General features: G+C 42.3%; 2 protein-coding genes and 1 long non-coding RNA gene across 3 annotated transcripts; 1 reads left to right on the top strand and 2 right to left on the bottom strand.

The window, feature by feature from the left end:
* Nucleotides 1–59,512: 59,512 nt before the first annotated feature.
* LOC117872238 lies at nt 59,513–91,135 on the bottom strand. Its single transcript, XR_004644434.1, has 3 exons — nt 90,961–91,135; nt 88,896–89,376; nt 59,513–59,799 (listed from the first exon to the last, which is right to left on the bottom strand). It is a non-coding gene; the product is annotated as an uncharacterized LOC117872238 (long non-coding RNA).
* DLX6 (distal-less homeobox 6) lies at nt 83,558–88,190 on the top strand. The gene is made up of 3 exons (XM_034760500.1): nt 83,558–84,023; nt 85,161–85,354; nt 87,103–88,190. The coding sequence occupies exons 1-3, from the start codon at nt 83,657–83,659 to the stop codon at nt 87,352–87,354; spliced, it is 813 nt and encodes a 270-aa protein (XP_034616391.1). The 5' UTR covers nt 83,558–83,656; the 3' UTR covers nt 87,355–88,190.
* A 5,692-nt stretch (nt 91,136–96,827) lies between the features above and the next one.
* Nucleotides 96,828–100,992, bottom strand: DLX5 (distal-less homeobox 5). The gene is made up of 3 exons (XM_034759370.1): nt 100,529–100,992; nt 98,577–98,761; nt 96,828–97,476 (listed from the first exon to the last, which is right to left on the bottom strand). Exons 1-3 carry the CDS (start codon nt 100,881–100,883, stop codon nt 97,150–97,152), a joined length of 867 nt encoding a protein of 288 aa, XP_034615261.1. The 5' UTR covers nt 100,884–100,992; the 3' UTR covers nt 96,828–97,149.
* Between the last annotated feature and the right edge of the window lie 24,118 nt (nt 100,993–125,110).

The raw sequence follows: 125,110 nt of genomic DNA on the forward strand, positions 1-125,110 counted from the left end.
GAATATGTAGCGTTGGCAATTAGATCTCAGTTACACTGATATGGGACGAAATCCTTATTCCATTGTAGTCAGTGGGAGTTTTACTATTGACTTCAGTGGGGCCAGGATCTCACGCCTGGTGTCAATTTAAACCAGTGGAGTCACTGAGGTTTACACTGGCAAAACCGAGATAAGAATCTGGCCCACATTCTTTTTTCTTGTGAGCTGAGAAAATGCCCTGTGGAGACACAATGGACACAATGCCATTTTCAAAATCATTTTCAGAGTAGATCTGCTCTTTCAGGTTGCACAGGTTTTAGACATGGCAAACCTTTGTGAGCTACTCTGTTTAGCCTGTAATAACCACTGCTTTTCTGATTGGAAAGCTTGACAAAGGACAGCATGCCCTTACAGAGAGCCAAGTGAAACTGGGATATGGGAGTACACCAGCCTTTCATTTCTGGAGACTCAGTTTCAGATGCTTATAGAGAGAGAGATCACAAGCTGAAATGAGTTTGGTAATCTCAACTAATTTAGCACCAAACAATTGAACATAGTTCAACATAACTAAGGCCTGCTCAAATGAGACCGAGGACTAAAATAGCAAAGGTGATATTGATCAGAATTTAAGCATCTGCGGTGTACTGGAGTGTGTATCCATTTTTAGTGTTTTCCTACCACTAGTCAATGCTATTAGGCCTTCTCTATCATGAGCATCAAATTCATTTACAAATTTATATTTTTCAAAGAATGGTTATACTATAATGTCAGACAATACATCTGAATGAATGAAAAACAAATAATTGAATTCTATTAAAAAGAGTTCTAAAAATGAAAAAGTGGTGTAAAGGTTACTTATAAGCAGTGTATGTATCTGACATGGGATGGAATATTTACAGAAAAGTGCAACATGATCGTAGAGTAAGATAATGAACTCTTGCTACTGCTGCCTTCAGTGCTCTATGAAAAGGACAGAGAAGCTCAGTCATTAATGGGAAAGAACTAACATGAGAGGTCCACAATAAACTTTTTTTTTTTATTGGCAATGACAGAAGCCTGATCAGCAAAGAAAATCCATGCTGGGTCTAACACACTAATGATATTGTCCAAGAAAAGTTACACCATAAGGGCTGGGTTTTGTTTTAACTTATACCACGGTGAGTCCAGAGTAACACGGCATTTAAAAGCATTATTGAGGATTTACATCTATGAGGTCGGAGTCCTATTTGCTACTGAGAATTAACTGGTTTTGCAGGTGCAACCTGCCTGAAGGCAGCTTTACTTTACACACCCAATTTTTACAACACATCCCGGGTGCAATTTCGTTGCATCTAGTGAGTTTACTCAACGAATGAAGTTGTCCCAGAAGAAAGCAATCTATTGGCATTTTCTCAATGGGGCCAGTTTTTCCCTCTTTCTATGTTCTTTATTTTCCTTAATCACATCACAACCCACCTTCCTATCACAGGCATGGCCAGTATCTTATGGCGTGCACCCAACTCTAGTGAGGAGGATGCTAGCTTTAAGTAATTTGAGCTAGAAAATGACAGCTACCTTCCTTTAACTTGCAAGTGATATGGAAACCTGAGCTATGCAGTTTGTACGTCATCATAATAGAGATGTAATTAGTGGGGCCTGTATGTAAGTGGTTTGGCCAGTACGTTGCAGAAAGGCCATATAGTTGTGGCTTGGAGCACCTCAGCCTTTCCATCCACACAATTGATCTCCTGTGCATTGTAGGACTGTGTGAGCCAAACTTGGAACATATCAGCTACTTACTGGTGGCTTCAGTTTCAGATTTGAGCATGAGTTACTATTTCATCCACATGAAGAGATGGCCAAGTTCATTGCTGCTTTGCTGTGTTGTGGTCATGCTCGTTTATTACTCTCCCTCGGAGTCTCAACAGTCTCTGATACACCCATTCAAACAGTGCTGCATAAAGGAAACTCGCTGATCCAGTCATAATGCTCAACTTGTACTGTCAGCATAGTAATGCGAACGTAGAAACTGTTGCTTCTTGTTGCTCAATGCACAAGAGCTTGAAAGGGCTGTTGAGTGAATGTGGAGCCAAAGTGTCTGGCTCCTCCTGCTCTGGTCTTGCCAAAGAGGCAGGAGGGAAAAAAACATCCCCTTGTTGTTTTCTGATTTAAATGGGCAGATTGCCTCTTTGTGTGTGTGTGTGTGTGTGTGTGTCTGTGAGAAAGAAGTGGAGCTGCTATAGTAAAATATTTCCTCTATTTGGGGTGAAGGGACTCTTTTCAATGTGCATATTTAAAGCAGAGATTCGTTTGTCATGTGAAAAGAGGTTCAAAATAACTGAATAGCAATACATTGAAATTAAACAATGAACATAAAATACATTGTAAAGGAGATTTCAGCAAACTTGGCGTGCTCCTCCTTAAGGCCTTGTCTACACTGCAGAGCTTTTTCGGTAAAAGGCAGCTTTTGGTGGCAAAACAGTGGAGGTGTACAGAAAGCAATGCCACTTTTGGCGACAAAACTCTTCTGTTTTGATGACTAAATCAGACTGCCTCAATGAGAGACATAGGGCTTTTTGCACAAAAGCTTTGTCAACCAAGTGCCAGGGTAGATGCTGCCATTCATTATGTCGACATAACTGGCCTCCCCCAGTATCCCACAATACCCGCTGTGACTGCTCTGCTTGCTGTTTTGAACTCGGCTGCCCTGCAGGCATGCATCCCTCCCCTTTCAGAGCTCCAGGAAGCTTTGACATTCCTCAGCCTGGAGCACTCACAGAGCTGCTGAGGATGCTGCTCCTGGTAGCTGAGGAGGCTGTGGGAGAACTCAGAGGGAATCGCAAAACCATTAATGTGGAATCGGCAGGCAGAGTGGACTGCTACTGCAAAAGGGGAGGGGGGGGAGAGACTGCTGTGCAGAGCCAGGGGGCTGATGTGGGGGGTGTCCCTTTCCCCCAGGATCGGTTGTTCAGGCTGCTGTCTGAATTTAAAGCGAGACCATGCCGACACACTCCCCAACACACACACTTACCCAGCACACACTCTGTCTCTCTCACAGATACACTCCACCCTCCACAATCTCTCACATACTTCCCCAACAAACACTCTGTTCTGTCTCTCCCCCCGCAACACACACACACACACACACACAAACACAAACACTCCCTGGCACACACTTCCCTCCCCCCATTTACACTTCAGTTGAAAAGCGGCTAACAATCTAGTAGGATGCCCATGGAAGGATGGGATTGAGAAACCTGCATCACGTGATGCTGTACCTGCCCCATGAGGCATTGCAAACCCTTTCCAAAGTACCCTGCGGACAGTTGCACAGTGGGATAGCTACCCACAGTGCACTGCTCTCTGTGTTGATGCAAGAGCTGCTAGTGTGGGTGCACTTGGCTGACACAAAGAGCATAGTGTGGACGTGCAACAGCAGTTTAATTAAAGCGCTTTAATTAAAGCAGCATATCTTTTGTCAACAAGACTCTGCAGTGTAGACAAGGCCTAAGGGAGTTAGTTTTTTTTAGCCACCTGGAGGACTGGATGCATCAAGTGGAGATGTAAGGCATCTGCAACTTCAGTCTTGAAGACAGTCATTTAGGCCTCAATCATGCAGTGTATGACATGTGGGCAGACTGTCTGCCACACATTGTAAATTACAGGATCGAGACCTTAATTCTCAGCCTGCCTAGCACCAAATCTGAGACTAAAAAGAGGGGCAAAGATAGAGAATGAGAGACATGCCAAAATAGCAGCAAGGAAAGATATCCTATCGTAGAACTGGAAGGGACCTTGAAAAGTCATTAAGTTCAGCTCCCTGCCTTCACTAGCAGGACCAAGTACTGATTTTGCCCCAGATCCCTAAGTGGCCCCCCCAAGGATTGGGCTCATAACCCTTGGTTTAACAGGCCAATGCTCAAACCACTGAGCTATCCCTCCCCCTGAAAGGTTGTAGGATGCATTTCTTTAACGTGAAGTAAAAGTTGATAGAAATAACATTTTTCTATAACTCCATTGTCATGCGTCAGCATTCCTGGTTCCAGATAATTTACACTAATTATGGATAGGATTATGTCGGCTCCCTGTGGGTGGAAGCAAGGACATATATCTGAGAGACAGCTGTATATTTGGTGGGCCTCCACAGAACTCTCCCCTAAATTCTCCAAGAGGATATCAACTCAAGTGGCAACACACTTAACCTATGAAACACTAAATTGGTAGCATGACCTTATCAATAAACTGGGAATAATGATAATTGCCAGTCTCTGCAAAGTTCTTTGAAGTATTGAGAAGAAAATCCTATATAAATGCAAAGTTGTATGATAGGTACAAGTATTATTCAAACAATTTTATGTACTGGTAATTCCTTTGATTACGTTCCCAAAACTAAAATATAACTGTAAAGCATTGCATCTTTGAGGAACACATTTGTGTTTCCAAGACACTGGAGGAAGCCAATACTTACCTTTCTGCCAAAAAAACTGCAAAATACTGACCTGACCATACCTCTCAAATGTTCTTCATTTCATGGGATCTCCCTCATATTAGCTCCATAGTATGTTCCACAAAAAATTGGTCTCTCGTTTTTATTGTTGAAAATCATTTACATTGGGAGTAATTCTGAAACTGAAGTTATAGAAAGAGTTATTTACAGGAAAGGAAAGAATCCAACAGCATTTTAAGTTTCTTGCACATATTATTTTTAGTATCCCTCCTTTTGGGTCTTTGACACACATTGTATCCTGCAACTGAGCTTTGGCAGGTTGAGAAGAATGGGCCTTATCTGGCATTCATGGTGCTACCAAAGCTCCCACTGAAGTTAGCAATTGTTTTAGGTGCACAAGAAACTGTCATTGACTTTAGTGAGCTACATCGAGTTACACCAGCTGAGGATCTGGCCCATAATCTTTTAATTAATTTTAGAATGTGCTATACTGCTTACATTTTGTTTATTCAGACATTTTGGGGGAGTAGTTATTGTTAGAGAAATGTAATGTTTTCAATTTTGTTCTGGGTTACAGCATGTGTGTACAATCACTGTAGGGTCAATAACACTAGGATAAGGATTTGTCAGTCCTGGGTTTGAAGGTCATGACCTTTTGGATTCTTCTTTTTGGCATTCTTCAGGGAACCATTGACGTTACTTGAAGGTGATATGTTTGATTGGCGATTATGGCATATGTCATGGTGGCACTACTTTGAGGTTTAGTTAACATTAATTTTGTTAATATAGTTTTGGTCACTGACAGCCATAAATAGTAGACATATGTGCAGAGCATAATCACAGCCAACTATACAGAGAGGGGATCATGAACCTGAAAGAGAACGTTGACCCCTGCCCAAAAATGGAGAGATCTTTGTTCCATTTAGATGAGCTTTGATTCTCTTTAAAATCATCACTGCACACAGTGAATAAGATGCCGTGTTTAAAATGGTTGCAGCTTAGTAAGATTTTGTTTTATACTGGAACTGACCTGATTTTAGTCATTTGCTTTTAGCATACAATATACGTTAATACTTTGGTTTGTAGAAGTATCCCTAGAATACCCCTACTTGTTGTGGCCAGAGAAAAACTGCATTTCACTTGGATTTTGTGATGAAAATCTTGGGGATTTATGCAAAAGCTTAGGGAGAATGGTCTTTGTGTGGCTGATTTTTCAATACATTAAGGAAAAAATATATTTTGGTTGGAAGAGAAAAGAAACTCTTTGCCACCAGAAACCCAGCATTATCACATTAGAATCACCCTGGCTAGCAATTCTGCAAAGTTCTAGTTTCAAGAAAGAGGCATGCATAAAGAAGTTGGTGTATTTTTAAGTTTAAAAGTTTTTGTAGATTTAAAGAAGAGATTTTATTTGATGGCTTTTTATACAGTGATCATAACTGTTGTCTCACAAACAGATCAGCATCCCTGTTGGGTAGGCAGATATTATTATTCCCATTTTACATACAGGGGCTGAAGCACAGATAGGTCTCACATCAGAAAAAGCAACCAGATTTTCTGAATGCCAGCCCTGTGCCAGGACCATTTTCCCTTTCAGATAAACTCCAGTTGCAAAATTTGGACCTGAAATTTTGGCCCCTCTTTCCCTTGACTTTTTGGTGATGAACTAATCCAAGGTTTTGACTCAGCCCAATTATAGGGATCATGCCTAGCCATTAAATTCATATGTACTCTTAGGTTGGATCCTGAACTTACCCCCACTAAGTTTTGGACTTGTTTGGATTCAGGCATTTGTTTCAGGGTTATCGCTGCTTAAATACTGAAATTCGAACACATATTCAACCTCATTCCTTCCCCCTGTGCAGTCCAATAATCCCTCCATGGCAGACATGTCATACACAGTATGATGACAAAAACAGTGGGTTCAGTTAGTGTAATGTTCATGGTATCTGAGGAGCTCCTTAAATTAAGACACTGAGACTCACTTGAGAGGCACCACACACAAACTCTAAGGGACACATTTCAGAAGTGAACTCTAATTCTGGATGCCTAGACCTGTAGGACCTGGTTTATGAGAAATATGGAGCACCTATGATGCCAAGTGAAGTCAGTGCCCAAGGACAAAATTTCAAACTCGGGTGCCTAAATGTAAGTACCCAAACCCATATTTAGGCAGCTAAATAAATGGACTAATTTTCACAGGTAGTGAACACCTGCCAGGGATGGAGGGGTCTTCAGCATTTCTTTATAGTATTTCTTCTTTTACTCTCCCCCATACTCTCAAAGTTGTCATGGCATCCCTTTTCTTGCAAGGAGGTCTGTATACAGCCCATTCTGAAATTTTACACAACCCACTGCCTCAGTTTGCCAAGGAATGCTGTTAGAGACTGACACAAGGTGATCCCAGCAGCCCTAGTGTCCCACCTCTGGTAGGCTCCGTTCCTGCTGGCTAGGCAAACACGCTCAGAATCCATCCCATATGTCCAGGCAGTCCTATACAGGCAGAATTACAGTGTAAAAAAGTTATGCCTTGCAGGAGGTGGGTTAGTCCTTTACTATCAGTCTAGTTCATTCAAGTATCGGTTTCAGAATCATAGAAATTAGAGATGAAAATACCCCCTACTGGGTCATCTAGTCTGCCTTCTGTCGAAGTGGGATTCTTCCCTAGTATATATTTTCTGGTGCTTTGTCAGACACAGCATAGTTCGTATCAGACTTGCTGTGAATAAGTTAAACAATTCAAACTAAAGAGAGCTGATCTGGAGTTCTTGTAGGGTTCTGTTCTGTTGTTCTGCATATTGTCTGTATCAAGCAAGCTGGTCCATGCTTTTGTCATGATGACTAATGACCTGCCAGAAGAAGGAAAATAAGCCTTATGAAACAGTGCTGTATGCAAGGGTAGGTGGCCCTGCCCTTCCAATTTCTTTGAAGGCAAATTGTTATTTCTAACCTTTCTAAAGAAGCTCTTCGAGATTCAGAATTCAAAAATTGCCATTTTCCTAACAATATTGATGACTCAGCGGTCATCTGGAAATGGTCAACTAAAGCTTTATTTGTGTCTAAAACATAATCCATGCTTTATTTTAAAATGTGTCTGTGAATCAAGATGGTAATTAGTACCATTAACTGTGAACCAATTTAATGAACTGATTGATATTTGAAAAAAGTTATAGTTTAAGTGTCTTTACTTCTATTCCAGTCAAAACCAAGACTCACCAAGAATAATTATAATGCCTACATCTTACCTAATTTTACCATCCAGACATCTCAAAGCACTTTAACCCCATTTTACAGATGGGAAAACAGACATAGAGATGCAAAGTGACCCCTATCAGGTCAGTGGCAGAGCTGGGAATAGACCCTATGTCATAAGAACGGCCATACTGTGTCAGACTAATGGACCATCTAGCCCGTGTCCCGTTTCTCTGTCAGATGCTTTAGAAAAAATGAACAGAAAGGGCAATTTTGAGTGATCCATCCACTGTCATCCAGTTCCAGTTTCTCGCAGTTGGAGGTTGAGGGATACCTGTAGCAAGGGGTTGTATCCTCAACCATCTTGACTAATAGCCATTGATGGACCTATCTGCCAGGAGGATAAGTGTCATAAGTCCTACTCCAGAACATTGCCTCTCATGGAGTATAGGGGAAAATGAGCAGTTAATCTTATTCCCTCCACTATGCAATGGGTTAAATTTTGCCCTCCTTTATCCCATGCAATAATACTGACTCCACTAGTGGCAGCCCAAAGAGGTTACACAGAAAAATAAGTAAGGCCAAAATTGATCAAGTATGGCCTTCCTGTGCTACTCATTTCTTCATGGGCTGTGATTCCTGCCACACTTACATTGTGACTTCATTTCTCACTCTGCTTATTTTCTGGTATTCACAGCAATGATTGAACCCCTTTTGATTGATCTTTCAGAAGGGGAAACTCAATGACTGATAATGACCTGAAGAAGAGCTCCGTGTAACTCAAAACCTTGTCTCTTTCACCCACAGAAGTTGTCCAGTAAAAGTATTACCTCACCCACCTTGTCTCTCTATTTACTGTAGGCGTCATTGAATGAAATTGAAGTAGGACAGTAATATCCATAATCTGACTCTTCTAGCTTTTTAAGCCTGGTTAAGAGTATTTTGAAGTATTGCTATTCAGCTGCAAAAGCAATGAAGGTTTAAAGGACTCAATGAATTTGCAACAAAGATGCCCTATGTATATATTTCAGAGTAGCAGCCATGTTAGTCTGTATCTGCAAAAAGAACAGGAGTACTTGTGGCAGCTTAGAGACTAACAAATTTATTTGAGCATAAGCTTTCGTGGGCTACGAAAGCTTATGTAGCCCATGAAAGCTTATGCTCAAATAAATTTGTTAGTCTCTAAGGTGCCACAAGTACTCCTGTTCTTTATGTATATATTAATTCTGAGTAACTTATGCTGGACACAGTGTATTGTTTAAACTTGCTATGAAAACCAAAACTACTACATCACTAGCATTTCTCATTGTTAGTATGGCTGTGGTCCAGTGGATCAGGCATGACGCAGGGAGACAGGAGACCTGCATTCTACTGTTGGCTCTGCTGTGTCACCTTGGGCAAGTCCCTTCACAGGCCTTGTCTATTTGGATTCAATGGTTTTGGGGGCAGAGACTATCCATTATTATATATTTTTATTCAGTGCCTAGCACAATGGGACTCTGTCCTCACCCCCGAGAGGCTACTCAAATACTACTAATTGTCACGGAGTCCCTGGGCGATGCTCTGGAACTGCTCCCCACAAAGCCAGTCAGGACTTTGGGGAGCCTCCTCTCCCATGGAACAGACTGTCTTCAGGGCAAGAAGCTCACACGGCTTCACCTCCTGGGTTTCTCTTGGGAGCATTCAGCATATGCTCCTCCGTGCGCTTCCCACAGCGAGTCCGCCCGGGCGGGATCCTGGGGAAGCCAGAGAGTCCTGCACGCACCCCCACTTCGCAGTCAGACGTGACTCTCAGACAGCCAGTAAAACAGAGGTTTATTAGATGACAGGAACATGGTCTAAAACAGAGTTTGTAGGTCCAGCAAACGGGATCCCTCGGCCGGGTCCATTCTGGGGCCCAGCGAGCCAGACACCCCCATCTGCACTCACTCCTAGTCCCCAGCCAGCTCCAAACTGAAACCCCCTCCAGCCCCTCCTTCTCTACTGAGTTCCTTTCCCGGGCCAGGAGGTCACCTGACCTCTTTGGTCTCCCACACCTTTAGCATCCCCTTGCAGGGGGGAAGGGCCTGGCCATTAGTTGCTAGGCGACAGAGGGTCGGCCAGAAACTGAGGCACCCACACAGTATTCAGAGGAAACATTAAGAACAGTCCCACTTCATCACACTAATAATAATCTATTGATTATACTTTAACAATAATTTTTTTTTAAATATTCTATTCAAAATTAACTTACATATTCAAGATCTTGTATACTCTGTAGAAAGTTACATCCACATTCTGGGCCGAGGTTCCTAGAGTCCAAAGTGCTCTGGCATGGCAGATTGCAAATTTTGCAGCAGCTTCACTGACATTTTAAAAAAATCATCTTTAATGAATTAGAAATGCAGAAGCACCCATGTTATTTATTTTGATATTCATTTCAGCTTATTTTGTCCCATTCCCACATTTCCACTTTTCAGTATGCTGCAGATTTTTGCATTCACAATGCAGGACTGCATCCTAGAAGTTATCATGGGGGAAATTAAGGTGCAGTCCCGTATGAAAAATTGTGGATACCTGGAATGACAATACATGAGTCCAGTAGGTGTATTAAGAGCGGGATCAACAAGAAAGGGAGAATTTGAGAGCACTTCATTTACTGAATGCCATCAATGTTCCAAGGTACATGGACAGACATTCCCTGAACCAAGCAATTCATACTCTAAGGGGCAAATTGTATCTCTAAAGGGAAAAACCCATACTGAAGCTTAGAGACTCTATTATGTTCCTCTTACTGAATTTTCTTTGAATTCTTCCATTGGGGTGAGGGTCCACTTCCCCCACCAAAATCAAGAGAAAGGCAAAGGTTTAGCTTCCCCCCAATCCCCTCCCTCACATAAATCACACGTCCCCTAGAGCTAGTGTCATTCATACACATGCCCCAAGCCACTTGTGCTGTCTTCTTGAGTGCCATAGGGAGAAGCATCTCCATACTCTGTTTTGGCAGAAAAGGTTCAATGCATTTTTTCCAGGTGAGGAGAAATGTGGCAGCTACATGACATCATCAGCCCAGCAAAGGAACTCTCTGCAGGAATTTCTAGTGAAACTAGTATGCTGTCACGTACACAGGCAAAATGTCATACTCACACACAGGCATGTCGGTATGTATAGGATAATGTCTGCATAACAATTGTGGAGGAATTCTGTTTGCACACAGAATTGGCCAGCAGCGTCATGTTTCTGCCCCGTTTCTTTTCATTGAAAGACACTTGTTGACACTTTTGACAGTAGGGCAAGAATCCAGCCCATGAAAAATGAAGCAGTTGTTTGGTTTAAGATTGCATGTCTCTGGCCAGTGGAGATATGTTATTACTCCCAGTTGAGCACTACATTAATTTCATAGCTGGAGTGGATCTTCATCTTGTGTTACTCAGACCAGTAGAGCGATATCAGTTCACACCAGTTGAAGATCTGATCACCAGGGGCAGTAAAAGGTGTTTGTGTCCATTTAGTCAGGACAATGTTCTCTACATCCTTTGAACTCTCTATGTGATATCATGTCTACACTTACAAGCTTACAGCAGCACTGCTGTACGGATACGGCTGTGCTGCTGTGAGAGAGCTCATGTAGCCCCGTTATGCTGACGGGAGAGATCTCTCCCAATTACAGCATAAAACTAGCTCAGCAAGTAGCAGCAGCTATGTCGGCGGGAGAGCATCTCCCGTTAACATAGTGTTGTGCACACGAGAGCTTATGTCGGCAAAACTTGTGTTACTCAGGGGGGTGGTTTTTTACACCCCATATTGACTCTCTGAATGCAGGCAATAGGCATTTCTGTTTAATAGAGCCCTGAGCTGTTCAATTCCCACCAGCAAGGAAATGTTTTTCAGGATTTCAAACCCATCCAAACATTCCCAACTAAACATTTGTTATGCTGTCCCTTTAATGCTGCCTAGGGGGAGGATATGCTGATTTACAGCAGTGGTTCTCAACCAGGGATCCAGGGCCCACTGGGGGGCCGCAAGCAGGTTTCAGGGGTTCCGCCAAGCAGGGCCGGCATTCGACTTGCTGTGACCTAGGACAGAAAGCTGAAGCCCCACTACATGGGGCTGAAGCCTGGGGTTCCAAGGCCTGCCACGTAGGGCTGAAGCCGAAGTTTGAGAACATCGCTTCACGGGGTCCCCTATGACATGGGGCCCTGGGCAATTGCCCTGCTTGCTACCCCTAATACAAGCCCTGCCTTTTATATGCAGAAAAATGGTTGTGTTGACACAGGTGGGCTGTGGAGTTTTTATATTACATTATGGGGGGGCCTCAGAAAGAAAAAAGTTGAGAATCCCTGATTTACAGTTCACTAACAGCATCGTTCCAGCCAGCCAATCATACTGTAATGGGTGTGCTGAAGAAGAAAGGGATTAGAAAATCAGTGGGCATGGAGGGGAGAGAGAAAACACAAGAGAAAAGGAAAAAAGGGAGGCACAGAGCAGAGGGAGAGAATGAGAGAGACAATTACAGGATAGAGATTCAGAAAACAACAAAAGATTGAGAAAAAGAAATGGAACCTTTAAAGCAACGAGAGAGAAAGAGAGAGAGAGAGAGAGAGAGAGAAGAAATGTGTGGCCCAGTAAGCAGAGAAAGTGGGAGATAGACAGAGGGCCCTGTAAACAGATAAACTCTTGGAGCACTATTCTCTAGCCACAGGATACAAATAATACCCCATTGAAGAAAATAATAGCTACTCATATCCTGCTGCGGGAGAATATGGCCCCTAGATTCAGAGCAAGAGTGAGAGATAAAGATATGGCCTTAGAAGCATAGGTGGGCAAGTCCTAAGCAATCCAGCCCTAAGATGTCCATTAAGCTAAACAGGCTGCTGATCTGAGATGTTTGTTTTTCTGTCGACAATTTTCATGCCACAAAATGTAAACTTATTAAACAACGGTACTGCCTTTCCAGGAAATAAAAAGGCTGCTATGTTGATCAAACCTGGATATGAAACAAAAAGAAAAGAGAATTCGCTTCTGGTTTATAGCTGTTGCCTCAATAGCAGTAAAATATTAAAATGGTCTATAGAGTATTAATTATCAAACCACAATCACATCACACTCCACAAATAAAGAAAGACCTAGAGAAGAAATGTCAGTTCTGCTGGAATAGTATTAAAATATGACTCCTTAACTTGGTCTGAAACCAAGTGCAGTGTTGCCAATCTTACAATACAATAAAAGCATACAAAAATAATGAGTAGTGCCCCCCAGGAGATTGGCTTAAAAGTAATTAAGTTTTTTAAAATAGTACATGTTGGGTTCTTTTTAGCCGAGATTCTCATGAAATCAAATAACTCCAGTATCTGGGGGTATATGAAAAAAAAATCAAGTCGCTACACATGCAATCAAATAATGAAAGTTGATAACACTATAAGTGTAAACTGAACCGGAGTGAGTAAGAAAAGGAAAGCATAGGGGATGTGGCTGGCACAAGCAGAGTGGTGTGGACAAGGACTTTGGACACAACTTTGGCAGTTTGTGCTGGGTGAATTCTGATATAGAGTTTATATACTGTGCAATTAGGTCTCAGTACCTTAATTTAAAGATCTCCCAGTAAGCTGAGATAAGAGTCTGCTTGGTATGAATTTTTTGGATGCCATTCTTTCACTCTGTTGTTATAAAGTGCCATCTTTTGTTTTATCTCAAGAGAGTTACTAATCTTTTCAGCTAGATAAATACACTTCTAATATGTTCTGAGTAAATTGCCTTCGAAAACAATGTTTTAGGGAAATAATCTGAAAGTTCTTAAAAGGAAAATGTCAAGATATTTTTCATAATTATTTCAATACTTTTTCTGCAGATGTTTATAGGAAACACTTGAAAGTTAGAAACCAGGTTGTCTAATCTGCCTATGGACACCCACGTCCTATTAAAATGTATGAGAATTGGGCATCCAGATCCCCATGGCACTTTTGAAAATCACAGTTATATTTCTAACCAAATTCTTGCACACCCACACTAGTTTGATATTATAGGGGTTCTTCTGGATGGTGGGTAGGAATCACTACTTTGTTTTGGGAAAAGATTACATAAACCCAGATTCAGCAAAACGCTTGAATCCATCCTTGTTCAGCAAGGCCCCAAATCGAGCAAGATGTTTAAGTATGTACCTCTAACATCAAAGTAATTGAGACCATTGAAGTCAATGAGACTCCTCACATGCTTAAAAGTAGGTACCTCTCTGAATCAGGGTGAGAATACTTTCTTTTTAAGGAAACAAAAAAACATAACAAGGATTACATGGAATTTCCAAAGAAATCCTCCTTTTGACTTCACCGGGACCTCCATGTGCAGTGGCCTTGCAGAATCCAGCCCAAGGTGCAGAAAGGAAAGTCAGTTTGGGTGCCTCCCAACTTTAACAGTGTCTGGCTTTACATATTATATGAAGTATTAACAACCATTCAGTTATATTTTAATAAATCCAATTCTAATCAGAATGTGCTAGGCTGTTCCACACTGTGCTTAGAACTGAACATGCAGCCATGAGCTGAGGAGATAACTTTCAAATGCAGGGCCAAATCCTAGCCTTATTCACACTAGTAGTCCAATAATCTTGAATATTCAGGTGATTACACTGAGCAGGACATGGCCCTTAATCTATATGCAGAACTGGTGCCAACAAGTATTTGTTGGATTTGTTGTCAACAAGTATTCTTACTTGATATTGTAAAACTGATTAAACCATCTCAACAAGGATGTTGATTGAAAATTCTTATCTGCATCTGGACCTTTGTCAAACGTGGTGGGAAAAGAGATTTTAATAACTCTGGACCCCGATTCTACAAACACTTAATGAGTAACCTTACCACATGCCCCATTTAATTCAATGGGGTTACTCACATGCATAAAGTTATTTATGTGCATAAGTGTTTGCAGAATTGCAGCCTTCAGCTGTATCAACTTTTCACAGGCCTATTTTAATAATGGCCAATTCTTATGACATTGTCTAAAATCTTGTGATATTTGGCATTTTTCTTAAGGCCCCAGCTCCTGGAGTCTTGTTATTATTTAAGAACCTCAACTTTTAAAAGAAGAGAAAATAGAACATGCCCACATGGCATATAGGCCCTTGAACTCAATTATAGATCTACTGATGGCCTTCTGTCAACCTATGATTGATGGAGTCCAACAAAAGCCATCACAGTCATCAATCTCAGTAAGGCATTTGATAGTTTGGCATGATAAGCGCCTAGTGAAACTCAATGAGATGAGAGTCTGTGGTAGAATGTACCTTTGGATAAGAGATTTTCTATGTTATAGGAAAAAAACCTGTAAGACTAAATAGTATTTTTTCACAGACAAGCCAATTCAGGGTGGAAACTCCTCAGGGATCATTTAAAGTTAGGGTGACCAGATGTCCCAATTTTACAGGGCTTTTTCTTATATAGGCACCTATGACCCCCCCCCCCCCCCCCCCCCCCCCCCCTTTTTCCCTCGCTATCTTGTCTCCCCCTTTAAAGTCCTATTCTTTTCCTCCTGTACTCCACTGGACTGTCAGGCTGCTTGACATCATCTATATTCACATATGCAGACAATTTTGCACTTTGTATCACAGGTCGTGAAACAGATGTATTGGAGTATGAATTGAATGAGGACTTTGAAATTGAAACTAAATGGACAAAGGGACATACACTCCAGCTGAATCCAGCTAAAACCAAGTCCACCTACTTTACCCAAATCATAGGAGGTTTAACTACAATCTAAAATTGATATTGGATGGAGACGCTATTGCCATTGAGAGGAACCTGTTTTACCTTGAGTGACCTTGAAGATGGAACTAAGTTTTGGTTCACAATTCAAAAAGATGGCAACCAAAACAAAGAAGAAATTGAAACTTCTACAATGTATTGCCAGCACCAATTGGGGTTCATGTGTGAGGACAATGAAAACAACATACAGCATACCTGTTTGGTCACATACTGCTCCCACTAATCTTCCGAAGATCAACCTTGTGCTGTCATCTGCAGTTCACAGGATAATTGGAGCTGTAAGATTACTCTAACAGCAATTTCTGAACAAGCGTCTGATGTGCAACCTCTTGAGAATCATAGAAAAGAACAGTGAATTCAGTATGGAAATCATCTTCATTTCCTACCAGAATATCATCACTGTTCATGTCTGCTCAGAAACTGAAAAACCAAATCCAGGCTGAAAGGATCATCTTGTTTTGAAAGGTGTGTAAAGGCTACTGAAGAAACAGGAGCACTTGATAATGTCAGGAGGATAGAGTGCAGAATAAGTTTGTATGCCTAATAATTGCTCCACATGAACCTATCTGCTTTAGTTAATGTCTCTCTTTTTGGAACCTTGCTCGAAGGAACACATAGTCCTGGCCATGCGGGCAGGGGACTGGACTCGATGACCTCTCGAGGTCCCTTCCAGTCCTAGAATCTATGAATCTATGAATCTATGCTAACGAAAACTGTAGAAAAGACCACTCAACAGTATCAGTCACAAGGCAAATAGATTCATGTTTACACTGATGGTTCACAAGAAAAATCCTTCAGGATTATTGGTTGTGGTGTCTTCAGCCAGTGACCTAATGGAGAGAATATAAGAAAGAGCACTAGTTCAGGATACATCAGCTCAAACTACATGGTTAAATTGAAACTATTCTCACTGCACTGCAAGGAATAAACAGAGCAGAAATAAAGGTAGTTGTGGTGATATTTGTTGACTCCTTGGTGATCCTTGGTTTCTTTAGAACAAACCAGAATGCTATCAACATGCAATCTGTAAGGAAGCTCGAAGGAAAGTGGGGCAATAAATTGACTTTTCAATGTGGGAGTGAGATAGCTGGTGACCTGCCAAAACTGGAAGATCAAAAATTCAGAATGGAATGACAATGGTGGAGGATATTGACACCACCTCAAGGAAAATATCAGCTGAAAAAAATGGTCAAAATATAGCAGATCCTCTGAGTGATATCAAAGCATCTTGGAAAATGACATCCACTATCATAAGACTGCAGTCAGGGCACACTGCAGGAATGAAAATCAATAGAGATGGAACCAAGATATAGTTACTCTGCAGGATGTGTCAGGAGCAGGTTTTGATACCAGCTAATGCTTTATATGTAATAGCGTAAGGAAATGGAAGCTTTTCTGGTTGGACACCTTAGATCAAACCCTTACAAAGGAGCCTGTACAACTGTACAAGTTGTTGAATTCATTCTTGAGCTTCATGGCCTCATATGATTATTGTGGGACAAGACAGCAACAAACATCACCTCAGCTTGCTTTTTTAAAAAAATATATCATTTTTATTTTTATTTAAATGTTTAGTCCTCTTGGTTGTGGAGAAAAACTCACCCCCATGAGCTCTAAAGAGACAAACCCAGAAGGCAAATCACACAAACTCAACATTTGTTTGGTTTAAAATAATGAGATTTTAAATATGTCTCTTGATTTTGGGGGCCTCACTTGTGAATTTTGAATGCTTGGGGTTGGCAATTCGGTGCTTGTGCCTCCAATTGAAGTCAATGGCAAAACTCTAATGGGAGAAGAACTGGGCCAAAATCAGTAACTTGCTCACCTTTAGAACTCATCCAAGAGATTTGGTCAGCAAATGCTGTAGGTTTTTATTTTTTCATACAAAGTGCTACGTCTATTTCCTTTTTCATCTAAGTTTTTATGTTATGATTTCAAATTTATATATAAAGTTTCAATAAATACATGTAATAAACAGCCAGATGAACTAGCAGAAGAGCAGTAACACTGTCAAACTACAGCTATCACTGTATCTATTTCTAACTACAACTATCACTGTATCTATTTCTAACTAGAGGTTACATTCAATCATATATATGTTTTCTTGTGGTCGTAGAGAGCCATCAACGTTTTACCTGTAATATAGAGACATCACTGTAGCACTGGTGAACTAATAAAAGGAAAATGTAAAAAATAAAGAGAGTGTTTGCATTCCTCGGTCAGCATTTCATTACTTCATTCTTTGTAATAAAAGTGAAAAATGCTGTCAGCAGGGGCGTGTATTTTTAAACCTCATTATTTTCCTCCTATGACTCTGCTCCTGTTTTCTTTCATTATCTTTGCAGATCAATAAAAGTTTGACTTGAAGAAAATCATGGCACAAGGGTTTTTGTTTGTTTGTTTAAGTATTTCAACCAAAAGATAATTACCTTTCCCAATATAATATCTGATTACAGTCAGTACAAATAAACAGAAACCAAGAGCTTCTGACCAGTCATTTAGGATGGAAGATTAAAAGCTGACCTCGGCTACCAACCCCGGCCGCCAGGTAACTGTTATAGAACATGTTTACAGCAGGATGATTTCCTAACTGATAAAATCCATGAATAAATAATGGTATGCACAGTTCTTAGCAGGTTGGTGAGTCTACCTTTCTGTTTCTGTTCTGACTTAGCACTATCTGGGAGTTCCTGGAAGGAGAACCCCTATTATATTATCATAAAATTGTCTTTTTTCTGGGCTGAATACCACATTTGTTTATGCATGTTTTACTCCGCAAAATGCCCATTCATTTAAATGAGCAATTTACCTGAGTAAGGACACTGGACCCAAGCCTGTAAATCCATAGTAGTCCTTACTTATGTGAGTAATCCCATTGACATCAACAAAGCCATCTAACTTCGGAGGAACTACCTGCATGTGCGAGGGTTTGCAAAACAAGCCCAGGCAAAGAATTGTAGGATTTAGTCTTCTCATTTTAAAAAAATACACATAGAGAAATCTCTAATTATATATAAGTAAAGTTGCTTTTTGATATTACCACATAAGTTCCACTTCTGGCAAAGAGACTTTGCGGAGGCTAATTTGGACACATTTTCAGTTAGCACATTGGCACTCTTATGTAATTTTCATAGAGGTCTTATTCACTGAAGAGTTGTGGCTACCCGTCCCCTAGTTCTTCAAACAGAGCTATTTGTTGAGTCTCTTGAACTGCTGTATGAACAGATAAACATGTTACACATGAAGTACATTAGGTGGAGGTAATATACAGATGATTATATTTAAGGGCTTACAATAGTCATTAAGAGCTTCTAACCACAGGCTCTGGCAGAGCTAGTCTCGGGCCTGCACTGCATGTCTTGGCTACATCCTTAACTAGCTTTCTGTTTCTATGCATTGACACATGGCCAATCTTGTCAGCCTGGTGGCAATGAAAAAATGAAATTTTGTTAATAGGATTATAAGATTTAGGGAATATAATGTTGTTGCAGATGATTTATTTTGAAAGCTGATTTTGTTTTAGTCCAAACAAGCTCAGCCCAGCACACTAGGGGTTTACAGCCATTATGCCAAACACAATCATTGCTGGTTTGAAAGATGTGATTGCTTTTTAATGTGGAAATTTCACAAGGTTACAAAGAGGAAAAAAATTAAACTCCTTTCTTATAACAAAGTCACTTTGGGATATGTGCTACAATGCCCTGACAGTGTCCAGACACCCTGGCCACATTACACATCAGAAATGTGGATCAGTTTGATTTACACCATTTCTCAATTGTGTTTCTGCTATGCCTTTGAAAAAGCCTAACAGTTTTTAGCAAAAATAAATATGGAGGTTTGTAAAATGTATTGTGAATAGCAAAACCACAACTCAAGGGCCAACCAAGAACAGGATGGATAGGAAGAGCACAGACAAGCAAGTAGATATTATTGGGACAAAATAATCTCTCACCATTTCATAGCTGTGGGTCCGGAATGACAGCTCACAGTTTGGCATATGCAGAACTAGTGTGATTGTCTTGGTTCTTCAGGGCACTAGACAAGCTTCTTTTAATTGGCTAGCAAGATAAACAAATACAGTACTAAACAGCCCAATCATTTTCAACAGTAATCTCCCTAAGGATGTAAATAGATTTCCAAAATGATGGCTAAGCCCCGTTTCTCCCTGAGTTTTAGCAGAGATTGTGTCGCTGACTGAAAAACCTTTGTTGTTACAAGAGCCTAATGGCACATACTGGATGGGGCTTCTTAGGAAAACATGCATTGAGCTGAGATAACCTACATAAAGAAATTAAGCAGCAGGGCCAGAAAAGAATTAATTCATTCACATCTTTCAAATGTACCATTAAAATAATTATGTGAATGGAGTAGCTATGCTGTGTGTATGAAGGGCAGGATGCAATAATTGCACCTATTTCCCCCCTTTCCAGCAAAGACATTCCTACTGCTCTGTAGTGCAGGGACTTCTCCTTCAGGAGGGAAATTGGGGTGTGGGGGGAGGGAACATAAATGATGAAGCTGAAACCTTGCCTTGTAACAGTGGATTGAAATGACATGTGCGCTACGGAACCTTTTTCTTTTCAAAGTAATTTGCTACCATTATATTGCCTGTGCATTTTGAATACATGTCAGCCTGTTCTCTTTTAACTTGGGGGAGGGGAAGGTGGTATTATTGCAAGACTCCTTGCAAAAGCTCAGCAGACATTATTATTACATCTGCTGGCTGCAGCAGAGGGAGCACAAAATGATGCGTGTTTATTAAAGGGATGGGGGAAGAGGAAGGAAATGCATTCAGTTGTTTTTAGGGAAAGCTGGGTTGGGAGAAGGGTTGAAGGATTTAGCATGAAGAAATATTCCAAAGACAAATTTAGGCTGGCTTCCATCTCTGTAACTGCCATTCAGCGTCTAGCTGGTGCCATTGAAATAAATGAGCCTCATTTGCCTGGGAGACATCCAGAGACTCTCAACAACAAATCTTACCCAGAGTTTAATTCAGTTGTGGCAAACAGGATTCCTATTGCCTCAGGTGTTTTCATTAAGACTTCCCTTCTATCCCACAGTCTCCTGTTCTTCTTCTATCTGGCTAGAAACACTGTGCGGCTATTTTATCTGTACAGTCCACTCCATTTATCCAAATGGCCTGGGGACATCCGAAACTTTCGGCTAACCGGGCGTCTGGATAAACAGAAGTGCTATTTTGAGCTGCAGTTTCACTGATCCAGAAATATGGGGAACAAAGGAACTAACACTGATGCTTGCTTAATATTTTTGCACTTGATGAAAGAGTTAGAAAACAACTTCATTGAGCATATTAAAACTCCAGAAATGGATTAAAGCCACTGTGGACCTAATTTAATTCTGAAGAATTTCCCTTTAACAAAAAAAAAAAAAAAAGACTAAGCACAGTCTGTCATTGATGAGCATTTCTTTTTTGTACAGCCTTCTGATGGAGTTGACACAATACTAGAATTTGTACGTCATCTGCATCAGCCTGGTTTTCTAATCAAATGACAGCTTTCTCCAGGCACTTGCTGGCCTCACCACGAGTCAGGACTCCCACATCACCAATTTCAGTCTGCTCCTGCTCTAACCCAGATTACACAAGCTCACTGCCAGACTAGTCTCTGTACCCCACATCAGCTTTGTCTGTCTCAGCCCAGTTTTCCGCCTCTTAGGCATGAAAAGAAAATTGTTTGCCAATGGTGTAGACGTTGCTGATTGCTTCTTGCTCTTGATCAGAGGCATCAGATACACCAGGGGTCTGGGAGCCCTATTTTCATAGGTTCTGGAACTAGGGGTGCTACTGCACCCCCTGGCTTGAAGTGGTTTCCATCATTTACAGGGTTTGCAGTTTGGTTCAATGGCGCTCAGCACCACCACTATACAAATTGTACCAGCATCCTTACCTATGTTTCCATAATCTCCAGCAGTGGGCTACAGAAAGGTGTGATTGGAATCATTAGCTGTGCTCATTATTTCACTGATACTCATCTGATGGGTGCCATGGTGCTGTTCAAACCAGCTGAGCAGTAAAAACTGCCTCTTGGCCATTCAGCTCTCGGTGGAAGTGTTTTACCTTCTCTTTAAGCATGGGTCTGGATATCAGGATACCTTTCATGCAGCTGTGTACAAACCACATGTTTACTACATAATCCAAGGCCTTGTCATGACACACATGCACGGTTTTCCTTTCTTTCACCCAAACGCCACTGTCCATGTTCACAGCACAGCTCTGCAGCTTGTCCCTCACCTCCCAAATGTTGCAGATGTGGAGTGATCAATGTTGTACCAAGGAGTGGCAGAAGCTTCCTAAAATTTTGTGGGGGGACACTAGAGCCCGAATGGTGGCCCCTCCCGCTCCAGCGCCCCTCCCTCCGAGGCCCCACCCTCACACCGCCCCTTGTCCCTGAAACCCCATCCCTTGCACCACCCTGTCTCCTCGAGGCCCAGCCCCGCCCCGCTCGCTCCTCTTCTCCCCTTCCCACCATCGCTCACCCTTACAGCCAGTAAAAAGTGTGGGGGGGAACATGGCCCCCTGGTCACTCTGTTCCAGCACCCCTGATTGTACCACTGCATGACATCAAAAATATCAGTAAACAACCTCAAGAATCTGTGATTTCTGCTCTAAATCCATCACAGATTTTTTTCTTTTTGACATTGTCCTCCAAAGCTGCTGTTGCTGCTGAAACAGAATTAGGTCTCACTACCTACAGGTAACCTCTCAGAATCACTATACAAATACAAAGCTGTTTATTAAAGCTAACAGGTGCTAAGAAGCTAATTGAGATGTTACCAGTGAATAACAAGGATTGTCAGATAAAGGGCACTGTGACAAAGTGGGGTTTTATTCACCTTGTTATGTTGCATGTGAGTCTTACTGTCCTATACTAATGCTGTGTGTACCTCAGTTTCCCTCTGTATTACACCAATGCCTAGGCGGTGGGAATTGGGTGTGTGACTTTTCCTGAGGCCCTCAGGGCATGGGAGGCTGCTTAGAGGTCTGCACGTAGGCGATGGCCGACGCCCTTTGTGAGACCCAGGAGGGGGATGCAACCAGGTGACACCTTTTCCCCACGGGAAGCAGGACAAAAGACCAGAGGAGGAGCAATGGGCGTGTCAGAGGCCAGGCAGGGGGATCCAGGGCAGTCTGCTGTGAAGGACTGGAAGAGGGGGAGTGCAGACCTTCTGGCCTGGGGTTCCCCCAAGATGGAGTCTGCTGAAAGTCACTGACTTCTGAGCTACCAAGCTTTGTGCTATGCTCTGTTCCTGTTGACCAATAAAGCCTTCTGCTTTACAATGCTGGCTGCGAGGCACTGATGACTGCAAAGTTGGGGTGCGGGGCGCACTGGCTCCCCCCACCAAGGGGAAGGGTGAGGTGTGAACAGGGATGCTGAATGCTCCGAGTTCAGACCAGGAAGGTCATTGCTGAGGCAGCTTTTTGCCCTGGACAGCGTGCCCTGAGGGGAGCCATGCTACCCAGAGTCCTGCCTGGCTTCCTACCGAGCAATTCTAGAGCATCGGACCTGTGACTCTGTCACAGTGCTGTGTTAGAGAGATGGCAGGATGTGTATTTTTGAGGCAGAAAAATATTTTAAACAAAATTTCAACATTTCACTTCTTCAACTGTTTCACTTCCTGTTTCAGATCCCTAGTAGTAGAGTCTATATGGCAATGTTCATGGGGCTGATCAAGTTTGCTTTGAGGCCTGACCTATATATTCAGCATTTGGAGGTTTTAGTCTCCGTTTCTGTGCTTCTAGTTATTAGGAGAAGGAAGGGAAATAGATCAGGAAATCTATTTTAGTTTAGGCTTTGGGGGGAGGGATAGCTCAGTGGTTTGAGCATTAGCCTGCTACACCCAGGGTTGTGAGTTCAATTCTTAAGGGGGCCATTTAGGGAACTGGGGTTAAAAAAAAAAACCTGGGGATTTGTCTCTGAGGTCCCTGTTATTCTATGATTCTATTTTCCCCTGGTGTTGATTTGACTAAGAACAACTGAGCTATTTCTACAAAAAGTCTTTCATTCTCTTTTTGGATTGAAAAGTTAATAATGGTTGGAAGTGACTGTTAGGTGAGAGAAGGGAAAATCCTGACCATCTCTGGCAGTTTTGCTTTCAACTACGAGATTCTACTTTGGGTTCCTAATAATACTGAGAGGTGATACAAATTAATTAGCATCTCCTGATATATAGCATGAGTTGCCTCTTCCTGGGTTTCAGTGGTTGACAAGACTATAGGATACTAGGATAGAAATCTTATGCAACCAAAACCCAACAGCAAAGACCATTCACCAAAAAAACTGTACTGGTATTTTTCAATACAGACCCATTAAATCCTTCTGCGATGTTGTGGTTCAGTAGTTGACTTCTTTTTTATTTTAATAATAATAATAAAATGGTGGTGATTTACATTTGTCCCCATCTGTCTCAGAGCCATTGACAGAAATCTGAAAAGGAAGGTGGCATTGATGCATGGTGATGATGCCTTTAATACTTCACTCTGTAATGATAGCCTCATAAAGTGCTTTAAAAGGACTTGAGTGGTCAGGGCCAGGATTTGGGTTTGGAAGGAGAGGCAAACAGGCCTCACTCTGTGGTTTGTCATGCGATCCTGGAGGAGTGTTGAGCTGTGAGGAGCCTTTTTTTTTTTTTTGCACAGAAGCCCAACTAACATAATGAAAAGCGCAGCTTGAAAGGAGACCACTGCACACAGGTTTCTTCTGGTATGACAGGCTATTGCAGCCCTAATGGTAGGCTGCTGGACTAGAAGCAGTCTTTCATTGAGTTTGTCTTACAGAGAGGAAAAACTGCTTTGTGTAATAACTCTATGGCAAATGTTGGCAGAAGATTTGCATTGCATACTGAAAGAGAGACATTTCTGACCGCAGCTCATGAACCACACGTATTTACTCTGGCACTTGTCCATTATTTGTTCACAGGCTTTCTGTCTCTGCTAAATGTGTTCCAATTTTGGGGGCTAAATCATTGCCAGTAGTTTCCAGGACATTCTGCTAGGCTAAGCAAAATTGCCCTAAGCAGTAGTCAGGAACCACTGGAGTAGTATTTTAAATACAGAGTATTTGCAGAAAATGAAAGATAGTGAGTGCCCTATCTGTCTGGCTCATGGCGCTTGTGTGTTGTACAAAGTCATGTAGGACAGAAGAGGAGGGATTCAAGCTATATGTCTTCCTTTAACCATTTCTTGTCACTTAATGAGCAACAATAACTTTAAAACCTGGATAAAAGGAAATGTTTTAAAAATCTGCATCAGTAGTTCCCCAGGTATAGCATATGCTCACATTAGCAAACTTTAGCTTGGAGAATTCTAATTATTCAATTATAAGATAGCTTTTTTGCCAAACACATGAAGAAAGCCATGTCTGCTGTTGACAGTCAATTGATATTATATGGCCCAGCAAAAACACCTATCTAAGCTCAGACAGCATATGAAAACAGGAACTGTTCTATTGGATCAGACCTATGGTCTGTCTACTCCAGAATCCTGTTTCCAACTGTGGCCAGCACCAGATGCTTTGGAGGAAGGTGGAAGGAACCCCACAATAGTATATGTGGGATTATCTACTTTCCTGGAAGGTCTTGACTTAATCCTCAATACTTAAAGATTGGCTCAAAGCATGAGGTTTTATATCTTTCCATACTCCTTTTGTTAGCATTAACTACGATAACGCTGGATATTGTTTTCCATATGAATGTCCAGTCCTTCTCTGAAGCTTGCTGAACTCTTGGCCTCAACGGTGGCAAGGAGTTCCATGGTCTAATTAAGCACTGTGTGGGGAAAAATCTTTCCTTTTATCAGTGTTAAATTTGCTGCTTTTTATCTTTGTTGAACGTCCTCTTGTTCTTGTGTTAAGAGACAGGGAAAACAGAAGCTCCTGATCTATCTTCTTAGACAATTCATTATTTTATATATTTATATCATGCCCCTTCTTATCCTCTTCCTTTTTAAGGTGAACAATCCCGTCTCTTTCCCTATGAGACCATTTCCAGCATTCTGTATGTTCATCTCTGATCTCCCTCTAATTCTGCAATACCGTTTTTAAGATGAGGTGACAAGTCCTGCACACAATATTCCAGATGAGGCCACACCATTGATGTACATAATGGCATAATTTCTGAATTATTCTCCATCCAATTTCTTATGCATCCTCATTTTTCTTTTTTAATGCAGTTGCATTTTTGTGGATCTTCTCTGAACCCTCTCCAATTTATCAACATCCTTCTTTTAGAAGACTAGACACAAATTTAAAGAACTCTAAGAGATTAGTGAGACACAATTTCTCTTTGTAGAATCCATGCTGGTTAGACTCTATCAGATCATGATCTTCCAAGTGTTTGATTATTCTATTTTAATTTATCTTTTTGACCATTTTACCAGGGACAGACGTAAGGATTACTGATCTGTAATTCCCTGGATCACCTCTAGAATCTTTTTTATTTTAGGTACAACATAATTGCTACCACCCAATCTTCTGGAATAATAACTATTTTTACTGAGGTCTGGTCTACGCTGGGGAAGGGGATCGATCTACGTTACGCAACTTCAGCTAAGGGAATAATGTAGCTGAAGTCGACGTACTTAGATCTACTCACTGCAGTGTCTTTACTGTGGCGAGTCAACTGCTGATGCTCCCCCGTCAACTCTGCCAGTGCCTCTCACTCCGGTGGAGTACTGGAGTCGACGGGAGAGCACTCGGCGGTCGATTTATCGCGTCTATACTAGATGCGATAAATCGACCCCCGCTGGATCGATCGCTGCCTGTCGATCCAGTGGGTAATGTAGACAAGCCCTAAGAAATTGCACATTTTTGCTGACTGCTCTGCCACTTTATGCTTACTCCCCTTCATGAATGTGTACCATCTGGCTCTGAGCACCTATTGCTTTTTCATTTATCATTTTGCTCCAACATCTTTTTTGAAACCTCAGTCTCTGACCATACCTTATCTTTATTACTAGGAAAGAACAGGGCCAGGGTAGTTTTCTTCCCAACGTCCTCTGTAGTGAAGTCTGATGCAAAGAAATCATTTAGCTTTGCAGCCATTTCCTTACCTTCCTTAATTGCTCACTTTATGCCTGGTGATCCAGTGGATACACTATTTCTTTTGCAGGCTTCCTGCTTCTGATATACCTAAATAATGTCATGTTAGTTTTTACATTTATAGCTATTTGCTCTTCAAAATCCAGCTCGGCCCTCCTACTTTCCCTCTTTTATCTTGCCTGCTGTATTTCGGCAGCACCACAGTCTGCTAGTGTATTACAGTTTTCTATTTAATAAGGGAAAGGGACTGCAGTGGGAAAGCAAAGGCGTCTGGAAAAATCAAACAATGTGAATTAATAAATTCTTTGTGGGCTAGAGGAAGCAATGGAGTTCAGACAGGCCCTTGGATGTTATGTTTTACAATGCCTCTTGAGGCCTGGGACCCACTGAAGCCTGTTTTCGGCCACCTTTGACTGAACTGAAATTAAGTGATAATAACCCATAATTAAAAGTGTGTCCCCTTGCTGTATTTCATTCCTTTTGTGCATTTTAGCTTTCAAAATTAGACAGAAATGAAGAGGAGATAGGCAGGTATACAGAGCAACCACATCTCTTAGTGGGGCCGGGGGAACATTTGACACCTCTTGGTTTCAGGGCCCCCTGGCTGTTTTTAATTTCACTAAATCATTCCCGGCTGGGGATTGTGTACTTTCAGTGGCCTCTCCCAGCAATGTGGAGGTGCATTGTCAATGTGCCAAATCTAGCTAAACTCCAGGGAAGTGTTGCAGCTTATAAGATGTCAGGCACATGAGGAACGAAGGGACTCCTCTGCTCTGGGGACCAATCATTAATGGAATTTAACTTGGATCTAGAAAATGAAGCCAAGAAATCTCACTTTCATTTTTACTTTGAAGCTATATTAACAGACAGGTGAACGGTCTGTGTAACAGATAGGTTAGTAGACTTTTTACATCATTGCTTTGAAAGCACAATGGTGGTGCTTTGTGTCTGAAGGTCCCTTGTTAAAGGGCCCATGACTGATGTGGTTTTTATGCAGGCAAACAAAGCTCTTACTGCCTTCAACGGATCAGGATGGATCTGGTTGTAGGTATCCTACAGGAAAATGGGTGTTGCAAACGAGGAGAATTGAGATGGATTCATGGATTTCACAGTATAGCTACCAGATAGGATGGAAAGTCTGGGCCCAAATCCGTTCTCACTGAAGTCAATGGAAATTTTGCTAGCAGTTTCAATGAGGGGAAGATTGGACCCCAGTGTAATTGGGTACAGTCACACTGCAATCAAGGGGGGTGATTGAAGCTTATGTAGACATGCCCAAGCTAGCTTCAAGCTAGTGCAGGTACCAGAGCAGTGAAAGCCGCAGGAACTCATGCTTCAATGATGAGTAACCCCACGAGTAATTACCCAGGTTCCAGTTGGGCTTGTACAGCCTGAGCTGCATTACTGCAGATTCACTGCTCTGGTATCTGAGCTAGCTAGAGTAAAGTTACCTTGGGTTATGTCTATTTGAGCCGCAATCACTTCGTACATTTGCAGAGTAGCCATGCCCAGAGTGACACAGAGTGTGAATAAACTTGGAAGATGCACAGACAGAGGGAGACTGAGCAAGAGATGCCGATAAATAGGAAAAGACAAAAAACTCAGATATCTGTTCTTCAGAAATTGCATATTGATCGAGGGCTGAACCTTGTTCCTGCAGGACATGAGCCAGCAGACCCCTGCTGAGGAGAGTAAGCCTCATCCCGCAAGCATCCCACTGACAAATCATGAATAATGAATCGTGAATTAAAAATACACTTGTTTGTGTACAAATCCTCCTGTTCATGTGTGAAGCCTAATAATTATATGAATAGCCATCCCCACAAATACTTGTTTGAACAAACAAGCGGACACATGCTCATGAATAGAAAGGGGATGGGAACATGCTCATATGGAACAGTCATTCAGAATTCATATGACCATTCAGAAACAGCTTTTGTAATATTGGAGCAGCTCTACTCATGGGAGTCAAAGGGCCAGATTCATCCTTAAGAGAACTCTAACTCCACTGAAGCCAATGTAGTAGGGTGACCATATTTCCCTAAAGTGAAAACAGTACATTGGGTAAGCAGTGATGCCAGGCGGCTTGGGCTAGCTCCGTGTGGCCTCTGCTGTGCCCACTTGCCCAAGCCAATGTCATGGACGTCATGACTTTTTTGGCAAAATTGGGCATTTGTCCCATTTTCTCTTGCCCCAGCATTCCTCTGCACCCCCGTAGGGCAAGAGCAAACAGGACAGATGCCCAATTTTGCCAAAAAAGTCATGATGTCCAGCACAGAGCTTAAAAAGTGGACTGTCCCAGCCAAAACGGGATGTGTGGTCACCCTCCAATGTAGTGATTCCAGGGATTAATTTGGCCATGTGAGCAAGCAAGATCTGGCCCTAAGTACTAGCAAAGATCCCACAGCTAGAGTGTGCGGCCTTGGGAAATTCACATTGGTGCTACTTTATGGCACTTACAAATGTTCTCTTAGAATAAAATGAATGACACACATGACAGGATAGTGAGAATATGAGACAATAAGATACCAGAGCCTGTGCAGTTTCATTAACTGAAAGTATTTTGTTTTTAAATTCTAAAAGATTTTTTCTTCCTTGAACTCATTGAGATTCTCTGTGAATTTAGCATTACAGTGACTTTGACTGTAACAGTAATAATTATTTTCCAGTGCTAATGTTGTGATCTTAATGAAAGGAAACAGAAAAGGGGGTATCATCTCACATACACAAATCTGCACTTCATTTATACAAAATAGCTTCTGAATGGCTTTTCTCCATGTTTTTGGTCAACATCACTCTTTTGGAGAAATGATAAATGTCTAGAATTGTTGGCTGTTAAACAGGCGAAGCAGATGCTATTCATTAGTCTTTGCAATGCATGTTTTCCTACTTTCCAATAAGCAGCCACTGTGGGTCGTATTTTTATTTTTTTTAAAGTTCCTCTGTCCTTAAATTATTACACTTTTCATAATTAATTATGAATATTGTAATAGCATTATTTAATTAATGAAGTCACTGACACTTTATAGAATTATCAAGATAATCAATAAATAAGCCACATTTATAAAGAGTGTGTGTGGATAAAGATGTACTGGGAGATCACGTTAGAGTAAACTACAGTGATTTTGATTTGATCACAGTAGCTCTTTCAGGCAGGCATACGGTAAATGAAGTAAACCATAGACTGACTGATCATGTAGATGTTTTGAAAATCTTGCACTAGTGCAGCAAATGAAATAAAAATAACGTCAATTCAGACTCTGAACTGATGGGGGCATTTGGAGGGAAATATTTGGTTTAAGTAGTTTATATGATCACAAAGAAAGAGGCATTGGGAGTTTTAAGGTTTTGGTTTATTTAAAGAATAAAGATTTGGAGTTGGAGCCTGAAAGGTAGCTGTTCAGCACCTCCTAGAAATCCAGGCCAACAGCATGAGCAGCCAATACTAAGGAAAAGAGAGAGGAACTCTTTATAATCACTGTTGTATCGTTTGCTTTCTGTTTGGGGCATGGAATTAGCCCTCAGTTACACAGAGAGTTTATAGTCCTTACTAATGCAAAATTCCAGTTAAATTTACATGAGTAAAACACCCAAGATTGGGCAAAATTAAGATCATCCAACCTTCCTGTGTGAAGGCAGGAGGAGAAAGGAGTGCTCTAAAGTCTTCCTGTTAACCAAGCACCTCAGCATTTCCCCCTGCCTGCACCCAGTTCTTCACACTGCAATGGGTGGTGAGTAGAACACAAGACTCAATCCTCAAATAAGCCCACTAACCCCAAACTACTCTAAACTTCACGCATCTGGCTATGGCCCTCACGGGTCATCTACCAGCCAGGGATCTCCAGATTGCAGTGGCATTTGAACTATGCTCCCTGGGCTGGGGACCAGAAATGGACGTGGCAAAGGAGCCAGTTACAGCAGCTCAAAGCTACTCGGGAATTCTTCTACACCAGGAGAATTCCTGGGAGATCTACCTGAGGAGCAACAGGCCAGAACATGACTCATGATTGAACCAGAGGATCTGTTTCTCTACTGCTGTATATAGATCACTTACACCTGTACCAAGTGAGTGTAAAATGAGACTGAATCAGAATTCTTAATGGTAGCATTTTGTACTCACTTTACACAATATAAATGGTTACAAAAGGTGCAGAGCAGTGGAGAATCTGGCCCGGAATCTCAGGATCCTCCTGGTTTAAGATCTGAAGGGAAAAGCCTGTCTGGAGTGATCACTGTGTATTGTTTAACAGAGGTAAAAATCACAAAGTTCCTCAACAGGGACTGTCCTGAACATGCTACAGAACCTTCTCTTTCAGTTGTTCTTTTCTTTGTGGCTCAGTTGAGTAATTCTATAGATACTGAGAGACTCAGATTCGTTGCTTATATGTACTCTGCAAAGTAAAGGGCCCCCTTATTGAGTGTTGTGTGCTTTCCAGGCCGTTAAATCTATAATTAATTATTATTTTTCTGCACCAACTTGCTCCTTATCACAATTAAGGTTGGGACATTTGTCATAAGTTACTGCCACGCTGGCTGCTAAGTAAAATATCACAGATAGTTATGTCTGGCCCGGACAATGATTCTTTTTCAGCAGTTGTCAAACTGTGGGTTGGGACCCCAAAGTGGATCACAACCCCGTTTTAATGGGGTCGCTAGAGCTGGCTTAGAGTTGCTGGGGCCCAGGGCCAAAGCCCAAGCCCAAGGGCTTCAGCCTTGGGCAGCAGGGCTCTGGTTACAGGACCCCTGCCTGGGGCTGAAGCCCTTGGGCTTCAGCTTTGGCCTCCAGGCCTGGGGAGATGGAGCTTTGGCTTTGCCCCCTCAGGGTGGTGGGGCTTGGGTGGGCTCAGGCTTCAGTCCCCACTCCTGGGGTCCTGTAGTATTTTTTGTTGTCAGAAGGGGGCCGCGGTGCAATGAAGTTTGAGACCCCCTGTTCTATTTCATCATAAATAAAAGTTACTGTGAGGTAGACTTTGCCTTCAAGCTCAGTCCTGCATAAGCGACAACATGTAACTGTGCTATCCCAGGATCTATGACCCTCCCTGATTCCCTCCCCGGATTGCTCCAGAAGAAAGCAATTTGCTAACTCACCTTACCAGGTGTGACATATTCCCCAGCTTGCGCTGGCTCAGCAGCACGGGCTGGTGTATTGTGGGGGAAGACTCAGGTTTCCACCCTCTCCCCGCCCACCTGATTAAGGGACTGACACAATAAGGGCCGTACTCCATGTGGGCCCATCACTCCTTCTAGCAACCAGAATGCAATCCAGGAGGGCCAGGCAGCAGTGGGAATGTCTTACTTGCTCTTATACCCCTGAAGAGTCTCTTCTGGATCAGCTACACTCTGGCCCTGTGTCAGATCAATCAGTCTTTACTATATTTGCTTTCTTATCATGGTAAGCCTTGTACACCTCTACCCCGATATAACACTGTTCTCGGGAGCCAAAAAATCTTACTGCATTATAGGTGAAACCGCGTTATATCGCTTTGATCCGCTGGAGTGTGCAGACCCCCTCCCTCCCCCCGAGCACTGCTTTACTGCGTTATATCCAAATTCATGTTATATCGGGTCGCATTATATCGGGGTAGAGGTGTAGTTGGAAATTTTTGTTCCTGTTGCTGAGCCTGTGTCAGGCAGAGGGAGGGCAGGGACTATTAGAGCAGGCAGAGTTCAGCTCCATTTTTCTTCTCCTTTATGCTCAGTGCCGTTTTTAGTACTCCAGCTAAAGAAAAGCAGTGTTGATTCTTTCTCAGAATGGTGCTTCCCACTGCTACCCTGGGCAATACAGAACATCCTGATCTAGCAAGAGCTGGTTAGGGATATTTTTAGTGCCCTGAGAGGGAAAAAAACCAACAAACTACTGCAGGTTTAACAGTAATTGCTTTAATGAGGTAAAACCCTTTAGAATGCAAACATGCTTGACAATATAAAGAGAAACAATCAAAAAGAAAGTGTTTTATACAGGCTGCTTTAAGAGAAGGTAGTAAAAACCATTGTGCCACACACACAGTTGCATAAACACCCTCAGAATGGAAGGCGTTTCTGAGCGAGCAGGACTCCGAACATGTAATTGCTCTCACTATTCTTACTTTCAGTATAGAACATTGCAATCAAAACTGAATCTGGATCCTGATTTTTAAATAAAAAAATCATTTTTCAGTCATGCTGTAGAAAAGAGAATGAAATACAGTCTTTCTCCTTGAATGCTATTTTATTGCTTAAAACGTCTAAGGGATTATATTAATATAATAACACCTGGCTCTTATTTTGCACTTCTTATCTGGAGATCTCAAAGCACTTTACAAAGGAAGTCAGTATCATTATTTCCACTTTATAGGTGGAAGGTAAAAATGCTACCGTGAGACCAAAATGATGGACAGTTCTTCATGCTTGCTACTGGATCTGATCCAAAGCCCAGTGAAAGTCTTTCCAGTTACTTCAGTGTTCTTTGGGCCAGGAGATGTAGCATTCAAATGTCGTCGTTTTTTCATTCATGAATCTGTTACCACGAACATAATAAACACAGAGACGCAATAGCAGTAAATATCAAACATGCTGATTAGTAAGCTGCAGAGCACAAGAATGCAAAAGGGCATGATGTTTGCAATGCTTAAAAAAGTTAATTACACTCATAAAGCATTAATGTGAATATTCTTTGATGTGTTGGGAGGTCATTCTCTGCATCTAGTGAATTCTGATATATACTCTTATATTCAGTGCATCAGTGCCATTTGGACCAGAGTAGTTTGTACATGGTCAGAGACAGGTAAACTCATTTGCCTCTTTCCTCTCTTGACTTTTCTTCTGAGAAAAGTATAGAATTGTCAATACGGTACTGTGCACATAAATCAAATGACAAGTATGAAAGTTCCAGGGAACATGGCTTTCTCATGCATGAATATGAATGAGCAAGGTTAACTTAATTAATGTTTGCATGTATTTCACTGGCTGTGTAAGTGGCTGTACAATTTATGTAGTATGGGCCTTATTGTGCCAGTCGTTTGTAAGCAGGACTCGCCGCAGAAATCAAGGAGGAGTTCTGGTTCCAAACAAATGGTACAACCTGGCAGTAAACTTAACTTTATTGGCTCATGTTCATTCTTATTTTTAACAGTAATTTAAAAAAGAAGCCCCTCCTGTATAACACATAGTAGCAGCGTGAGGGGTTTTCTATTCTATAGGCCTGTGCTTGTCCTCTAACCTACAATAATTGGCACTTTTGCCTTTGGACTCTGCTTTAGTGCTGAATTCCACCTAATAAATAAGTGCTGTAGGTTGGGATTCGCAAAGGTATTTAAGCACCTAACTCCCATTGATTTTAATGGGAGTGAGGCACCTAAGTACCTTTGTGAAACCCACGCGTGGTTATGTTCATTATTATCATCATTACAACAACCAGCCAACATGGTAGTATCTCTCATCAAAAGGGTGCTACTAACTGTGCACTGTTCTTGGGGTCATTATTCCATTATTGATTTATATCACTGCTGCCCTCCTGCAGGTTGTTCCTGAAACTATGGAATTTGGTAAGAAGCATGACCTTATTTCCCTCCCTTCCAGAATTAAGTTATCCACTAAATTCCATCCCAATGCATTAGATTAGGGTGTCCAGGAGACCAGCAAAAAGCTCAGTTATGTATACCAATTTAAGAGTAACCCATCACTTGTGTTGAGAGATCAGGTCTTCATGTAAACAAAATTCTGTCCGTTCATAATTAGAGGCTTATTTTCTAACCCATGACAGGAATGGATTCCCTTACCACCCAGTTACATCATGACTGGGGGCCATGATTTCCCAATAACCAGTTGATTACATTTTACCAATTTATCTGACTATCTTACACCAACCAACTGCTCGTTACTATTAATAAATTGTTAGCTGGCATCCTTCACCCTTAACAGTACTGAAAACAATGCAAGCCAAGAGAACATAGTCAAGAGGAATAGATATGTATCCTATTGCCAAAACAGCATGGTGCTCTCTCTCTCTCTCTCTCTCTAATTTGTGGTTTGTTCACTGCAAGGTCAAGTATAGTTTCTAATCTCCCAGTGTATGATCTCTGGACCCCAGTGGGAAAAGTACAAATCAGAACAACTTGGATTCTGGAAGTTCCGTAATGCCATCCAGTCCTACTTTACTTTAACCAATGGCTTGAAGCTGGTTCTGGATGATGGTGGAAACTGCTTGTGCTGCATGATGAGGGTCATAACACATAATCCTGGTCCTTTCCTAGGTGATCCAGATTATACCTTCATCGTATTCCAGCTGCGAGCCCAGGCTCTTGGGGGACCAGGAATTTCGAAGCTCAGAAAACAATTCTATGGTCAGCAGTCCAAACACTCCCAGGGAACTCCCTGTAGAATAAAATATAGTAGAACAATTAGAAAGGTAAATCTGTAATTTACAGTCACAAAGCCTTTGCCACATCCTGGCAAGGACAGACTCCACTATCAAAAGCAGCAGTACACCACATTTCTGTGTTACCCACACTTCTGCCTGCCTGGTGAACTCCCTAAGCATGTTAATGAAGGCAGTGCTTGACTGAGGCAGAGGAAGGAGGTCATAGAAACTCTGGAGCAGCTACAGATGCTCTGGCATGGTATTCTGCCCCTCCATCCCTACTCTCCATGTATCATGATGAAGGCAGACAGGTGAGCTGAATCTTTGACAGCAATAAACACAAAGCCCTGTGGAGCAGAATGGCTGCTGAAGACTCTCCTAAGGAACTTGGAGTGCTGAGTTGCCTCTCAGGAGTCAGGGCCACTGTTAGTACCAACAGTTACATCCCATGAGTGTCTCTGAGCAGCACTCTTGCAAACCAAGATACACTGATGATTAGTAGCACATGAAAGTGCTGGCAGCACTTATCAAATTGTGTGAGGGACTCCAGGAGTGACCAGAGAAAGTGTGGGACAAGCAGTGGAACCCAGAGCCAGGAGCAAAAGGCATGGTGCCTTAAGACTTCCATAAAGTTAGACCAGCCAATGGAAAGACCATCTTAGTCCTTCTCTATAATGAATGCCAGTTAGAGGCAAGCTGGTCACTCCTTTCAGTCCACAATGGTCCTGGGACACATCAGGGGAAAACAAAGGCAGCCATTGCCATATGCAAGCTTGGCTCAGCTGGTGGGCCAGTTGTATTTAGATTTCTGGCAGTGACCCATCATATTACCCTACTGAGTGATTAGCTTTATTTAGGGCCTTGAAGTTGCATGAAATGAAGCAGACTTTAATTCCTTAAGTCTTATTCATTTGTTTGTGTTGTTAATTATGTATTTTAAATAGTAGGTACAATATTGTTTTCTGGAAATACACAGAAGAAAAAAGCCAAATGCCTGATTTTGCTCTGCATGACACAATATAGTGAATATAATTTTTAACATTTGTAACTCCCCTCTAGATAAAAGAAAATACACTGAGATTCCACATTGCATAATCTCTATAACAGGTGATTTACAAAGTATTGCAGGCTAGATCCTTGGCAGGTGTATGTCGGCATAGCTCCAGTGACATCAATGGAGCAATGCCAATTGAGAACAGCTGAAGAGCTGGCCCTGTATCTTTATTTTTAACACATTTGTCTCTGTTAAAGTTGCTGACAGAATGAAAGAAGACGGCAGACTCGTTAGAGGAAATGTAGTCCAAGTGTAGTTTACTTCTCACGTTATTTGGAAGCCATTCCACATGAACCATCTTAATGATGGGTTTTCCTGGACAGAGACACTTATTAGTAGCAGTTAATGTTAACAGATTGGAAGAATGCCTGAAGATGATGGATGTGCTTTCTGAGAATATAGGTTTCTGGTCATTTTCCATGGCAGCTGTAAACTTAAAAATAATGTCCGGTTAATCAATGGGTAAAGAACAGAATTTTCAGATCTGATACATCTGCTGACTTGTTCATTAATCATTTGTACTGAATATCCTTGTTTGCTATGGTAAATTGAGTCACAGTGGATCTGACAGCAATCGCCCCACTTATTCTAAAATCTGCACCATGTCAACACCCTCTGGAAGAGGTGTGCTTTGGCACAGAATGAAGATGTTTATCAAATGCTAAAATTCCTCCCATGCTACAGTACCATATTTCCCAGCAGACTTTGACCTAAAATAAAGCATTGAACTTTGAGGAAATAATTTATTTATCTAAGCCTTTTCCTCAGAAGCATACCAATAAGTCGCTGTTTGGCCATGAATTTAAAAAACAGCAAATTAAATCAGATTGAAATGGCACAGTCTCGCACTCAGAAATATCCTGGGGATTTCTGACATTCTCTGGAGAATTTGGAATTCATGGGCCAGATCCTCTGCTTGTATAAATTGGCATAGCTCCATTGAAGTCAATGGAACTATACTGATTTATCCCCTTGGAAGATCTGGCTAATACTGCGCTCTTCATAAGTTATTTCAGTCTTTGAGGTCTATGTAAATCTTGATTCTATTGACCCCGTTTTCTGTAACCTAACTTGTCAGATCGCAGTATGTGTGAGAATGTCCCACAATGGAAACTACTTACAGAAAATGTTGCAATAAAGCCATGTCATGCGTATTGTATGGCTGAAGTATGCTTTAGGTTTAAAAAAAGAAACAATTAGGATATTGCCAATTTTTAGAACAAAATTTTCATATCTTGGCTTTGCATTTCTTGGTTATATATTTGTGGCTCCTTCGGATAAATTTTTTGGATAATTTCCTAATACAAATACATTAATTACATAGTAGTTACACAATGTAATTGCAACATAATTAATTTGTACATGTTATTACCATTAATTTATATAATCAGATTAACTAAGTGACTGAATTACTTAGCATTACTGTTTTAGTCTGATATTTAATGTATTTTTAGAATCTAAGTACAAAGTACACCTTTACCCCGATATAACGCTGTTCTCGGGAGCGAAAAAATCTTACCACGTTATAGGTGAAACCGCGTTATATTGAACTTGCTTTGATCCACCGTAGTGTGCATCCCCTCACCCCCAGGAGCACTGCATTACCATGTTATATCCGAATTCATGTTATATCGGGTTGTGTTATATCGAGGTAGAGGTGTACCTTCAAAGTAATACTTATTGATACATATATCTACTCCACAATCAGCAAGTTTACTTCAGGGCTGAATGACTTGTGTGTATTGCCAGAGTTTAGCATGTAATACATTTTTTTTTATCTTGGTATATTTAACATACTAAAGACACAATTTAATGGAAGTCAATTTCCCTGTAGTTATGTTATAGTTACAGAGGTAATATATGTTTCATTCAGTTATGTAGCTTGAAGCATACCAACAACATAGATCTCTTGGTGTTCAGTCTATGTCATTTTTGCATCTACAATGCATCAGCTTTTAGCATGAGATATTCAGGCAGCTTTGAAAGTCTAAGCCTTAATCTATAATGTAATAGTGTCTTTGTTTCTGAATATAATTAACATTTTTTCTTTTGTTTTGTTTGTTTTTTACATTTTGCTGGTTATATTTGTGACGACGAGAGGAGGGGCTCTCCACCCACAAGAGAAAGTTTATTTAAGCCCGTGGGAGACCCCTCCATTTTGTCTTCAGCTATCTAAAGAGAGAGCCTCTCCACCCCAATGATATCTGAAAGAAACTGGAACAAAGAACAATAACCACAGGGGGTATGAGTGATTGCTGGACCCAGACTAGAAGGAGACTAGTCTGTAAAACGAAGCTTACTGGTGAGGTTTTTATCTGTACTCAGTTGTATTACTGTATTAGACTTAGATTTGCAGGTTTTATTTTATTTGGTAATTCACTTTGTTCTGTCTGTTACTACTTGGAATCACTTAGATCCTACTTTCTGTATTTAATAAAATCACTTTTTACTTATTAATTAACCCAGAGTATTTATTAATACCTGGGGGGGAGAGGGGACGGCTATGCATATCTCTCTATTAGTGTTATAGAGGGCGAACAATGTATGAGTTTACCATGTATAAGCTTTATACAGGGTAAAACGGATTTATTTGGGTTTAGACCCCACTGGGAGTCGGGCATCTGAGTGTTAAAGATAAGAACACTTCTGTAAGCTGCTTTCCGTCAAGCCTACAGCTGTGAGAGGATGTGGTTCAGACCTGGGTCTGGGTTTGCAGCAGGCTAGCGGGTCTGGCTCAAACCAGGCAGGGCACTGAAGTCCTAAGCTGACAGGGCAGGAAACCAGGGGCAGAAGTAGTCTTGGCACATTAGGTGGCCACTCCCAAGGGGGTTTCTGTGTTCTAACCCATCACAATATTAACACATGTTTTTGCTTAAACATCTGTGACAGAATTTAATTCATAATTCATTTTATGCAATTATTTATTTAGATTTATAAGAACCTCTGCGGGTGCCAACCTTATGCTCTGGGAGCCCATATAAATGAATATGCACAATACAAAACACAGCTTAACAGGCTGTTCATTGTTTTAACCTGGAAAAGGGAGAAGTGCCAGAGACTGCTCTTGCTATTGGTTTTATGCTCAGATAGTTCTAGTGATGGGCAGCATCTACCCTAAGGTAGAATGATCCACTTGGCCACATACAATTATAGAAAATATACCAGTTGAAAGTCAAACTCCTAAGACAAGTTTCTCTCTGGCATTAGGGCTGCTTAGAATTACTTTGATTCAAAGCTTCCTTAAATCCACTGTGCCTGGCTGCAGGAGAATCATACCAAACTAGCAGGACTTCAAGGAAGGAGAAGAGCATATTTGGACAAAACTGTCTACCTAGTGAGGAGGGCTTTAAACTAGGTTCGATGGGGGCAGGAGATAAAAGCCTACTACCACAGAGACCTGGAAGAAGAGTTGGAATCTGGGGGGAGCCCTGTCCGTTATAGCAGGGATAAGGGAGGGAAGAGAGAACATAGGGAGGAAATCAAATCATTATCTTAGATGTCTGTATACTAATGTGAGAAGTATGGGGAATAAGCAGAATGAACTTGAATTTCTAGTTAATAAACACAACTATGACATAGTTGGCATCACAGAGACTTGGTGGGATAATAAGCATGACTAGAATATTGGTATAGAAGGGTACAGCTTGCTCGGGAAGGACAGGCAGAGAAAAAGGGGAGGAGGTCTTGCCCTATATATTAAAAATGAATCTGCTTGGATGGAGGTTAAGATGGAAATAGGAGACAGACTTGTTGAAAGTCTCTAGATAAGGATAAAAGGGGTAAAAAAACCAAGGGGAATGTCATGGTAGGGGGTTTACTACAGACCACCTAACCAGGAAGAAGAGGTGGATGAGGCTTTTTTTAAACAACTAACAAAATCATCCAAAGCACAGGACTTGGTGGTGATGGGGGATTTCTACTACCCAAACATCTGTTGGGAAAATAACACAGCAGGGCACAGATTATCCAACAAGTTCTTGGAATGTATTGGAGACAATTTTTTTAGTTCAGAAAGTGGAGAAAGCTACTAGGGAGAGGCTGTCCTAGAATTGATTTTGACAAATAGGGAGGAACTGGTTGAGAATTTGAAAGTGGAAGGCAGCTTGGGTGAAAGTGATCATGAAATGGTAGAGTTCATGATTCTAATGAATGGTAGGAGGAAAACAGCACAATAAAGATAATGGATTTCAAGAAGTCAGACTTTAGCAAACTCAGGGAGCTGGTAGGTAAGATCCCATGGGAAGCAAGGCTAAGGGGCAAAACAATTGAAGACAGTTGGCAGTTTTTCAAAAAGACATTAATAAAGGCACAAGAGCAAACTGTCCCACTGTGTAGGAAAGATAGGAAGTATGGCAAGAAACCATCCTGGGTTAACCAAGAAATCTTCAATTATCTGAAACTCAAAAAAGAGTCCTACAAAAAGTAGAAACTAGGTCAAATTACAAAGGATGAGTATAAACAAATAACACAAGTATGCAGGGACAAAATTAGAAAGGCCAAGGCACAAAACAAGATTAAACTAGCTAAAGACATAAAAAGTAACAAGAAAACACTCTACAAATACATTAGAAGCAAGAGAAAGACCAAGGACGGAGTAGGCCCATTACTCATTGAGGGGAGAAAAACAATAACAGAAAATGTGGAAATGGCAGAAGTATTAAATGACTTTTTTGTTTCAGTTTTCACCAAAAAGGTTAGTACTGTAGTGATTGGACAGCTAACATAGTGAATGTCAGGGATTGGGGACTGGGGAATGCAGTGATTTATTTGGGGTTTGGTCCTGTTTTGATCATGGGGTTGGACTAGATGACCTCCTGAGGTCCCTTCCAACCCTGATATTCTATGATTCTATAAAAATGAAATAGGATCAGAGGCTAAAATATGGAAAGAACAAGTTAAAAATTACTTAGACATGTTAGATGTCGTCCAGTCAACAGGGCCTGATGAAATACGTCCTAGAATACTCAAGGAGCTGACTGAGGAGATATCTGAGCCATTAGCGATTATCTTTGAAAATTCATGGAAGAAGTGAGAGATTCCAGAGGACTGGAAAGGGGCAAATATAGTGCCAAATCTATGAAAAGGGAAATAAGGACAACCCAGGGAATTAGAGACCAGACAGTTTATCTTCAGTACGCAGAAAGATAATGGAGCAAATAATTAAACAATCAATTTGCAAACACCTAAAAGATAATAAGGTGATAAGTAAAAGTCAGCATGGATTTGTCGAGAACAAATCTTGTCAAACCAACCTAATAGTTTTCTTTGACAGGGTAACAAGCCTTGTGGATAGGAAGGAAGTGTAGATGTGGTATATCTTGACTCTAGTAAGGCTTTTGATACTGTCTCGCATGACCTTCTCATAAACAAACTAGGGAGATACAATCTAGATGGAGCTACTATAAGGTGGGTGCATAACTGACTGGAAACTGTTCTGGGGGTAGTAATCAGTGGTTCACAGTCAAGCTGGAATGACATATCAAGTGTGGTCCCGCAGGCATCAGTTCTTTGTCCAGTTCTGCTCAATATCTTCATCAATGATTTAGATAATGGCATAGAGAGTACACTTATAAAGTTTGTGGATGATACCAAGTTGGGAGGGGCTGCAAGTACTTTGGAAGATAGGATTAAAATTCAAAATGATCTGGACCAACTGGAGAAATGGTCGGAAGTAAATAGGATGAAATTCAATAAGAATAAATGCAGAGTACTCCACTTAGGAAGGAACAATCAGTTGCACACCTACAAAATGGGAAATGACTGCCTAGGAAGGAGTACTACGGAAAGGGATCAGGGAATCATACTGGATCACAAGTTAAATATAGTGTAACACTGTTGCAAAAAAAGCAAACATAATTCTGGGATGTTTTAGCAGGAGTGTTGTAAGCAAGACACAAGAAGTAATTCTTCCACTCTTCTATGCACCGATTAGGTTTCAGCTGGAGTATTGTGTTCAGTTCTGGGTGCCACATTTCAGAAAAGATGTGGACAAATTGGAAAAAGTCTAAAGAAGAGCAATGAAAATTATTAAAGGTCTGGAAAACATGACCTATGAGGGAAGATTGAAAAAAATGGGTTTGTTTAGTCTGGAGAAGAGGAGTTTGAGAGGGGACATGGTAACAGTTTTCAAGTACATAAAAGGTTGTTACAAGGAGGCGGAAGAAAAAATTTTTTCCTTTACCTCTGAGGATAGGACAAGAAGCAATGGGTTTAAATTGCAGCAAATGGGGTTTAGGTTGCACATTAGGAAAAACTTTGTAACTGTCAGGGTGGTTAAGCTCTGGAATAAATTGCCTAGGAAGGTTGTGAAATCTCCATAATTGGAGATTTTTAAGAGTAGATTAGACAAGCACCTGTCAGGGATGGTCTACATAAAACTTAGTCCTGCCATGAGTGCAGGAGATTGGACTAGATGACCACTCAAGGTCCCTTCCAGTCTTACAATTCCATGATTCTATGACTTCGGTGGCAGAGAACCACCACAGTGATTCCCATGCTTCCCCCAGCCCTGGCTGATTCTAGTTCTGGTTCCACATGAAAGGGAAAGTGGCACCCATAGAGTTCAGACTGCTATAGTTTGTGTTGAGGTACCCACCCAGTCCAGAACAGTCCCAGCATGGGGGGAAGCATAAAGCTGACTAAAGGCAAGTTTGTATCATCACCCTAATCTGCACCAAACGCTCCACAGCCAGAGTTGATAACCCAGGGCCCTGGCAAATATTTATTTCATCCAAACACTTTCAAGACTGGTATGAAAATGGTTTGGAACATTTTTCCCAACCAGGAAGTCCCGTTGTAATAATAGTTAAAAATAATATTTCTGGATATGATAGGAATGTAGCCACTATTTAAAAAAATCAGAATATTCAGATCTAGGTAAATAAATATATCCACAAACGTTTGAATTGACAGATCATTTTGATTATCTCAGAACAGAGGGTTAGATTAATACAACCTGCAAGAATGACCATGAAAATTTACTATATTATACAAAATCTACTAACCTCCTCCTATCCTGTGATTAATGATAATGAAAAAGATGTCAATATTTTACTCATCTGTCAAAAAAATTACATGCCTGGGGTAAGTGAGCAACTAGAATTTTGCAAGGCTGGATAAAATGTGGACTTCACTTCTTATTTTTTTCCACACTATTATTTGTTAAGAACTGTCTTCCAAGGAGGTGGATTATTACTGTATGATCCCACCCGCAGGGTTGTTATGAAGCAAGAAGTTTATCAGAAGTTTAAATAGTGCAACAAAGCATAGGTGACAGTTTGTCATGCAACACTGCAGAATGTAAGATAGCTATCAGCTGCGGTGTCTTTGTTATATATAATCCTGAGGTGAGATTCAGTTAAGGAAGAGAACTAATCTTAATTTAGAAAACCCTATTATGAAAATATTACCAGCATATATTTATTGAATTACACAGTGGTATAAAAAATATGCCTCAATGCTAAATTTAGAACAGTTTGTACCACAGTAATACCTTCAGACTTGTCCTGCTTCTGTCAAAAATGACAACTACATAATTAAACACTAGCACCCTTCACAACTCCTACTTTGAAAAATATTATGTTTTATCTGCTGCAAACTTGATCAGCCAGATTCTCATCTCAGTTATGCTGTCATAAATCTGGAGTTAATCCATTCACTCCAGATTTATACCAGTGTAACTAAAAGCAGGATCTGGTTATTTGCTTTTATATGGCTAGAATGAACAATTCTGCCACCAGATTTAGAACTAAATAGCATCTTTTAGTTAGTTCTGAAACTTCTGAAACAATTCTGTCACTGGATGTAGAACTAAATAGCATCTTTCCATGAGTTCTGAAACTTTTGGCAAAGTCATATGATTACAATATCATTTTGACATCAGATGCTCTGTTGCTTCTATGTAGAATTACTGTGATGCCTGACCAGTGAACACTGTAGCTTTTGTATAGGTATTAAGCATCCCATCTTCAGGCACAAGGAGCACTGGCCTGAAGATGAGACCTTGAAGAGCACACGCAGTTAAAGATTCCACAGAAGACATTAGACATTATGTGGTCGACAGCTACTTACAATAGCAATTAAAATGACGTGATTCCAACCACATGACAGTTTAATACAGCAAATCCCCAGCCAAACAATGTATCACTTTGATTAATGGGTGCAGCAACCTTTTTTGAATTTTATAGATATACATCTATACTATTGTCTAGGAAATCAATGAAGACTAAGGCCCTGCAACCAAATCTACTAGTATAGACCTGATTGCAGAATCAGGGTCTAAATATGGTCTCTGTGTTTTTTAATTGTGTTCAATATACTAATTACAAATATTTATTTTAGCACACGATCATATGTTTTCATAGATGTTTCTTCCACCTGAATATTTCTAGCTGCAAATATCTTAGCTAGTGCTTAAGCCAATGGTTTTAGTGAAGACCCTAGAAGGTATCTTCTGACGAATCAAAATGATTCACCCCAAAGTCTATATTCTGGAAATACCGGCCCTGGGCACACTAGGGCTCCTATAAAATGCTGAGCACGCTGAACTACTGCTGAAGTCAATGTGTCCATGGGAATAGAGGCCATAACCAGAGTATGAGGAAGAAGCCAAGGAACTCCCATTCCTAGTAGCGTTATCCCACTTCATTGCAATTCTAACCGGTGTAAAAAAAAGGACTGTGTTAATGATTTTTAAATTAGCACTACCATCCTGCTACTGGAGGATTCCCAAAGAACAGTGTAAATCCAGTGGCAGCTCAGCCAGTAGGTAATTATATTGCCAATGCTGCCAGGAAGAGACCTGCAAAGAGCATTGAACAAGAAACCATCCACATGTCTGGCCAGGGATTCCAGGGTTTCCCAGGGGTTGCCAACATCCACTTATTTTTTGGCCCTGCCTCTTGTTACCTTGTTCCCTGGACCCACCTCAGGGTGCAGCCCTAAAAGCTGAACTGTAAAAGCTGTATAAGAGATTGTTTCCTTCTGTATATTTTGAAGCAAAAAGGCAGCAAAGAGGCCTGTTTTTCCACTGTGTAAAGAAATAATGCTATACATTTGCTGGAAGGATTGTTTCTGCTACTGTAGTTATTAAAAGCAAAACAAAACAAAAGCCACACTTTTCGGCTCTGGCATGTTCACCATGATCACAACCTCTGAGCTGGAAGACAGTTGTCACTTCTGAGCATGACTGTAGTGAATATAGTTCTGCTCCCATTGTAGCCACGGCCATTTTGTAGGAATGCAATGAAAAGTGCAGATATAATTAAGCTAATGCAAAGGTTTTGTCAATGGTATCTGCCATCTGCAACAGTCCATTCTTCTGTATTTGTTATTTAGATTAACTTCATTGGTCCAAGAGAATATGCAGTGTTGTTGTAGCTGTGTTGGTCCCAGGGTATTAAAAAGACAAGGTGGGTGAGGTAATATCTTTCATTGGACCAACTTCTGTTGATGAAAGAGAGAAGTTTTCAAGCTTACAGAGAGCTCTTCTTCAGGTCTGGGAAACTTACTCAGAGGGTCACACCTAAATACAAGTTGGAAAATAATACGAAGTAGTGAAAACATATCTCAAGGGACCATTCATGGTGAAGTGGCCAGTTAACATCCCTCCAGTCATAAGGAGGAAAGGAAGGGAAGAGGGGGAACTGCTAAGGGGGCAGCTATGCCATCATTGTCAGGATGTTGCTGTATACAGAGGTGACATCCATGGTGGCAAGGAAGATGTTCTGAGGGAGGTTGTCAATGCTGCGGAGTTTGTGGGAAAAGTTGGTTGTGTCCTGGAAGAAGCTGGCCCTATGTGTGGTGAGTGGTTTGAGTGGTTTTTTTTTGAGTCCCAATATATAACTGCCTGCCTCAAATATTTATAAGACAATGGAAAATCCTCAGATACCCACCCCAAACACATAGCCAAACTCATCCATTTCATCCTCACCCTTAACAACTTTGCATTCAACAACAAAACTTTATCCAAACCATGGGAACAGCCATTGGTATTAGGATGGCTCTCCAATATGTCTAGCCTCTGTTTGCCAGAAGCTGAGAATGAGTGACAGGGGATGGATCCCTTGATTATTACCTGTTTTGTTCATTCCCTCTGGGGCACCTGGCACTGGCCACATTGGAAGACAGGTTACTGGGATAGATGGATCTTTGGTCTGACCCAGTAGGGCCATTCTTATGTTCTTATGTTCTCTTCATGGACCACCTTGAAGAACAATTTCTGGACAAATGCACCATGAAACCAATGGTATACCTGAGATACATCAATGATATTTTCATCTTCTGGACCAGACAACTTAAACTCCCTTATAGAGTTCCACCACAACTTTAACAACCACCACCCATCCATTAAACTCTCTCTGGAACACTCACACACCAGCATCAAATCGTGGATACCACAATCAGCTTCAACAATGGAACCCTACAGACAACTATATACAAGAAACCCATGATCAGCACCCCTATCTTCATAGATCCAATAACCATTCCAAACACACCAAGAAATTTGTTATCTAAACCCAAGCATTCAGATACCATGGAATATGCTCTGAGGAGAAAGTCTGCGATATACACCATAGCACACTCAAAACCTCCTTCTCCAAACAAGGACACTCTATCTGATCACACCCTGAAACAGACCACCCAAATCCCCTGAGAGAACCTGCTTCAATACATAAATAAAACTCCCTCCCACCACACACCCCCAGTTGTCACCTATCACACCCCACTGGAACCCATACGGGGTATCATCAAACAACTATAACCCATACTCGATAGGGACCCCATCCAGAAAAAAATCTTTCCTGAACTCCTTCTTTTGGCCCTCAACAACCCCCAACCTCTCCAAGCTCATCATCAGAAGCAAGCTCCCCACAGACCAGGACACACCAACTCAAAGCGGCACCAAACCCTGCCAGAGCAACAGATGCAAAACCTGCAGACATATCTCCAATGCTACAGTGGTCAACATTCCCCACAACACACCTTTCAAGATGTGTGGTCCTACACATGCCTATCACAACATGTGGTGTGCCTCATCCAGTGCACTAAATGCCCCAATAGCAACTATGTCAGGGTGAAACCAAACAATCACTATGCTCTCGAATGAACTCCCGCAGGAAAATGATAAAAGACAAAAGCACCACAAAGTGATCACTCAATATCTGACCCATCAGTCCTCATCCTCAAAGGAATTCTGCATAACACTTTCAAAAGATGAGCCTGGAAGCTTAAATTCATAAGTTTGCTAGACACGAGAAATCATCAACTGAATAGAGAGACACTGGTTTTATGTCTTATCAGAACATCTATAATCCACTAACAACTCACTCCCCCTGCCCCAGCTGCTTTCCCCCCTTCTTTCCTCCCTGTGACTGGATGGGTGTGAACGGGCCAGTTCACCTTAAATGGTCGCTTGTTAACTATGCTAAACAATCTGTTCTACCTTGTATGTAGCTGTGACACTCTAAAGTTTCCCAGACTTGAGGAAGAGCTGTGTGTAAGCTCAAAAGCTTGTCTTTCTCACCAACAGAAGTTGGTCCAATAAAAGATACTACCTCACCCAGCTGGTCTCTCAAGAGAATATGACAATTCAGAATCTTGGGTGTGTTATCTTCATATACATTTTAGAACAGATATATGTCAAATTTAAGGTGTCTTCTTGTGGGACAGCTAATGCATTAAAATGGTTCTTCCATTAAATGTAATAGATGTACTGCAAAGAGATGAACAAAGTACTAATGGACATTAATTAGTTAATGCAGCCAAGCAACTATCCATAGTACCTGCTAAGTTTCCCCTCTGTCCCCCCAGGTTAACACTTCTATGATATAAACAACTATGTAAATAACCTTTACTGTAAGTTATGGTCATTTGTTTGCACAATGGATGTTATATTGTTACAAATGAAATGCATTCATATTTTAATTTTCTGAAAAGAAGTCTTCAGGTTTGCTGGCAATTTTTTTGTGTGTGGGGGGATCTTGCATATCATTAGACCTATATACTGCCTCACTGAAAAAAAAATGTACATCAGCTGTGTCGACTCACAGGAACTTACCTGGCAATCACACATCTCAGGTAGCGCCATAACATACTGCATTCTCCAGAAGACCACCTGAGCATCAAGAACAGGGGTTATAATCAGCAAGAGAAAGTGAAAGCTCCCCCAAATCCATACAACCAGCCCCCTATGTTTTCAGCACTGATGGCTTAACCTCTTCTGTTACTCTGGGATAATTAAAATGGTTATTCTCTCAGCTTCTTAAGGACAGAAAATAAAAACTTACCAATACCAACCAACCTGTGTTGGTTTCCTAGACCTTAAATGAGCAACAGACAAAACCTCAATTGAGTGCAAGAATGTAGTGGACAAAGTGTCCAAATGATAAGAGAGCCATCCAGTGGACCATAAAGAAATACACAAACAAGTCAAATCTGAACAAAAATGGAAAATGTTCATGAAAATGCCATCTTTGTGTTTCTCTGTTGACTGCTGGGTATTGTCTCTCAGCTACTGTTGCCGTACTCCATGACCCACAGGTTAATATAGCACTGGTTTTAGAGTTGTCATGTGGACAGATCCCTAGCCCCTGTATCTTTGGTAATATCACCATCCAAACCAAGAATGCACATATCAAGTGACAGCTCCCCTGCTGTAGACTCAAGGAAACAAATCACACAGCTCCTCACAAGACAAGAGATAACAACAGCCAATAGACTCAGAGAGCAGGCAGAAGCGTTTGTGAGAGCTGCTGGAGTATAGGCAATAGATTGCAGTTTAGTGCTGCCTGATGCGTGTGCGGACATGTGAATTCTCTGCTGATTCCAGGCACTACGTTATTAGAGTAAAATAAACAAACTGGAGGGACTGTAGAGATAAGCAACAAAAATTATCAATAGGCATGAAACACTGACATGATGAAATATTAAAACATCTAAATGTGTATACTAGCACTTGGTGATGGCTAAAGGCAGCACGTATTTTAAGAGGAGAAATTATTTAGTGTGGTACATGGCAATATATCTTGGAGTAGTGGGATGAAATTAAGCGAGGGAGAATTTAGACTGAATAGAAGGAGAAACTTCCTGACAGTGAGTTGCATTAGGCTTTGAAGTAGTCTCCAAAGGGAAGTGGTAGAAGCCCAATTGCTTGGGCTTTTAAAATTAGAATGGACAAAGAACTAGAAAATGTGCTGTGGGGAACAATTTGGCAGGGAGATGGGCTGGCTGAGCTAATAGGTCTTTTCCATTTCTAACTTACAGCGTGATGCAGTTGAATGGTATTTAGCAAGTAAAATGCAGGTTCTTACCATGGGCTCCATTGTGCCTTTATGGCAGAGCTCCAGATTGGAAGTGGTGTGAAGTCTCGTCACCCCAGCAGGAGCTCTGGGCACTAGTCTGCCTCTAGGAGGCAGGACGTGGCCTGGAACAACTCTGCACCTGGGCAGAATGTGCCCATTATTACACTCCTATAGGGGCTGCAGCTCACTCCCTCCTGCATGGCCAGTCAGCTGGACATTACCCATGGGCTCAAGACAATTGACTTGCCCCCTCTCATCTCCTCCCCATCCATTTGGAGAGTATCATGTCCCAGAGCAAAGAGTCCCTGGAAGAAACAGTCCCTGCCCTCTGGGGAACACAAGGACGGTACTTGTATCCCACCAATACATGGCTAAGCAACAGGGTGCTTCTTGTGTCTTCCTTACCCTGTGCACATATTGAGCAGCAGGGAACTAGCTGCCCCCTGTCAACGGAGCACATTTATAGCTTCTGATTAGCATTGTGGTAGGGGCCATCTTTTTCTCTATACTGCCTCTAGCACAAATGGACCCTGATCCTGAATGGGGTCTCCAGGTGCTCCCATAATAGAAATGCTAAATAATAACAGGGACAGTTAGTTATGCCACTCCTTGCACATGTATCCATTATACACACATAAATATGCAGTTATCAAGTGTAAGTGCACAGGTCAGCGCTCTTTGGCCATATTACCCTCCTCCACAGCCAAAAGAAGGCAAGAAAATGATGGAACTATATTTACTAGCTGTTTAATAGTATCTTTTCAAATTAACATGACAGGGATTTTAGGAGTCTGGTTCCTAATATATATTTATGTATTTATCTAATTTCTGAGGGTAACTTTAGCAACATTGTTTGAGATGTTTAGGAATCTGCCATTTATTTGGTGAGAATATACAAAATGCTTGAGATTTTCAAAGCAGTGTAGAGGATTTCGCCACACATCTCCCATGTCTGAGAGCTTGTCTACACAGTGGGGAAATGAGCACTACAGGGGTGGGATTTCTAAAGCCACTAACTTGGTGTGCACTGATTGGTCCATTAAGATCCTGCTGCTGCACACCAAAGGTTCCCTATTGTGCTTTAGCAGAGCACTGTCTCAAACAGCCCAGAGTCCTTTGCATGGCTTCAAAAGTTTCAGCCTGTGTTCTCACAGCACCTGTATGTCACAAATCATTTGAGAGCCTCATTCTATAGTTAGATTCACACTGTGGATGCCCTGTTTTGGTATAAAGAAAGCAGGTGTACAATTACTATTCATTTGTGATAGTTCCCACAGAGTGTTAGGGCCTTTCCAGACACACAGGAAAGGATGGTCCCTGCCCCCAGAAGCTTACAGTCTAAGGATAGACAGGCAGACAAAGGCAGGGAAGTGAAACAACAGAAGGGTTTTTCTACACAAATCAGTGAGATTCACTATGGCAGCGTGGGAAGGAAATTAGGCAGTAATTAAAAGTCAAGAAGGTTGGAGTTAAGCTCACACAGTTGGAGTTAAGCTGCACTAGGAATTATTTTGGGGATGTTCTATGGCCTGTGTTATACAGGAGGTCAGATTAAAAGTTCACAATGGTCCCTTCTGGCCTTGAAATCTATGGATCTAAGACACAGAGAAATCATCCAGCTCTTGTTATCTTCTGGTCAGAAGGAATTCTGCTGACCTCCACAATTCATGGATAGCTGTGATCTAACTGGTGTACAGAAGAGTACCCAGAAGTCACCTACTACAGGACAGGCCCAACAAAGAAAATAAAAGAAGGCCACTAGCCGTCACTTTCAGCCCCCAACTAAAACCTCTCCAGTGCATCATCAAAGATCTACAACCTCTCCTGAAAGATGATCCATCACTCTCACAGATCTTGGGAGACAGACCAGTCTTCGCTTACAGATAGCCCCCCAACCTGAAGCAAATCATGTGCCAGCAATGCCCCTCTGCCATGTACATTGGCCAAACCAGACAGTCTCTATGCAAAAGAATAAATGGACACAAATCTGACATCGGGAAATCATTCAAAAACCAGTAGGAGAACACTTCAACCTTCTGGTCACTCAGTACCAGACTTAAAGGTGGCAATTTTGCAACAGAAAAGCTTCAAAAACAGACTCTAATGAGAAACTGCTGAGCTTGAATTAATATGCAAACTAGATACCATTAACTTGGGTTTGAATAGTGGCTGGGTCATTACACATATTGAATCTATTTCCCCATGTTAAGTATCCTCACATCTTCTTGTCAACTGTCTAAAATGGGCCATCTTGACTATCACTACAAAAGTTTTTTTCTCCTGCTGATAATAGCTCATCTTAATTAATTAGCCTCTTACAGTTGGTATGGCTACTTCCACCTTTTCATGTTCTCTGTATGTATATATATTTCTTACTATATGTTCCATTCTATGCATCTGATGAAGGTGGGCTATAGCCCACGAAAGCTTATGCTCAAATAAATTTGTTAGTCTCTAAGGTGCCACAAGTACTCCAGTTGTTTTTGCGGATACAGACTAACACGGCTGCTACTCTGAAACCTGATATTTGTTGAGGTGGCATGCCAGAAAGCACTGGGTGATATTTTTGCAAAAATGAGAAAAAAAATCAAAATTCTTAAGCTCTTCAAGGGCTACCCTCTTTTTCCCATTGGATTCCCTCGTCACCCTCTATTTTGGCTGTTTGAAGCACAAGTGACCTCTGATGGAAACACATATGCATTTGGGCTTCTTCAAAGTTGTAACCAGGATCAGGAACAGTCAACATGGATTCATCAAGGGCAAGTCATGCCTGACCAACCTGATTGCCTTCTATGATGACATAACTGGCACTGTGGATATGGGGAAAGCGGTGGATGTGATATATCTTGACTTTAGCAAAGCTTTTAATACGGTCTCCCACGTATTCTTGCCAGCAAGTTAAAAAAGTATGGATTGGATGAATGGACTATAAGGTGGATAGAAAGCTGGCTAGATTGTTGGGCTCAACAGGTAGTGATCAACGGCTCAATGTCTAGTTGGCAGCTGGTATCAAGCGGAGTGCCCCAGGGGTCGGTCCTGGGACTGGTTTTGTTCAACATCTTCATTAATAATCTGGATGATGGGATTAATTGCACCCTTGGGGAGAGGTAAATACGCTGGAGGGTAGGGATAGGGTCCAGAGTGACCTAGACAAACCGGAGGGTTGGGCCAAAAGAAATCTGAAAATGTTCAACAAGGACAAGTGCAGAGTCCTGCCCTTCGGAAGGAAGAATCCCATGCCCGCTTCAGACTGGGGACCGACTGGCTAAGCAGCAGTTCTGCAGAAAAGGACCTGGGGATTATAGTGGATGAGAAGCTGGATATGAGTCAGCAGTGTGCCCTTGTTGCCAAGAAGGCAAACGGCATATTGGGCTGTATTAGTAGGAGCACTGCCAGCAGATCGAGGGAAGTGATTATTCCTCTCTACTCGACACTGGTGAAGCCACATCTGGAGTATTGCATCCAGTTTTGGTCCCCCCACTACAAAAGGGATGTGGACAAATTGGAGAGAGTCCAGCAGAGGGCAATGAAAATGATTAGGGGGCTGGGGCACATGACTTACGAGGAGAGGCTGAGTTACACCTCTACCTCGATATAACCCTGTCCTCGGGAACCAAAAAATCTTACCGCGTTATAGGTGAAACCGCGTTATATCGAACTTGTTTTGATCCACTGGAGTGCGCAGCCCTGCCCCCTCCCCCAACCCTCCCCGGAGCACTGCATTACCACGTTATATCCGAATTGATGTTATATTGGGTCGCCTTATATCGGGGTAGAGGTGTATTTAGTTTGCAGAAGAGAAGAATGAGGGGAAATTTGATAGCAGCATTCAACTACCTGAAGGGGGGTTCCTAAGAGCTTGGCTGTTCTCAGTGGTGGCAGATGACAGAAGAAGGAGTCATGGTCTCAAGTTGCAGTGGGGGAGGTCTAGGTTGGATATTAGGAAACACTATTTCACTACGAGGGTGGTGAAGCACTGGAATGGGTTACCTAGGGAGGTGGTGGAATCTCCATCCATAGAGGTTTTTAAGGCCTGGCTTGTCAAAGCCCTGGCTGGGATGATTTAGTGGGTGTTGGTCCTGCTTTGAGCAGGGTATTGGACTAGATGACCTCCTAAGGTCTCTTCCAACCCTAATATTCTATGATTCTATGATAACCAGTTGGGAGCTGCTTCCCTATATGCAGGATGAAAGTCTCCTTGCTTGGTAATGCACTTGGGTTGGCATCTGAAATGACATTTGAAATCTGTCCATACCTCTTCCACCTTGGTGTTTTTTTTGGGGGGGGTTCCCCCTCCTTGTCAGACTCATCACGCTGACTCATATCTCCAACTAGATCATAATGGTTATTCTGAAATGTCAGCTGTTGCTCTTTTCACCCTCACATGGTTTCAGATTTAGGTTGAGGTTTCCCTAATGCATAAACAATTACTAAAATTGTGGTTTTTGACAGTCAAAGTACTGTGAAGATGCTATTCCATTGTAAAAACCTATATTTCCAAAGTTGTAATGAAAGGCTGGATCATACTGACCTATATGTTTCTTTGTAGTTCACCCAAAAGGAAGTCTGTATATGTCTGTCAAATGTGTTTTAGTCATCAGATGTTATTTGACAGGAGAAATAGCTAACAGCATTATCATGTATTCCCTTACTAACTGTGAAGAGCATTATTTGAAGAATATGGCTTGAATATTCCTAAAGATTATTGCTTGATTAAGAAACATGGTCATCATTTATATGATCTTTCATATGTGATATAGTTTCCTTGTGATTCGTGTACAGACCTCTCTACTCCAGTGATGTCCTTTAAAATTAGCTTTTGGAGCCTTATGGTTCAGCAGAATAAGGATTGGTTCTCTGCCAATGCTCTTACTAAACTGGTCCATGTTATTGCAGGTAATGAAATGATTCTCCACTCGTTTACATGAGTGTGTGAATCAGGAGTAACTCCACTGAAGCCAGTGGAATAACAGAAGTGGGTGCCAGTGTGAGTAAGAGGAGAATGGGGCCCTAGGAACCTCATTTGTTACCTTAAAGCCAAAACAAAGCACAATGGAGAAGCAAAATATATGTAAATAGAAAATCCTGCCTGGATCAATGTGGGGGGTGAACAGGACCGTGTTATTATAGATAGATAGAAATGCACTAAAAGAGTCATGCCACACAAAGCCTGATCTGCCAGTGCAGAAAACTAAGGGCTGAATAACATATAATGTATAGAATGTGCCTATCCCATTTTCTAGCCACAATAAGTCCTGCAACCACACACTAAACTAAAACACTGCAAAACTGATACAAGTCAACTGACCAGAACTCAATCAACCTTTCAGTAAAAGAAATTCAGCCGTACTTCTCCGCAGGGTTAAACCACCCCTCAAGTATAGATAAGGCTTGCCCTGAAAAACAACATGTTCAGGTCCTGTGAGATTAATGAGAGAAGCAAATTCTGGATTTCTGTGTCCTCTAGTGAGAAGACCCTGCCTCCAGATCCAACACATGAAAATCTAGGGATTATCTGTGAGAGCATCTCTACTAATCTCATCCGTTGGGATAAAATAACAAGGAGGAGTTCTAGGATAACCCTGATAATAACCTACATTCTGTGTCCTTGTGGCATACAGTTATCAATACTGTTACTTTGGTTATCATTCAGAAATGAACCTGGACCTCCACTGCTAAGAGCATATTAAGCCTCTACAGCTTGAGCTAAAGGGTTACATGGCCTTTGCTGGTAGCTATACCAGACCCAGATCCTCTCTGGATCAGGCACAGAGGGAAATATGTAACACACTGAGCAATGGATTACACAATCACAGATGATTTTTTTTTTTTTACAAAAGGTGAGCTTTTCACCAGAATCATCTTTCTTTGTCCCAAGATACTTCCTTTGGATGACTTTTCTCTTCCCCATTTTCTGCTTTACACTTGCTCCCTTTTGTGTTATTGCTGAGTGAAGGGTTTGGCACCCCCTCCTCCTGAACATTGCTTTTAGGTTTTTATACCATGCTTATCACAGCTCTTATCTGATCCTGTGTGTTTAACAAGACCCTACAAAAGGGTGCACCACCTGAGATAGAAAGGCTTTGAGAAGGACACCCCAAGCAAGGACTCAATAAATGTGCCACTTGGAAAGGAATCTGGTGAGCAGAGCTGAACCAGCTTGTTCCTATGAACAAGTGCTGCTCGTCATTCTGTGTGCTCAAAAGATGTGAAATGCCATAAAACGAAATCCTGCTTCTCACTGCTCTCTAGTGTTGTGGTCACTGTTATGAACACATCGTGGATGGTCATGCAGTATATCATGAACTCCCAATCTGTACAGGAATCAGAGTTGTGTGACCTGCTGCGTGCTTGGAAATAAACAACACAAATTACTTTTGGCATTCCTAGTGCAGCTGAACATGGTGCACCATCGCTTTTGGGCTCGGGAAACAAGCACTGAGTGGTGGGATTGCATCGTTATGCAGGTCTGGGATGACAAACACTGGCTGCTGTTTTCTGATGTGAAAAGCCACCTTTCTGAACTGTGTGTAGAGCTCACCCCAGCCCCGTGGCACAAGGACACCAAAATAAGAGCCGCCCTCTCAGTGGATAAGTGCGCGGCAATCGCTGTGTGGAAGCTGGCAAGTCCAGACTTCTACTGGTCTGTTGCAAATCAGTTTGGAGTTGGGAAGTCCACTGTTGGGACTGCGTTAATGCAAGTGTGCAGGGCCATTAATCACCTCCTGCTACAAAGGACAGTGATTCTGGGCAATGTGTGGGAAATAGTGGATGGCTTTGTGACAATGAGATTCCCTAACTGCAGCGGGGCAATAGATGGCACACATATCCCAATTTTGGCCCCAGACCATCTTGCATGGGAGTACAGCAATAGAAACGGGTACTTCTCTATTCTATGCAGGTGTTTCTGGATCAAGATGGGCATTTCATTGATATAAACACAGGGTGGTCAGAGAAGGTACATGATGCATGCATCTTCAGGAATACTGGCCTGTACAGAAAGCTGCAAGCAGGGACTTTCTTTCCAGATCAGAGTATTCCAATGGGGGATGTCAAAATGACCATAGTGATCCTGGGAGACCCAGCTTACCCCTTACTGTTATGGCTGATGAAGCCTTACACAGGAAACCTCGACAGCAGCAAGGAGTGCTTCAACGATAGGCTGATCAGGTGCAGAATGACTGTGGAATGTGCCCTTTGCAGATTAAAAGTGCGCTGGCGCTGCCTTTATGGCAGGCTAGACCTAAATGAGGAAAATATTCCCATGGTCATAGCAGCCTTCTGTGCACTCCATAATAGTTGTGAGGCTAAGAGTAAAAAGTTTCCCTGGGGGTGTAATGTGTAGGCGGATCAACTGGCAGCTGATTTTGAGCAGCCAAATACCAGGGCTATTAGAGGGGCATAATGGGGGGCTATTCGAATCAGGGAGACTTTGAGGCACCATTTGGACAATGAGTACCAGTAATGTGTCTTTCTATACAGCACTCTGCCATGCTTTGTTAACTTTCATGAAAATGTTGATGATTCCTGACCATGATTTGTACTCAGCAAATGATCAAATTGCCACTGTGTATTAATTCCAGCAGCAACCACCATGTGTAGGAGACAAATAAAGATTGGTTATCTTTCAGAGAGCTTGTTTTTATTAAATACTAATTAATAACACACACAAAAGGCTTGGTGGGAAGGGAGATAATAATGAACGTCAGTGTAGGCTCTTATAGCTGTGTGTAAGTCCAACTATCATTTTAAAGCTGTCAGAAGGGATGGAGTGAATGGGGTACCTGGACAGGCCAGGAAGTTGCAAGGAATATGTGGGAGGAGTTTCAAGAGGGCATGGAAAGCAGTTCTGTATCAGCTGCGGTGGCGGAGAAGCATGCATGAATTCAGCGTGCAGCATGATTAGGGACTTCAACATCTCCATTTGCTCCTCCATCACTTTTATAACACTGCTCTACAGCCAAAATGCTTCTGAAATAAATGTAGTCAAACTTTACTAATTCTGGGCCACTGAGAACGAAAATGATGCTTAGAACTGTTGATTGGCTCTAGTTTTCAAGATATGCTATTGGGTCAGTATATACGACCCTTGACTTGGGAATGGCGGAGGATAAGTGAGTTATAAAGGGAGGGGATCTCAATTTAAACCAGAAATGACTAAAATACACCTTTGACTGGATCTATGAATAAATCTATGACTGGGTTTGCACAGTACTTGCTTTTTAGGCAAAACAATGAATGATGCAATCTGAAGCTGGTATTGCGTCATACATGATATGAATTGCATCAAGTTATTCCTAGAAGTCATGGATGATGCAAGCATAACGAAGCTTACATCACTCTGCTGAACAAATTGCCCTATATCAGCTCTAGAAATCATACAGTGTCGTGCTCTCTTATTTATCAGTGTTTGATTTTGCAAAGGGACACATTTCCGTTTAGCCAAAGTGAGCAGAGATACCTCGTACTTGTGTGAACAGCGCAGATAACTTCTGCTATGTTTGTGATGAAGTGACTTTTGCATCACAAAAGCGCAGTATAACCACTATGGTTAAGAAAGCCTATCACCTTTATTTTGGCTGCAAAATTGGAGATCAGGACAAGAGGTGGGCCCCACACATATGCTGCAACACTTGTGCAACAAATCTTCACCAGTGGTTGAACAGGAAAAGGAAATCTATGCCTTTTGCAGTGCCAATGATTTGGAGAGAGCCAACAGATCATACCAGCAATTGTTACTTCTGCATGGTGCCTCCAGTTGGGAAAGGTGTGTCAAAGAAGAAAAAGTGGACTGTGCATTATCCAAACATTCCATCAGCTATACGCCCAGTACCCCACGGAGAAGGACTGCCGGTTCCTGATGCACCAGAATCATTCTCACTTGAGTCAGACGAGGAAGAGGAAGAAACTTCTGGCCCTGAACCATCAATGTCGCAGGACCCACATTTTCTCCCATCCTCCTCCTCTGAACCACACTTCATAGCGCAAGGTGAACTGAATGACCTTGTCAGGGATTTGGAACTACCCAAGAGTAAGGCAGAGCTGTTGGGCTCCAGACTACAGCAGTGGAATCTCCTGGCAGGTGATGTTAGGGTTTCCATGTTCCGTGACCGTCAAAAGGATCTTGTCCCACTCTTCTTCATGGAAGGTGATCTTGTAGCCTGCAACAACATCGATGGTGTGATGGCAGCCCTCAACATCGTTCACGATCCAGATGAGTGGAGACTGTTCATTGATTCATCGAAGACGAGTCTTAAAGCTGTTTTACTGCATAATGGCAATGTTTTGCCATCAATTCCAGTTGGTCATGCAGTCCATATGAAGGAAACCTATGACAACATGAAACAACTTTTGAGGTGCATAAACTATGACCAACATCAGTGGCAGCTTTGTGGCGATTTGAAGGTTGTTGCTGTCTTGCTTGGTCTGCAGACTGGATACACAAAGTACTGCTGTTTTCTCTGCGAATGGGATAGTCATGCAAGAGATTCCCACTACATCAAGAAAGATTGGCCACTCCAACAGTCATTGGAGCCTGGGAGGAAAAGTGTTCAGCATCCACCACTTGTTGAATCAAGGAAGATTTTGTTACCACCCTTACACATCAAGCTGAGTCTGATGAAGAACTTTGTCAAGGCCATTGACAAAACACAAGCAGCTTTCAAGTACCTCCATGGAAAATTTCCAAGGTTAAGTGAAGCTAAGATAAAGGAAGGTGTCTTTGTTGGTCCTCAGATTCGTGAACTTCTTCGAGATGATGTATTTGACCATGCACTGCGTGGCAAGGAAAAGATGGCATGGAAAGCCTTCCAGTTAGTGGCAATAAATTTTCTCGGAAACAACAAGGCAGACAACTACACGTTGTTGGTGGAAAACCTCCTCAAGGCATGCAAAAGCCTTGGTTGCAACATGTCACTAAAGATACATTTTTTGCACTCTCATCTAGATTTTTTTCCACCGAACTGCGGAGCAGTGAGCGACGAGCACGTCGAGCGATTTCACCAGGACATTGCAACAAAGGAGAAACACTATCAGGGCAAATGGAGCCCATCAATGCTTGCAGACTATTGCTGGACAGTGACAAGAGATGTTCCATTTAATGAATACAAGAGACAAGCCAAGAAGCGCCGAGTAGACACTGAATAGGACTAAACTATGTACAGAATAGTTTTTTGCCTTTTGTTTCATAATAAATTTTATTTATATAACCCTTTTGCTGATTTTTAAAGTGTTACATAAACAGGACAGGTGAAATATTATCATGTAAAGCAACCATAAACACATGAAAAGACCTAGGTTTACAATTTAGGATTAAAACTATACTATCTACACAATATACATAGACATAAAATGTAAAAACTTAAATATCTTAGAAACAGTAGCCAATCAGTTGTTTTAATTATCATATTTGAATTCAGCACATCAAAATACATAATAAATAGCACATTTTATCTCTGAAGCAGACGACTTCTCAGAAATTGTAGACCAGTGTAATCTGCTCCTGATCCATTAAAATTCACTCTTGGCTCTCCTTTCTGTCCTGCCTGTAAATTTTATAATTTTCTTTTAAAGTCTCTCTCCATGCCCTGCATTCTTGTTTTTTGGCCTCCGAGGATTGGAGCACCTCTTGACTCATGTCATCCTTACTCCTCCTTGGTCACTTCCTTATCTGGTGAAGGCACTCTACTGGTATGTAGGAGGTTCTCCTGAAGGCCACATCTGTAGAAGAACAAGAATCAATAAACAGAAGCATGATTTTTAGTTCACACACAGCACTGAATCATTATAGTAAAACACACTTCTTTTTAAATACAAATCAGTTTCTCACTATCCCTTGACAAGCACTCAGCTTGGCGAACACCCTGAACATGTTGAGTTTGGCCCAGGGGAGGGGGATGACGCTGCTGCATGCTCCACATCAACCTCCTACTCAAACTCCTCATCCACAACTTTGTCCTTAGGGTTAATTCTGCTGTCTGCTGTCTCCAGCCCCACCGAAGTATCCACGGGCCTCTTGGCAGTGGAGATGGGGTCGCCACCAAGGAGGGCATCCAGTTCCTTATAAAAGCAGCAAGTCTTCATCACAGCACCAGAGTGATGGTTTGACTCCCTTGCCTTCTGGTATGCCTGCCTCAGTGCCTTTGTCTTCGCACAGCAATGTATGTCCCATTCGTAGCCCTTATCCAACATGCCACGAGAAATCTGCCCATAGGTATCGAAGATCCTACTGCTGGACAGGAGCTGGGACGGCACAGCCTCCTCTCCCCACAGGGCCAGCAGATCCAACAACTCATGTGTGCTCCAAGTGGGACAGCATTTGCTGCGTGGAACAACCATGGTCAGCTGGGAAGATGAGATGTGTGCTCTCCATGCCGAGCAAACAGGAAGTGGAATTTCAAAAATTCCCAGGCCTTTAAATGGGGAGGGGCAGATACCTGTATACATAGGTACAGGGCAACAGAGTTCGAACTGCTGACCAGAGTGGTCAGGATGGGCATTGCAGGACACCTTCTAAAGTCCATTTATAGCGACATAACCAAGTGCAGTGTCTACACTGACACTTTGCCGCAAAAAGCTCTACACCTCTCGTCAAGGTGGTTTTATTTTGTCAGCAAAGCAGGAGAGTTTCGTGATTGGAAGGAGCATTGTAATGTGTACTCTTCCAATGTTTTGTCAAAGAAAGCTGACTTTTGTTGACAAAACTCTGTAGTGTAGACAAGGCCTCTGTTTCTCCAAGGGGACAGCCAATCAGATACATTTCATAACCTCAAAAACAACAGAATTTAACTATTCTGCTTTTTAGAATGAAACAAGGACTAGAAAAGTATCATATGCACTATGATATGTATATGTGACTATGTTGGACAACATATTTCATGTGTAACAGACATCAGTTATGGAGGGCAAAAGCATTTTTCCCATGAGAAACATGTTAAATTCAATGTTTCCTTACACTGAATGGCTGAAATTTTCATGCTAAGTGTATTGGTCTGGCAAAGAGGCAGGAACTAGGGTGGGACATGAAATGAAATAGTGGAGCAAAGAGATCCAACTTTGGAGAAAAACTACTTTCCACAAGTTGGGTAACCTTAATTAAAAGCCAAAGGGCTCTCTTCCCAAGTTCCCATGCTTAACTCCCTGAACCAAAGTCAATGGAAAGACTCCCAATGACTTCAAAGGGCATTATAGCCCTTATAGAGGGAGAGGAGAATAGCTGATTATTTTCCTTTTTTCAACAAACCCCTATGTAGTAGGTAAAACTGCTTCCACTGGCAGTCCAGCAGTATAATGGTTTGTCTCTTACGTGCGGGAAATTGTTTTAAATATGCTGATCTGAAAAATATGTTTCAGACAGTGTAAACATTTAGAGGCAGATCCTCAGCACAACTTCATTGACTTCAATGGACTGGTGCTGATTCGCACCAGCTGAGGATCCGTCCCAACCCATTAGTCATTCTCAGCCAAAATTACTATTTGATGTCAATGGACAATTTTATCTGAGTGCTGCATGTAGGATCAGGCCTACAAAGCAATAAAAAAAGAAGCCTTGTTAGGTATGATTTTGATTAATCACTGATTTGGCTTTTCCGTGCTCTGAATCCAGGCCCACATAGATAGATTCCTGTCACATGTGCCCCATCCCTCCTGGGGATTTAACAGACAGAAGCTGAAAGAATTAGATGGAAATATCCTATTTGAGCACCTCATAATCTTGTGTGCTTATCTGCATAAGATCCCTGTAAAGTAAGGGAATGTTGTCAGTCCCATTTTAAAGGTGGGGAGCTGGTACAGAGAGACTTGTGACCTACACGACATCACACAAGAAGGCTGTGGCAGAACGGGGAGTTAAACCCAAGTCTCTCAAATCCCAAATTAACACCCTACCCACTGGTCCATCCTTCTGCTCCTTTCTTATCACTTATCCATCCTTACAACCTGTGCTATATAAATAAATACTGAATAAGATCTTTCCTTCTCTTTTTGTCTCTCCTGATTAGATATTCCAGTTGGTGCATCTACCATCATCTAGGCCATGGTATCTCAACCTAAAAGTCACAAACATGTTTCAGGGGATCATGACCACCCTGCCTTTCCTTATGGTTGGCTAAATGGGAAGTGGGTCCTGAAATGTTTTCTGTTATAACTTGGGGTCATGATATAGAAAAGTTTGAGAATCGCTGATCTAGTCGAATTTCACATTCTGTATATTGTTCTTTTTTCTTTCTTTTTTTTTTGTATATTTACTCTGAAGGCTTAAGTACAATTTTTGCAATGTTTGGATAAACTTTGTCAAACAGTGTTTTGAGTTTCAGATCATTACAAAATTGCTCTGCCTTGAAATGTTAACATGTGTCTAACATTTCTTTGTATCCCTCTAGCTAAAAAATGGTTTGTGACTACTCCAGATTTTCCACATGGTTAAATCTCCTTGAAAACATGTGCATAGACTGTATTAGAAGAAGAAAATAGATTGTAATTAAGTACAGTTATTAATAATTGTATCTAATTATAATGGTTGTAGTGTGTGTATAAGTAGTTTGCCTTCTGGTGGTTGGTAGATGAGTGGTGGTTTTGTGAATGCCAGGGGGGCCTAAATGTTGGACTTATGCACCTAAAGTGGCATCCTCCTTGTGAATGGAACCCCTGGTACTTTGTGGAGTTCATGAGATCTGCAGGGCAGTGGAGTCTTGTGGTAACCAGGAACCTTGCAGAACTCAGGGGATCTGTGTTATAGAGGTCCTGTGGACCTCTTACTCTCTGTATTAGTTCTACATAGTTATTAAAAAAAAGTTAACTCAGTTAAGGTTGCTGCTATAGGATGTATTCTAAGGAATGCTACTGTTAATAAAACCTAAGCATTTTGAGGTATCAGTAATGAAGAGCTAAGGACAGATAGATAAATATTCACATTTTAAACACTTAGATATGTGATCTCTTAAATAGTGGTAGCTGAGGAGGTGATGTTTTGATTCACAAGTGGATCCAGTTTAGGCCAGGTTCCAAGCTGTGTCCAAATTCATAACAATTAGATTTCATGAGCTATTGCCATGAGACTTCTGCTACATTTGAACCAGAGTCATGAAACATGATTTAAGTCAGACCTAGAACCCAAACTGTAGGAACAGATCTGTTCTTGAGTCTCAAATCCAATCCATCAACAACCTCAAATTCAAAGAGATTTAGAGACAAGGTTCCAGACATATTCATTTTGGTTCAATTTATATATAGATTACACACACACAAATGACATTAAAATAATGCTAAGGTTGCAAAGTCAAGCATCCAAAAGTTAGGAAATGCCAGAATTAGGGCTGTTGATTAATCACAGTTAACTCATGCGATTAACTCAAAAAAAGTAATTGAGATTAAAAAAATGAATCATGATTAATTCTAGTTAATTAATCGCACTCTTAAACAATAGAATACCAATTGAAATTTATTAAATATTTTTGGATGTTTTTCTACATTTTCAAATATATTGATTCAATTACAACACAGAATACACAGTGTACAGTGCTTGCTTTACATTATTATTATTTATTACAAATATTTGCACTGTAAATATGATAAATAGAAGAAGTAGTATTTTTCAATTCACCTCATACAAGTAGAGTAGTGTAATCTCTTTATGTGAACATGCAATTTACAAAAGTAGATTTTTTTACATAACTGCACTCAAAAACAAAACAATGTAAATCTTTAGCGCCTACAAGTCCACTCAGTCCTACTTCTTGTTCAGCCAATTGCTTACATTTATGGGAGATAATAGTGCCCGCTTCTTATTTACAATGTCACCTGAAAGTGAGAACAAGCATTTGAATGTCACTTTTATAACCAGCCTTACAAGGTATTTATGTGCCAGATATGCTAAACATTCATATGCCCCTTCATGCTTTGACCACCATTCCAGAGGACATACTTCCATGCTGATGACACTCATTAAAAAAATACTGCCTTAATTAAATTTGTGACTCAACTCTTTGGGGAAGAATTGTGTCTCCTGCTCTGTTTTACCCACATTCTGCCATATATTTCATGTTATAGCAGTCTCAGATGATGACCCATCACATGTTGTTCGTTTTAAGAACACTTTTACTGCAGATTTGACAAAACACAAAGAAGGTACAATATGAGATTTCTGAAGATAGCTACAGCACTTGACCCGAGGTTTAAGAATCTGAAGTGCCTTTCAAAATCTGAGAGGGACCAGGTGTGGAGCATGCTTTCAGAAGTCTTAAAAGAGCAACACTCCAATGGGGAAACTACAGAATCCAAACCATCAAAAAAGAAAATCAACCTTCTGCTGGTGGTGTCTGACTCAGGCCTTGTCTACACTAATGGGGTAAGTCTACCTAAGTTATGCTACTCCAGCTACACGAATAACATAGCTGGAATCAACGTAGGTTAGGTCAATTTCCTGCGGTCTCTACACCATGCTGCATCAATGGGAGACGCTCTCCCGTTGACTTACCTTATTCCTCTCGTTCCGGTGGAGTATCAGAGTCGAGCGCTTTGTGATCAATTTATCAGATCTTCATTAGACCCACCAAATCGACCCCCACTGCATCGATCACAACAGCATCGATCCCTGGTAAGTGTAGACATGGCCTCACATGATGAAAATGAACATGCGTCAATCCACACTGCTTTGGATCATTATCGAGCAGAACCCATCATCAACATGGACATGTCCTCTGGAATGGTGATTGAAGCACGAATGGACATATGAATCTTTAGTGCATCTAGCATGTAAATATCTTGCTACACCAGCTACAACAGTGCCATGTGAATGCCTGTTCTAACTTTCAGGTGACACTGTAAACAAGAAGTGGGCAGAATTATCTCTTGCAAATGTAAACAAACTTGTTTGTCTGAGCGATTGGCAGAACAAGAAGTAGGACTGAGTGGACTTGTAGGCTCTAAAGTTTTACATTATTTTATTTTTGAATGCAGGTTTTTTTGTACATAATTCTACATTTGTAAGTTAAACTTTCATGGTAAAAAGATTGCACTACGGTACTTGTATGAGGTGAATTGAAAAATACTATTTTGTTTTTTACAGTTAAAATATTTGTAATCAAAAATAAATATAGAGTGAGACTGTACACTCTGTATTCTGTATTGTAATTGAAATAAATATATTTGAAAATGTAGAAAACATCCAAAAATATTTAAATAAACGGTATTCTGTTATTAACAGCATGATAATCACGTGATTAATCACAGTTAATTTTTTTAACCTCCCAATTAATTGCAATTAATTTTGAATTGCTTGACTGCCCTAGCCAGAATTAAGGTTGCCTGTGTAACCTTAATTCATTTCCCTTGTTCGAATGGATTATAGACTTTAATTATATGATCACATACTATTTTTTTCCATGGGACATGAAAATATTCAGCCTGAATGGTTAAAGTTTGGCACTATAAAAAACTGAAAATAGGATTTTACAATGGGAAGTGTCAGGCAACCTTAATTATATCAGCTCCACTTGTTTAGATAGATAGATAGATAGATAGATAGATAGATAGATAGATAGATAGATAGATAGATAGATAGATAGATAGATAGAGGGGGGGAGCAGTGGGCTGGGCATGGTGGTGTGCAATATATCAAATACCAAGGAAGAAATGTGCAAGACAAAGGGTGGATGTCTGCATAAATGTTTCTCCTTAGTTTATAACACATTTCGTTTTTCATATTATAAATGCAATATTGACAATGCTATGTTTTGTTGTGGTAGACTCTATTTGCAGGCAGTTTTCGTGGCTTTTGTCACCTCTTCTTTCAATATTTCTTAGTCAAAAATTCAGTCTGGTCTTTCGAAACTTACTCAGGTCTTCTAATCTTTGTCTCGCTAGTACTCTCAAAAGATTGGGTACTATTGCGCACACACGCTGCTCTAGGACCCTGTCTAGCCTAGCGGAAAAGGTGCTTTAAAAAAGTTAGTTAACTTATTTGAATTAATTGATGTTAGCACCAAGATTGTCCTTCTTTACAAATAAGTAAACTGGTCATAATCAACCCTAGACTCTCACCCCAACCCCTCCTCCAAAACCAAAGTGGGGTTTAAACAATGATGCTGTTACTTTGAGGGCCTTTAAGCTTGCATGCATCATCTTATATTTTCTAAAGTCCAACAAAGTTAATACCTTTCGGATGGCTAGGGGTGGGAAGCATAGACACCGGGCTGTGAATCTACCGGATAATAGCAAGTGCTTGGATTGAAGTAGCTTTAATCTCTACCCGCAAATCACAATTTATTCCTTTATATTGACACGTCTGCGGTTTGCCACCTGGCAATGGAAGCCCTGAAGCCAAGGGAGATATCCTGCAAAAAGCTCATTCCCACAGCAGTGCCTGTCTGTGTGATGACCTGACTTCTGCTGTGATCCCCCTTTAGAGATCAAAGCGGGATGAATGCAATTCTTTACACTTTGCATCGCACATCACCACACTCTGGCGAGGGGGTGGCAAATAAGGACGGAGGCAGCATAGAGATACCGGGGGAAATGGAACCCAGCGAGTGTTTAATTAGAGGACACCAGTAAATGCTGACAAGCATTTTCCTATCGAGTAGTTTTTAAACCCGTACCCATATTGAGTCGTTTCCTTTTCTTATGCATCATGCTAATACCACCCTGGCATGGGGCAGATCCAAACCTCACTGAACTCAATGGGAATCTTGCCACCGACCTCAATGGACTTTGAATCTGGCCCTTCGTGTGAAAATATCCCAGTAAATATCCCAGTGGGCTGAGATTAGGTAGTAGGGCTGGTGCAGGTCGGCACAGGCGGTAGATTCCAAGGTCCATCAGAACTAAGTGTGTGTGTTTGTGTTTGTGTGAGAAAACACTATTAACGTGATCGTTTCGATAATGACTTTATTCTGACACAGACACACACAGCTGCTGTTGCTGTTCAGCGATGCAAGGGCAAGGGAACTCGCAGCAGGTTTTCACACTAAAGCACCTTCCCGGGGCATTTTAGTGGTAATCTGACTCCCCCTCCTTTCCCCCCCACCCCCATCCTGTTAAAGATTCACAATGTTTCGCTTTTACATTCGCTCTGGGTGTCACATTCTCGGGCGCCGCGAACCCCGAATGGGCTTGTACGACTCCATCTTTTTAAAGCCAACCCTGAGAATAAAAGCCCGGCAGATTGTCTAGAAATCGCGGGACTGCGATCAAACCCGCCTCTGTTATTAGTGCATATTGTACACCCCCAGCTGGGGACGGGAAAGCTGTCCCTCCTCCAACGCTTAGTATTTTAACTCCATTACCTATAGGAGATCCACCCCAGTGCAGCGGAACCGCAGCAGCGGAAATGATGCAGGCGAGTGTGGTGGTTCTGATACACAGAACTGGGTCCCTTACACACACACACAGAGTCAAGCAGCTAAACTCTCGCTTTAAATGGGTAGGGAATTGTATACAATTGTATCGGCTGATGGTTCTTTGCACACCAAAAAGTATCTAAAGAGCTCATTTATATTGAAAACTGAAGCGATTTCTCTTCCTCTGAGTGTTTCAATCACTTTCCTGACTTTTAACAGCCCTGATGGGTCGCTGGCTGTATTATAATGTTGTTACATTATAAGGCTAATGTAACAACACTGCAAAAATGCGTGCCTCGGGAACAGTCAATTAATCCTGGTCTCTAAGCTATTGCATACAGACCGGGAGACGGTTAATTTCAATACCTCCAGAGAGTAACTTTTCTACAAGAATAAATTCAGGGCTCTATCCTGCTAATCTTTAGCAGGGGACTAGCCCGTTGACTTCCTTGTGATTCCTCTTGAGGGCAAGATCTACTCCCTTGAGCAAGAGTTGCAAGATCAGACCCCTTATCCTGATGGACGTAGTTCAACGTTTGCAAAGAAAGCATTTTGCTCCCCACAGGGCAGACCGTCCCTTCCCCTGCAGCAGCAAATCAAACTATCTACGCTCACATTCTTTCATTGGAAGGCCAAACTGGCCAGGACGTATCCTGTCAGCGTAGGGAAGCAAACACAGCCCATGAGAGGAAAAGAGACTCGCAATGTGTGAACACAACTTAATGCTCCATTAAGACAGCCTGGGAAATACATACACTGAACATGTACTGCACTTTGGGGTTACAATGTTCATTCCAAAGTGGCAACTTGTTAGTTGTGATTCTCCTCCGCAGTTAAAGAAAATCTGAAGAAAAAGAACGAGAGAGAGACAGAGACAGAGAGATTTATTGGCCTTCGCCAACAGCTTTTCCATGAGTGTCCAATCCAGTAGAAACTGTGTATATATGCATATACTTTTCATTACAATATCCCCAGAGACCATATTAAATTAGAGTGCAAGCTTGTGCCAGCTAGGTGTGTGTTGAGCCAGATAGATGGCGGTTTTTTAGTTTGTTTGTTTTGTTAGGATGTCCCATTTGCAAGCACTAAAAGTCTTGGACTACAATAACAAATGCTTTGTAGAGTGCAAACTATTAATATGTAATTATTATATAGGTACAATGTATTTACATTAACATATCCAAAATTGCCTGTTGGGGAAAGCTGTGTTGTGTATGCTCAGGGACACAGGCATATCCTCAACAGGTAATTCTGCAAGAAACATCATCTTAATCATTTAGAAAAATTAACACTCTTGAGCCCTTGGATTTGTGTATTTAGTATAATCTAATAGCAGCAGTGATTATACTTCATTATTATCTGCAGTGTGATACTTTCAGCTGAAGAGAGATTTAAAAATCAATAATGAAGTCTTGTGCTTGGCTGAATTGGACACTCATGGAGAAGCTATTGGCGAAGGCCAATAAATCAATGTCTCTCACTCATAGTTCTTTCTTCTTCTTCTTCAGGTTTTCTTCATTGCAGACGAGAACCACATCTAACAAGGTGCCACTTTGGAATACATTATACTTGAAGCCAACATGCTAATTATAGATTAATAGGAGGCAAAACTCGGTTGAAATGACATAGTGAAAAAATCCCAGCGGATCAAATTTAGTATGTCACCATATACATTATGGTCACTTAAAATTCTGTGTTTAAGAGGACGCTGCATAATCTGCAAAACCCCATGACTCACTGGCACCAGACTTTGCACAGACTAGTGCAGTTAGAATTCTTTAAAAGTTATTTTGTGGTAAAAGGGCGCTTTGGGAGTTTTTACAGCTTCAGTCAAGGTATGGCCAACGTTTCTAGCCTGATACAGCAGCAGCCTGTAGAAGAAACAAGAAATTGAAATTGTTTAGAAAACCTCTCCTCCGGTTTTTAAACTATTCAGTTGATCTGAAAGTTGGATAAACATCAAGGAAGAACAGAATTATTTATCATTTTAATAAATCTGGTTTATAAATATTGGGCCCGATTTATTTTGACTTTTTATAGCTTTTAAATTATAAATAAACAAACCTCGTTGGGCTAAATATTGAACATTAGTCATGTGCACTAGTACATAGCTGTTTGGTTATGTTTTAGATCTTTTCTGATTGCCAATGTGTTACATGAAGTGAAAATAGAGGATGAAAAATAAGCAAGTGGATAAGAAGTGTAAATACTCCGATTTAAATATTTCTGTTTTAATAGTCTTAGAATGACATATGTTTCCATAATAGTCAACACTTAAAAGCATTGGTAGATAATCATACTTATTGAAAGACTGTTGAAAGATCATTTTTGCAGCTCTCTCTCTCTCTCTCTCTCTCTCTCTCAAGCTATAGACCTACACATAAAACTGTGGGTGGGTGTGTATACACACACAGATACATAAGTTTCTTTAATATGTTTACATGTTCAGTAGTGTTAGCAGCACCAGAATAAATGCCCCTTGATTTACAACACTTCACAGGTATTCCAACTGCTGATGAACAAAAAAATGTATGTAAGAAATGAAGAGCTTCCCCATCCCCTCAAAAAAAGAGGGAGGAAAAGAAAGAAAAGGGGAACTCGATTTATTCTCATTTGTTTATCTCTAGATTTCCCCCCCCTTTCTACACATTCATTTGAATAGCTTTCAAGCTGCAAAATGGAAATGTGGCTCCTGCCCTCTATTTCAGCAGCAGCGTCCTGGCAACAGAGCAATTTTCTATCATCAAGGATAAATGGCATCGAACAGAACATTCTGATAAAAAAGAAAAAAAGCTTTAGCCCAAGAAGCCCATGATTGCTGCCCTTCCTGTCTGTCATCCCTTTACAAAATCCTCTCCTCCAAACCTGAGCTGCATGCTGTCAGAGCTAATAATGTCTTCTAAAGAAAAGGGGAAGAAACAGCATTCATGCACAATGTTCCCATTTATTACATAGAGTGCTTATTTAAAAAATTGCAAATATCTCTGTTTGGTTCACTGCAAATTAAAACCAAGATGTAGAAAGTTACATGATGCAACAATTATTAATGTCACATCAGAGCATCAAAACCCCATATCTTACTTTCTACTGATTAATACTTTTTTTTAATGTAGGAAAAGTCCCTTGTTATGAAAATAAAACCACACTAGCCTTTCAGGTAAGTTCATGATACTTAAATGCAAAATAAATGATTATTGAAATAAAGTAAGTGGTATATAAAGACTTTGCATATTACCACTTACATTTATGTAGAGCTGCATGGCCCCCAGCTCATAAAAACCCTTTAAGGAAAGTATAACTACAAGGAATTTTAATATTTGAGCTCAGGTGGCATAGGGATTTTATAGTAAACCAGTAATATTGCGTGTCAGAAATCTAGGGCCCGATCCTGCGTCCTTAAGCAAAACTCCCCATAATGGGGTCTTTGGTTAGTGGTGCTAAATTATAAATAGATGGCGGCAGTTCGGGATTGATACTTCGTAGGCTGAGGTTATAACAAATGGAGCTACAGTAAGATTCTAGGTGAGTGAATCTTTCCCAATTAAGTAGTTGTGTGCGCGTACGTGACTGTGATGCACAACACCCACCATTTGCAGAACAGGCTTTCAAAATGTTCACGGTATTAGGTTAAAGGAGCATCTTCGTTTGACAATGGCCATGGAGATTAAGGCAAAAGCCCAAGCCGCAGACAACTCCCTTATGCCTAAATATTGCAGTAAACGGGGGGAATTCATGCCCTACAACTAGCGGTGGCCCTCAGGACGGGGCGCCTGCTTCTTTAACCGGGGAACGCTTAAAGCTAGTTTGCAGAATTGAGAGAAATCGCGATGCTCACGCCTTATAGGTTGGAGAAGAGTGTGTGGGTATTTAGACAGCTCCTTAAACACGTGTTTTAATTCGTGAATGGCAATAACTGAAATGAGGGGGCCAACAAGAGAGTGATGGTTTCATATGATGTTTTACCTTCTTCTCGCTTCTCTCTTTAGATAACAAGATGTTATTTGTCAGCTGAGATACTGCAGCCCATTAGTCCAACGGGTGGATTACTGGGGGGGGGGGGGTAGGGGGGGATATCCTAGATTATATGAAAAATCGGTTACTGAGCATGCTCAGTCACTTTTTTCAACAAAAACGGACCAAGGCTGTTTCTTGCTGGGCCTCAGCGCGCATGCCCAATAGTTGAAGTCACACGATAAACTGCCGTGGCTCTGAGAGTTCAGGGGTAGCAGAGCTGTAATAATGCCTAGATGAGGCCTATCAATAATCCCCGATGGCGGCCTCACTCTCTGAGGGGCCACTGACACCAGGCAATGGCAGGCGGTGGTTCTGAAGGGGCAACTGATCAACCAGCTCAAAAATCCACTCAGGAAAATGTGGCTTTGGAGCCTGTCTTTGAGGGGATCTGTTAATAAACCATGTGTAGGTAAGGGGGAGGGGAGAGCAAGAGAGATCTGAAATGCGGGAAGGTGGAGGCAATACTAATAGCACATGGAGGGGCAAGCAGATATTTGGCAAGTCCCCTCAAAGCGCACTTCGGAAGGTTCCCTTTGCAGAGCTGGCTGCGGCAGGGCCTGGGGCTCACACTCCCTCCTCGCTTGCAATCCCAGCTCCACCCGTGAGTTCTATTGTCTCTTCTTCAGGTTTCCTCCTTTCATTGCGGCTGTCATAAAACGGAAGGACAGTCCCAGGGCCAGCCACCAGGAGCGGGGACCTATGCGACCTACACCCTCCCAGGAGAGGTAGGACAGTGCGAGCTATCACCTGTCTCAGTCTAACTGATCCGGTTTGACTGGAGGCACTGGAGCTGTGCTCAGCCTGGGGGCAGGGTGGGTGAAGCAGCCTGGTCCCTTGCACTGACTAAATTTCAGGACGGGTGGCCAGGTCGGCTCTGCCTTCTTCAGGTTTCTGTCAGACCAAACGACGTAAATAACAGCAAGTTTTCTGTCGGTGAATTAAATGAGAGTCTAACTGCACCAAGCAGCAAGGTCCCTCCCTGTATCCGTTTAGACGTGACGTTTTCGCAGATCTCCTCTCTGCTCTTGGGCTCTTATCTCCGTAGCTTTAAGGGGCAGAGATCAGTTGATCTGCCCGAACATGCTTTTGCGTTTGGCAAACTTGGTTCGACAGTTGCAGAAGTTTCCTCGCCAGTCCACTCCGGGCCCGATCCTGCGCTCTCTTCATCAGCCCGATGAAGCTCATCAGTGGCTTCACTGGGCATGTAAGAAGTGCAGAATCGGGTTTCCTATTATGGGGCAGATTTTCTTCCACTTCCACGCACACACCAGTGTAACACCATTGATTGCAGCGGGTGAGTCCAGGTAAGGGGAGAATCAGGCCCAGTGATCAATGCCTTGAAAACTTGTGAAGAGCTGTTTGCGGGCCAGTCTAACAGGACCTTCCTGAAATCAGAGATGAGGAGGGACAAGGCCCTTAGGACACACCAGCAAGAGCTGAAGTGACACGTCTCTGCAGCGTTTGCTGATGGCAACATTAATGAGAGCTGTGGCTTTCATATAATCTAGGGGGGGTTACTATGTCCTCTAAAACTGCACTTAGGTCATTTAAAACGCTTTAACCGACTATTGCTTAGTGCCACATAAAAGTTAATGTATTTTTTTTAAGTAATGGAAAAGATTTTTTAAAATCATTTCTTAGATCTTGGGAAACACTAAACAAATTGCTCCTTTGAACGTCCTAGCAGCCCAGCTTCCACTACTGCATGTTAATGACTGGAGGATTAATGATGCTTTTTTACCAACACTTGTCTTCTTGAGCAGTCGACGCAGCCAATTAATATTTTTAATTACCGCTACATGGAGACTAAGCAGAGCCTTTCTGATTTGATTTGACCGCTGAATTGTATCTCCTGTGAAATGAAACAGTCACAACCGTGAGGTAGGACTGCTGCTGTTTTCTTTTCACGCCTTTATAATGTCTTGATGCCACTTTAAAGAAAAAAAACAGCTAAAATATCTTAATTACACGTTATAGGGGCATAGACAGTCATTTTTAAAGATATCAGACCGTACTAGGAGCACCAGTTACAAAAGCACACATAGAAAGGAGAAATCTAGCAGCCTGTGAAACAAAATTTGCTGTAGACAGAATTATTACCTAGGGCCCGATCCTATTCCCACACATTCCGTGGAGTTTTTCTATTAACTTGAACGGAAGAAAGATGGGAGTGGGGGCTTTATGATTAAATATCCCTGCCTGTGTAAATATTATACAAGATCACCAACAAGCAAACCTTGCAGTTACGCTCCTGTTTCCATTTGGAATTTACGAGATGATCTTGTGGTTTTACTTTAAAAAATACTAGTGAAGAATACTCCTTTCCAAGCAGACCCGCCTTGGTGTTCTGCTGAGAGTTCTTTATCAAATGCATACGTTTTGGGATGTGAGTATTTCTCCCCTTTCTTTTGGGGCTAAACCAGTATTATGACATTGGATTAGTCAAAATACTGAGGGAAGAGAAGGTAAAAACTTCAATAGGAAATTTATCTGCGGTGCAAAACTCTTCTGGGAATAAAAGCTCATAGATCCCATGACGGTACTGGTGGTGCTGGCTCTTTTCATACACATACTGATCAGCCGTCTGTAATACAATCATTTCCAAAAGTCTGACGTTTAAATGAACAGACAGGCTATTTGGATTTTTGTGTCTGCTTTTCTAAGAACCCGGTCCCTAGCCGCTTGTGCACATGCACAGGAAGAACATTGGGCTAGTGGCAGGTTCTAGATGATGAAAAAAACCCAAGTGCATTCCTGCCCTTTTTTCGTGTGAACTGCAGGACATTTCAGAAATGGCCCAAGAGCAAACCGCTTCCCCCTGAAATGTGCCATATACCCTAGACCCGATGATGTATGTGTTCCAAAACAATATTAAGAAGACATCAGCACATCGGAGTGAAGTGATAACATCATACAACTGTCCCAGAGATTTAAACTGACCTCCATCCTATAGCAAGCGTTATCTTATTTGTATTCCTCTAAATTATTTTGATCGGAAATTCTGAATCATGAACCAGAGAGCAATGGTATTTAGGCAAAATAAATGAACCCCATTTATTAGCGCTTCCGGCACCATTCCCCCCCCCCCCGATATCCTTTGTGTTGTTTCTTGTGTTTCCAGGCCTCGGAGAGGTATGTCAGGAAGGCGATACACTACACTAAAACAATGTGAATTCTGTCCTGAATCCTGAATGTGAATGAGGTTATGTGGTGATATGACTTCGCTTTTAACTGTACTTCTCGGAGTATGGCTTTAATTAAATGTCTTCCGGCTCGGAGAGATTACATGTTATGCAAAATATATCCTAGCATGAAATTTACATCCACGATACGAAATTAGGTTACTTATGTTTTCGTTAAAAAAAAACCCCAAACGTTTCTACTTCTTCTGGGCTTTTTTGTTTTATTTCACAGAGAGTGGAAATATTCCAATGGTGAGAAAAAGAAACGGAACGGATCTTTAAGGAAGGAAAGGGGGATCCAACATTTATAAAGGCGCTCGTAACAAAACCTGCCAGGGGCAGAGTGGAGGAGGGCTGGTTTCTCAAATGCAGACAATTCACAAAGCAGGCAAATTAATCCAGATCTGATATGTTTCAGATCCATCTGTCAGAATCCTTGGATACCTCCCTCCTTTAGTGCTCCAGATACCTGGCCTATCCCTAACCCCTTCCCTCCGTCCCTTTCTTATTGCATTTGTTCAGTGCACAATGCTCTTTGTCGTGGGGTGATGATTCAGGGGACCATCCAGGTTGGGAAAGGTGACGATCTTCATTCACAGGAAATTAAATCTCAATGTTGTATGTGAGAGCAATTAATCAGGCAGGCGAATTCAATACCCCAGTGAAAGTGAATTAGTGACATTTTGTCAAGAGCTTTTTGCTCTAGATGATCGGACCATGAGGAATTTGGAGGAGACGGTTGCTAAAGAGGCTGTTACTTTTTTTTAAGTCCCAGACACTGGTTTCTGCTTAGATTTTTCTCCAGAGAGTTTTTAGATAATGAATCCCTCTGGGATACCTGTTCCAGTTTTATTTTAAGCGTTGTTTTTTACTCTCTATCGAGATCCTGAAAAAGAAGCAACAATATTGAAAGGAAAAATGGGAACAGCTCATTGCAATCTATTCCAGATAATGAGGACGGCCTGAAGACAAAGTAAAACCACGATGTTTACCTCCCTTAATATTAAATAAACCTCAATAACTGGATTGACTTTTTTCAGTGTTTACTACATTGCCATTCAGTGGTGGGTAAAAGCATCCCTAAAGGTAGAGTAAATAATTGCACTGATCCCAACAAGGGAAATGTGTAGGCATTTGAAGCGCACTAAAAATAAACTGGGGCGAAACAGAATGAAAAGAGGACCTCGTGATAATTTGCTGCAATTAAAGCGTCTGTTTTCACTTGCCAAGGAGTTGGCGATTTTTCAAACGGTGCTGAAGTGACACACTAATCGTGAATTTTACTAGAAGCCCTATGTTTTTAAGAGACACGTTCAGCTAAGCGTCTAAACGTTGACGAAATAGCTGCAACTCGATCAGAGGAAGGTATAAGAATTCTTGAAACCCTGAGCGCTAAGTTTGGTTTGGGGGTAGACTGGCTGGTACCGCAGAAGAAATTGTAGCCTGTGGCTGACTTAAAAGGGCCTAGAGTTTATATTAGGTTCTGAGCTTTTCCAAGTCGGGCACTTCGGAGTTTGAAAGTTTGAAGTGTGTTTTTCAGAGGGTTTTTTTTTTCTGTATAATAAAACATTTATTTCAGCACCACCAGAGCACTAGGGGGGCGTGCCAAGTAAAAAAGCTTTGGAGACATCTTGACAGAGATCTTGAAATATTACCCTTAATTTTTGGAAAGTTTTCAAAAAAAAAAAAAAAAAAAGGAGGGGAGAGGAGCAGAGTAGGGGGAAAAAAGAACCACAAGTTTCTCTTGTCTGTCACCCAACTGCTAATAGAGAGAGGGCACCGATCATTGACACTCGGGGGAGCATTCAATCTGAAATTGTTTCGAGATAGACTGGAGAATTTCCCCTCGTGAATCTGGGGACAGAAGTGTAAGTGTGTGTGTGTGTGTGAGAGAGAGAGAGAGAACTGAACACGATGACTCGTGTTGGTGTGTTTTGCTCAATACTTGTATCATGGCTGTATACATGGCAGATATATATTAATAAGAAGCTACCCCTCACTGCCAAAACCACCATGCTTAGCTCCCTACTCAAAGCATTCTATGGGTCCCGCACCGATCAGGTTCCCCAGCCAAGTCGACTCCTGGATCTGGTACCTTTGGAGAAGACAGAATGTGCTAGGCAATAACATTATCTCCCATCCCCTGGCAAATGCGGAGAGCCTCGCAGAAATAGTCTTTAAACCTAATTCAATTGTAAAGCGGATTTTGACTATTAAAAAAAAACCGCTGCAGAGCAACACATTGAATTAATCTGGCTGTAAGGTTTTAATTACAGCGCAGGCTTCGCTACAAATCTGTACAAGAGACAGTGGCTGGCTCTCTGCGGATCTTTCCCTTCTGAATTCTATTATTTTGACCCACGTTACAATACAGAAAGCTGCGTGTGTGATCCATCTGCAGGCTCGGAGGGTTTTTTCCCTCCCCTTGCCACTTCCTTCACACTAGCGGTATGGAAAGCCATCGACGCCTGCCTGTCTGTTATGATGCTAGTGGGTTGAAATCCGGAAAAACCTCCACGCCGCTCTTACTCTTGGACTGGCAGCGTTTAACTCCCCAGCTTCTCCTTAAAATAGCTTGCTTTCATATTGAGGAGGTGACCTCTTTTTGTGGGATCCTTTGCTTCCCACTCAGTTGCTATTAAGGCGATGGCAATATGACATCCTGGCAGAAGAGACCAGTAATGTGTTTTGGGGTAAACAGGCGTATGAGCCTGAAAAGAGAAATGTGATCAGCAGATGTAGGGAGAGAGATTTTGTTTAGCCTTTCTCTGCTCTCTGGGAGCAGTAAATAAATGAAGGCAGAGTCGAACTGCCAAGGAAGGACGGTTTTAATCAGACATATTTTTGCTTATTTGTCGTGGAACCGTCATTCCCGGGCAGTTAACGCTTGTGAACAATGTCAAAAGTAAAGTATGTAGGAAACATGCCTCCCATGTGAACCAGTCGCCTTCAGACCGGGCTGTACGTTTATAAACATTTCAGAATGCACATGCATAATTCGTGTATTCAGTTAGTCGAGAATTTACTGTCAATAAAGGCAATACACAATTAACCATAGATAGATAGATAGATAGATAGATAGATAGATAGATAGATAGATAGATAGATAGATAGATAGATGCTGTGTACATATAGCAGGGTGTATTTTAATATATCTTTCCCAGCTTATCGCCAGGAGCAGTATTTTCCTCTCTCACACATGCTTTTTTCCCGGCTTAAATGAATAACCTCCCTTTTTAAACTCCTTTTTTTCTATATCACCAACAGCTCCATAAAGAAATCATACAATAATATCGGCCTTTTCCCCCCTCAAAAACTAAGTAACTAGATGCATTGTTCCGATAACTAGAAAATACACATGATAATAGCACTGTGAAATTAGCTCCTATCTGACTTTTCCAGCAATTCTTGGGTAAATAATTCCCTAGCTCAAAGGTGTCCATGTTTGTATGTGTTGATGTGGGTTTACCAGCTCGCGTGTTGGCCTGTGGGGGTGTGCTCCGATGTCCAAAATGCGAAGAAAACTGCTTTGAGCCCTTTTTACAATAATACTGTCTAAAACGATCATTCAGTTAGCGCATGTATTTACATGCTTCGGAGTTTAAACTAATTAAAGATTCGATTTCAAAACCACAAACAAACAAACAAACAACAAACAAACAAAAAGCTTCTGGATTTTAGATCCCTGATATAGTAGGGAATACATCTCAAAAGTCCAGCCCTATATTGTCAGAATAAGACGTAGTGTAAAGAAAAAGAATAAGAAATACAAATGTGGTGTTTTGTTTTTCTTTGGTGTTGTTGAATGAATGAATGAATGAATGAAACAGAAGCTGCTCGGAGGCATTTAGGAAGACTCTGACTGATTATATAACTCCGTATTATACCCTAAAAATAGATTCCTGTTTCCTGTTGTTGTCAATTCCTTCAAATGGTTGTGTCCGTTGTTTTACATGTAGCTTTTGTGGCAAAGAAACATGACTTTATAGACGTAACAATAAAAATGCGAGAGAGAGAGGTGGCTTTGTTAGTATTGCATGCTTTACGTTTTCTTTTAAAAAACTATCAATAGAAGTATACTCGGTATATTCATACATGCATATGCAGATGAGGATAGTGTGTGTGTTTGCATATGTGTAAGAATGAATGTACATCATCCATTTCTCTCCTATTAATTATTTTGTATTTCTTAAGGCCTAAATTCCATCGTGGAGTTTTCTAGATAGCTTTGAGGTTTTTTTCCATCTGGCTGCCAGTACCCGCTTTGAAAACAACAACAACCCATCTCTCTTTAAAATGCCAATTTGCCAGGCTTAATGTTTCAAATACAGTGGCATCACACATGCCTAATGCATTTTATTTCTATAATATGAAAGTCATTGTGTTTCGGTAAAGCTGCAATGAAATCAACATTGGCCTATAATTGACTAAAGGCCGGTTAAAAGTTTGAAATGGTTGTAGTTTGGGGTTTGTGGCAGTGAATAAACATTTTCTGGCACTGGTCTTTCCACCTTGCTTCGGGAGCTCGAATTTGGCAGTCAAAATAAATGTCCAAAAAACAAACAATTAGAAGAAAGATCATTAATGATTAACTGCTGCTTTTCATTTTTGGGAAATATTTGTTAACAGATGATATTTAAAAATGACTCTTTAGCTTTTGCCTAAATCTCAGAGAACCCAGTTGTTGTCTACTGAAAAAAAAAAAAAGTCGGAATCTTGAACAGTTCCACCAGGGACTGAAATGTACGAGGAGCTTTTCTACTGAGACTAGACCCTCTCACAACCCATCAAAACTAACTTTGCAAACCTCAGTCCCGAGAGTGTCTGGAAAGGAGAGCAACATTGTCTTTGCTTCAGCTTTGGGAGCAAGGGATTTATTTCTCTGTGCGGATTCACGATTTGCTTATTGATTTTTGATATCTTTTCAAACACTTGAAGTCCACACTAGAAAGAAATGAAGGCTTTTCCCATACCATCTGATTCTTTAGTGACCAGGTAAATTAACACCGAGTTATTTCTGTGAATTCAAAGGCTATTTATACAGGTCTAATTTCTTTAGAATCAACCTGGTAACTGAGCCCAACTTGGCAACCATCCCCTTCCCTGCTTTACTAGAGCTTCATACAACACATTGAAGGGCACACACACCAAGATGATAGATAGATAGATAGATTCTGCGTTCAAGACTCTTGTTAGAGACAGAAATTAGTGTGAGAGCCCTATTCAGAAATTTTCTTTCTCTTTCTTTCTTTCTTTCTTTCTTTCTTTCTTTCTTTCTTTCTTTCTTTCCCACCTCCCAAAAAGCTTAGGCCTCAAATCCTGCCTTTCCCTTTGAGAAGCAATATCATCTACACCTGCCTCCTCTCCAACCCCCAAAGAAAGGCTTCGGCCTCCAATCTTCTCCAAATTGTTTCTCTCTCCCCCCCCCCGAATAATAGAGGTCTCTTCCCGGGCAGGCATCGCCCTCCCTTCTCTGCGGGGGAGAGGACACCCTAAAGCAGTGGGGGCCGCAGGGACAATGGGGCGAGAGAGGCGCAGCCTAGCTCCTGCCGGCGATGAAACCAGAGTTCAGCAAAGAAAAAACAAAAAACCTTTTTGTGCGGCATTACAACAACCCAACTCAGCACTTTCCACTCCCTAAAGGTGTGGTCCCCCCGAACTCGAGGACAAAAAGAAAACAATCAATATTTACAACCACCATCGCTCCTTTTAGTCAAGAGTTATTAACATCAGCCAATCAACCCTGAAAAGCGCCCGCTGCATACTGACACATTTGCCTAATTAAATTGGGGGGAAATTACCAGTATACGGCTTGATGTATTCAACCCTCCTATAGAAAATGCCAGTCCTTACCCTGTAAATTGCTCAAGGGACATCTACATCTAGATCTAGATATACACCTTGAGAATGTGTGTGTGCGTATACACACACACACACCTTGAGCAATAATAAATCACTAATACATAAAAGTATATATACTTTATACTTGTACTGTTATTTATACTCCTGTATTATTTTATTATTCTAAAGTGAAAATCTACACACACACACACACATTCCCCTATGTGTTTTAGATACAGGTGCACACACCCGTCACTTAGCCCCAGCTTTAAGATGAAACACAGCTATACCCCTATGTTGCCTATCGAAGAAGCAGTTACTTTAGGCTATTCCTGTCTTTTGTTTGTTTGTTTGTTTGTTTGTTTTGCTTGTTTGTTTCAGGACTAGGATGCCTAGTTCTTTCTTAAGCGTGGCATGTAGATTTTACTAAAAACATGATGTGAAGCGTTCCACCTTTCGCAGGCTCTAAGCCAGAGCTATGCAGCTATACAGCCAGAGTCCTTTCAAAACAACGTTCTGTAGACATTCCTTAGCCCGTTGTCTGACATCTTTTGTTATGCATGCTTTTGCAGTTGCCGAAAAGCGTGGAGAAAATGGTAGTATGCGCACCTGCAGAAAAACGCCTTCCTGGTGTTAACAACAAGCTGGAGGGTATAAAGCAATAAAACTGCCAAATGTACCTGTTCCTATTGAGTACATTACCTACACCCTATGAATCAAGAGTCCCAATAGGAACAGGGATGCTGGAGCACGAATGTTATAGTCCGCTCTTTCCCTTGTCTTCCTCCCTCTCTGTATTACTATGAGCATTTTTATTCATTGTAGATTTGTAAACGCGTGGATCGGATTACCCTTTCGCGTGTTAACGCGGAACTCCTGTTAAAAGAGGAGAGCAAAAGCGAGACACTTACAACTGCATTCAGAGTTACTGAACCGACTCCAGAGGCTCAAGAAGTTGAACACCGATGGGGGGAGAAAACATCCCGGCCTCCCTAAAAAAAAAGACACCCCCCAATTCCCCCAAATTATCAAATTGCACTATAAACGCCGAGAGATTAGGGGCTATGCACCGAGAAAAAAATAGCTTAAACCCATCGATTGCATGTACGGTGCAATATGCAAATGATGAGATCACGTTCTACCATTTCCACCCCTTTCCTAGGGCTAATAACCGTTCTGATAAGCAAAGCAACGGTTTGTTTGTTTGTTTTTTAAATCCCTCTTGATGTTTCCAAAAGCGATGCGTTTTTAAATATTCTGCAAAGGTTCGAAACAAATCCCCCGGAAATGTCGCTCTCGGAAATAGTGTCAGGACATGTACTTCGTTTTGGATACATTTCTGGGCTTAGTCCTGAAAGTTGTTTTGCAAATTGCAGCTGCTGGTGGTTTTCAAATCCCGAAGATTGATCCCATTTCCCAATCTACAGAACTTTCAGCTTTCTCTAGGTTTAACCAATTGCACGTCTCCTTTCTTTTTCTACCTGGGTCCTCTTCGGTAGTGTCTGGCTCTGGAGTTCATGCTTTCTCTAGCTGGACGCGAGGAGATTTAAACAGGGGAAGCAAAAAAAGGATAGATCCACAACAGTGCTGGTTCAAACTAAATGTCTTTCCCCAGTCCATCTTTGAAAGAGAAGTGGTAATACCACCTGGATGCTCAGATATAAATCCCCTAGCAAATAATAAATGGATTAATAATAACAAGGTATGAAGTTCTTTTTATAGAAAAAAAGGAGAGAATTGAAACTAAATGCGGCAGTTAGACAACCATTTTGATAAGAGGATAATTGAGGCGACACTGGTGTATAATTAGAGGATAATTTATGCTATATCCACTTTTATTCCACCTCCCAAAATAAACCCAGTCCATAATCATTACAAGCAAATTGTTCTGAATTTTATAGCAGCAATTTGAACAAAGTACTGCAGTTAATCATGGGAGATTTTTGTGTATTCCTGATTAGACGTCTAATTGCCTCCTTCCAGAAAGTAAAAATAACTGTAAAACGACTCTATTTTTATCATTAACAATGTTGACAATAAAATAAAATCAACTGGAATTGTAATCTAAAGACAAATTTAGGAGGAAGGCACTTTTTCTTGGGTAGTTTATATTGTAATCAAGATTTGCCAAACCACTAACCGCATGTATCATTTGCATATATTTGAAAGCATTACAGTAGCTTCTGTTTTCAATAGGAAAAAATGCATTACTGTCAGATCTCCAATGATTCGCTGTTGCAGAGAGCAGGCTGCTCTTCCTAAAATATAGAAAATATTGTCTTGATCAATAAGGAGCCAGTCCCAGGAGGAACGTGGGGCTGGAGCATGCACTTGGGTTCTGTTTTTCCACTTTTAAATTTCCCTTTTCACTTGTGTTTACTGCATGTTTTGAAGTACAGGAAAGGGAAACCTAAGGTGCATTCAAACTCTGGGCAGTATAGATGGACTGAAATACCTTTAGTAGGTTAGTAGCTGTGTTACACTTGGCTGTCTGCTACATTGCCTCGACAATGCACACGACACGAGCAAAAAATGCCCCCCGTGACAGCATGCACTCCTTTTGTCTAATCTGTGGCTCGGAGGAAGCGAGCGGCGAGGAAGCCTGAGTTTGCAGAGCCTGGGGGCTGCTGTCTGGCGGGGAGCAGCAGAGCTCCGCGGCAGGGGAAGGCGCGCGCGCACGCCGCCTCGCCGCGCTCTAGCCGGGATTTGGAGTTGCCGAAGGTGGGCTAAACTCAGGCTCCCACAGACGCCAGTCGCAGCCTCCGGAATGGTGACGTCAGGGGTTGACTGACCAATGGGGAGGCACTGCCCTTTGGAGACAAACCATTCGACTTGTGGCGTCTCTGCCTCAAGTCTAAAAGCAGAAGCTCAACTTTACCAGCATCCACCTTCAAAAATCTCCGCTTTAAACTCCGCCAGCCAAAAAACAAAACAAAAAACAAAAAACAAAAAACCCAACAACCAAGGGGGGGGAATGGAGGGGAAGAGGAGAGAAAAAAAATCACAGGACTAGCCCCCCCCATCCCTCCCCTCACCCCTCCCTCCGCGAACAAGGCCCCTCTCACTACTGCTCTCCCCCCCTCCAAAAAAAAAAGCCACCTCACTAATTCCCAGTGCAGGATAATAGGCTCTAAGGTGGCTGGGGAGAGAGCGAGCGCGCGGGGGGCGAGCCGGAGAGATCCGCTCTCTCACTCCCAAACTTTGATGATGACCATGACTACGATGGCTGACGGGCTGGAAGCGCAGGACTCCTCCAAATCCGCCTTCATGGAGTTCGGGCAGCAGCAGCCGCCGCAGCAGCAGCCGCCGCCGCCGCCGCAGTCCCACTCCCAGCAGAGCTCGCCGGCTATGGCAGGCGCCCACTACCCGCTGCACTGCCTGCACTCGGCGGCCGGCTCGCACCCGCACCACCAGCACCACCACCACAGCTCGCCCTACCCCGCCAGCGGCAACTCCTACAACCACCGCTCGCTGGCCGCCTATCCCTACATGAGCCACTCGCAGCACAGCCCTTACCTCCAGTCCTACCACAACAGCAGCGCGGCCAGCCAGACGCGGGCGGACGATGCAGGTGAGCGAGGCCGCTTTCTTATCGCGTTCGGCTCGGTCCTCCGGCAGCCTGGCCGGGCTCCGCAGCCACCGCCGCCAGCCTGCGGGGATCGGCTCCAGCGCTGGCCCCGGAGCAGCCGGGACTCGCGTATTTGCACAGTTCGGTGCTTTCCCTTCGCTTCGCACTGGGTGTGTGCATGGCATGCAAATGCAGGAGCTGGCTTATGCATGGCATACGGTCCCTTTAGCTATGCTGACATCCAGGTCTGGGTGGCTTTCAGGAGGCACATCTATTTGTGGGGCTATAAAGCCCGGGGCGTCTATTTTCCAGGGCGACACCAACAGCCCTTCCTGGCTTTGCTGAGATCTCTCCATCCCGAGAGCGCTATTTGGCCGTGGGTTTTGGACTGTTTAGGTGTGAATGTGTTTGTTTGTGTGTTTGTGTTGCCCATTAATATACTCGGAGCGCTGGCCTACTGCTCAGCTAAATTTAACGTGAAACTGGCCATTTGCATTTCACCAAGCGCCCGGCTTCTGCAGCCGTCTCTTTATGGCTGGGGAGAAATGCTAGAAGTTGCAGTGATCCCATCCTCAGCTAAGGGATAAGAGACAATATTTGTTGCTCCTTTGTGACACTAGGCAAGGGGATCGGCATTAGGCAAATGTCTGTTAACACCTGATGAGTGAAAGTTTCAAGATGAGTTTGTTGTTTTTTGTTTTTTCCCCTCCCGCAGTTAGCAGATTATTTTTATGTACTGATCTGAGCAAAAAAAGCATTGTTAAAGCTGCGACTGGTGATTCACTGACCACCAAACTGGCGACATGAAGTCAATTAGCCGTGTAAACACCTTGATAGCCAGGCAGCTAGTAATCCATTCATTAAACAAATGCTGTGTTTTTGCAAGTAAAACAAGCCACCCAGTACACAGGCACGGCTTCTTTATGTCCGTTGATTCGCACTATTCTAATAAGAGGTATTCCGGTTTGATGCCTTTAAGCACTCAGACCGTGTGCATACTATGGCAGTGGGACTGACACGGCAATGGGATTGTTGCATACGAGCTGTTCCGGGGGGAAAAGAGCAACAAAATGCCCAAGTTAAACAGTCAAGGAGGGTTCTCTGCAGTGGTGACATTTCAAACGTGTTGCTTGCTTGCAGATCAGCAAAAAACAACAGTGATTGAAAACGGTGAAATCAGATTCAATGGAAAAGGAAAGAAGATACGGAAGCCTCGAACCATTTATTCGAGTTTACAACTTCAGGCTTTAAATCATCGCTTTCAGCAGACTCAGTACCTGGCACTTCCAGAGAGAGCTGAACTGGCAGCTTCCTTAGGACTTACTCAGACACAGGTAAATTATGGGAACCCCAAATCACTGCAATCCTGGTCATACAATACAAGGCCAACCAAAGAGAGATCTTCACTAGAAGTACATGATAGTAGAAAAGGTAACACACATGCTACTACTATGCCAAATGTGATGTGAGTTATCTTATTACACAGTACAGAGTAAATGGCTTACTACTGAAATTACTGACTGAATCTGCATTTTCCCCTGCCGACTAGTTATCAAATTTTACCCTTTGATGGCACAACTAGAAAAAATAAATGGATCCAAATTATTACTGCACCAACATGCAATTGTTCGGTTGTGACAAGAGCACAAAACAAAGGCAAGAAAACCTTAGGCCTGAGGCAGAGGTAAAAATAAAAAGCCAGATCGTGGCAACCTATAGAGACAGAGAAAGCAAGAGCGCATTAGAAAATACCTGTAAAATCAATAGTTAATTCATCCTGGATGACTAACTCAAATGCAGTGGTTACCCTTGGGCAAAATGTACAAAAGGTGATAATAGATCTGAAGATCAAAGACAGCCGTGTACAAAATTATAGCAGGTTAAACCATAGTTAAGTGTGGTTAGTGGAGCTGTCCTATCCTGGCTAATTTAAGCTTGAAAGACACGAGGCATTACAGACTTCACAAGCAGGGTTAGTAACAAATGAATAAATACTATCAATTTATTTAAAACATATTTATGTGCATTTATGACTTTAATAAATAATTTCAATATTTTATAATTGCAATTGGCAACAGTAGCTTACCTGGGCAATTTTTAAATATTGAGCGATATACATTTTGGAAATATGTTTGCTTATTGTACAAATGGCATTTGTTCTGACACACACGAGATGAGGGCCTGATCCTGAAAATCTACAGACAAACGAGTAGTCCCATTGAGATAATATCCTTGCATAAAGACTACCTGCAAGGGTTGCAGGATCAAGAGTTTGAATCTTTAAATTACATCCATATACCGTTTGAACATGGAGGGCCCGATCCTGCAGACCTCATTCAAGGAAAACTCAATTTAGGGGAGTTTTACTTGACTAGAGAGGGTAGGATGCGATCCAAGGTGGTTTATATCAGTTACTCTTTCTGAAAAAGCAATTTCCATCCAAAATTGATTTTAAAATGACGTTAAAGCACTTGTTCTAGTCAGCCCCTTCCCCAGGGATATAAACAAGGACAGCTTAATGGTACAAATTGTCTGATTCAGGTTTTACTTTTAAGATGCCCTTTGACTATTACTGTGTCTCCTAGCACAGGGTGGTATGCTTCTGTCTGTTTGACCACAGTTTCTCCAAATGATCAAACGACCTCCAAAATACTGAATGAGGAATATGACACGTGTGTGTACATGTGTGTACATGTGTATATTTGTGTGTTCATATATATATATATATACATGTCTGTGCGTGTAAGTACTTAAATGTACACACATAGGTAGGTGAGAGAGTGAGAAATTAAAACATAATAAATTCTATTGTGCATTACTGGTGGCCTGGGCAAGAAAATAACACTCAATTTTAAAACCTACATCTCGATTCCCAGCGTCACTATTTCTGTTATTAACAATAGATTAGTTCCAATGCTAGCGTGTTTAACCTCCTAAAAATGCCAACTTGACCCCACATCTCCCTCCCTACCGTTTGGAAACTCAGGACCCTCTATATATCAAAAATAACCCCGGTCGGGTGCTTCCTGCTGTCAGCTCCGTGCTCCTCAGCGGCCTAATCTCTTCCGCCTTTTGATTACAGGTGAAGATCTGGTTTCAGAACAAACGCTCCAAATTTAAGAAGCTGCTAAAGCAGGGCAGCAATCCTCATGAGAGCGACCCTCTGCCAGGTTCCGCTGCCCTGTCCCCGCGGTCTCCAGCTCTCCCTCCAGTCTGGGACGTTTCAGCTTCTGCCAAGGGAGTCAGTATGCCGCCCAACAGCTACATGCCTGGTTATTCTCACTGGTATTCTTCTCCACATCAAGACACAATGCAGAGACCACAGATGATGTGAATAGTCCAAGAGAAATAATCTATCAAGAAGCCCTAGTCTCGACATGGCAAGCAGTCCGCTGTCTTGCCAACGGTGCCAATTTAACAGGCTCTGTGTGAACTTGTATGTGTGGCAAGGAGACAAGGTTGGGGTTTTTTTTGTTTTGTTTTGTTTTGTTTTTTTTCTTTTAGTAACCTCAGTGATTGATCTGGAACAGAAAGAGACTTTTTTTTCCCATGCTGGCGCACATAAGACACTTCTCTTTAGGATATTTTAATTTGGACTCGAAGGAACCAGCCTCGTCGCTTTGGAGTATACTGTCAAAGCAAACTTTTTACAGACTTTTTCCCACGAGAAGAACCTGAGTATATCCGGCAACGTTTTTACTTGTTTAATGAGCTAAAGATATTACTTGATGAAAGGGAGGCTATTCAAGCTCCTGCATTTGTATTCACCAAACCCAGACTGGAGGGGAGGGGGCGCGAAAGTGCTTGAAAAGGAAAATATACTGTACGATTAAAACATTACCACGAAGCAAAAACTGCATGCTTTATCAAAATGGAATGGACAGCAAGCAACCAAGAAGAAACCACTGTCTCTCCCTCAGATCTCTGCCCCCAACTCCCCCCTCCCAAAGTCCCCTGAAAATTAACAGGAAAAGGACAAAGGAGGAACCCACCAAAACAACCATCCTATGGCTTTGAAAGGTTCAGTACTTGATTGGTGGTATTCTCACCAATTCACTAAGCTATAGAGGCGTTTATATTGAGCAACCTTTCTGTATATATTGCTGAATTTTAGTTGTAAATATACTTTGTATGTTTTTGTCTTCTTTCATATATAGAGTAAAAGCCACAAAACGTCCCTGTGTCCTGTATTTCTCTATATATTATAAACCACACCCGCTTTGGATAGCTAGCTAGATATTAACACATTTTGTGACATAGAGAGCAATATATCCAACAACAAACCGTTGAAAAGATTTTTCTTAAAAAGAATAAACCCGAGACAATATATATGTAACTATTGCAAAGAGAATCGTGGATGTTTCTAATCGCCCGGTCATTTCTTAGCCTATGTTACTTCGGTAATTCCAATATTTGAAAAAACATTATGGTGTCATTTAATCTGAGGTTTATCTCAAAGTAAAATTCAGTGCTTTGCATTACTTCCTACACAAGTAGGGCGGAGGGGGAGGGGGAAAGAAAGAGGTGCCCTCCTTTGTTTTTGATTAACAGACAGACAATTAAAGCTGTGCAATATTTTGCAAAGCTTGAAAGGTGCATAGGTATACAATGCACTGACCAGGGCGAATTATATCTTTATTATATTGTATAAAGCACAGAAATAATGAAAATGAAAGTCCTTTCGTCACATAAGCCCCATACTGCGAGAATTAATGGCTAGAGACCTGGGCATCCTTCAAATTAGGAACCTTGAAACCACTGAGCCATTTATCAGAAGTCAATAGAGATACTCAGAGTGCTCCATATAATGACAGCTATATACAGTCGTGCAAAAGGACAGTCACTATAATTAGACACAAAGCAAAGACTACTTACCAATATACCCGTTCCTTTTTTTTGTTGAGCAACTTCCACGCTCAGTCAGTCTTCAGAATGGTTTAGAACCGATCAGTCTTGTCATTTTCTACCATTCGTATTGTTACATTAAGAAAAATGTTTTCTTTTCTTTTTCCCCCCTTCCTACTGTGAAACTTTGGGTTCAGAGCTCCCCAGGATCAATTCTGAACAAAGCCTCCAGCTGCAGTGCCATCCAATTTGAAGCAGACATTGGGGACAATTTAAGGTTTTTATCCACAAGAAGGTTTTTTTTCCATTCTCTTAAATGCAGCCATAATTAGAGTAATTTTTCATGTAGCCCGCTGATTACAGCGTTTTTACCGTCAAAGATAATTACCTGTAATTTTCTTCCACTTTTAATACTAAAAAGCCATCTTTATTTAGATTCAGGAACAGGAAAGGCGAAACAAAAGAGGAAAATTATTCTGTTATTCATACACAAATTGCAGAGACGTAGGACCTAAAATTGAAAATTAACCAAAATTATAATGCTGAAAAGAATGGAAGAGGCTTCAGAAGTACAGCTGGTAGTGGGTCTCACTGAATTATTCAAATTACGTGAGAGAGAAAGCTACCATACATTTAAACTAACAGTATTTTTTCTCTTTTAGAAAACCCAGTGCATATCTACCTAGCCTCTATTCATGCAGGTTAATCCTAAACCAGTTGAAACATTGCAAATGTCTGTTAGTTCTATCTATCTATCTATCTATCTATCTATCTATCTATCTATCTATCTATCTATCTATCTATCTATCTATCTATCTATCTATCTATCTATCTATCTATTCACTCACACATTCTATATCCCCATTTCTATCAGAATCCAAAGATACAGCAGTTGTCCTTTAATCGCGTGAGCTAATACTTAACCCTTTCCTAGCCACTGACTTAATCGGTGTGACTGATCCATAAGTATGATGAATCTGAGGAGCTTTACTCGTGTATTTCGGAGTACACGTTGCTGCTGTACTATAAAATACATGTGCACGCTCTGTCAATAGCCATTGCGTCGTGGAGTACTGCATAGAAAAATGTGATAAATGTTTTCTTGTACTTTATGACTGTTTCAAGGATAGACCTTTTTTTTTAGCAATGAACCCAATACAGACAGGTAAGATGACACAAGCAGGCCTTTCCAATACGGTGAACAAATGATAGCAAAGACAGTGTCATCTAACATTATATAGCTGCCACCAAAAGAGAGTTTCGTGAAACAGCGTCATCTATAGATAGAATTGGAACAAGTCTCTCATTATTCTTTCCTTATGGCTTCCTAAAATTTTGGTTTCACGGAACTGTTGTTCAGCAGCATGTTTGTATAATATTCGGTAAGCAATACATTTTTCTTCTAAAACTTTGGGGTGCATTAAAGTTTGGCCCCTCAAGAAATAAAATGATGGTTCCTTTCAAAGCCCATCCCCTTCTAAGATAAAAGGGAAGAGCTTTGAATCAAGCCTTTGGCAAAGGGTAGTTTACACGGTGCTTGCCTGATCAGAAACTCTATCACCTTTGCAATAACAGTAAGCAAATTTTCTGGGGTAAATTGCAAGGTTAAAACGACAGCCTGCCTCTGAAAATGCACGGTGTATTTATGACAATGAATACGAGGTACACGAGTACAAAATACATGGCAGCAGGAAAAGATCTGAATGAATATATCGTGCGCTCTTTGACTAGCAGTTAAAAAAATGGACTCACGATTTACATTCATAGCTATTGCGGTATAGCGATCAGCCTTCTTCCAACGCATCTAAATAGAAACCAAGTCCACTCTGAACGTCTATCGAGCCGACTAACAAACCTAACTATAGAAAGAGAATTTCCTATAGGTCCCCAGAGTGAAAGCTATTGTTACAGAACGTGAACCAACCCAAATCCTATTGACTATGTAGAAATACTAATAAAAAGGACGGAGTTCTGAATCTATGAAACAGTGGTCTAATAGGATGACAGAAATTACAAAAGCAGCAAAAGTAACCACGAAAGTGTGAAAAGATAAAGATGAGCTGTGCGTTGAAGTATACAAAAAATAAAAACTTACCCCCAGTGAAAATCTGTTAAGCAATGATCAGGGTCTAGAAATCTATACTGAACAGAAGCAGTGTAGAATATTTTTCTGAGTCTCAGGGCAGAAGCTCTTTCTCTATATTCTTGGTTGAGTGAGCACATCCAGGTGTGAAATTGTTTGCACACCCCAGCACCTCTTATATTGCCAGCAAAATTAGCTGTTATTACTGTCACTGTTTAGTGATGGTTAGCTTGATAAAAAAAACTGCTGTAATCAAGACCTGGCGCATCTTTGCAAATTACAGATAATTGTAAACGTCCAGATTATGATAATAGCATCCTAATCCAGCCTGCAATATAATTATTACAGAGTGTTACATCTGAAACTGTCCAGTAGGGCTAATTCAGCCATTATTTAGACCCTATTTTTGCACTGCAAATGGGTTGCTGAGTTGAAAATGTACGATTGTAATTTCACGGGGCACTCAATGAGTAATGGTATAGGAAGAGAAAAATACAAAAGTGAAATGTGAACAGTAGCGATCAAATCAAACTCTGAAGGACAAAAGACTGTTTGATTCATAGGGAATAGGAAGAGCGGGAATTAAGAAAATAGCAAATCAGTGGTCTGCAGTGTTACGTGTCCAAATCTCAAATAGTGTGAGTCTGTTGTGTATTCAGGGGCTGATACTTCTGTGAGCTGCTGTCTGAAATCATTCCTTTTCTCAGCTCATCTCGTCCCAGGCAGTATTTTCCTACCGTAGGTTGTTGGTTTTTTTTTTTAAACACCTCTGTGCTCCCTCCCATACCCAAAAGAAAGCAAATATGTCAGTGGAGTGATTGCTTTCTCTCAGATGATTTAACCATCTGCACGTCACCTTCCTAGGAACAGAAGCATTTTCTTCCTAATAATAATAATAATTAATAATAAAAGATCCAAATTGAATTTGCATCCTATCTGGCCATCGTGGAAAAAGCACACGAGTATGGAGCCCATAGGCCTAATTCCCTTTCGCGTTCACTCAGTGGAGAAGTCATCAGGAGTCCTACAGGAAATTAGCGGAGAATGCCTTAATTGTAATTAATTAAACAAAGGAACCTGACTAACACGGCTGCCTAACAGCTAGTCAGGTTTATTCATTGGACTATTGGCTTTAGTCTCACGATTAGCTTATATTAACCCCGGATGTGAAGCAAACCAACCTGCTTCATTTTTAATGGGCCAAATCATCAAAGTGTTTTTGTTTGTTTGCTTGTTTTTAATAACCACTGTATTAATGTTAAGCCTTTTAAAACAAGTCAGTCCAGGAGATATAAGTTGGGTTAATCACTGTAGGCTTACGGTAGTAAACGGGATATTTTCTTGCCTATAGTGTTGGTCCCACTCTGTAGTAAACCTGGAAAGGAATTCGAACTGTTTATAGATAAATTCCGACAATTCCTACAGAGTCCATTGTCCTGGGCTCCTTATAGGGTGGAATTGATGAAGGCAGTGTGGATTTATGACCTCTAAGGACTAAATTCATTCTTGGGAATGTTAATAATGTTACTGCTAATTAATATTAATAATATGCGAATTGCATGCGCCTGTTCTTCATGGAAATCAATAAGAATAGCGTGAAGAAAGGAAAAGGGAGGATCAAGGGATACCGCAAGTCGAAAGCCTACACAATACATTACATGGTACATGTAAAGGGGACCGTAAGGAGTTCCTGGAATCTGACATTTATGGCCAGATCCTCAGCTGGTGTACAGCAGCCGAGAAGTCAATGACACTACTTCGATTTACACTAGCTGAGGATTTGGCCCTTTAAGTGAATTCTTACTCGAAAGGCTTCCTTATCGCTATTGCAAACGCATCGACTGAAGTCTGATGCACGTAACAGGCTTTTCTGAACGGCAGAAAACAATGAAATCCTATAATGTGCAGCCCATATTTCAGGGTGCAGTTCCCTGTGCTCATAATTGAGTCTGTGGCTGGCAGCTGAACCTAAACTGAGATTCCTCACCCGAATGAAATGAAAACTCTATGGTGTCTTGAAGATATTTTTCTTTGGTTAAAGATAGTAATGTGTGGTATTTTACGGCTTTGTATAAATCTTGCATTAGGATGTGGATCAGGCCCAATACGGTATATAGTTTTGGCAGATAAAATACTGCTTATCCCCATAAATCACATGTAAACAGAGGCACCGCAGAACAAAGAACAGAAATATCTAATTGCTGTAACACAGGATCTCCTTTAAAAAAAAAAAAAGAGGCTTCATGTAAATTACCCAATTTCTATCTCCACGGTTCTTGTCTGACCTATAAAACAGGTTATTACATTACTGCAGGCATCGCTCAAATGACTGAAAGCAAGGAGGTGTGTGTGTGTGTTTAATTTAACTGAAGCAATATATATATGTTCTGTAATCCACAACTGAACACCCTAAAGACTGTCAGTCGCAAAATTGCGTGGTAGAAATATTTAATAAATAACACATGTGCGAAGCACGTTTCTGATATATTCCTACATCGGTGCTGCCAGATCTGAAATGTGTAACGTCTGGAGGCCCGAATGCCTATACAAAGGAATAGTTGCAGCTCGGGATAATTTATTGGGGAGCTCTAGAGAAGTGAAAGCGAGAAAAATGCCTGCCTGAGCTGGCTGGGGTTTATGTGGTGACAGGTTGGCGTGTGTATATGTGCTTGGAAGGAAACTTGGACATTTCTCAGGGGTGAAGCACTCTCCATTCGGAGAAAGTGCCCGGGAGATATTATAGCGAGTGACCAGGAGTCAGGAGTGGACGGTTTTTCTGTAATAAGGCAGCCCAGCAGGGACACGGGATTAGGGGAGCCCAGCAGAGCGGCTCCTGGACGATTTATCTGACATCTGTTACTGTGATATCCGGAGCGATTGGGTGCCAAGGAGGACGCTGCAGGGCAGAGGCGAAGCGGGGACTTTGTGTGTGTCGCTGCGGCAGGGTGTGTGTGCACTTTCTGGGGGAGAGCATGGTGTGTGTGTGTGTGAGAGAGAGAGAGAGAGAGAGAGAGGCCCTGCGGCTCAGCCCTGGAGCCGCTCGGCACCCACAGGAATGCGGCTCCTCTCGGCTCCCCGGGTTGCCCCAACTCCACATGGCCGCCAGGAAAAAAAAAAGGCAGCAACGCGCCCAGTACAAACTGAACGTCAGACAAAGGCTAGTTCATCTGATCTCTTACCAAGACAAGAATGGAATGGCACCAAGGAGCGGGCTGGAGAGAGCCCAGAGCTGGACTGGGACCAGCTGTTCTGATGGAGAGGGGCACACAGGGATGGGGGAGAAGTGTCCTAAAATCTATCCCATCCCATGCAGGTCCAAGCCGCGTTAGCTAGATATACATGTGCGCGCATCTGATCGGATGATGGCTTTCACACAGCAACTCCAGCAATGGTGTGTACATAGCTATCTATTTCAGTGATGGGCATATGCACTAATATACACTGGCCTCTCTCCAAGCCTAGTCGTCTTTACATACCTGGCCTGAGAGCTCCGGGGTATTAAACCATCGCAGATCTGCCCAGCGCCACGGGCAGTGTGTTTGTGGGGGGAGGATATTCGGGGGGGGGGGAGAGGAAAACATCATCAGAAGCAATTAAATCCTGGAGTGGGGTTGACGCTGAATCCAAACATCTAAGCGCAGAGCTGGTTGTTTTTGCTCAGAACCGGGGAGCCGTTGCTTTTAATAACAGGCTAAACAATCCCAGACCCAAAGCTTCAAGGTCAAGGTTGACCCTAAAATGCCCACCTCTTTCTTCCTCTTCCCCGCTCACCGAAGTGGCTGGGATCAAACATCAGAAAGCAAGCAAGCAACCAAGCAAGCAAGCAAGAAAGAAAGAAGAGAACGGGGAAACTGGAAAATATATTTCCACTTTTTATGTCCTAACCTTGAAAACAAAAGGACAGAGAATCACAAAAAGGGGGGACGTCTATAGCAGGTTCAAAAGCTGTTTGGAAAATAACGCTTGCCCAGAGCAGCGCCAGGACAAGCACGGAACAAGAAAGAAAGTACACGCTTGTCTTTTAATGAAGAGGAAGTTAGTAGGAGATAAAAGTTGAGCTTTTTCAGCAGCTTCAGAGTGATGGAAATTACCTAAAAGCTTACAAATACAATCAGCAGGCAATACTCAACAAGCAACCGAGGCGCACCTGAACAATGCGGAAAATGGAGCAGGCTGCCCCGTAAGCAGCGAGTTAAAAAAAATGAATGAAAGAAAGAAAGAAAAAGAGCAAATGTTTACAGATAACCCCTCTCCCTAACTAAGGAACACTTGTGAAGTCATTGTATTCTGCATGTGTCTGTGTGTCCGCGTGTGTCTGCACAACCCTCCCTCCTACACACACACACACACACACACACACACACACACACACACACACACACACACACNACACACACACACACACACACACACACACACACACACACACACACACACACACCCCTTCCCAACATCCAAGAAAAAGTTCTAAAGAACAGACTAATCCATTGTACTAAAAGTCAATTGCTCCCCCCACCGCCCGCCCCTACCTGCTACAAAACAGCGAGGCTTGGCTTCTTTCTTTGGAGGGGGGTGGGGGGGGGAAGACGCGGTCAAGAATTGAGGGAGAAAAGAAGGAGGGGGGCAGGGAAGAAGGGACTAGAGACAGGTAACTGTGCCCGAGGGTACAAAGCGTGTCTTTTCAGGTCCTGTCTCCGAGCTCTGGAACAGCTCTTACTGAACTCCTCTGCTGACAGGATGCCATTTTTTTATGTTCTAATCCAGGAAGAAAAGGGGCGAAAAAGCCTTTGTCACATTGATCTCCGCCGTTTTCCCGCATTGCAATCAATTTCTCATACATTTTCTTATTTCTAGCCCAGGTTTTAATAGCGATCGCTCAGTTCTGCCCTAAAGGCCCATGAGAGGAATGACCCTACAAAGAACACTGGGCAGCCCTGGGAACGCAGCTGTTCTGTGTGCACAGGGGACGCCTGCCTGTCCGGTATTTTATTTTTTTGGGGAGGGGGGAGGATTCTTCCAAGTGAAAATAAGTAGTAATAAAGGGTGTTGAGATAGTTTTATTCTGCATAAGAGGAGGCCGACAGCACAGCACACATTTTGAAGTCACGTCCCGCTAACACAATACAATCACTAATGCCCCCGACTGGAATCAGTCCCGTGTATTGTGGGAAAGCCATTTCTCCTGCTCATTATCAGATCTCCAGCCTCTTATCTGAAAATTGTCCCCGTTAATTGCAGTAAGACTTTAAATATGAAGAAGATAACGATCGCTCGGAGGTCTGGGCTTTTCCATGAACACAGTTAAAAAGGTTCCTCCAATATCCCTTATTCAGAGGGTACTGCTGGCCTTTACCCAACACAAGCTTTTTAACAGGCACAAGGAGAGTTTTGCCCTCATTTTATCTTGTTCTCGTATTTAGAAGCCTCCTTTGAAGGAAATGTAATTTGTATAATGACCCTAGCATACACAGGGACTGATGAGTGCGGAGCTCTCAAGGCTAATTGCTCTCAGCCAAGGATTCAGAGGGGCTTTACTGAGAGATTTCTCTTTCCCAGTGTTAGAATTTGTACGTTTCTTTTAATTGCATATAATGTTGGCTAAAGTGTAAATTGTCTTTGAAAAGCCCATTCTCCAGATGAAAGCTGCCCTAGCGGGCAGCTAGATTTACAAGGGGGACCCTACACGGGCCAGATCGTGTAAACCTTTACAGTCCGTTGTGCTTCCAATGAGATTGCGCCTCTAAGCAAGGAATCTATCTGCACAAGGATCGGGCCCTGACAAATCTATCGCGCCAACAAACAAGAAAAGCAAACGAATCTGTTCTTTTTTCTCTTTGCAATGGAAGAAGGGGTATTTTGGAAACGTCTCTCATGGTCGAAATAATTTTATTTATTCAGAATATACAGTTTAATCCCTCTATCTACACTTATTTACAGGGTTAAAATAACATTGAAAAAAAAAGTCTCTGGAAAAGTTGAGGTCATAGATTTCAAGGCACCACTGATAGTGTCCACAGCTGAGCAAAAATTGTCCGTCTGTAAAAAAGGGTCTCCTTTGAAATGCAATAAGTTACATGCACAAGCGTTACACATTTAATTTTTTTTTGTTTTGTTTTGCTTCCCTTTAAAACTCCCCCACAGGCATTCCTTTCGTTATGATTCCTTAACAGTAAAACACAGGAGTCCAGGGGAAAAAATAGTCTAATAAATTGTCCCAGAGGCCAGCGCTAACGGGTGTTGTAGGGAGCCGTGGGGCTGGAGGTGGGAATTGAGGGAGTTAGCACTGGAATACCAGGAAGTGGAGTTTTCTAAGTAGCTGGATGCAGGGGATGGGTTGGAGTTTGGAGCGTGAGGATGAGGATGATGGCTGAGGGATCTGGAAGAGCCCTGAGGTTCCCAAACCGCAGGTGACTGTGGAGAGTTGCAAGCCATGGGGTCGCTGGAGCTCGGACTGTGCTCCGGAGGCATTTCCCCGTTTTTCATAATCTTCTTGATCTTGGATCTTTTATTCTGAAACCAAATTTTCACCTGAGAGGGGGGGAAATCAAGATGATTAATACCAGCGTAATGTGAAACGATCTGAGGCAACAGGCTAAGGGTCTGACTTCAGTCAGGGAGAGGAGAGAAGCGAGTTAAATCTTTCCGGACACCAGCACGTCAGTTACCCAGCGCAATCTCCTATCCAGTGTGGTATTTACAATGACCATGTTGGGCCCGATCTTGCGGCCCAACTTCAGTCTCTGGGCTGGAGGAATGGAAGATCGGGTCAGGTCGGTAGGTATTCTGCCCCGGCGCTACCCCCTCCCTTGTCTGCGACCGGCAGTGCCTTGCTGCAATTACCTTGCGAAAGCCACCGCCGTCCTTTTCTGAAGTATTTTGTTTATGGGAGGGCAATAGAAGCCCATAAAAAGATTTCAAAGGAAGCCGGGGGGAGGGGGAGTGAAGGCAAGCGAGAGAAACGCGTCTGATTCAGATTCGTCTATTCCAGTCTCTGCGCTCTCTGCAAACTGAGCAAGCTCAGCCCTCTGCACCAGGATTATTTTTGTTCCAGTGCCTTTCCGGCGCTAGAGTGTAAACACAAACAACAACCACGCCAGGCTCGCCCCAGAGAAGCAGGCCGGGTGGGTGGGTGGCCAGCACATCTATCTATCGCTTTCTGTGCCACGAATTCCACCCGGAAGGTAACAGTGACGGGTTATGTTTGTAATAGACAACGTCGGCGTTAGAGATACGTGCCCATGGAGTTGTTCTCTCCATACGGATCTGAAAGCCTTCAAGCAGACTATGAAAGTGCGAGAGACACCATCACATCCCCCCCCGCTCCCCTTTTTACACAAACCCCGGCTTCCAAAGCTCCTGCGTGTGGACGCCAGCGAGCGCCTAAGCCTTTGAATATAGAGCTGTATGTAATACAAAAACCAGGAATCAAACATCACCCAGTACAACAACGAAACAAAACCCACCCCGCCCATTTAAGGAACACCAGGCCTCTCTCGCGTGTCTTAATGAATAGGGTCCAGCTACTATTTATATCCCTCACCAGTGGTATCGGCTCTCCTCTCTGGTGGGCGAGAAAGACCGTATTAATACCGACAAGGAAAATTCAATAGGTCCCAAGGCTGCATTACCTGTGTCTGTGTCAGTCCCAAAGAAGCAGCCAGTTCAGCTCTTTCTGGCAGGGCTAGGTACTGAGTTTTCTGAAACCTCCTCTGTAACGCAGCCAGCTGGAAGCTAGAATAAATAGTCCTGGGTTTGCGAACTTTCTTTGGTTTGCCATTCACCATTCGCACCTCGGGCTCCGCCACCTCTTTCTCTAAACAATCCAAAATAGACCAGGTTAGAGTTTCCCGGAAAAATCAAGTCCCCATTGGAGAAAAAGAGCAGACAAAGATCCAGCCCACTGGCCCAGCCAGGGCAGCCGCCAACTCTACAAACACAACCCGCGCGGGGTAAGGGCTATTTAAAAACACTGGTGGAGTAGAAGTGAAGAAATGAACTGGGGGTGGGCAGGGATAAATGGAGTAATCTCCCACCATCCTGGTGGGGCACCTAACCAGTTTCCGTTCACTCTGTGTGAAATGTATTGGGGTAGAGCTCTCGGGGATTGTAGATCAGTTCCTTCCAGCCTACAAGCCGTTCATGTTTTTTTAAACCTCTGAAGTTCCATTGTGAAGGAGCCCAGTTATGGAGGTGTGCACTGGGCAGTATATTTCATCCCTCCATTCCCCCCTCGGGCGAGTTGCAGCCACTGAATTGCAGGCTGCAATGTCTCGAATTCCAACCCGCAGAGCCCAGACGGCCAGGCTGGGAAGACGCGATACTGAGGTCTACATAGTTCAAAGGCCCACAAGAAAACTGGCCTCCTTCAGCTCAACAGAAAGTGGCCGGCTCCGGCTCAGACAGAGGGCCGATTATAGTTATAATCATCTCGCTGCTGATCTGCAAAGGGCGCGCAGATGCGTCTGGTTTCTTTTACAAATAGCCTTAATACGCCAGCGGCCTATATTTTCCCTTTGATTTGATGAGCAAGAGCAAACGACTGGGGAAAAAAAGTGAAAGCAAATATCTATGTATATAAATGACGTAAGAGGTTGGCGGGAGAGAATTGCAGAGGCTGCAATCCATTGGGACTGCTACTGGAAAAGTCTGGTTTGCGATCCAATCTGTTTCACAAAGGGGTGGGGGCAAGGGAAAGATAAGGTACCCCAGTATATCCGTCTGCTCCCGAGTGTGCATCTTGAACTGTGCAAGAATAGCCCCAGAGAAGCAGATTCGCGCGCGAGCGTGTGGTTTTAATTCCGCACACTGACTGGATGCTAAATACGAGCAGGATTAAACATGCGCTGCTGGAACCAGATCAGATCGGACCAGAAATCTTTCCAAAAGCTAGATCTCTCCCCTACACACCCGAGCCTGCCCTCCCCCAGCCATTGACCAAGCCATGAGCACCACAGTGTCCTCACGACATTCATCTCCAAGCAGGCTCCAATCGGCTAAAGCAAAACATTGCAAACTGCACAAGCAGTCAGACATTTCAATGTTTTGGGGGTAGAATTCCGGCCAGATCCTCACCCTTCCCTCCAGGGATTTCCCCAGCCGCGGGGGCCGGGGGAGGGGTGGGAGAAGCAAACTTCAGAGTTTCGTTTTCCACAGTTCCAATAAGCCGGAGTTTGACATACAAACTCCCGAGATTCTTTCTCTTTCTGTACGTAGATTTCTCTGGAGGCAGCCCCAGAGGCCCTGGGCAATTTACAAGCATTTGCTTTGCTAATGAATGGCTGCTTCTGAGAGGAGTTTTAAGATCATGCAGATTAATTCGGTGGCTTTATTCCCACCCCACTTAAGGATCGCTAGCTGCGCAGGATACATTTTTTAAAACGCCATGAAGCCAGGCACCCAGAACTGTCCGAGGAAGGATCCATCCCAGCAACCCTCTCGGGGAATCATTCTGCTCTGATGTTTGGCTTCCCAGCAGCCACTACTCCCACAAACTGATCCTCATCGCGTCAATTTCCTCCCCCTCCGCACCAGCAAGATGTCCCCCCATTAATCCAGGCCACCCCCAACCCCCGGCTCTCACCTGGCTGGTTTGAAGAGCTCTGTACCCGGTTGTAAGCCCCGCTGTACTGGTGGTAAGGACTCGCGTAGCTGTAGTCTGCATAGGCTTTGGCAGGATAGTTCCCAGCAGGTCCATTCATGCCGTGGTACTGGTACTGGTACGGATTGAGCGCTTTGCCGTAGGAAGCCGAGGTAGGCGAGCAATAGCCATGCGGGGCTCCCGCCGTTGGACTATAATAGTCGGAATCCGTAGCCGAGGACTCGGGTAAAGTTGGAGATTCCTGAGACGGATGGTGCATGGCTGCAGACGTCTGGAAAGGAGCCTGGAAATCGCTGGATCTGATATTGGGGACCCTTCTGTCAAATACTCCTGTCATAGCTTGGAGACGGCTGCTTGCTGGGGCTGGCTGCTGGGGCTGCTCAGGGCTAAGCAGACATGTCTGGGGGAGGAGGCTGGGAGTCTTTGAGTCTCTGTGTCTGTCTCTGTCTCTGGCAGACTGCTGGCTGGGGCGCAGCATAGGCTTGGTTAAATCCTTAATTGCGCTCTTACGCACAGCAGGGTGGATCGGGTTCCATTGGCCAGAGCAATCAGGAGCAGCGACACCCTAACTCGTCCAACTAGTTTTGCACAACAAAGCTTTGCTAAGGGGGAAAAAAAAAGTCCATTTCAAGCTCTTTTAAAGTGAATACCAACAGCAATGCACAAGGCATAACATCGGTATCAGGAGATTCTCTGCTCCCCAGTCAGCTGGAGAGAGATGTGCAAATATTATAGACACCACGCTTGGTGAAAGATCGTCACCATTACTCTCAATACACACCCGGAGCTAAATTCATCCCTGGTGCAAATCCACGCACTGCCGTGGACTCAGACCAGGGATACATTTGGCCCAATATCGCCGTACCGTAGGTTGCTGCGAGATCAATATAACGAAGGGAGGTCCAGAGAGAAGGGGGATTACACTGGAGTTCAATGTGGCGGCCTCTTCAGTATTTGTAACTAACGTAGCGGACATTTCTGATTTAAATTCTGAATTCTGATTTGGTGGGAAACAAATCAGTAACTTTCTCATCGAGGGGACTCTTCCTCCTCTCCTCCCCTTTAGAGGCATGCTGCAGAACCTCTGTTAACCTCTGTTAAATACATATAAAATAGATCTAGTTCAACTACTGCATGCAATAAAGACCTCTTCCCGGGGTATCTGTTTTCCAGCCGAACTCCCCACTGATATCAACAAGGGTTTGCAGGAGAATTGAGCACGGGATAGGGTCTAGTAAGTTTCTCTGTTACATGGTTTTAAAGGTCCCATCGCTGTGGAACGCTCACCATTGTAATAACTGTGCCAGGCGCCTTTCACACTGGACGCCAAAACCGAATCCCAACGGGCCTGATCCTTCTCGCCTTCCTCAAGCCCCTGGCTTGATAATGCTATTGGTCCACACGACAGTGTGTACAAATAGCTCTGGAGGTTTAAAACGGTCTCGTTGCAAATGACTCTACTGTTGCTGTGACCAGAGAGAGAGGCTGGGGAAAATGCTTAGCGACCCACAGCAAATCGATGGCACCTAAAGAAAGGACAGAAATGACACGTAGAAATGGGAGACAGCGTGCTGTGCTTCTTAACGGAGGGTCCGTCCCAAGAGTTATTTCCGGGGCTACTTCCATCATGACATCAAAATAAAAACAAAAAAAAAAAAAGAAGGCTGGTGGGAAGATGTTTTGTAGTTAAATCACTTACGATTCAGGTTTTATGAGATCTCCTCTCCATCCCAGAACTCACTCATCTTTCTAAGTTCTAGGTACTAAGATACATATAAAATGTCCTTTCCAGTCTGCTTGGGCTTTTTACATTCGGTATAAAATATTTCCCCCCTTAGAACATAACAATCCCGCTGCCCCCCAAGGCTGGTTTAATGAGGTCTGCTTTCAAGAGCCATTCTTTTATTTGCAGCAAAACCATATACAACCCCCCTAACACTGGTCTCTCTATGATTATCAAAATATAGTCTTAAGTAAATATAGCACTAGATCCACACCGCAGAGCAGTTAAATAAAAGCACACATACAACAACTCCCCCCCCCAAGCAGCCCCAGGTCCCCTTAAAACAGAAATAGATCTGTGAGCGCCCGTCTCAAGGTATTTTACAATAGCACTGCAAAAATGTCTCAGATTTTACTAGACATTAGGGAAAACAAATAAAAGGCTGTTTTCAGTGACCTGGGGACTTGTAGATTTTTTCTGAAGCTGTTTACTCTCCAGATTTAGACTGTTTGCTCTCTGAAGATCTCCTAGCCAGCTGGGTAACACTTGTAACACAACCATGTATGTTGTAGTTGAACTCATTGTTTGCTTTGGAAATGTCCGCAGCTCATATAAAATCACATTAAACAAATCCCTAACCATTTAATTATATGAATCACTTACTCAAATCAATTGCAAATACTGTTTTTAAAAGAGGGGGAGAGGGCGGGGGATCTGTTTACGACGGAGGGGGGGAAGCAAGTTTATTAAAATGTCCAATTTGCATCCATTTGGTAGGGACGGTTGAGATTTTAAGCAGACGAAGCAGGGAGACAGAGAGACGCATTTATACCATACATTCCTGGGCAATGCACCTCAACACGCTCAACAGGCAAGACAGTAACAGTTGAAAGAAGACAATAAAGCGTAATATAGAGCTGGCATCACGCTAGTCTGAGGTCCGGTCCAGAACCGGAGTTGGATTTACCAGCCAAACCTTAATGACATGATCATCTGCAGCTGCCTTTGTGCATCTTTGGATTACAATCCTCCAGAACAGAAAGCTGGTTCCGTTTTATTATTCATAGGCCCCGGGAGTAACAAGTTTTAATATTAAGATAATAATAGCAACCCCCCCCCCCCAGATAATCACACAACCAAACAGATGGTTTTTTAAAAAGGTAAATCTATTGTCCATTAGTCCACTTGAGGGAGGATTACTGGCCCTCGGGCACATAAACCAGGTTCTCTCTGGCTTTCCTGCCCCCACCTTTACCAGTCTGAACCCGATTTTCTTGACTTTCTTCTGTTTTCCTCAGTGGTTTTTATTTAACACATCCGGTGGGGAGAGAGCATTTTATAAGGAGCGGGAGTCTGTTTTCCATTTCACAATATGGTCATTGTTTATCAGCACGTGGTTGGCTCAGTGGCTGAGGGAGACTCTGCCCAGGGCCCCTGCTTAGACGCCCCAGCGGCAGAAGGCTCAAATCTCTGCATTTTTTATTCCTGCAAGATTAAAAAAACAAACAAACTACTTTTGCGGAGTTTGTGCGACTGACGAGGCGAATAGCATCTCCGCCTGCAAACCGAAGAGGAGGCGCGGGAGCGGGGAGATCATGGGACAGACACTGAACTGCGCTCCCAGCTGTGACACGTAGGAAGAATGTGAGTTATTTCAGCATCCACTGTCCCAGCTCTGGCAGCTGCTCAAGCAGACACTGATGCCTGTGCTAGGAGCGCCACACAGTGGCCTAGAGGCGCACTGCTCCTTGCCCACCAATGCACAGGTACCTGCCTGACTACAGCCAGGCTCTCTTGACCAAGGCAGCCTGCCTCTCCGCGTTTGACGGCTGGGGCTTCTGTCATGCTCAGCGTTTCCTGCACCCCCTGGCGGTGTTGCTCGGCAATGCCGGTCAGGAGTGCTGCATGGGCAGAACAGTCTCTCCGCAAAGGGCAGAGGAGCCTGGGCTGAGAAACTGCTGCTGTTGCTCACCCCTAACACGCTGCTTGGTGTTCAGGCCCCACTGGGCTGTGCAGCTGCAGGTGCCATGAAGCCAGACTCGGCGGGAGGGGGATTGAAGCAGTAGAAACAAGACAGCAGCCGGCCTGCGTTCTGCAATGTCACTGTGTGAAACAGGGAGGCCAAAGGCAAAGGGGCTGAAGAAGGGCTGGCACCCCACAGGTTCTGCTCCCTGCCTGCCTGACCAGCAGGGCACCTTCAGAGTGGAGGCTAGCTAGGGGCCAAGGAATCAGGACTCCTGGGTTCTCTTACCCTGCTCCACCGCTGACATCCTCTGTGATCTTTGCCAAAGTCATTTACCCTGTGTGCACCTGTAACACCAACAGCCCCCAGTCATTGGAAGGTGGGACTGAACCAGGGAGCACTGGAGCTTAGTGCATGAGCTGGTACAGTATGAGCCAAACACCAACTAGCTATTAGCTAAGGCTGTAGAACAGACTCATTTAACTCTCTAAGACTAGGTCTACACTACAGGGGGGGGGAGGGGTCGACCTAAGATACGCAACTTCAGCTATGTGAATAGCGTAGCTGAAGTTGCGTATTTTAGGTCGACTTACCTGGCTGTGAGGACAGCGGTGAGTCGACCACTGCCGCTCTGTCGTCGACTCCGCTTCCGCCTCTTGCTGCGCTGGATTTCCAGAGTCAACTGCAGAGCGATCAGGGATCGATTTTATCACGTCTTTGGGCTGGTCCACACTAACCCCCCAGTTCGAATAATGTATACATGAATAATGTAGCTGAAGTCGAAGTACCTTAGTTCGAACTACAAGGTACTTACCGTGGGTCCACACGCAGCAAGCAGGCTCCCCCGTCAACTCCGCGTACTCCTTCCATGGAGCAGGTGTACCGGCGTTGACGGCGAGCACCTCCGGGATCGATTTATCGCGTCTAGACAAGACGTGATAAATCGATCCCAGAAGATCGATTGCTTACCGCTGAACCTGGAGGTAAGTATAGACGTACTCTTCACTAGACGCCATAAGTCGATCCCCAATAGATCGATTGCTACCCGCCAATCTGGCGGGTAGTGAAGACGTGCCATAAGTGGTCTCGGGGCCACTAGATGGGACACAACACCACACCCAGTAGGTGTGTGGGTTACACACCCAGCCAGACTCGTTGTGCTGGCAGAAATATTAAAGCCAGCTGGTGACAGTCCTGACTCCTCTGGACAGTGTACATAAGGCGGGTTGAAACTTTCTACCCAAACTGTTTTTCAAGAGAAAATTGGGTTTTTGATTAAACTATATAGTGCTTTCCACAGGAAAACAATTGTTTTTTCATCCACATATTTCGGCTGAAGACCAAAAGATTTCAGATGACATCTTTCTATCTTCAAGTTTTCAGGGAATAACAAGTTTTGGCTTTGAGTTATTGGTAAAAACTCAAAAATGTCCATGGAAATTTTCAATTAAAAATAAACAGAAATTGGACTAGCTCTAGTTCTACACCATTGGAGGGCCAGGCTACAAAGGAACATATACTGTATCAAATCTAAAGGCCTTGTCTACCTTGGTGGCAGAGTGTAGGGTAGGTGCAGTTACACATAAGGCTCTGGCAGTGGGGAGGCTGTGGGAAACTACTCTGCTGAAAATAGCAATGCAGACATGGGCAGCACTGCTTGAGCTTGTAGAGAGCAGGTTCAGGCATGTCTTTATTCTCCTAAGCAGTGCCTCACCACGTACACTACTATTTATATCCGTGCTGGGGTGTGTGCAGTGTATATACTCTACACACCGCAGAGACATAGACTTTGGACTTGTCTACACAGGAAAGGGTGGGGTTTTTGGGGGAGGGGATATAATTTTTAGGTTTTTTTACATAAACTGCCTGGCTTCCTCTCGTCCCTCCCCCCAAACAATTTCCGCCCCAGTTTATCTAGTGTCTGATCCCACTTTAATTAACCACTTTGGAAGCAATACATCTCTATTTCGGAATGAGTTCTGGTGCTATAAGCAAGGTCCTACTTGAATCGCGGGACAATTGTCAAATAATTGCACCGAGTTGCGGACAAGACATGGAAAATTGCGGAAACATAATAATAGACTTTTATTAATTGCAGTCATTTGGAAAAGCCAGAGAAGACCTATTTGTTTAAGAAAAATGTGCTGCAACAATATAAACACTCAAGTATTATGTTATGCTTGCTAGATTTTTGATAACTAGACATTTTGCTGCAACTATATTTGAGTCATTAATATGCTGGGCTGACAGCGGGAGCCCCATCATGCGTGGTGCTGACATCCCAAGCCCCAGGTGCTATCAGCTTGGATAAATGGGTTCTACAGTACTAGTAAGGGGAAAAAGTGTGTGTTGTAGATCTCAAAATGTATGCAAAATTATGGACTATGCAAAGTAAGCTCATTAAAATCAAAATTGCGGTGAAAGCCCAATATTGTGGGATCTGCAATATCGCAAATTAAGTAGGGCCTTAGCTCTAAGATTTGTGTGGCTGTATCCCTATTTCAAATTAACTATATCACTTCAGGCAGTCCTCCCATTGCTATCCCATTCTGCATTGCTTCACATCTGGATGAGCCTGTCTGCTTACTTGTGTGCCCTCCACTGCTCCAGGGCAGGGATGCCGGAACCCGGAGGATCAGGCGAGCCATGGCCCCACCACTTTTAAAAGAGGGAGGGCCATGCCTGCCCACTTTTTAACATGGGTGTAGTTTGGGGGGCTGGGAGACACGTTGCCCCCCCCACAAACTGCAAGCCTTGGGCAGGCGCAGAGCGGTGATGGCAGGGCCTGTGCTTCATGGCAGGGGTGATCAGCTGATAAGGTGATCAGCTTCCCTGCCATGAAGTGCAGCCCCTGCCGATGTTGCCAGCCATTTCCAGGTAGGGGGGCTGAGGTGGGCCTGAGCCCCCCCTCGCCACGAGGCTTGGTCCCTCTCAATGGCTCCTCCCCTGCTCCTCCTCTTCCCTCCAAAGCCACGCCCCCTGGCCAGGCTAGAAGCCAGAGCTGGGCTGTGATAAGAGCTGCCCAGGGAGTCTGGGATACTGTGGGCACCCCAGATTCCCCACCTGCCCTGGGCTGTGCACCATGGGGGGAAGGAGCATGCACTAGGGGCTGTTCTTGGACCCCCAGCACCCTGCCGAGGGCAAGTGGAGGGTCTGGGGCTCTCCACAGTGGCCTGGGCTCCCTGGGTGGCTCTTACCACTGTCCAGCTCTGGCTTCCAGCCTGGCTAGGGGAAGGGCCTTAGGGGAGAGAGGAGGAGCTGAGGGTGGGGCCACATAAAGGGGTGGGGCCTCATGCCCGACCCCACTTCTACCGAGGTTCCGGCACTTCTGCTCCATGGTCGTCATCCCAAGACATCACCTCCCTATTTAAATCTGAGTACACACCCAATCATGCCCCTTGGTGATTCCAGCTTTGGGCAAGTTCATTACAGTGGCCATGCCCTCTCAGGGACCCAGCTGAAGCAGGGTCAGCTTCCTAGCAACACAATGGACAGAGCTGATCTTAGCAGGGGCTGCCTGAGCAACTGCACTTCCTGATTGGTGGAGGGGTGGAGCTAGCTACTACTTGATCCAGCAACAGCCAGAGCTCACTGGCTGCTCAACACATTTGCCTGTCCTGCTACCTATGCACCTCCCCTGCTTGCTGTTGTGCATGCTTCAGCCTGTGCCCTTCATCATCTTGGACACCCAGGCTCTGACCAGGGGTGGTGCTATGGGGATCTTGCAGGGGCTTTAGCCACCCCAAAATTTTCCTTAGCCTCCCCATAGCTGCCACTGCTTTCCCTCCACCCAGCTCTGAAGGCAGAGTGGAGAAAGTGGCAGCTGCTGGCCAGGTGCACCACTCTGAAGGCAGTGCCACCGCCAGCAGAAGCGCAGGATTAAGCCTGGGTGGGAGGCTGGGGGCTCTGAGAGAAGACTCTGACCCATGTCCCTGCCCACTGTGGCACACCGCCCAGGACAGGTGGAGGGTTCAGGGCTCCCCAGGGTGGCCTGGACTGACCTGCTCTGCTCTGCTCCTGCCCCTGCCCCTCCCGCTGCTGGGGTGGCTGTTCCTGGCTGCAAACGGTTGCAGGGCAGCAGGGAGCTGAGAAGCAGGCACAGCCCTGGGGCCCCGGGCACCACCAGCAGCAGGAGGAGGAGATGAGGGAGCGTTGTGGCTGCCTGCACCATAGCACTAGCCGATGCAGCAGCCACTCCTCATTGGCTGGCTCCAGCTTCCAGCCTCCGATCTGGCAAGGGGACAGGACCTTGGGTGGGGGGTGGGAGAGGAGGAGGTGGGTCCAGCACTTTCCTGAGGAGGAGCAGGGGGCAGGGCCATTGAGAGGGGGCTGCAGACCCTCCAATTTTCTGTCTAGCCCACCTCAGTCCATCTCCCGCCCACTGGGAAGAGGCTGGAGCTGTCCCTCGCTCTGCCCCGGCTCCACTTCCTGACCATGTTTCTGGCTCACCCATTGGCTTTGGCATTCGGCTTCTGATCCCTGGCTCTGACCCTTGTCTCTGTGTTTGACTGCACCCAGAGGCATGCCATGGTCCTGAACTTTGACTCTGCTCTAACCTCCATGGCTCTGACCATTAAGCTCCACTGCCCATGTCTTGGTCCCAGACATGCCCCATGCTTACATGTGATCCTGTCTGGAGATCCCTCTGAGGAGAGCAGCATGTCCAGTTCCATCTTACTGAGAGCCACCAGAATCTGAAGCCAGCCCTGCTCACTTTGGCCTTGTTGACACTAGAGGAATTTGAGGTGCTAACTACCAGGCTCCATGCCTGTAACACTCCACACACAGAAGTGCTCTCAATGGTACACAGGTGAATCAATCACCATTTGGATTAGACTTGGTTCAGAGCCTGCCCTGTGCTAGTCCCCCACCAGAACAATACCACTGTCATTGAAAACCACAGGCATCAAAGTCCCAGTGATGCACATAGTCTTCACACTGCCATCCCACACTACATTGGTCACTGCTTGGGTGGACTGTCTGGACTACTTTCTGCACTCCGTTGCACAGGGGACATGCTGGACAAAGCCACTTACCTATACAAATAGCTCTGCACACTACACTGCATACTGGAGCAATTGCACACTGTTTTCACAGAGAACATCTTCTTCTATTTCTGTACAGTACTCTGATTCTATCAATATGTCACACAGAAAGCCAGTTTACAAGCACGGTGCCAGCTGGCCTGAGGCTACTGTTCAGACAATGGTATTCACTTAGGGGGAGGAGATCCAGGCCCAGTTGAACTAGGTCATTTTCAATATTTTAGGGTATGACTGGGTGTCTGAGTGACTGGGCATCACTCTGAGCTGCAAGCAATGCCATGAGAAGATAAAGGGATAGAAAGTCGTATATAATAAATCGAGGCAAAAAAGTTGGGTCTGGCTCAGGGTGGAAACTTTACTCCTTTCATGATGAGTTGAATGGAATTCTCTGGTGATTCTGGCAAGTACATCGTGCCATGCATTGATGGGATGAGGAAAATGCAGAGATAAATTTGGAGTTCATGAACTGGGCAGACCAATGGGACAGGGAGCCCAACCAGAAGATCCTGGAAACTTTGCTAGGATCGCAGAATCTTTCTGTGGGCTTTCTGGATCCAGAGATGGCAGCTTAACTGGTTCAGAAATAAAAGGAGGGGCTTTTTTCCACCCATGGATAAAATGTGCTGATGTGGTCTGATTTTGCAGGCCCAGGGGCTGGTGGAACAGAGTCCTGGGTTCTTATGTACGCCACTGTGATGTTGTCTGATTAAAATATGACCGTATAGATAATTGTTGCAACCACTTATATATTTGCAGCAAATCTTGTACAAAGGTGGTCAAATGAGGTGTCTATGAAAAGGTTATGATTTGCTGGTTATGATTATGCTATCTGTATGCATGTATCATTTTTGTATTTGAAGTTATAATTATTGGCTTTATACTTGGTTTCAAATGTTTGCTCCTGGGGTAACGCCCACAAAGTAGCTAGCCAGCACATCTTGAAGGGACTATTGAAATTAAGTGGCCCACCAAAAGGACACTTAACTCACAATGGACCATGCGAGACACCCATCTACACTGAGTGGATTGTCCTGTAAACGTGCTGTCTGGAATATAGGTATGAATTGGGCATGAACATGTGACTTGCCCATGTGACTCCAAATACTGTCTGGTCACCTGTGATTCTCCACTAGCTGGGCTGAGGTTTTTGTTTGAAACAATGGGTTTCCCTCCACATGGCAGAGGATATAAATGGCCCTGGAAGCCCCTCCATTTTGCCTCTATCCTGTTCCAGCCCCTTTCTTGCCCAAGCTTCTGGACTATGGACTTATACTAATGGGAGTATTCTAACCAAGGGACAGGGACTGAAGTCCTTCCAATGATTTGGAAGCAACCAGAGACTTATCAAGCCAGCAGTTTATTCCATCACTGCTACAAGCCTGAATCAAGAACTTTGCAATTACTGTATGTATTTGATTCCTTTAGCCAATTTTAACTCTCACTTTTCTTTCTTTCTTTCTTTCTTTCTTTCTTTCTTTCTTTCTTTCTTTCTATGAATAAACCTTTAGATTTTAGATACTAAAGGATTGGCATCTGCATGATTTTTGGGTAAGATCTGAGTAAAATATTGACCTGGTGTGTGACTGGTCCTTTGGGATCAGGAGAACCTTTTATTTGATGTGACTGGTTGTAAAGAACCACTCACCTTTAAATCCAGTGTTTTTGGTGGTGACATAAGAACTGGAATGCCTAAGGAAACTGCTTTTCTGACTTCTTGTTAGCCAGTGTGGTGAAACAGAAGTTTACTTTTGTTGCTGGTTTGGCATATCCTATAGGGGATTAGCCACCAGCCTTGGGGTGTATCTGCCCTACTTCTCAGCAGTTCATCCTGAATTTTCCATCCTCAGTTGTGATCCACTGCGGCACGGTTGCAGCCACCATTGGTGTTTATAAAAGGGTGCGTACATGCTCTCACTTGAGGGCCAAAGCAGTCATCTTTCAAGTGTTCTGATCATTCCTATTTCTTTCCTGTGCTCCACCCCTGCAGCCTTTGCCATTCTTCTCATGTTCCACCCCTGCAGCATCTGCAACAGCTGCTAAGCTCCTCCCTGCCTGCACTGGGGAGCTTTCAGTCCTCTGGCAAAGAGAAGGTTATAGATGGCTTTCGCTGCTGCACCTCTGCTCCTGATGAACATACCACCAACGTGGTCTGCAGCCTGGGTTCTGACAACGTAAATCTGGCCCAATGTTTGCAAATACCTTGAACTTGAAAACCATGATTCAAAACTAAGTAGTATAATTTACATATTCACAAACATAGGGCAGTTTGTGGATACCAAAGGGTTGAGGGGAGCACAAGGAGCCTTCTCTTGCACCCATGCCCAAGCAGCAGCAACAATATGGCTGAGAAGTGGAGCCAATGCTCTGTGTTAGCACCAGCTAGGAGGCAATGGGAGTGTTTCCAGTGGCTTTAATAGAAACTGGATCAGGTCCATTGTTCTTAGACATGTTTTGGAGTAATAGGTGAAATCCTTGCTCCACTGAAGTTTATGATAAAACTCCCATTGGCTTTGCTGGGGCCAGGATTTTACCCAATGAGTGCAACATTAACTGGTGTTGCTGTTGTTAATAAACCAGAACACTGAATTAATTCCACCTCCATTCAAAACAAAAAAGGGCAAAATTAATAGGGGAAATATTTTCAGGATCCCAGGGGCAGGGTTTGAATTGAGAAAAGATAGGGAAGAACACTGCTTCCTTTGGTAAAACACTTGCTAATATTGAGAGGCTCAGGATAGAGATGAAGGAGAGCCATTCATGTTAAATATTTAACATTTAATCTTTTCACAGTATGATTTCACAAACCAATGGAGTGTTAAAAAAAGAGTGATGGTCACAGATTCCTGCACATCTTGTTTTTACAATTATGATATGATAACAGTGCTTATTTATCCTACCTAAGCATAAGTATCTACGCAAATTTACAGCGTATACTTAAATTCATTGTCTGCAAAACAAACTTTACACACCACAGATGAAAACACTTCAGGCTCATTTGAATAGAAAATAAAAGGGACTGCATTATTCTACTCCTTTGCAAATTGGAAAAAAAGAGGCATATACTCCCTTCAAAGTTCAGATTTCATTTTCTTCAAATGAAGTTTTGGCAGTTATATTTACAAAACCTCTATTCTTTGCACAGATCTATAAATATTCCAGATTTTTTTAAAAACAAAACCCTTGTAGTGAGTTAAAAAGAAAATAATAGGCTGACAAATATTCAAACCAAAAGTCCCAATTTAGCATAAAAATGGCAAGAATGAAATTTGAGCAGTCTCTAATAACACTATAACCCCTAGATCACTTTAAATTGTTAAATTCATCTCCCCAAAGCTATTACATTTTATATATAACAAAACTGAATATGAAGTGGAGAAGAAATGTGTATAAATCACTTGGATTGTTAGAAAAAATACCTGAGTCATATGCCAATATAATAACCTATTTTATAGGCTTGTATACAGATTTATGGTTTGTTTTGCAATTTGGCATTTTTTTCAGACTTCCATGATTTTGTCATTTTAGTATTAAAACAAACAGCACGGAAACACAAAATACTTCTTCTACAGCTGTGTTTACTACTTTTTTTTCCCCCTTCTCAACCAGGCAACCAGTCTGGAGATAAGAGGTTTTCCTGCTGTGCAACACAGTCTAATCAGTTGCAACACAGTACCCACCTGGTGTATTCCAATGTGCAAGAGTAGATGGAAATTAAAGCATTAGAATAGAAAAGTCAATAGCTTTTCCAGCACGGCATGTTTGACACAGCAATAGACTCATTCCCTTTTTAACCATATACATATATAAAGGAACTTCGAGTATTTGCTTACAGTGTAAGTCTGGATTATAAGGGAAATAAACAAAAGGGAACTCAATTTTTTTAATCAAAACTTTATTTTAAAGGCTGTCCAAAATATTTCCGTATTATCTGTTTTTACTGATAAGCATGACCTGACTAGTTATTTTACAGTATTGTTAATACTTTTTGATATAGATTTGGCATTTGTGAATGTGAAAACCTAATGGACAGAGATCCAATGCAAATTACATTATTTTGCCACAATTTTGAAAATGGTCAAAAAAACCCAACCCAACTAAAACACTGCTGAATTCTTTTACAAAATATTTTTGAAAATGTTCATAAACAGTTTTGATCAGCTCTAATATCTATCTTTAAAATGAAATGTACATGTCTATTGCACCCTTTCTACCCCGGGAAAAATAGTAGACCTGGTATAGAGAAAAATACTCTCTCATCTTAAATCAATAATGCTGCTTTCTATTCTTCATCCATTAGTGACAGACGGTAACATTTTCTAAAGCACCTATATGACTTAGGAATTTAAGTGCCATTTTCAAAAGTGTCTTCGGTACTAGGGAGCCTAAGTGACATTTGTGACAGATATGGTGATTTCCTGCAATATCTTGGACATACTTTATTGAATTACATTAAACCTTATTGAATTAAGGGCCAAGGATTGGGTGTAATTCCGTGGGGGAGGGTGACCATAGCTCTCCAGGAAATAAGAACAGTGGCAGGTGGTTAGGCAAATTCACTCAGGTTGTAATACCTCCAGAGAGCTACCTCCACTTAGGGAGAGATTCGCATATACTGGTTCAGACTGGATTTTCCAGGGACCAACAGACAAAGAAAAGATTTTTGGTTAAATAGCTTGAGTTTAAATTGACCCAGGGCCTTCTTCCTGATCCAACAACTGGATAGGACCTTCAATAGGGCCCTCATCCTTCCTGGGAAGGGTTGGAAGGACTTGGCACAGTCTGGGGGCTTGTTCTGAGCTAACAGCTGTTATGAACTGGTGATCAGAGGAAAACCCATGAGTGGGATCTGAAGGTCTGCTCACTGGACAGAGCCCTTGTTGGAATGGGGGTGATCGCTGGTAAGCTTATTAGCATGCATGTAGGTTCCTTTTATTATTTTTACTATGTTTTCTCTGTAATGCTTTTACCTTAAGAATAAATGTGCTTATTTATAAAGAATGGCTGGTAAGTTAACTTGGCAATTACACTGTTAACTTTCTGAGGAGAAAAGTAAAGAAGACCTGCATAGGCAGCTTGATTTGTAGGTTTATTTTTCAGGTTTTTGTTATGTTATGTGAATCCCTATGTTATAACGGGTTAATGTAATGATGTTTGTGTGCTGCTTATGCACATTTATGGTTTTGGACACAATCTTGTTGGTATCACCATATTGAATAGGGCTAAACAATAGCCCTTCTCTACAGAACTTTCACACCATAGAGGTTATATATATATAAGGACACTGTGTCCAGCAATGATGGCTGTCTGCCATAGAGGCAGCCCGTGAACCAATCACTTTGTGTGCACTTTGAGAGTCAACATCGTCGGCATCACTTACCTGCAAACTATCTAGGAGGATCCTGAGTGTGTGCTGAGCCATACCATTTGCTCCATCTCAGCTAGGTTCCATGTTCCTGCTGCGGACTCCATCTTGAGGCAGTGGAAGGTCCGGACCCCAATAGCTGCTGTAGGGACTAGGTTCCCAGTCAACTGTTTGCTGTCCACTTGCCAGTCACCACCATCACCCTGCAAGTATAAAAAGGACTCTAATTAGGGGTACCCATAGTTTGCTAAGGGTTATTTGGGAGCTGGGCTTCAGGCCCAACTGGTTCCAACAACTGTGCTGTTTTGCTCTGTTTATTGTTTCTCCTCAACTGTGTTCACTTTCCCCAAATAAATAACACTTTGTTTGCACCTTATGCTTGCGTTAAATTTTACTTACCTGGAGCATGGGGTGGGGTCTGAGGAATTTTATTTTCCCAGGTGATAGATACTGGATGCTGGGGCCGAATCACAATCTTCTAATTTAGTTTAATTGTTGTCATAAGTTCTTCAGTACAACAGACTTTGCTGGGGAATTCACAGTGTAAGCCGAGAACTGTGCCGCCTGGAAATACCCTGGTCAAGAGGGAGAGAGACGGTATCCGCCCAAGAGAAGTGATGGCTGAGGATTTGGGAGCCTAGAGTGGGTGCCCTTGCTGGACCACAAAAAGGAATACAGGTGCAGTTGCTGTGAGCTGTGACACCATTCCATTGACTTTCACTGAACTATATGCTGCTAAGGGCTGGTCTACACTGGGGGGGGGGGTCGATGTAAGATACGCAACTTCAGCTACGGGAATAGCGTAGCTGAAGTCAACGTATCTTATTTTGACTTACCTCTGGTCCTCATGGCGCAGGATCAACGGCCGCGGCTCCCCTGTTGACTCTGCTACCGCCGCTCGCACTGGTGGAGTTCCGGAGTCGACAGGAGAGTGTTCAGGGATCGATATAGTGCGTCTAGATGAGACGTGGTATATCGATCTCCGATAGATCGATTACTATCTGCCGATTCGGTGGGTAGTCTGGATGTACCCTAAGTGCCTAAGGCCTATATTTTTAAAGGTATTAAGGCATCACTGTGTTCTACATTTCAATACCTAAGTCTTATTTTCAAAAGTGATTTAGGCACCTAGGAACCTAAATCTCATTGATTGTCATTGAAATGAGATGTAGGCTCCTAAATCAATTAGACTTACAACACTGAGTGAAGCAATGCCTAAATACCTTTAAAAATCTGGACCTAAGTTTCTTTTGAAAATGGGACTTAGGTTCCTAAGTCAAATTAGGCACTTCTGAAAAATTGTCTCATAGGCTGGGATTTTAGGCAAATTTGGGTGCTTAACCCCCTTAGTCTCCTTTGAAGATCCCAGCCATAAAATTAAGTTCTGTTTTCCTATAAATTGATCATTTTTGAAAACTGTCACATGATAAAACAGTATTGTTTCCTCTCATGTTCAGAAGATATGGTCATTTTGAAAGGTACACGGTATATCTGCTAGGACCTTGGTGCTTTATAAAAATTTCCAATATTTTTAGCATGCGCATAGAGATATTCGATAAAGGATACAAATTGACATCTTTAGAGGAAGCTTACTAATATATTCCCTTTTCTATCTGCTGTATCCATCTGGTAAATCTCTTAGAGTGTGGAGAGGAAACTCAGTGCAAATCCTGAAAATATAGAAAATACTTGAAAGCAGAACCCAAACAGAAGTTTGACCTCTTTCCAATCCTAGAAAAAGCAAGAGAAAGATATTGATCACTTCTTAGGAAGGAACCAAGGAAGTTGTATAAGTACATACCCAGACTACTACTCATACCAAGGATACAGGCTGAATAAACCAAAACATTTATAGTGGCACTGGCTGCAGTGTAGGATAGCTACCAAACTTGGCTTGTCAAGATGAATGACCCCATTATCTCTCCTGTAACATGGTATTTCTGTTCATAATTATAGCTATACATGATCCACTAGAAGTATAGAGCATCAACATGGCAAGGCAGTTCTGTGCTGTATAAACTTTCAGTTGCATCCAGAAATGAAGAGAGGAGCTTTCTATAACTGTGGGTTATATCTTTTCATTCTTCAAGGGTCATATAAACAAATAAAAAAAAAAACAGGCCATGTCTTTCTCCCAAACCTTTTTGAAAATCCCACTCATAAATGATTTTCACTAGTTCAACTCCCAGTTGTTAAGCTAGATGTAGGAATCTCTGGGCAAAATTCTATGGCCTGTGTTATGCGGGAGGTTAGACTAAATGCTGGCAATAGTTCTAGCCTTAAAAATGCAGAGCACCTGTTACATCTGTTACATGCATTTCCATCTCTGCTACTGCCTGGCCTTAAAATACTTTGCATTTATCTAGCAATTTACAAACATTATTTAGTAGGTTGATATAATAATTGAGCCTCATTCTCCCATACTAATATAGAGGTAATGATGCTGACCTACTTTATAACTAAAAATGCCTGTAAAGTGCTTGTATAAGTGCAGAGTATTAAAACCTGAGAGCTGCATTTTTTCTGAGTTACTAACCATTTTCCTTTCTAGTATCTCCTTTGTAACAGCTTCCTGCAAATGTTTATGCCCAAGGGTGATTTTATGTGTGGGCATGGTTCCCCTGAATTCACTTGGACTACTCATGTGCATATGGGTTTGCAGGAGTGGGGCCTGTACATTTATAAAGCACCTCATCAACATTCTCTTACAAAACTTCAGATAATACATGAATTCCTGCATTGTGGTGTAATCTATAAATGAACACTTGCAATACCAAGATTTTTCCTCAAAGAGTGGCAGCTTTTCTAAGGATTTACCAACACTATTAAGTAGAAAAATAGATGTATGTAGACATAGACTGATCACATCCACAATGCCTATGCATTCCTTTCCTTCAGGATTGTTTACTATTATATCCCTATGAAAGACACTTCCAGTGCTGGTGTCCATAGAGTATAACTGAATGAGGAGTGTTTTCCTTCTCGTAGTTTTGAAAGAAAGGTGATAATCTACTTAAATGAATAATGGGCTTTCAAATTAAAAATTGAAAAAGAAACAAAGACATGATTCTTAAAAATGTGAACAGATTAAAAAGCAAAAACCCACAATCTGTGCCCAAAGATCTCCAGGCAAGGAAATTAATGGACAATCTTGAGAAATCCATTGGATACAAAGCTATTTGACTGCCATCTGCCAGTTTCCTTTTTACATGGTTTGAGCATTTCTGTCATAACAAACATTGCCCAGAACTGTGGCACCCTTTTCTCTTACCATTTTTCGAGTGGTAGCAGAGCACACATTGATCTGATTTCTTTCATTTTTTGACATCATTGTGTCATCTCTATCGATTTACTCTGACAGCATTTCATTTTGACATCGTTATGTCATCTCAACTGACTGCATTGTGAACATCACAAGAGTGTTGTGATGATACTATACTAAGTGCAGTTTGAATAAATAGGGTCTTATCATGACTGCAGAAAAAAAATCATATCAGAAGTAACTGTTGTGCATGCTCAGTAACAGAGTTTCAGACTCAAATATTTCAGCTATTTCAAAGCCTTTTCTTTTAAAAATGATGAAAAGACTTTATACTACATGCTATGGGCAACATTTAGTCCAAGTGTAAGCAGGTGAAACTCCAGTAAAGTTTATATCCCTGTTACATTAAAAAAAGATGTTAAAACAATGTTGTTTATGTTGCAAAATCAAGCACTCGGTAGTTAAGAAATGCCAGAATTTAGGATGCCATGCAACGTTAATTCTTCGTCCTTGTGTATATGCATTATGATACAGTCTTTAATTACATGCTCACATAACATATTGTTTTAGAGGATCCCTGCCTCATTCAGTGCAGAAGATGGAAGGTGCTCAGGGAATTAGATTGTTCAATATTTTTTATCATCATCTTTACATTAGTGGTCCCTAACTTATTTACTGCACACCATGCAGTGAACACTTTAGTCTTTATTTCATAGTCTCTTCTAAGACTCTCATCCCTGCAATATTCGAGTGCTGGGTACACACAAACTTAGGTTAAAATGTTCATGATGTTATTATTTTGGCAGGCTGCCAATATTTTGTTGCTGATCCAAGCGACAGAATGGAAGTGATGATTTTCAGAAATTTGTAGCTCAGTCAAACCTGAACTGAACATGTTAGGAAAAAGAAAAGGCACTTGTCTGGCCCCAAGGCTTTGTCCCAGTTGGCTTGCAAAGGCATGGTCAAAGAATGGAGATGTTAGTACTACTCACTAAAGGTCAAAAGAATCTTTTATAATGAAAAGTAATAGGCATCCTAAATCTAAGGGTTTCTGCCAGCTCCTTCCATAATACTTGCCACACAATAGACCTATTTCTGATCTCACTTTAGATCAAGGCAAATCAGGTATAACTTCAGTTTTTACACCAGGGCAAATCAGGTATAATTCTACTGGAATCAAAGATTTTACAGTTAGTCTGAGATTAAACTCATCCTCTATGAGAGGAAGCATGGCCCAGTGCATAGGGTTAGTGGACTGAGACTTACAAAATGTGGCTTCTATTCATGACCCTTCTACTGATTTTCTGAATGGCCTTAGACAGAGCACTTTACCTCTTTGTGCCTATCTTCCTCCTTCCACCACTTGTATATTTAGACTGTAAGCTCTTCAAGGAAGGGAAACTCTCTTATTAAGTGTTTGTACAAGGTCTCTCTGAAGGGACCCTGATCTCAGTTTAGGCCTCTGTGCACTACTGCAATACAAACAATAATATATGGCTCTCTCAAAAAATTATGTTTTTGCTTCTTCATAACTTAGTGATGATGTAACTAGTTCATACTATTTTGGACATAAAATGTTCATGAATTAATTAAGTTTAGAAAAATTACCTTATAGAATTAAACTTGGTATCAACATTGACAAATGCTACCAGTCATTCTTGGCTTTTTTGTGTGAAGATAACAATACACACTATGCTGTATACATCAACACAGGGGGCTGGATGAGATGCCCTCTTGAGGGCCCTTCCAGCTCTACAGTTCTCCGATTCTATATAGATATGGATTTTTTTCCTTCTCTTTGGGCAAAAATTGCTATCTTTTATTATTTTTTATATACTTCTATAGCTGTGCATGGTGCTTTTCAGTCAAATAGAAACACGGGGAGGGGATTTTGTTCTCTCTTACACAGATGTAAACAGTGTAATATACTGGAGTAGTGTCATTGCAGTTAATATATGATTGAAAGCAAAATAAAAGTTTGTTCCATGAGGAGTTTACAATCAATTAAATCCAGGACAATACAACATGACAATAGGCCATGATGGACAGGGACATGGGACTGAGACAGGGAAGGAAGACAGTAGGATAATTAAGATCTTGGGGAGCATGGTTCTCCAGTGAAAAATATATAATATATGTTGCTTATTTAATATCTATTGATCAGGCACTTTCAACCTGAAAAATGACTTGAGACTGAATCCTGCTTGCCTTATTCATATGAATAGTCCCAGTGAAGTTGGTAGTGCAGGGGGCTGAGACTGTTTTTGTCTAAGTAACACAACAGTGTACTTTATATGTCTAGGATAGCAGATAATGGCAGGTGAGTATTTATGACACAGATATGTCATGGAACGAGGGACTTGGGTCTGATTCCTGTGGTTTGGCTTGGAGATTGGAGTTGGCTTCAGATGCTCTCCTGTTGCTGGTGAGGGGGGGAGGGATATATGTTGAGTTATTATCCACAACATATACTGTACTGCTGATGATTGCTGTGTGAGCTTTCTATTGGCAGGGAAGTGTGGTAATAAAACAGTGGGTGAGATTCTGGGCTGCAACTCTTGCAGGCCCAGGAAAAGGGATGGCTTTAAGCCATCTTTGCACTTTTCTGATCCTAGGCTCTTCCAGGGGGTTAGGACCATCCCCCACCATAATTAAGACAGCCTAAGGGAAGCTATGGCAGACTCTGTGCTGCTGTGTGGGCCACAGATGCCTGGAATAGGGTGACCAGACAGCAAGTGTGAAAAATCGGGACGGGGGTGGGGGGTAATAGGAGCCTATATAAGAACAAGCCCCAAATATCGGGACTGTCCCTATAAAATCAGGACATCTGGTCACCCTAGCCTGGAATATCTCTGCAGTGCTGTGTGCTTTGGCCCCCTCCCCAATAACTCCATCCAACCATAGAATCACCTACACCTTCCTGCCATGTCCCATACACTAGGGTTTTTAAGGGGATCCAGAAAGCAGCCATATAGTGTCTCCAGGGTGCCTGCACACAAGGAATTCTCCACTGGCCAGAAATGGGTATTTTAGAGCCTTTTAATCTGCTTCGGCCCTTTTACCCAGCGCAAAGGGGACACAGAGAGAGAGAGAGGGTGAAGGCCTGACCCAATGTGCCTATCTGTGGTCCTCATGGTGCCCGTACATCTAGGGTAGCCGTTGTGCATCGGTTATCCCACCTAAAGGGTAGAATATTTTTTATACTGGACATGACCTCATTTGAGCCAGATTCGAACTAGTAGGACCTTGAAATAGAATTTGTTGAGATAAAAATGCTCCTTTTAAGTCAAAGCCCACTGCCTTTTTCAGACACTTTGGCCCCAACAGAGGTGTGTGGGGCACATCCAATGGAAAACCTATGTGTGGCCTATTTCAGAGCCAACTGAAGTCAACAGAAAGATTCCCGTACACTTTAGTAGGCTTTGCAGCAGGCCCTTGGAGCATAAATCATCTTGTAAAGGGCTACTTCTACACTGAAACTCAGACAAGGGGCCACATTCTCTACTGGCACAATTAATGCAGCCCAGCTGAAATCAATGGCTTTGCACCAGTTTACATCAGTAAAGCATTTGGGCCAACATGTCATTTCTGACACTCATCACATGAGAAGATTTCACCCTCAATTTGTTTTGCTTTTGTTTTCAAACTCAAGCTCCATTTTCAGAATTTCCATTTCAGAAAATGAACTATAGTTCAGAGTAAAGATTTTTTTTAAAATATCAAACCTTATTAAAATAACTAGTTAAGTTTTTAAAAAGCTGTTTTCCAAAAAAGCTTAAAATGAAGTTTCTTGAGTTTCTGTTGATCAAAAACCTTCAGTTTCTTGCAAAGCTTAAATCTGGGATTACTGCCAAGTGTTTGCTTCTCTATTGCTACCATATTTTGACCTCAAATGGAACTCTCTAACTACATTACAAATATTATTATATCATGTAAATTAGGAAATGTTTAACATAAAGCCTGAGATAAAATAGTTGCTACTGCTACTTCCAGTTATTTTATGAAGTGGGGAAGCTGTAAAGTTTTTTAAGTACTCAATCCTTTCACTTAAAATGTTGAAGACTAAATTACTCTGCAGAGGAGTGTCTCACAGAAGTTTGCTGAGCCATGATAGAGATCTTTGTCTTCTTCCCTTGTCACTTTCAGTAATAGTTCTTTAATAGTGCTTTCTGTCCCACCAAGAGCTATGTTTACTTTATATCATAGGTACCATATTAGATTAATCCAAGGGTATTCTGGCAGTTAGTCACAGCTAACATGTTCCTTAAACTTAATTTTCATCGTTTTTTATGGTAAAGATCTTAATTTTTAACATATACTTTGCTGGAGGGGAAAAAATCGCAGAACAATTAACAGTATTGTTTACAGGACTGGGTTCTTCATTTGCAGCCAGATGAATATGATTAATATGCTGTTGCTGTGGAACAACAATGACACCTAGTGTTCAGTTAGAGTGCTCTTAGGAGTGTTTTCACTACTACTATATGTGACATCTAGTCACCAGATTTTCTGTTCCTGTGCCGGGGCACCGATGGCAGGATAAGCTAAACACAAAGAACATAAAATGTTGTTTTAATAAGACTTGCATTATATGGAGAAATTAGCTGGCAATCTGATAGAAATTATAAAGCAAAACAAGTATTTTACAATTGTACTGTTATTACTATTTGAATATAAAAATAATGGGCTAGCTCCTCAGCAGGTGTAAACTGGTGTATCACCATTGAATTCAATGGCATTTTTAGTTATACTTTGAAACTATAGAGAGAGTGGAGTTATGCTGATTTATAACATCTGTGGATCTGGCCGAAGAAAAACTAAAAGCAGAGGCAGGAAGTGCAAAATAAATGAAACATCTACTCTTCTCTTTAAAAAGAGATACACACAGATAAAGGCTTCCAACATTTAAAATGATATAGTCATCACTTGTGTGCCACATTGCTAATGCTATTTGACAGTTTTCTATTAGAATAATACAAACTCTGTAAACTTCATGCAAAATATTGCACACAATCCCAAAGAGATACATGGTATTCCAACAAACACTTTACAATGTAATTCATATGCCACGGTCTTTACAAATCAATAAAATAGGCAATCAAAACAAGTATTTTTCTGAATATGTGGAAGGTAAGTAAATTTCACACCAGCTAAGTTCAAAATGTATCATTTTGAAGTGCCCTGTCTTCCATCAACTCTACTCCTATAATTTTTAGTTCTGTTGCTTCACCAAGATGATGCAGTGCAGCAGAACCAGCACCATAGAAAATCATCATATTCTCCTTCTAAAAATGCTAGGTTGTACCAATTTACTGGGTGAGTGGCACTGGCTTGGAAATGTAACACAGCTAGTGTCAGCATACCATCCAGAGGAGGAATACTGTGCTTGGAAAGAAGGTTCTGACTCAAGGCCCATGAAAGCAAATCAATCCAGAGTTAAGTGCAACAAAGGCCTTGACTCATCTCACTGGACTAGACCCAGATCAGGATTACCTGGGGTTCCCAGGTTAAAGGTCCCCAGCAGCAGAACGTCTGTTGAGGCAGCAGAAAATAGCCTTCAGGCAGCGAGTACTGCTCAAAGAATGGCCAGTATTGGGCAGGGAGAGCATAGCCTGGGGAATGCATGAATGAGAGTATAGCCTGGGGAATGATTCAAATGCATGGATTAAGAGTTAAGGCCCTGATTCAGCAAACCACTTGAGCATGTACTTAATTTCAAGCAGATGCTAGTCCCATTCACTTCAGTGGGACTTAATAAGGTGCTTAATGTTAAGCATGTGCTTAAGTGTTTTACTAAATTGGGGGCTTACAATGCAACAGAGCAGCTGAAATCCCCAGTACAATTTTGAATGTATTTTTTTTACTTTGCTACAATGATCTGCTTACTGACAGCAGCAGGAGGAGGCTGGAGAACATAATTAAAGGGAACTACCTCTCATGTCACAGCCTTACTACCCAGCAATGAGATTTTCGCAAGGCAGTAGCAAAAAGAAGAGGAGGAAGAGAGAACGGGAGAGAAGGGAGGAGAAAAGGCACAAAGTGGGAAAGGAACAGAAAAATCAAAGAGAGGCAGAGCAGCACCTGTTATGCTAGTAGTGATATTTATTTATAGTAGTAATAAAACAGAAATCTATGATGACAATGGTCAGATGTTTGAAATACCACAGAAAACTCTAGGAAACCTTATGCAGTATATAGGACTTCAGTCTCCTGGTGTGCACTCCAGGCTTAGAATTTGTCTTTAGGTCTTTGCTGCGGTAATCCTAGCAACTGGAGAATTGTGAACTGAATTCCCCCTTCAAATGCCATCAGAATGTAGCATTTGAGTCCTGACTTGCAGCATTCAGAATGCAGGACAAAACAGGCATGTGCGTATGTATTAAGCTGCTTGTTTGAATATGACATCCAGGCTTTCAGTTTTGAATGGGTAGATTGTATATTGAAAAAGATCAAGACCAGGAAAACATGTTTTCAGACACATGTAAGTTCTTTTAAAAGAAATATCATGAGATGTGAACTTTCATCTTAAACACAGTGACCTCTAATAACAAAAAAAGAATACATCAGATGTAGATTTCCAGGCTGCCCTCCCAAGTTACTAAGTCACTCCCAAGTCACTAATAGAGAGCAATCTAGATCAGCTGATAAACTGGGCACAAGCAAAAAATATGTGTTTTATCATAGCTAAATGAAAATGTATAAATCTAGGAACAAAGAATGTAGGCCATACTTACAGGATGGTGGAATCAGTAGGAAGCAGTGACTTTGAAAAAAGATTTGTGAGTGGGGTGGATAATCAGCTGAACATGAGCTCCCAGTGAGACACTGGCCAAAGGGCTAATGCAATCCCTGGATGTCTAAGCAGGAGTATCTCAAATAGGAGTAGAGAGATTACTTCACCTCTGTATTTGGCACTCGTGTGACTGCTGCTGGAATACTGTGTCTAGTCGTTCCGGTGTCCACAATTCCAAATGATATTGAATAACTGGAGAGGATTCTGAGAAGAGCGACAATACTGATGATAAGATTAGAAACTCTTCCTTATAGTGAAAAGCAACAGAGGGTCCTGTGGCACCTTTGAGACTAACAGAAGTATTGGGAGCATAAGCTTTCGTGGGTAAGAACCTCACTTCTTCAGATGCAAGTCTTGAAAGTGCTGCTTGACCCAGTCCATGGAGCCCAGGGGCATATAAGGGGGGGCAGCTTGAA

Source organism: Trachemys scripta, chromosome 2, assembly GCF_013100865.1.
Source record: "Trachemys scripta elegans isolate TJP31775 chromosome 2, CAS_Tse_1.0, whole genome shotgun sequence".
NCBI classification, from domain to species: Eukaryota; Metazoa; Chordata; order Testudines; family Emydidae; genus Trachemys; species Trachemys scripta.

Excerpts from the sequence above, each read along its gene's own strand:
- DLX6 (XM_034760500.1), top strand. The coding sequence starts at position 83,657 with ATGATGACCATGACTACGATGGCTGACGGGCTGGAAGCGCAGGACTCC. Across the intron at positions 84,024-85,160 it reads GACGCGGGCGGACGATGCAG|ATCAGCAAAAAACAACAGTG; the intron begins GTGAGCGAGGCC and ends GCTTGCTTGCAG. Across the intron at positions 85,355-87,102 it reads TAGGACTTACTCAGACACAG|GTGAAGATCTGGTTTCAGAA; the intron begins GTAAATTATGGG and ends TTTTGATTACAG.
- DLX5 (XM_034759370.1), bottom strand. The coding sequence starts at position 100,883 with ATGACAGGAGTATTTGACAGAAGGGTCCCCAATATCAGATCCAGCGAT. Across the intron at positions 98,762-100,528 it reads GAGCTCTTCAAACCAGCCAG|AGAAAGAGGTGGCGGAGCCC; the intron begins GTGAGAGCCGGG and ends TGGATTGTTTAG. Across the intron at positions 97,477-98,576 it reads TGGGACTGACACAGACACAG|GTGAAAATTTGGTTTCAGAA; the intron begins GTAATGCAGCCT and ends CCCCCCTCTCAG.